At 33.5% G+C, this 123,511-nt stretch overlaps 13 protein-coding genes, 1 long non-coding RNA gene and 2 other non-coding genes across 20 annotated transcripts; 8 read left to right on the top strand and 8 right to left on the bottom strand.

Annotated features, from left to right (window-relative positions):
- The first annotated feature begins 8,008 nt into the window (after positions 1–8,008).
- Positions 8,009–15,540, top strand: LOC11413931 (coatomer subunit gamma). The gene is made up of 18 exons (XM_003606845.4): positions 8,009–8,195; positions 8,813–8,910; positions 9,147–9,197; positions 9,325–9,438; positions 9,536–9,736; positions 9,822–9,923; positions 10,863–10,970; positions 11,049–11,282; positions 11,525–11,775; positions 11,892–12,063; positions 12,149–12,304; positions 12,409–12,459; positions 12,570–12,701; positions 12,776–12,976; positions 13,105–13,236; positions 13,319–13,492; positions 13,673–13,912; positions 14,931–15,540. The coding sequence occupies exons 1-18, from the start codon at positions 8,150–8,152 to the stop codon at positions 15,123–15,125; spliced, it is 2,658 nt and encodes an 885-aa protein (XP_003606893.1). The 5' UTR covers positions 8,009–8,149; the 3' UTR covers positions 15,126–15,540.
- Positions 15,541–16,919: 1,379 nt separating this feature from the next.
- On the bottom strand, positions 16,920–16,991 carry TRNAE-UUC (transfer RNA glutamic acid (anticodon UUC)). The gene has a single exon. It is a non-coding gene; the product is annotated as a tRNA-Glu (tRNA).
- A 1,640-nt stretch (positions 16,992–18,631) lies between these two features.
- On the bottom strand, positions 18,632–23,391 carry LOC11438652 (glucan endo-1,3-beta-D-glucosidase). Its single transcript, XM_003606847.4, has 5 exons — positions 23,232–23,391; positions 22,254–22,918; positions 19,857–20,183; positions 19,172–19,466; positions 18,632–18,923 (listed from the first exon to the last, which is right to left on the bottom strand). Exons 1-5 carry the CDS (start codon positions 23,299–23,301, stop codon positions 18,886–18,888), a joined length of 1,395 nt encoding a protein of 464 aa, XP_003606895.1. The 5' UTR covers positions 23,302–23,391; the 3' UTR covers positions 18,632–18,885.
- A 4,891-nt stretch (positions 23,392–28,282) lies between these two features.
- LOC11420054 (cyclase-associated protein 1) lies at positions 28,283–32,713 on the bottom strand. Its single transcript, XM_003606849.4, has 10 exons — positions 32,258–32,713; positions 31,311–31,479; positions 31,168–31,232; positions 30,401–30,710; positions 30,176–30,323; positions 29,950–30,059; positions 29,804–29,859; positions 29,647–29,703; positions 29,302–29,445; positions 28,283–28,817 (listed from the first exon to the last, which is right to left on the bottom strand). The coding sequence occupies exons 1-10, from the start codon at positions 32,528–32,530 to the stop codon at positions 28,731–28,733; spliced, it is 1,419 nt and encodes a 472-aa protein (XP_003606897.1). The 5' UTR covers positions 32,531–32,713; the 3' UTR covers positions 28,283–28,730.
- Positions 32,714–34,785: 2,072 nt separating this feature from the next.
- On the bottom strand, positions 34,786–38,592 carry LOC11420055 (probable receptor-like serine/threonine-protein kinase At4g34500). Its single transcript, XM_003606850.4, has 7 exons — positions 37,815–38,592; positions 36,493–36,597; positions 36,262–36,384; positions 35,892–36,062; positions 35,665–35,794; positions 35,365–35,574; positions 34,786–35,140 (listed from the first exon to the last, which is right to left on the bottom strand). Exons 1-7 carry the CDS (start codon positions 38,333–38,335, stop codon positions 35,027–35,029), a joined length of 1,374 nt encoding a protein of 457 aa, XP_003606898.1. The 5' UTR covers positions 38,336–38,592; the 3' UTR covers positions 34,786–35,026.
- A 14,206-nt stretch (positions 38,593–52,798) lies between these two features.
- On the top strand, positions 52,799–56,798 carry LOC11413933 (BTB/POZ domain-containing protein At3g05675). Its single transcript, XM_003606854.4, has 2 exons — positions 52,799–54,158; positions 56,175–56,798. Exons 1-2 carry the CDS (start codon positions 52,980–52,982, stop codon positions 56,457–56,459), a joined length of 1,464 nt encoding a protein of 487 aa, XP_003606902.1. The 5' UTR covers positions 52,799–52,979; the 3' UTR covers positions 56,460–56,798.
- A 1,401-nt stretch (positions 56,799–58,199) lies between these two features.
- On the bottom strand, positions 58,200–61,813 carry LOC11410253 (uncharacterized protein At1g01500). Of its 2 annotated transcripts, none has more exons than XM_024782019.2 (3): positions 61,402–61,813; positions 59,895–60,681; positions 58,200–58,729 (listed from the first exon to the last, which is right to left on the bottom strand). In XM_024782019.2, exons 2-3 carry the CDS (start codon positions 60,600–60,602, stop codon positions 58,502–58,504), a joined length of 936 nt encoding a protein of 311 aa, XP_024637787.1. In that variant the 5' UTR covers positions 60,603–60,681; positions 61,402–61,813; the 3' UTR covers positions 58,200–58,501. The 2 variants fall into 2 exon arrangements, with proteins under 2 accessions (XP_024637787.1, XP_003606904.1); XM_003606856.4 differs by lacking the exon at positions 61,402–61,813 and adding an exon at positions 61,081–61,325.
- Positions 61,814–62,741: 928 nt separating this feature from the next.
- LOC11417479 (protein NONRESPONDING TO OXYLIPINS 2, mitochondrial) lies at positions 62,742–65,468 on the bottom strand. 2 transcript variants are annotated; one of them, XM_013600954.3, is made up of 3 exons: positions 65,293–65,468; positions 65,095–65,213; positions 62,742–62,957 (listed from the first exon to the last, which is right to left on the bottom strand). In XM_013600954.3, the coding sequence occupies exons 1-3, from the start codon at positions 65,418–65,420 to the stop codon at positions 62,938–62,940; spliced, it is 267 nt and encodes an 88-aa protein (XP_013456408.1). In that variant the 5' UTR covers positions 65,421–65,468; the 3' UTR covers positions 62,742–62,937. The 2 variants fall into 2 exon arrangements, with proteins under 2 accessions (XP_013456408.1, XP_003606905.1); XM_003606857.4 differs by lacking the exon at positions 62,742–62,957 and adding an exon at positions 63,055–63,396 and having other exon boundaries at positions 65,293–65,467.
- A 623-nt stretch (positions 65,469–66,091) lies between these two features.
- On the top strand, positions 66,092–73,433 carry LOC11417135 (phenylalanine--tRNA ligase alpha subunit, cytoplasmic). Its single transcript, XM_003606858.4, has 18 exons — positions 66,092–66,385; positions 66,488–66,610; positions 67,417–67,509; positions 67,716–67,772; positions 68,738–68,793; positions 68,908–69,000; positions 69,094–69,184; positions 69,878–69,915; positions 70,018–70,056; positions 70,995–71,071; positions 71,149–71,233; positions 71,350–71,446; positions 71,930–72,026; positions 72,270–72,341; positions 72,481–72,547; positions 72,640–72,765; positions 72,949–73,003; positions 73,140–73,433. The coding sequence occupies exons 1-18, from the start codon at positions 66,239–66,241 to the stop codon at positions 73,191–73,193; spliced, it is 1,467 nt and encodes a 488-aa protein (XP_003606906.2). The 5' UTR covers positions 66,092–66,238; the 3' UTR covers positions 73,194–73,433.
- A 2,711-nt stretch (positions 73,434–76,144) lies between these two features.
- On the bottom strand, positions 76,145–80,600 carry LOC11417137 (transcription termination factor MTERF2, chloroplastic). Of its 2 annotated transcripts, XM_024781941.2 has the most exons (8): positions 79,874–80,600; positions 78,717–79,125; positions 78,377–78,592; positions 78,115–78,222; positions 77,685–77,959; positions 77,322–77,585; positions 76,994–77,211; positions 76,145–76,620 (listed from the first exon to the last, which is right to left on the bottom strand). In XM_024781941.2, exons 1-6 carry the CDS (start codon positions 80,506–80,508, stop codon positions 77,375–77,377), a joined length of 1,854 nt encoding a protein of 617 aa, XP_024637709.2. In that variant the 5' UTR covers positions 80,509–80,600; the 3' UTR covers positions 76,145–76,620; positions 76,994–77,211; positions 77,322–77,374. The 2 variants fall into 2 exon arrangements, with proteins under 2 accessions (XP_024637709.2, XP_003606908.2); XM_003606860.4 differs by having other exon boundaries at positions 76,994–77,585.
- Positions 80,601–80,658: 58 nt separating this feature from the next.
- TRNAQ-CUG (transfer RNA glutamine (anticodon CUG)) lies at positions 80,659–80,730 on the top strand. Its single transcript has one exon. It is a non-coding gene; the product is annotated as a tRNA-Gln (tRNA).
- A 4,076-nt stretch (positions 80,731–84,806) lies between these two features.
- Positions 84,807–85,882, top strand: LOC11413934 (glycine-rich RNA-binding protein GRP1A). The gene is made up of 2 exons (XM_003606862.4): positions 84,807–85,003; positions 85,319–85,882. The coding sequence occupies exons 1-2, from the start codon at positions 84,896–84,898 to the stop codon at positions 85,694–85,696; spliced, it is 486 nt and encodes a 161-aa protein (XP_003606910.1). The 5' UTR covers positions 84,807–84,895; the 3' UTR covers positions 85,697–85,882.
- A 128-nt stretch (positions 85,883–86,010) lies between these two features.
- Positions 86,011–90,691, top strand: LOC11410254 (replication protein A 70 kDa DNA-binding subunit C). Of its 2 annotated transcripts, none has more exons than XM_024781942.2 (11): positions 86,011–88,358; positions 88,439–88,712; positions 88,796–88,892; positions 89,001–89,134; positions 89,216–89,303; positions 89,387–89,492; positions 89,582–89,742; positions 89,831–89,951; positions 90,075–90,221; positions 90,313–90,410; positions 90,498–90,691. In XM_024781942.2, the coding sequence occupies exons 1-11, from the start codon at positions 88,140–88,142 to the stop codon at positions 90,559–90,561; spliced, it is 1,509 nt and encodes a 502-aa protein (XP_024637710.1). In that variant the 5' UTR covers positions 86,011–88,139; the 3' UTR covers positions 90,562–90,691. The 2 variants fall into 2 exon arrangements, with proteins under 2 accessions (XP_024637710.1, XP_024637711.1); XM_024781943.2 differs by having other exon boundaries at positions 90,078–90,221.
- Positions 90,692–96,729: 6,038 nt separating this feature from the next.
- On the top strand, positions 96,730–100,726 carry LOC120579966 (uncharacterized). Its single transcript, XM_039832757.1, has 4 exons — positions 96,730–97,234; positions 97,382–97,958; positions 98,046–99,088; positions 99,420–100,726. The coding sequence occupies exons 1-4, from the start codon at positions 96,730–96,732 to the stop codon at positions 100,724–100,726; spliced, it is 3,432 nt and encodes a 1,143-aa protein (XP_039688691.1).
- A 74-nt stretch (positions 100,727–100,800) lies between these two features.
- Positions 100,801–102,356, bottom strand: LOC112421404 (uncharacterized). Its single transcript, XR_003011727.2, has 3 exons — positions 101,775–102,356; positions 101,513–101,571; positions 100,801–101,129 (listed from the first exon to the last, which is right to left on the bottom strand). It is a non-coding gene; the product is annotated as an uncharacterized lncRNA (long non-coding RNA).
- Positions 102,357–111,890: 9,534 nt separating this feature from the next.
- Positions 111,891–113,029, top strand: LOC11420057 (glycine-rich RNA-binding protein GRP1A). The gene is made up of 2 exons (XM_003606868.4): positions 111,891–112,068; positions 112,368–113,029. The coding sequence occupies exons 1-2, from the start codon at positions 111,955–111,957 to the stop codon at positions 112,824–112,826; spliced, it is 573 nt and encodes a 190-aa protein (XP_003606916.1). The 5' UTR covers positions 111,891–111,954; the 3' UTR covers positions 112,827–113,029.
- Positions 113,030–123,511: the final 10,482 nt, after the last annotated feature.

Here is a 123,511-nt window from a genome sequence, read left to right on the forward strand (position 1 = left end):
GCAATTTTCCATTGCCACTTGCCGCCAAAGTCCAAAAGTTGATGAATTTAAATTAATAGAAGTTGAATGAAAAAAATTCAGATGAAAAACAATGACATTTAAAAACTAAATTTTAAGATAAAAAATACAAACAAACGACATCAAAAAATTAAAAGACAATTTATTTGTGACTTTCGGGAGATTCTGCATCGAGTTTGATAATCACATTAAACAAAGAGAACAATACACATGAGTTTGACAACACATCTTCAACCCAAACCTTATGAAATTAGGTATATGGATCATAACACTTATATGTTACTCAACATCTACTCTTACATACAATGTGACTTTAACTCGCACTTGACACATTAATATTTCTCCCTAAAGTAGGAGACTCTCTGCATATGAGATCTACCACCATAAACCAATTCTGCTTCTCCACAGAGTCAATCTAAGCTATGATACCATTGTTGGGCCTTACGAGGGAGCCAACACTGGCATGGATTGATCCATTGCACAGAGAACAACCAGACAAATGAGAATGATATCAAATCTTTACTTAATATTTTAAATATCACGAAATTCTAGCCCGTGCTTGGCACGGGTTTGCATACTAGTTAGACCCAAAATGGTGTTCTAAAATTGTGACGTAATAACCTTAGATTAATGACATCAGTTTTAAGTTGAAATTTACTTTTATTTTAGTATGTGATATTTGATTACCCCTCAAATAAATATGAATGTGCTTAATATTAATCTCAACTTAGGTCCATTTTTTAAATTATTATTATCCTAAACCATAATTATTTTCTCAGTCAAATATTAAAATAAAAATTAATGGGGTTTTAAGTTGGTCTTTTTTTGGTTGTCAAAACAAAAAGTTGGTCTTTTTTTTCTTCCGAATTAACCAATTGAACCTACCCGATTATCCTCCTTAACCGACTAAACCAAGACTTAATTTGGGTGGAATTGATTCTAGGTATTGAAATCAAGGGGTAGTGAGATTTTAGGATTTCCGACCGATGTTCCTTCCTATTTCATGGTAGGATTTGAAAAAGTGAAGAAAAAGTTTTAGTTAGAAAAAGTTTATTTGAATATAATGTAACACATCAGAAGAGTCGTGAACTTGACTTGTTAAAAACTCAAAATTTGAATTGTTAATTTAGAGTAAACTTGAATAATATAAATGAATGTTCGTTTGGTCATTGACACATTAGTCATCGACACATGTTATAAGCACATTGTATTCCTCCATAAATATGACCCTTATTATAACATTTGCACCAATTGAATTTCATTTGCACCATACGTATCCATCATAGTTTCTATTCGAGTGGTGTTGAAAAAGTTAAAAGAAACTTATGCACTAAGTGGTAATTTTATTTTGAGCAATGCCATTTATTGTCACCGATTTTCAAGACGTGATGATGATTTTCAGTTTAGCCAATCAAATTTTTTCACTAGGTGAAATGGTCACGAAAATTTATCACGTGATAGGTAACAGTTTCCTTTAATTGAACCTATCGCTCAATCACAATTTTTATTTTTATGAAACTAAACTTCAATTTAATTTGAACTCCATCACACACATAATCTAGGTTTTACATTTCCTCTTTATTTCCTCGACTTTACCATGTCTCTCCACCAAAATTTCTACTTTGATTTATATATCTAATAATTATTTCTGATAGTGAAACTAGGTTTTTTGATTACTGGATTTTGTTCTTAATTTTTTCATTTATTGTTTACATACTTGATTAATCTACGTTGAGTTTTCCAATTGCATAGTTTAATTTTGGTTTATAGATTTTGTTTAATTTTTTATAAGTTCCTGAATTATATTACTGCCTTTTTCAAATGTTTAAAAAAAAATAAGAATGATTCTCGATGAGAGATCATGATTTAGGAGATTTTTTGTGCCATGAGAGTAAGCTAGTTTGTCAGAAATATCACTTTGATCGCATACAAAATCTTTATCAATTGAGAAATTCAACGATATCATCTCACAACGATCACTAGCTAGATCAAATGGTGATCTTTTACATTAAAAATAACGCTCTCAAGCTATTCTAGTAAGTAAGTCTTTTATCAAGTTATGATTATTAGATTATACGAAGATTTTTTTACCATATTTACGTATAGGATGACTTAGAACAATTAAATTGTATTTCGCTTTGATGTACAAACACCTTTAAGTTTATGTATGTCCTAGTGTTTGTCATGCATCAGTGTTCGACACTCATACCGAAGATGACAAAAATATCATTTGATTATGAGTTGTATGTTAAATATTGCATTTGTTTATGCAGTTAAAATGTTGATGTTGTAACTTTTACAACGATGGAAGTTATGTGTTGTTAAGGAAGAAATGAAGTATTTTGTGTAGATTAATTTAATTTGGCACTGTCCATGTATATATTATATGGTTTAATTTGAAAAAGACAAGGAAAATAATGTGAAAGACAACATAACATAATCTTACAATAACTCATGTTCATAAAAAACTAATTATACAAAAGAATGTTCAATAAAACATGATCTTATAATGTTATATTAACTCATGTTCGTGACAACAAAAAATCTTTCAAAATGATGTTCAATATAACACTTTGATATAATTTTCTAAAATATCACACACGAGGTTACGCTTTTGATTATAGATAAACGTAAGTTGAAGTAGTTGTTCAATATCAAGTTACCTTCACTAGATCTAATTCCACCATTGTGGTTCAAAACATCAGCATTGAAGAAGACATGTTGCCATGTCGTCGCTTATTAAGCATTTATTGGAACCATTTGAATGGTGGTTCAATGTAGCCGAATATGAATGAATGACGGAGAATGTAGTTTTTGGTGTAAAAAAGATGATGCAAATATGAAATAGTACATAGAAGAATGGTGAACGTGATTGGTTAAAAACTCAAAATTTGGATCGTTAATTTGCAACATATATGAATAATATCAATGAATGTCCATTTAGTCATTGCTCCATCAGTCATTCACGCGTGTAATATTGTATTCATCTATAAATACAACTCTCATTATAACATAAATCTCACACACTATTAAAACATTGAAAAATATAATATAATATTCTCTCATTTTCACCAAGCTGATGAGTCATTTATATGCTATTTTAATATGCTTTTTAGTTTAGTTTTATTTAGATTTTATATTATTTTATATTAGTATTATTTCCTTTTTAGGATAGTTTACTTTAAATTGCAATTTATTATATTTCAGGGAAGAATATTGGATGGATTGAGTCTTGGAGCAAAAGAAAGGGATTTGGAGCAGATTGGACACGAAAATACGAAGATTGGGAAACAAAATATATCTCCCACAAGTCAGAAGCCTGGCACGGCCCGTACTAGCCTTGGCACGGCCATGCCACCCTCCAGAGACCTTTTGCTGCTTTTGCTTGAACTCCAAGCTATTCTATTTTGGCGCACAATCTACTGAGGAATATTCTTGGAATATACTTGCTTAGATTTTAAGTCAATTGTGTACTATAAATAGAGTAGCTAGCCATCACAAATATTCATCTTTACTTGGAATACAATAAGTGACAATTGCTTTTCTAAATAAAGTTCTTTTCCTTTCCTTTATTTTTCCGTCTTTTACTTTCATGCTTTCTCTCTTCTCCCCCATGTCTACGATGAACATGAGTGAGTAGACTTCTTCTTGTCTTGGGATTGTTGGATAAGTCTAAATGACATAATCCTAATCAAACCAAGCCCTAAGCCTTAATCTTATGTAACCCTAATTTCTTATCTGAATTCACCGTCTTAACATGGATTAACCATTATCAAACTGTGGAAACAAAAGTGGAGGGTTTGATAATTGTTCGTCCATTATTCCAAATATCAATTCATAAAACGAAAGTGGAGCTTTGATATTCGAACAAGTGAATTCAGACAAGGATTGCAAAGTCAGCGAAATAGGCTTTGCAATCTTTGAGACATATAGTTTCGATCTTCAAGGGAACTAATAACAATCAAGTCAGCGAAATAGGCTTGGTTGTTAGAGGAACCAAAATCCAATAGTAATCAAGTCAGCGAAATAGGCTTGGTTGCTAGAGGAACTTAAGAGAAACTGTCTTGAGAAATTAGGTCTAACATAACATTATAAGCTTATGGTTTTGGTTTGAGAAGGACTTGTTATTTAGATGAAACCAACGATCCCAAGGCTCTTTTATTATATTGCTTTTTAACCGTTTAAAAACCCCCAACTTACAATTCTCTTCTCTCTTCTAATCATCTCTAAAGGTTAATTAAATTGAACTACTCCCTGTCGGAACGATACTCTTTTATACTACTTCGGTAAGACCGTGCACTTGCGGTTTTATCTCATCACAAGCATATCTACAATGGTGTCCAATTGTGACTGGCAATCTTCTCCTTCTCTAGCCTGCTTTGCTGCCAACACAGTGGCCAACTCTCCCATCAAGTTTCATCTTGTTTTGACTCATTTTTCTCATAATGCGATTGAATTGAGTGGGAGTTGTTCCCCTTGTATAGTCACAGACCACCCCTCTCAATTCCTTATCTTTCCATTATTTTGTGCAGTTCCTCCAGAGATGCATCACACAATATATGTGTGGCACCCCTGGCATAACTTCCTGCACGACTGAAATCAAATCCTGCCAATTTCAACAATTACAATCAAAATGTACCCTGAATTATATAATTATCCATCAAATAAGTCCCTGAATTATGTCACTAACTATCAAATTGATCCTTAACATGTCTCTAAAATTTTAGCATTTCTGGATACATTAGTATGCATGCAGAAAATTGAGAAGAAAGTAAAATAGAATATAGATTCATAACTTTTGCATGTCTGAGATAAAGTTTCATACATTGCACTTTTAATTACCAAGATTTGCATGGAGTAATTCCAAAAACCACTTCCAGTTATCTTTGTTCTCCACATCAACAATGGCATACGCAATGACAAAAATATGATTATTTGCATCTTGTCCCACAACAGATAAAAGTTGCCCTCCATAATACCCATTCATAAAGCATTCATCTAGTCCAATCAGTGATTTACATCCTGCCTTAAATCCTTATTTACATGCATCCAGACAAACATACAATCTTTTAAATTAAGGTGGGGACTCTGACATTGGTATTGTATTCATCTTCACAGTTGATTTAGGGTTACTTCTCATCAATTCATCTGCATAATCCCACAAAAGACCATGCTACCCCCTTTCACTGCCTTCAACCAGATCCCTTGCTTCATTTGTTGCTCTAAATATCAAATTGTCATCTAGTATCACCTTATAATCAATCTTGAACAAGTCAAATATATGTCCATACTTTATTTCAGGATTAATCCTTAAGACTTTCTCAAGCATCTTAAGCCCCCAATTTCCTATAAGTTTGTTTATTCTTGAAATCTGCAGGGCAGTCATGTTTACTTACATATGTTTTGATCATAAAACATTTCCTCTTTTCATTCCTTCCACAAAATATTAACCAATTGCATGTATCATGCTTGCAAATAGCCCTTGCCCTTATTTTATCATTCTTCACCCATGTAATTTGCTTTCCCCCCAGTGAATGGTATAATCCTGGACATCATCCTTAAACTTTTGGAGGGTAGTAAACTCAATTCCAAGTTCCAAACTTACCTGACTAAATTCAGTATTTTCATTAAATCGAGGATACACAATGTTCCCATTTCCTTCATTTTCATCATCAATGCTTATTGGAATCCTTAGCTCTTCAGAAACATAACTGTCATTATCGCTGCATATTTCATTAGGCGTCGACATTTGAATTCTAACATGGCTAGCATCACCAACCTCATAGAAAGAGTCTCTATGCCCAACCATATACTCTGCCTCAAAATCATTGTCGTCACTAGAAGAATCAAACATCATTGAGGGATCACCATTAATTGTGATCCTAGTCCCTATTGTCTGTCTTACTAGTCTTTTCATTTTTGGTGCTACAATTTGCTTTTCTTTCTCTTTTTTAGCTCCTTTTTTAGTCCATTGTTTGATGACATTTGCTTCAGTCTGAGTTTCTTGTTGTGTCACTGTTTCTTGAGGCTGAGTTTCTTGAGTGACATTTGCTTGAGGATAAGTTTCTTGACTTCCTTGAGTAACACCAAAATTATCAACCACATTATCTTCTTCACTTCCTTGAGTAGCATCAACACTGTCCTCTTTAATTTCTTGCATAGCATCAACAATTTCCTCTTCATTACTAACCCTGTTTTGCACACTAGCAACCAAACTTTCTACAACATTTCTTTCCTCAACAGTTAGAATGTCAACTTCCATAACTTTGAATGGTTCAGCTTCAGTAGTTGCTCCATCTGTGCCCATACTTCTCATAGATTCTTCCATTGCTCTCTCAAGCTCCTCCATCTCTTCAATTGATAATGGTACAATTTCAACCCCATCAACATCCACCACATGTTGTGCATATATTTTCACTTCATTCCCATCAGCCCTTGCAACTTGCACCATATCCAAAGGATGCTTATCCGTTATCAATGGATTCAAGCATATTTTAAGATCATTTGCAGCACCTTCATACGACTTCAAGTACCACATCTTAGATACCTTGAAGTAGCCTCTGCAATGTTTCAGCATCTTCTCAATGTCCCACAAACATAGCTCATTAACATCCATTTTCCCAAACACAGAATTCCCACGAACATATTGCAACCTCCGATACTCATCTCGCTCTAAACAACCACCATGATGCATGATCAATGTGATATTGTCTTCCATCCTGGGGATTTTGCCAACATTAGTCATAATCACAAGCAAAACAACATAAAAATGCAAATCACATGACAAAATAAGCCCTTTTTATAAATTGTTTTAATCAACCACTAATTTCGTTCATAACTACTCTAATGTTCATCATTTTTAGTTACCAAACATAAAAACATGAAATCTTTTGCAACGTTCCTCACAGGGGACGATGATGATGAAGGTTTTAGCGGGAAAGATAAAGGTCAGGGACGTGTTTGATGTTCTGACTGAAATGTGAGGATTGAAAGGTATGGGTAATAGAAGGGTAAATTTGGAAAAGAGGAAAAATTGAATTCAAAAAATAAAACTGACATTTTTAGCGTTTTCATCAAATTGGTCCTTGTATACGTGGCTTCCTTGTAGACACGTGTACAAGACAACATGACATGCAAGACGACAGCTCATCAACACTAACAGATCATTTGGATGGAATGACTATTTTGATGGACGTTTGACAAATTCAGGGACAAAGTGTGCATTTCGATAACTTGAGGAACGTTTTTTGCCGATTCGTACAAATTCAAAGACGAATTTGGATATTCACTCTAATACTCTATATAAATTAGATGACCACCCTCCTACTCTTCAAATATCGGCTTTCACAATGTCATCTACATGGTGGTTGCAAAATATTTCTTAAAAAATAACTTAAACAATAACCATAACCAAATAATATAAAAATAACTTAAAATATTTCTTATTTCAAAAATTCCTTACTTTCGAGTTGTTATTGAAATTAAATTTACCATTTAATTATGTATTATACATATTTAATTTATATATACCAATAATATAAAATTATTTTACACATGAATCATATTAAGTAAATTACATGACATCACTTTTTATGGAGTTTGGGTATGCTCCATTTAGGCTAAGCTCCATTTAGGGTTTGGATGCAAGACATGTGGCAAAAAATATCTAACGATTGAGATTTTAAATTAAAAAATAATAAAAGGTTGTTGCAATATGAGAGAAGAAGGAAACATAATTTGTTTGTTATTATTATGTATTTTTATTAAACGAATATTTATTTTTTAATTTAAAATCTCAACTGTTAGATATTTTTTTGTCACATATCTTGCATCCAAACTCTAAATTAACGGAATGAAATTGAGCATACCGAACTCCTTTTTATGTTGTTCTTAAAATATGATTATAAACACCTTTACTTGTCACAATTTAATTGGATGTATATGCTGTGCATATAAATTAATTTCATATTATATATACTCTAAAAAATAAACTGTAAAAATAAGCTGGTTTCGGCATATATTTCAACTCATTATTCTTCTTCATCCTTTCTTCAATTCTAAACTTCAGTGGTGCACTCGCAGAAGCACTGCATAATTTCCAGATCTCAGAGATTCACCACCTTCTCCGGCGATGGCTCAGCCGCTTATCAAGAAGGACGATGACCGTGACGACGAAGGTAATTCATCCTTCCCACTTTTTCCGTTTTTCTCTTTCGCGCAATTCGATCTACTCTCTTCCGTGCTCATTTTCTAGATCCAATGCTTAATTTTTGTTTCTAATGGGAAATGCGGTACGGTTCGCGTAGATCACGATGCTTGGATTGAATTGGATTTGATTACTGCGTTTTTTAATTGTTGTCGGTTTATAGAAATTTGAGTTGATCTAATCAATAATCATGTAATTTGAAATGCAGTTTATTATTAATAACGTGGAATTGCTTGTGTGAATTTGGACAAGTTGATTAATAGCTAATTTTGATATTTTATAGCTTCTTTTCACATTTTTGTCACGATTAGTGCGTTTTTTGAATCATTTGATATGATTCTGGTTTGTAGTGATTTGTAGAAGATTGTTTTGATCTAGCTATGTAATCTGAAATGCAGTTCATTAGCTTGTTTGAATTTGAACAAGTTTATGGTGACTAGATAGTTGGTTAATAGAATATTTAGATATTTTATAGTTTCTTTTGAAACTTCGGGGACTCAAGCTGGTTTATTGTGATTAGTCCTAAATACATATATTATAATGTCCATATTTGTGGATTAATTCTGGTTTTTAATTTTTGTTTAACAGATAATTACTCCCCTTTTTTGGGGATTGAAAAGGGGGCTGTTCTTCAAGAGGCCCGGGTTTTTAATGATCCACAACTAGATGCTAGGAGATGTTCACAGGTTCTTATATTTATTTATTTGTTTATTTATCTATGGTTTCACCGTCTTAGCCAATGAAGCACTGACACAGCATGACACGGTCACTGGTACTAATTTGAAAAGAAAAAAAAAAACAAATTAATCGAACGTAATCACGTGTCGGAGTTTGGCACTGAAATGCCATCAATCAGAGGTGTCGGTTTTACAAAGGTCAGTGGTTGATTTTTGACAGTGTGTGTATGTTTATCTTTTTTCAGGTTATCACAAAACTGTTATACCTACTGAATCAGGGAGAGACATTTACAAAGGTTGTGATATTTTCCTTTTATTTCTTAATTGAACATTGTATCTTACTTATAGGATGTACTTTGCAGGATTATATTAGAGTCAAAATGATTCCTCTTTGAGTAATTTTTTCTTGCCGCATTTTCACAGGTTGAAGCCACAGAAGTTTTCTTTTCTGTTACCAAGCTTTTCCAGTCTCGAGATCTTGGGTTAAGGAGAATGGTGTACCTGATTATAAAGGAACTCTCCCCCTCAGCGGACGAGGTTATAAATTCTCATGCAATTTATCTTGTTAGATTCACTTAAACGGCCCGTGTTTTACTAAATTCTGACTGTTCCATCTCTTTTATTTTTTTAAAAGGTTATTATCGTCACGAGTTCTCTCATGAAGGACATGAATAGTAAGACTGATATGTATAGGGCAAATGCCATTCGTGTGCTTTGTCGGATCACGGATGGGACCCTCCTTACCCAAATTGAGCGGTATTTGAAACAAGCAATTGTAGACAAAAATCCAGTTGTTGCAAGTGCGGCCCTAGTTAGTGGTATTCATCTACTCCAGGTATTATTAATATATATTTGTAATCCTTCTATGATATGTATATTTCATCTACATCAGTTGCTTATTGTATATCCCCAACTTTCAGACAAATCCTGAGATTGTAAAAAGGTGGAGCAATGAGGTTCAGGAAGCTGTACAATCAAGAGCAGCTCTTGTACAATTTCACGCACTGGCCTTGCTACATCAGGTATGCTGTGTGAATGTTTGACAACGAAAGCCTTCTTTGTGTATTAAAATATATTCTCTTAAATAACCTAAAATTTTTCGTCAGTCATGCAATGTAATTCATCAGTTGCTGGGATATGTAACAAGATCAATTTCTTGTACGGTCAATTTTTCGGTTCATCACAGTTGAAGTTCATTGAATATTCAGCATGAGCTAGTGTTTTATTATTTCCTTTCAAAACCTGTTAGATATTCAGCATTACATGATATCGAAGCTTTATGATCAAGTGGTTTAGACTTTAGTGTTAAATTCTTTTGACCTCCATCTTTCCAAATAAAAATTCAAATTCGGTACAAGGGGATGTTAAATATGAAAACCATAATATGCCCTCAGTGGACAACTTGAGCTTTTTTAATAATTGGTCCGTGTCAAAAAATCAAATAACTTTTGTCTCATTTTTCTATAAGCTTCTCAAGGAAATGAATTTACTGCAATAAAAGAAAGCAAAACTCCTTGTAATACAACCAAAAGAGTTATATTTGATTATTTGGTTTCTAGTCCATCTTATGACATTATGCCATCTATTAATTTAGCATATTCCTACTCATACTCTTATTTTAGCTTCAGTTACAGCTGAAACCGATAACTGGCTGCATAATATAGCACTGTGAATAGTTTCAAAGACTGATTATCTTGAACATTGCTGTGTTCCCAACTTTGGCAAAGTTTGTATATGTATAAACCTGTCTGCATTTTTTGCATGTCTGTCTTCTGAAGTTACTTTGAACATGGCCATGATGGAAATTCTATTCTATCTAATCAATTCATATCACTCTTAAAGTCCTATCAATGACACATTGATAAGTTGATTATACATACCAAGAATCCTTCTTTTATTGGCATACCAAACAAATAAGTTCAAACATATTTGTTGACACATGGTAACTTGCAACATTGCAGATACGGCAGAATGATCGACTAGCAGTTAGCAAGCTGGTTACCAGCTTGACAAGGGGAAGTGTTCGCTCACCTTTGGCCCAATGTCTCTTGATCCGTTATACAAGTCAGGTGTGTTTTCCTTTTCTTATAGAGTTGTCCCTGGGAGATATTCATTTGAATAATCTTTATGTAGTATAATATCTGCAGGTTATTCGTGAGTCGGGAAATATTACACAATCAGGGGAACGACCCTTCTATGATTTTCTTGAAAGTTGCCTTCGTCACAAGTCAGAAATGGTGATTTTTGAAGCTGCTAAGGCAATTACAGACCTTAATGGTGTAACTAGCCGGGAATTAACTCCAGCAATTACTGTTCTTCAGCTCTTCCTAAGTTCTTCCAAGCCAGTATTGAGATTTGCTGCTGTCCGCACCTTGAACAAGGTTGACCTTCTTTAATCACATAAATTTCAGTAGAAGTACTGTTCATGCTTTAGTAGAATTTGAGAAAGGAAATATGTTTGATTCTTTCCCTTTTGGAGGCACATTTTGCTTTTCTGTCTCATGATTTTTGAAAAATTGATGAAAAAAAATTATTGTATTGTAGCTAATATTAAAAGATTTTTTATGGTCTAACTTTCATTGTTTTTATTAATAATTTATGAGTGTGGCTTTGAACTTTGCAGGTGGCAATGACACATCCAATGGCAGTCACCAACTGCAACATTGATATGGAAAGTTTAATCTCTGACCAGAACAGAAGCATTGCCACACTTGCTATTACTACTCTTTTGAAGACAGGAAATGAATCAAGTGTGGATCGCCTTATGAAGCAGATTACAAATTTCATGTCTGATATTGCTGATGAGTTCAAAATTGTTGTTGTTGAAGCAATAAGATCATTGTGCTTGAAGTTTCCTTTAAAATATAGATCTCTGTGAGTATATGTGTCATTCTATATGTTTCTTTCAGCCAGATGATACATCTTTCATTTGAATATTTTCCCTGATAAATGGTCTAAATTACCGGTTTCTTTTATGTTAATATTTTCAGGATGAATTTCCTGAGTAACATTCTTAGGGAAGAAGGTGGTTTCGATTACAAGAAAGCAATTGTCGACTCAATAGTGATTCTTATTAGAGATATCCCTGATGCTAAGGAAAGTGGGTTACTTCATCTTTGTGAGTTCATCGAAGATTGTGAATTCACTTACCTGTCGACACAGGTGATAATTTTGGTTGTGCTTTGTAGTTTACTTTGCGTGATGTTGGAATTTTACCTCTTGTTAATTTTTTCCCCTTGTACCTTAGATACTCCACTTCCTTGGAATTGAAGGACCAAAAACATTGGACCCCAGCAAATATATTCGGTATATTTATAACAGAGTACATCTCGAGAATGCAACTGTAAGGGCCAGTGCTGTGAGCACACTAGCCAAATTTGGTGCTTCTGTTGATGGATTAAAGGTGCTTATGCCTTTATTTATTAATTATTTTCTCTAGAATTTTTATTTATTTAGGGTGATATTTGTTATTAACTTAATTAAAAATCTCTAAATTACTCTTTTCAGCCCCGCATATTTGTTCTGCTAAGGCGATGTCTTTTTGACAGTGATGACGAGGTTAACTTCTGTCATTTCTTACATTGCATTTCTATAATTTATGTGGAAGTTTATCAAATTATTATTTGCTTTGATATATTTTGATGGTTATGATTTTGATTTCTTTGCAGGTTCGTGATAGAGCCACACTTTATCTTAACACACTTGGAGGTGATACTGAGATTGATAATGATGCGAAGGACTTCCTCTTCGGCTCACTTGATATCCCGCTCGTCAATCTGGAGACTAGTTTGAAAAAATACGTAAGTTCTGTATATTGTTATTTCATTTCATTAGTTACTTTAGGACATATCTAATGTTTCCTATTTGACTGCAGGAGCCTTCGGAAGAGGCTTTTGACATTAATTTGGTGCCCAAGGAGGTCAAGTCTCAGCCTCTTGCAGAGAAGAAAGCCCCTGGTAAAAAGCCAACTGGTGGTTTGGGTGCTCCTCCTAGTGGGCCCCCATCCACCGTAGATTCATATGAAAAGCAACTTCTGTCAATTCCTGAGTTTGCAAACTTTGGGAAGCCTTTTAAGGTTCTTTCTCTAAATCTTACAAAAATTCTATATATTTGCATTATTCTTTCTATATCCGATTGCATTATTCTTTCTATATCCGATCTGATCATATGTATTCTGATATTATATATTATATTTCTTACCAGTCCTCAGCACCTGTGGAGCTTACTGAAGCAGAGACAGAATATGCAGTTAATGTTGTTAAACACATTTTTGATACACATGTTGTGTTTCAGTACAACTGCACAAACACAATACCCGAACAACTATTGGAAGATGTAATGTCTAATATAGATGATGTACAATTTCATACTATTATGCAACTTCAGGCCATCTGTGTAATATTTTTCCCTATTCCAGGTTATTGTAGTTGTGGATGCTTCAGAAGCAGAAGAATTTTCTCAGGTGATCTCCAAGCCCCTCAGATCTCTTCCTTATGATTCACCTGGGCAGATTTTTGTGGCGTTTGAGAAGCCTGAGGGATTGCCAACATCTGGAAAGTTTTCTAACATTCTGAGATTTATTGTTAAAGAGGTACTTGTTCCCTTTGTTTGTGGTTTTTTCTGTCCAAGATCTCCATTATATTATGTTGTGTTTAAATATCAATCATGAAGCTTATTGTGTTTTTTTTCATCTTGAAATTTGTGCAAAACTAGACCTATAATAGTTTTTGTGGAAAGTTGTTTGTTACTTCATAATTTGCATATTGACCAGGTTGACCCAACCTCTGGTGAGGCTGAAGATGATGGCGTTGAAGATGAATACCAGCTGGAGGATCTAGAGGTTGTTGCGGCAGATTACATATTGAAAGTGGGGGTGTCTAATTTCAGGAACGCATGGGAAAGCATGGACCCTGATTCTGAACGAGTGGATGAATACGGTCTTGGCCCAAGGGAAGGCTTGTCTGAAGCTGTAAATACTGTCATCACTCTTCTTGGCATGCAACCTTGTGAGGTAAGCCAATGATGTCAGTTGTGGCTTCGTAAATGCTTGTTGTTATGAGACCCATTTTATTAAACTGATCATGAGTGTTTTGCACTATTATTACTGCAACACGAGGTGATGTCTTCCCAATTAGATTCTTGCCAGAAGACTTAAAAAATGTTAACTGTCTATCAGGAATCATTTTCCATACACTGATTTCATATTCATTTTCCATGCCTTATTGGAGAGCATAACCCAAACGTTGGCGTTCACTTTCTCATACATCAATTTTAGGTTGAACATTATTCTAAGGTGTATATAAATACTTCAATGCTTGTAGCCAGTCCGCTTAGTTCCTTTTAAAATTTTGAAGTTGATCTTCGACACATTGCTAAACTCAAGCCACAAGAACACCCATGAGTAGCATTTAAACTTTAAAGTGCTGTTGTTTGGACAGAATGCTATTCTGTGAACATGTGCATGCACACAGGTTCACTGACAGATAACGTGAATTAGAAGAGATTCTCTGGTGCTTCAGGAGTAAGACATTTCTTTTCCCATGGCACAAAGATCAATCCCAATTGCTGAGAGTTTTGATATACCTACATAAAGAGATGCAAATACATTTAGGCTATAGAAAATGTTTGCTTTAAGTCAGTAGTTCCTTTTAATGATTTGGCAGTAGAGCTTTGTGACATTTTGTCAAATCCCTACCACAACGAGGTTATAGATGCAAGTAAAAGCCTGTGTAAGCATAGACCACAGAGAACCCGATTTAAGAGTTTCTTAGGTGCTCGTGAGAGTAATAGATTTCTCTTTCACTTCATGGCCACTCGAGATAAAGTATTGGCTGATGTCATAGCTGACATCATCTGGAACCTGGATTATTAGACATTTTGTTCTCTAACTCCATGCTAGTACCACCAAACAACTTTTGAAAGAAAGGAGTAGAGCATCTTGTATCAATCAATGCCTGTTCATTAGTTATACAACCGTATCTTCTAGGAAGGCAACATCTTTCTCATTATTTATTGTTCACTACTTGCAGGGCACAGAGGTCGTCCCACCTAATTCAAGGTCACACACATGCTTATTGTCGGGTGTATTCATAGGGGGTGTGAAGGTACTTGTGCGGCTGTCTTTTGGACTTGATGGTGCAAAGGATGTTGCAATGAAACTGGCTGTCAGATCTGATGATGTAACTGTCAGTGATGCCATCCATGAGATTGTGGCAAGCGGTTAGTTCCATTCAAGTCAAGTTATGTTTACTCAATGCGGCCAAAATTTGTATTATGGTGATTGGAGTTAAACAGCCACATAGCTAGGTGTGTGTAAAGAATTTCAACTTTGGCTTGGTATGTGCAATTTATTTGTCCCTCACTGCATGCTTCTTGTCAGACCAGCAACAATACCCAGAAGTATCATGTCGGGTTTATTAGAGAAAACTTCCATAGTCATAATTATACTTAATTTCTTTGTAGCAAATGTATTATGAATTTTGACAATTTTCCAGAATATTTGTTTTCTCAATGAATTGGATGGATATTTGTTAAGTAGCAAATGTGTTTAGTTGAGTCCAAAATTACATCTCGTATTTGGGCTCAAAGTCTACGCACTTAATTGCGTATTTGGGAAATTTACACTAGCTTGTTAAGTGATGTTGATTGCTGCACGTGAAAGCTTCATTCACTAAACTGATCTTGAAAGCAATTTTTTTTTTTTTTACCGCAACACATAACAATTTGGAAAGTTTCATTCACTAAATTGTGTATTTGGGAAGTTTGTTGGTGGGAAAAGATAGATTGTGTTAGTTCACACGTATATTCAGCACATTACAATTTTATATAAAGTACGGCTTAATAAAATTAAAAAATATACTACACTTAACATATGTTATATGTTCATTTTTCAACCGTTATATCCATATAAGGACACCCCCTAAAGTTACACTACACTCACATTTCCTAAAGCATATTAAAATGACACCGACACCTCCTCTAATTTTAAAACTTACATTAATCTCCCATAAATTTTTATCAAATGGACAAACACCTCTCTTTCTTATTAACGATGTTAATCTTCCATTATTTTTGTTCTTTGAATCCACCATTATTGAATACACCATTGATAGTCACTCCACAAATGTCATCAACCAAATATGAATACGAGATCCGATAAAGGTGTACTTCTTTCTCCACCAAAATTGAAATATAAGTTAATTCCTTTCAAACTCGTTAACCGGTCTTTCAATTACTGTGTCGTCACCTTCCTAACTCATCTTAACCCTCAATCTTCCTGAAAGGTACAAGGTTGATGAATCGAAAAACAAAACAAAAACCAGTGACAAGGCTAATTCGTCAATACCATCCACTCTCTGCAATCAGAGCAACATGCAACAAAGGCAATGGGTACCTAAAACAAAAGACAAACACAGGGAACTTTAAAAACGCACCAAAATGCCTAATAAAACCAGCCAAATTAATCCCTCATCACAACAACAAAATGATCCCATCCCCACACCAGCAAAAGCAAGCCTCACCAACCGATGGCAACCAAAATTAGCAAATTCACCACAAACCAAAGGCTCCGCAACAATCCAAAACTGCAAGAATGGTGGACTAAAAGAAAAGTTAATGGAAAACTAACGGTGTTAGTAGGGAAGTTAATGGACAAAATTAGGCACTCGTGGTCGTGTCAGTAATTCAACTTCCATCAAGACATGTATGTATTGAGAATTACTGAAGATGAGTGATTTTTTAAGCAAAAGGGTATGTTGATCGTTTTAGTGGGACATTTCAAATACGTAGTTACATTACTGGGAATAACTCAAAAACCTTCTCACTAAACCTCTTTGGAAGCTTTTCTCCTTATTTGTTTTGCACTCTTCACAAGCTAAATAAATAGTGTAAGAATTCACAATCAACGTTCGAAACCTCTAACTAATAAATCTTACTTTCATACAAATAAGAAAAGAAATTAAGTTCCTTCAAAAAAAAAGAAAAGAAATTAAGTTAAAAGTTGAAAAACAGCAAAAAAGTTCCATTGCCGGGAATCGAACCCGGGTCTCCTGGGTGAAAGCCAGATATCCTAACCGCTGGACGACAATGGAAGTTGATGGTAACTTTGTCCAACAATTTTAAGTCTAATAGTAGAAGCAGCAAAGACCAATGTTTCTCTCTTTTCTTTTTGACAAATTCTTACTCTTTGTTATCATTAATTTTTTAAGTTAAATGATGATGTGTACGAACTGTTTTTTGTTATAATCTCATGAATTAGTTAGCATCTTGTTCATGGTGCTACTGTTGAAACAATAAGGATGAGTTGCTTATGAACAAAAAATAATAAGTTGTATTAAAAACTGAAGGATGATTTGCTTATGAATGTAATATTTAAAATTAAAGTAAAATTAAGTGCAAGTAGGATTTTTTTTTATAAAAACGTAAGTTGATTAAGGGTTGTTGAAATCAGTCCGTTGAAAATTTAAAATTAAATATCATTATTACGTTGATCTGAGTGGAACTGAACTCAGATATCTTAAATAAGATCTCGAATTTGAGCCTTATAAATAGACAAAAATATAGTTGAAGAAAAAGACCTCACTAAAAATGATCACTCAAGTTTCCCATCATCGACAAAGACGCTAAATACTTCAAAATAATAATATGATTTACAAAAATTAAAGCATGGTGATTTACTTAAATATTAAGTGGCAAAATGAACACATTTAATGAAAGATAAAAAATCTAAGGTGGTCCTCCATTAGTTTGCTATACGATCTCAATTTTTTTTCCCAGCATCCATGTTTTTTTTTTTTTTTTGGAAAACACAATATCCATGTCGATACTCTCATGGTGTGTTTCTTTTGTTAAGATAGACACTAAACACACAATTAAATCTCTCTCAGTTTTTGATCACAAATCAATTTAGTCTTCTATCAAAAGTAATATTCAATCAGCTCTAGTTTGATAGGAGGCAACTAGCTCTAGCTGCTTCATCTATTCCTGCTGCGGTTCAAAGAGATATGGATTTCCTTAGACAATTCTGGAATAATATGGCTGAAGTTGATCCCGATCAACAATTTTAAATGGTTGTCTTAAAGAAAAAGAAGAAGAATCAAAAGCAGCAGGCAGAAGCTAGCAAAGGGCCTTACTCCACAAGGCTCAGGGTTAGTATTTCTAAAGGTTTTCAACTGAAACTCTAATTTATCTTTCTATCGTTTTTTGGTCTTCTTGAGGGTTTTGGTTTATGTCTCCCCTCTTTTTTGTACTTTCGTTTCTTTTTATTTATATATCTTTTGGGTGTGGCAGTAGGTGACCCCTCTGCCTCATCTTTTGCTTAAAAATAATAATAATAATAATAATAATATTCAATCAGTTTTTGACAATTTCATACTGGATAAATTTCACAAAAAATTTATACCAAAAAAAAAATCAACCCTTTAGTTACATTATAAATCAAAATATGTTGGTATTTTCCTTTCATCAATTTTTTTTTTTGTTTTAAAGGGAGTTTATTCGTGTTATAATCACATAAAAAAAACTATTTTTAATTATTTAAATGAAATAAATTAAAATAGGAAAATTAATTGAATAATTAAATTCAAATTAAAACAATTTTATAGAAAATAAAATTCAAACAGTATAATTTCACAAATTGGTTTTATTAATCAGTTAAAGGTTATTTTTTACTTTTAAAAAATAATATTTTCTCTTTTATATCCAACCATATAAAAAGAAACAGAGAAACATATATATCTTTAATCTTTCACTTCTATATCTTTCATATTTCTCTTGTACCAAGCTTCTTCTCACAACTTACCAAACATAGTATAAGAGATAGGAGATACCTACACAAACAACCGTGAGCATTGGATCCCTTTTTACAATTAAAGTTGTATAAAATAAAAGGACACTAAATAAAAGAGAATAAAGGTAGAGCCTTATTCATTAACTTCTCTAATATAAATAAATTTCTAAAAGTCACAAGCTTAAGCCTCTGCATTTTCAGGTACTTCCACTTGGATAAGTGCAACCATTGTAACCTACAAAGAGAGTAGTAAAAATCAAGTTAGACACTTGGTTAATTACATTTTTTTTTATTAATTTAGTTAAGTATACAGTTAATTTAGATCACGTTGAAAATTGTAGCTAATCATGTATAATTGCATTAACTTTGATTTTGATAGTAAATTAAATTAACTATCTACTTAACTGAACTAACCACATTTTTTTAACATAATTAACCATATGTCAATTTAAAAAAAATAAAAAGAGTGTAAAAGAAATTTACTTGGATTTTGGGATGTAAGACTAGCTGTTTGAGAGAAATCACAATTCCAAGGATTTCTACCAAACTTTTGGTAATAAAGATTCATGGCAAAGGCAGAATGAGATGCTACTGTATTAGGATCATAACAAGCACCTCCTGGTTGAATTGGCCCACAATCCATGCCTTCTCTACTGCAGGCATAGTCAAGATTTGCCTGCAGTTGATCATCACTTACTCCCCCTTTTGGAATGCACCATTGTGATGTGGTTTTAGGTGCTGGAGTAACAGGAGCATTTGGACTAGTTGATGGAGGACCCTGTGTATAGAGACAAAGGAAAGACAAGACACATGTTATTTTATTTTTTTAACGGCAAAATTTATCAATAACAAAGTTCCTGTACAAGACGAACAGGGGCCAGTAAGACATAAACTAGAAAGCAAAGGGCGCCGTATACGGACAAAATTTATTAATAACAAAGTCCCTGCACAATTTAGCCTAGGAATTTGTAAGGCATTGTCATATTCATACTTGAAACTAATAAAATTTTAAAATACTATACAAATGTTAAATTTCTCGATCACATTAGTTCTAAACAGGCAATTTTCAAGATTATAAAACAGACAATCGTCAGGTTATAAGTCGATTTTATACGGGTCGAGCCTAATGTGTCGGAAATGGAGCCTAAAGAAGAGTGATTTTGTTCACCTTTTGGGTAGATTTGTCTAATCCAACATCATATGCCACAGTAAGATCAGTTTTGTAAAGACCAAACGCACGTTCAGATCCAGCGCCAGGTTTCAAATCTTCATCATAGAGTGCAAAAATGTATGTGTCAATGGATTTTCCTGGCATCAAAGGTGTACCAACCAATGATCTAAGGTGTGTGATAAGGTTCCCATTATAGGCTTTGGCATTTTCAACACTTGGTCCTACTTCATTGTTGTCTCCACGTGAGGGCCATCCTGTTTCAGCTACCACAATTTCTATGTCTTGGAATCCCATTCCACTTAAAGCAGAATGTACAGCATCAACCTGCTCAAGTCTCAACATTAATTCAAACCCAAAATTGTAACAAATAATCTATCTTTAATTGGAGTTTCTTAATGTTGCCTTTGGTCATAAAATATTATTTTGATGTAAAATTGGATTCCATACTGAGTGTTCCATAACATTTAAACATTATTTTTTCTATATTTGGTAGGGTAAAAATGAGAGAATATAAAATGTGGAATCAATCGTGGGACCCAATAAGAAAAGGAATTGTTTATGTGATGTTTTTCAGCTAGGATCTATTATGTGTGAGCGTGGGATGTTGATAAACTCACAGCCAAACTATAAACTAATATGAAAATTGCTCTTCTTCCAACAAAAAAAAAAATGCTCACTCCCATACAAACTGACCAAAATACTCCGCATGAATTAACTCACATTCAGTAAGCTGAAATATAACCTATACGAGTTAACTCACGTGGGTAGCGAACATGACTTAAGTCACGTTGGGTTTAACACCTGTGTGAATTAACTCATGCGAGAGATATTTTTATCAGTTTGTATGAAAGTGAGTGTTTTTTGTTGGGAGAAAAGCAATTTTCAACTAACATTTGCAATGAGACAAGTTCATATGGGAGCTCTTCTTAAGCTCATTAGCCAGTCCACGTGATAACTTTTGAAATACCCTCTATTGCTTCTTAAGTTATTAATGAATTGACATAAGTTTATTTCTCTCAACAAAAAAAGTTCTATATTTGTACCATTATTAAATGATTATGATAATGCATCATCAAATATATATATGTCATCGAAAAAAAATATATGTGTAATATACTAGCCACAATGTATGAATTAAATCAATGAAAACAAAATTGGACAAATCAGTGACCAAAAGACACTCGTGAAAGGGCTTCAAATTTCATTAATAGTACCATTTGGAGTCATATTTTGTTGTTGATAATAATAGCACCTAAGAAGTATTTCAATTATTAAAAAGTTTTGGCCGTTGTAATGTACTAGATAAATGATTAAGGTAGATAAGAGTAAGCAAATACGCCAAAATCAAAAAGAAAATGCGGCAAGACTAGACCGTTGGGAGGTCCCAACTTTGAACTTTCTCCTTCAGAATCAAACGGGTTGCAATATTTTCTTCTAATTAATTACAACAATTTTTTTTCTTCTTCCAAATTCACTATCGTCCATTTTTACTTTATTCCATATTAATCATAGCCATGTGGTTTATCAACTATCCAGCCTGTCACAACATGTAAGTAATGCAATGATATTCTTATGACTAAAATAAAAAGAAGAGACTGGTAAATTAGGAACACCTAACTATGTATTGTTAAAACTTTCAAAATGTTGAAAAAATAAATAAAATGCAAATAGTAGTATTATATGTAAAAAATTGTGAACCTAAGAATTGTATGTTAAAAAGAGAATTTTAGCTCCTGGTCCTGGAGGAGCACATGGTACCGTTAAATAGCTGAATTATATCCTTTTCTTGCATATAGTCCAATATAACAACTTTCTTCTATTTTCTAAGTCTAAAATTAGCCACTAAAAGAACAGAGAAACAAAAGAAGATGCGTGACCGTGACTTTTAACCTCTCTGCTGTAGCATACTCAAAAGCAAGGACAAGAATAGAAGAAACCCGTTAAAAAAGAAGCACCAGCATTTCTTTTGTTTTACCTTAAAAAAAGTTTCCTAGAAAGATGTCACAGATTATTGAACACAATTACTGTCAATTTTTATACTAGCTAATAAACATTCATTTATATCTACTTTTAAAATTTTTGAACCAAAACACCAATAATATATTACTTTGAAAATTCATTCTTACCGGTTAATTTTCCACATCTCTATAAAAAATATTCATATTTGATCCAAAAAAAATTCACTCATGAGTATTTAACTTTTTATTAATAATTGGGAATATGTCCTGAAAGAGAACAGGCTTTGTGCTTGAGGAAATCAGAAACCACCGGAACATAAGGATCAAACTCGAAGTTAACGTTGTTAGACACGTGGCATGCATTTACTCTTGTCGTTGACTAGAAAGTCAACATTTCAACATAAAAGAAAGAAAAAAAAAGAAATTGCCAACTAACCTGAGCATCGAACATGTTCGTGTAAAGTTTACCGTTACCCGAATCAACCCGACCCGAATTTGGCTGAAACAAACAGAACGCAAGTGTTTCAGATCTCGGGTCACTCTGGTAAGCGAAAAACGGGTACGGGTTAATAGTAAACGGAGCTTTATTATCCTTCAGAAACTCCAGCATCTGCTTCATTGTGTCTTTCAGATTCGGGTCAAACGACCCGGAAGATGGAGGATCCGACTGAGTCAACACAGCCATAGAATGAACGGTGGAAACTTTGATTTTGCCACCGAGTGAAGCTGAGTTAAGGGCATTTTGGACATTTTGTATCGCCGGAAGAAGGTTTGATATGAGAGCATTATCGCCGGAGGTCATAACTTCGTTACCGACGGTGATGAGAGTGATGTTGCTAGAAGGGTAATATGGTAAAACATTTGAGTTAACCCATTGAGTTGCTGAGTTGGGATTTGAGGCCAGAATCGGAATGTCGCCGTTGGCAGCTCCGATGGTGATTCCGATGCCGGAGTTTGAGAGGGATTTGATGATTGACGGATCAGCGTTGTAGAGACGGAGTTTTCCGATGGAGGTTGATTTGAGGAGGTTGGCGGTTGCGGAAGGTGGCGGAAGGTTGTCGGCGACTTGACCATAGTTTACTCCGATGAAGGATTGTGAATCTGAAAAAGAAGAAGATAAGATGACCCATTAAGCTAAATCAATTCTAAAAATGTTAAATAGTTGAAAATTGAATGAAAATCAAAATTTGATTAAAGGGTCATAGCATTTTTGTTTGTTGATTAACAGAATGAGAGAAAGGTACAAACTTTAGCTTTTGTGATAAGTTACAAAGAGAAAGTTATCAGAAAGTAATGTTGTTTTTCATTGAAAGTTGGAAAATGAAAGAAAGTTATTTTTTGTTTTTTTTTTTTTTTTAATTTTAAGGAAAAAAGAATGTAACTAAAAAGGTAAGAGAGTAATGTAAGAACAAACCAGCAAAGTAGATGGTGGTGGTGATGAGGGAAAGACAAAGGAGGAATGAAGGGTTGGAAGTTGCAGCCATGGTTTCAAGAAAAGCTAGTATGAGTTGGGTTAGTTCTAGCTTTGAAGTAGATGTTATGTTGTTTATATAAGGTACTACTACTTGGAAAGTAAAACCAAAACTAAGAATGATGTGTTGGGTGGGTGGAATTTACTTTCTAATTTCCAAGTAAATTCCAAGTAATTTTCAAAAAGTTAATTTCCAAGTAAATGTTTCATATATATTTTATTTTTTTAACACCTAACTTCTCCACTTATATCCAGATTACTACTTATTTTGAATTTTCTTCTCTTTTATTCTTTTATAATGAAAGAAGGAAAATAAGCATTATAAAATTTATTCCATCCTTTAGTTTTGAGTTAATCATAAGTGGGGATGGAAAAATACCGTATGGTCCACAAAAATTCTTAATTGAGAAGAAAAATGAGAAAGGGACAAAAATATTTTCTATTTCTAATTTTGCTCAAAAGTCATGTCTTAATTTTGAAAAGGGTATATACTATGTTATTTTCATGTATACGATTTTCTTTTCTCTTACTTTCTACATATTCAAACAAGAAAAGATAAATTTTAAATTTACTTTCTTTAAAGACTTTCCATGTTTATTTTACAAACTAAGATAAGAAGACTCACATAAAGATAAAGTCTCCTATTGTGATCCCACAACTATATTATTGCATTCTAACATTGAATATAGCTAATAAACAATTTGGACATGCTCCTCAATTTTCCAACATTCACACGCTGATTAGAAATATCACCATAAACATAAACACAGTGAATTTTACAAATTTAGTTACAAAGAATCTATAAATAAGATATTTTAACAAATATTATCAGCCATCTTATTGTGTGTGATACATAGAAAATCCTCTCTACAACATAGTAGACAAAAATCAACAATATTTACAAAGGAAATTTTTTCTCATTGAATTATCATTCTGTAAGACTTTGATTTGTAAGTGTCATACATTCATTACTGTGTAATATTTTTTTGGCTAAAATATGGTTTTGATCCCTGCAAATATGTTCCGTTTTGGTTTTAGTCCCTGTAATTTTTTTTTTTGTTGTTTTTGGTCCCTGAAAATATGTCTCGTTTTGGTTTTGGTCCATGACTCCACTTTTGTGATGATTTGCACATCTGCAATATGATGACTGAACCCATTTATTACAAAAATAGTCCTTGTAAAATCTTTTGATTTTTAAAAAGGTCCTGCAAAATATATTAGGGACTATTTTCAAAACAAAATATTTTGCAGGACACCATAAACAACAACAAAAATTACAGGGACTAAAACCAAAACGAGACATATTTTCAGGGATCAAAACCATATTTTAGCCTTTTTTTTTTTCTTCCATAATAGTGTGGTTTGATTAGAGCTGAAAAACTTGAGCACATAGGCCCCTTCATAAGAGCTATGATAACATGACACAAAATAATAAACACATATACGACACCACTGTATACCTACATTTTTTATTGGCTTAAATGTGAAAATAGTCCCTGCAAATATCTGACATTTTGGTTTTAGTCCCTGTAAAACTATTTTTTTGGTTTTAGTCCCTGCAAATATAAAAAATTGTTTTTGGTCCTTGGTATTTTGTTTTAGTCCTTGTAAAGTTGATTCATATTGGATTTGGTCCTTGTAGTATGTAGAATATTTGATTTTAGTCCCTCAAAATGAGAACTAAAATGAATATTATATGGACCAATTTCAATATGAAATGATTTTACGTGGATTAAAACAAAATACCAAGGATCTAAACCAAATATTCTATATTTGCAGGGACTAAAACCAAAAAAATATTTTTATAGGGATTAAAACCAAAACGCCAGATATTTGCCAGGAACATTTCCATATTTAAGTCTTTTTTATGTATTATTTAATTTTTCCTTTTTCTCTTTCTTCCCATTATTTGTATTGTGTATTCGAGTAACAACACTATAGTTTGAACGACTTGAAGTATTGGTTCAATATTGACCACTTTTTTCTACCATTAGATTAGATCATTCCACCAAATCTTATCATAGTTCATCATACCAAATTCAATCCATAAACACTATTTTTTAGAGTGCGATCATTGTGCTCTCGCACTCTAAAAAAATCAAAAGGTTATAGATGTAAGAGAAGTGCTCCTCTCTTTTCTTCATCCTCGCACCTAAAATTCCTTTCATAGAAGTTAGAACATTTTCGACGCTGAAAAATCAATGCAGCTATGACATTTGTTTCTTAAAGTAAACAAATCAACAGTAAAGTAATTTTTCATATTCAAATATAAAATAGTCTCACTTCATCACTAGGCTTTTGTGAAGTTCCATCCCAGTTCTATGAAGCCTTCATGCTTAGTCATCAACATTATTTTTTTTTTTTGTAATTTTGGCTAAATGTGGGATTAAGATAGGCAAAATGATTATGTATGATGAAACCACACCATGTCATGCAATTAAAATTTAAAATTATCACTGAAATTTTCACAACATGTTTAGATTATTGATTAACTCGCTTTGCACTGGAAAATTGGTTATCATGATTCTAGATGACCTTGATATTATCGAATTGATTAGATCAAAAGTTAGTTTAAATTGAAGTGATTTGAGTTTGATTATAACTTTGAAGTTAATTTGATGTTAAAAAGTTCAACCAAACACAAAAGTGATCTTACATAGTATCTCAACCAAAATATCTCATCACAAATTTACTATATGATGAGTTAATAATTTCTTACCTAAGTTCCTAAGTCATTACACAAGAGGTAGCAAGTAGCAGTTCTCGAGCTTAGTTCAATTTAAAAGGATAATGCATAATATATACAAGGTTCGATGTTCGAACCCTAGACACCACCTAAAAAAGAGGTAAAACAATCGACCTTAGGGATGAGGGAAAACATATACTGAACCCCACACATATAAAATACAATCGTAAAGATCTTAATATAACATGCTAGCATATCCAGAAAATTCTTTTCTTATGTACATTGGAAAAATGTTAGGTGTTCTCCATTCAATGTGATCCCAAACAATATCAGGTTGCGGGTCTAGCCAAACATGATTGTAGTCTAGATTCTAGTCTCAAGATTTTAAATTTTCTCCTGCTTTTATTTCGAATGTATTATTAACATATGATGTTGTAATATAAGGTTTTTCCTAGAGGTTTTTAGTTTTTTTTGTTGGGGCATAGCCCTTTTGTTTCACCAAAAGAAAAGACTGAGTATAATTTCCTTAAAAAAGGTGAGTGTAAAGATACCACCTTATATATTTTTCTCTATCAAAATGATAATTTATAATTGATTAGAACTCTTTAATACCCGCTTGAAGTGTCCCCAAACATGACACACACCACATTTGAAAAATTCAGAGTTAAAATAATGACCAACTTTAATACATAGGCCCTTAGTTAGCACTTAAACCTACATAATTGATCCTTCAGCCACTTTATAATAATTTTTGTGTTGTCTATTCAAAGAACGATAACAATATATTTCATTCGAAACCTTTTTCGTATATCCTTACACTAAGCGATCTCACTTAATATTTCAAATAAGTTAAGTCATCACATAATCTCATTATAACTGAGTTAATAATTTCTTCAGTTCTTAATTAATTACGGAGCAATCAGCAACCATGCAGTCAAAGAATCATAAAAGGAAAATGCTATGTGTCGCGAGAGATTTCTTCATGACAACCTTGCGAGAGAGCTATTATAACTGCATCATTAATTTTTTCATAAACAAAGCCACACATATATTCCACCAATAACAAAATCTAACGGCTCAAAACATTCTAGATAAATTTGCTATGTTTTCTCTCATAAAAATCCTAAGTAATAAATTCCTAACTTGTTCCCACATACCAATATGCAACCTTAGGGATGAGGCAAGGCATATACCGAACCCCAACACAGGTAAAATACAATCCCAGAGAATCTAAACAAGAAATCAAGACTTCACAAGGAATAAAATATAACAAGCTAATATATTCAAACAATTCTTTTCTAATGTACATTAGTAAAATAATAGGTGTCCCTCCTTCACCGGGATCTCAAGCATACACTTAAAACGGATCAAATGTCTGCCTTTCTCATTCTACCCTTTTACGGCTCACCGCCCTCCTCTGCTCTTTACGGCTCACCGCCCCCCTCTGCTCTTTACTTCGCCTATATTCATCATTGCTTTCTTCCCCTCAATAACTCAAATTTCTCATTGACTTCAACGTTAAAATATTTGCAAGTGCACCACCTCCACCAGAGATGTCGAGTCGTCGTCCTCGGCTATGTTCTAATCACCATTTGAGGCCCACCTCAGATAAAAAATTATGGTGAGTTCCCAAGTATTCCGTGAGTACATATTATCATAAGTTTCATGACGTAGCTAAAATATTTATTTGAAAATACAGATTCAATTGAATGTCAACAAGATACCTCATTTCAATACCAACTACAATGAAAATATTGAGCACTGTTCTTCAATACATGTCACCGCGTTAAAGCTTTTTGCCATCAGTTCAAAGTTCACTCTGGTAAAGATATTATCATTTTCTGAAGTCTTGGTTTCCGAATTTCAAGGCGATGCTGTGATATTGCTTATGTTAAGAATCATACTGATTATGTTTCAAAAAGAATCATACTGATTGATGCTATTTACATGATTCCATGTTCTATATTATATACCAATGTTATTTATACACTTTCAAACTTCAAAAATTATATATTTTTACATGTAACATGACACTTATCAATCCACAAGGGTACCTACACTAAGTTAAATATATGGGGGAATTAATTAATAAACTAATAATCAGCATATCTATGAGGGAATACACTCATAAAAGTTAAAAATATAGAGTTCCAACAAACTTGCGCAACTGCAAACTGGTATACAAAAAGAAAAACTTGAGCAACAGCAAAAGCAATTGTTAACGCTAAACTATAATTAAAATTTGAGTTTGGATATATTATATATCCTAGTTATTTATTAAGATGTAGGCAGAAGCCAAGAACGCCCATCATCAACTCGTTATTTTCTCGTTACAAACTGGGGTAATAATTATACTCAAACAGACGGAAAAACAATTTTCAGAAATCATCAAGTAAATCATTGTTCAGTGCTCAAAAATATGCAAAACTTTGAGAATCAAACCAAGATATCAAGATAAATATATGGGTCCTCTAAAACCTAATAGTTCAATTGCATAATGCAACGAACAAAAGAAAAAGCTCGAGCAGAATCAAAACTCTGACACACACCCCAAAAAAAATATGGATGTTTCCGATGGTTCAACAAGCCATCGGAAAAATAACAAGCACATGCAGTCAAGAAAGAGTGGTAAACAAATATATATGTATGATTGTATTAGTAAATGAATCAGAGAAACAAGGAATTGAAGGCACTCCCACAGCAATCCAAAGAAAGATGATATAAAAATGATAAGAAACTCTCAATTGCCAATCAATTTAACCTCCAGAGTGAGAAGCTGGAGTTGTTTCAAAACGGCCTTCCTTGAATAAATGAATGTACTGTTGTGGTAAAGAATGTTCCACCTGAAACAGAAGACGAGGTTGAAATTTGGAATTTATATCACTTAAATTCCCTATTTCACTAATTCAAACTAATTTATGACCAGAATTGCTGGTACGCCACACATAATTTTAAACTGATGTAAATAAGATTGTCAATACTCAATATAGATGGATCCCATCCACTGCTATATGAGGCATAGTATGATAGATAAGCAAATTCATATAGCGCACAGTACAGATTGAGGTGGGAAGCAAGACTCTTAAGTTGAGTTGCATTAAAAAAAGCAATACCAGCAACACAAGCCTTTTACAATATTCAATGGTTAAGGCATCAAATTTGCCTTCAAGAAATTAGGGGGGAAAGAGGCAAGGCACTATTAAAATTGAAAGCACTCATGTTTAGATGATGACAAGCTAAATTTGCGATTGGTAGATTATAGGACGCAGACAACAGAAAAACCAAACCTTGCAGTATTAAATATAGAAATGGAATGTGAAAACATACCCAATCACCATCAGACTCAACATTTGGAACTAATACATTGATCTCACTGGACTTTGCTGTAGATATGGATGTTTCTAATGAGTCTTTGCTCAGATATATTTGGCAGCCAGAAGTATTGTCCACCGAAATTGTAGGAGCAGAACCCTATTATATGTGAAAGCAAGCATAAGTTCATGTAAATCATATCTGATGTATCAAGTATGTATCTATTATTAAATCCTTATCTTTTTCACCTCATCAGTTATAAATCAGCAAGAAAGACAGTACTGCTAGCAAAATATTGGGCAAAATAATATAAAGATTGAATTGGACATGCCTAGAATTTGTTGTGAATCAAGACCGTACCTGGCATTGAACCTCAACCCCATTACTGTTTACGACCTCAAAAGCTGCAACAACATCCTACATTATAAAACCAAAAAAATGAATTTGCATTTTTATCTACAAGAAATGATTTCATTATCTAATATCATCAAATCTCTAATTATCATGTCCCGCGAACCTTAAATACAACTCCCGTCTTTTTGCAATTGTCAATAGTTATATTGTTGACCTTGCCTGCAAATATTGTTTAGCATGATTTGGTCACTGAAGTGATAAGTTGGATAGCAAACGCCGAAAGAAGCACGCAATATAATTATGACTAACCTTGAATCTGCAACACAGAGTTTTTACATCCATAAACATATACAGACTGCTTTGAATCACAATCTTCAATGACCAAGCTTTTCTGGTCAATTTGATTCTCAACAACCCACCTACAGCAGCAGGGAATAATTAGGTAAAGGATACGGAATAATAAAATTGTTGACATTTGAATTTAATATACATATACATCATAGCAAATAAAGCACAAATGCATGTATAAACTTACTTGCGGCCCATTTGAAGTTCTAACTTTGGAGGTCCTACTTTAGAAAATGCACGTGGAGCAGCTTGACTTTCTTTTACAGAATTGCCAACAACTCCAGATCTATCTGCACGATTCTTAGTCTTCATATCATCCGTAACCTTTCTCAGACCTATCAGTTAAAGTTTACACTTAATTAATTTTGAATATTCAATCAAGAAAATAAGAGTAAGAATAAGAATAATCTACCTGCTGTGACATTTCCTGTGCCAATCTCTTGAAAAACAGCGGACATCCCCACTTTTGGTTTAGAAGATGAAGCCTGAGATGATTCAGAACTAAAGAGAGACGCAGGCGGAGGAGGAGGGGCAGAAGGTGCAGCAGGTGCAGCAGAAGCATTAACTTTTGATGGAGCAAATACTTTTCCAGTTTGACTCCATACAGGGCCTAAAGGATGAAAGCTCTTCACATAATCCCTCAAACCAGGTAGATACAACTCTTTCAGAGCTTTGACCCACTCAACATGGTTTGGGTCTTTGTTTCTGTACTCTACAAGTACCTGATCATCACAATAAAAGTAAGGAAATATCAGTATCCTTTACTCCTCAAATAGTACGCAATACGAGATAGGAAAGTGCAAGGAAAAGTTTACGACTCTAGCATGCTAGTGCAAGATAAGTACACAAGATTCTGTATTTAAAAAAGTTAGCATATGCAAATTGCATATCAAGTTTCCAAAATCACAATTATTGTGTCTAAGCATATAAGTATCAAGAATGTTAGTCATCATTCATGTCTTTTCTCAGCTATTAAGCTGATGTAACTCAAGATGGGGATATACATGCATTTTGAAGTAATTTGAAACTATTTTTGATGCAAGATATAACAACACCATTGAATTAATAAAAATGTCAAGGAAGAAAACCCATCATTTGCATGGAACTCCATGTTTTCATCTTATAGGGCATCATGAAAGTTATTCAAGACGAATCAACAAGCATCTAGCATAAGAGTACCTTGTTGCTATAAAACTCAGCCATTTGCCAACTTTCTTCCACATGTGCAATGGGCATACTCATACCTTGAGAAAAAAAACAAAAGAGTCATAAGACGCCAAAAGATAAAGATTCATCCTATAAAAGAATCGCCATGCACTTACCACAATCCTTCCCAGTAAATGCAATCCATGCTAGAGCTGAGAGACTGTCTACAGCAGCCTTCAAGTGATTAAAAAAATCAGATCTCCTTCCTTCAGTCAATGAAGAAGCTTTCATGATCACTTCATTCAATGGTTTCAGAAATTCCGCCAGCCCAGCAGGGTCAGGTTTCTGCAAAATGGATGATGATATGTCAGGATATACACTCCAAAGAACATCAAAACTTTAAGTATGAGGCTATGAGCAATATCAAACACCCGGTTGCCTATGACATAGTTGAAGAGCGAGAAGCAGAGGTGTATCTATGTGCTTTTATCCTAACTATAATCAATCCCTAACATTAATTCCACCAAGTGGTACCTCACTATGGTCTATATTACTTACAATGATCTCACAAACCCAATTTCAAAATCTCATTTTTTAAACATTATATTTTTCCATCATCAGTGTTTTTCCTCCTAAAAACTAACCCAAATGAGAACATAGTACATTCATTCAGAGAAACACAAATTTAACAGTAAAATTACACAATCATGAAAGAAGAACAAAAGATAACTTCCAGAAAGATGGCAACCCCAAATGCTCAACAACATTAGTCCATTTGCATTCTTTCTAACAACTAAAATGACTATTTTTTATTTCTTTCCATCTGTTTGCTTGATTCTCTATTAGACTTCCCCAAATCATTCTACATCCAAAATATCCACAAATTCACCGAAAATAACATGTATAAAATGCAACAAATTCACAAAATCCATCACATTCAGCTCAGTCCATATTAGATTCAATTCCACCACCATTAACAAAGTATCTATATAACTCAACAAAACAAAAAAATAACACGCAAAAGCAATGTCATTATCATTGACAATGTGACATGCGAAATACAAATCCATGAATCAAAAAAGAAAATAAACAAAATAAAAAATCGGCACAGAAAACAACGAACCTGAGTTTGTTTGAGCTTAATCAAAAGCTCTTTCTGAACAGAAAAAGCTTCTTTTACCCTATTGGTGACATCCAGCACCTGTCCACCAATAATATCGGCAGCTTTCGAAAGCCTACTGACGTATTGGTCGATCAGATCGACGAATGCAACAACGGATGGATCGGAAGCCGCATCGGAGGCGTCGGACGCCGAAGAGGAATGGTGGATTCCGGTGGATAATGCTTCTAAGCGTGTTACCGCCGATTCCAATCGCTTTATGAGAGTTTCATCCATGATGATTCAGTGGCAGAGAAATGAAATGACACAGATCTGGTACCACTTCAGATTTTGAATCCGTTAATTCTTTAACGAAGGAAAAGCACTTTATCTATCTTACTTTGTGCGTTGTGTTGTGTGTACTTGTTTGTGTTTTTTTATTTGAGAAGATGCTCAAAAGAATTTTTTGGCGCCACACGTGTCACGTTAAGCGCATATAGTCATGGATAGGGCAATTACCTAACAAGGCTCTTCATAAACACATATTTATGGCACTGTCTAGAATGGATATTTTGTTTTTTGGAGGAATTTAATTGGATAATACAGTATGTTTTTTTTGTTTAAGGTTAATTTATGTCTCCTTTTTTGGGAGACGTCTAACAATTTTATAAAATTTATTCTTACTATAAATCACAAATTTAGTTATCAACTATCTCTCTCTCTTAGTCCATGCATTATATGATATACATCCGTTAGAGACTTTGATTATATTTAGGAATAGAGTTTAGGGACTAAATTAGAGAGAAAATTATAGTATAATGATTAAATTGATGGTTAATTATTGTCTCATACTAGTCATGGGGAATTTTCTAATGATGAGAAGAAGTTTATCATCTTCTAAGTTCAATTGAATAGCTGAACATAAATAAGTTTGAATGCGAAAATATACTTCTATAATGATAACTCATACGCGAAAGACCATTATAAGTATTGAGTATTTTACCATACCTTTCATATGAAAGACATGTTTAAGAAAGTGAGTATTTGTTAGTGTTCATTGATGATATTTTGGCGTACGATAATGATCAGAATGTTTTGGTTATTTTAATTATGGACTAACTTTGCCTAATACTGGGTCAAAATATTGGAATGTATATCTACCTCTGACCATTGCTTGATGAGATTTTGAGGTTTTTTACAAAAATGGCTCCTAAAATAAAGTTGTTTATTCTTATCCAGTGCAGCAAAGAATTGGCATTACAGGTTTTGGTCTCTAAACCAAAATCTGTAGACTTAAGCCAAGTACATGAAGTCATGAAGAGAATCAACATTACTCTACTTACAAGGAGTTATACATTATATCAGACTTAATTAAGAAAGTGTAACTATTCTAGACTGTAGTTCTCTCTATAACACGACATTCTATTATACTTTTATGGATTCCTATCATTCAGTAAGATTTACTACATAGTACTCTTTTAAGGGGCTTGTTTATTTGGGCTAATTATAGAAATGGTAGGAGGTTGGTTGATAATATCTATTTGAGAGTGAAGAAAACGGTTCAAGAATTTTCAAGACAAGCTGTTGGAATCTAGAGATACCCCCTAAACATACTTAGATTGATTTGAGTTTGAGCATTGGTTTTGTTATTGCACTACCAAAATAATAAACGGTTTGATATTATTTTGGTGGTTGTTGATTAACTATCAAAGTATGCTTATTGTTTTCCACTTAAGCATGCATAGTCATAGTTATAACAGTCACATTTCTGTTCACAGGGGATAATTAAAGTTAATGGCTCTCCTAAGTGCATTATTATGATAGGGATTTTCAAATTGCATGGTACCAAGGCCATATAAACACTTACCATGGAAGAGATATCAACTACCTTAAACATCTCCACAAAATTTAACATACTACAAATCTGCAATTGATGTACATTTCAGATGCAACAAAATGCTTCCCAGCCTTCTACTCCATTATGCAGGGTTAATAATTACCAGTACTATAGACCAGAAAGACAATTATTTCTCTTGCAGTGAAGCATGCTTGTAGTAGCAGGGAAGTCATGAATGACAGCTAAAGAAAACCATGATTCATATTTGGGTTCCATGTCAAATGGAGAGGAGCTATCATTGTTGAATGTTGAGTTTGCTATCCTTTTGTGAATTTACAAGGTGATGGCAAAACAAAAAAGCTTTGCAGCGTGCTTGACATAGAAAATTGGCTAGGAAGATTCACCTGCAGTGTTGTCTAATGTTGCCAAGCATGAACTAACCTTTTATTCATTGTAAATTCATGTTAACTTTCATATTTATTGCATATTCAGTCAACTTTTATAAAGTTATTCAATTTGTTAGTTCTGTTGTTCATTCTGTTTTTAGTGACAGTTATTTGATGTAAATATGGCCTTAGCTTAGCAGGGCTCTAGGGGAGTATTCCTTCAATTGTATCTGAATCTGGTCATCATTTTCTGAATCAATAATATGAGTTCAGTTCAGTTCATTCATTTTCTCTTGAGCTCTTAAATTTTCCACTAACTTCTTACTGAATAGATATCAACATGCAGACAAATAAAATTGATATAGAGATACATATTTACAAGCCTCCTCTCACTTCCCAGTTCCCACAAGCAATACATTATACAACAAATAATGTAATTAATGACCTAAAGGATGTAACAATTCTCTATAAGATATGCACAATGACTCACGCCTTGTTCAAAACATAATGAAAATCATAATAAAAACATATAAATTTGATTATCTTAGTTGCATAACCAATTACAACCAATCATCTACACGTTGATTTTTCTGCAGGTTCTGTATGCTTTCGTTGATATGGAACTTTGATCGAAACATCTGCTTGAGAAGGTACATAATCTTTGTCCCTAATTGTACGTAGCTCCTGTTTAACAGGTTAAAATTGGTCATTTGAGGAAATTGAAGTAGCAATTAAACTGTGCTTAACCGAAATGTACTGTTTTTATAAGAGAGATGTGTATGTGCATAATTTAAATGAATTTTGTTCCACAATAACCATTATATATGAACAAAATTCATTTAGACCTACTATACAACAATTGTCTCCTATGAGAGAAAGAGTGATTGAACTTGAAGCATAGAGCTTACAGAACGAAAGGGGAAATCGTCGGACTCAAGCATATGAACAATTTGACCCATCTTCGGTCGCTTGATGACATCCAAGTCTATACAGCGTAGGCAAATCAGTAAAACTCGCTTCAGAGCTCTTGGAGAAGGTGGAGTCTCAATCAAAGGATCGACTAGCTCGTCGCTGCGACGACTTGATACCATTGCCTTAAACCAATCAACCAAATTCATCTGAAGCGCATCAAACAAATACAAAGGTTAGACTCCAATATGTTCATGAAGTGCACAAATTAAACATCTCAACAAAATTCCTGAAATAACCTCTCCAGGTGGTCTTGAATAATCAATAGGGCTTCTTCCTGTGATTATTTCCATGAGTAGAACTCCAAAACTATAAACATCGCTACGCTCATTAAGCATACCTGTGCTTGCGTACTCAGGCGAAACATATCTGCATAAATTTATTGTTAAGAATAATTATATCATCCACTTCAATATAAGAATATAAGCTGCAAATAAACTCAAGTTCTTGAGAATGAACTAATTACCCAAATGTTCCCATTACACGCGTGGTTACATGTGTTTTCTCAGATCCTAAGAGCTTGGCAAGGCCAAAATCTGAAACTTTGGCATTCCAATTTTTGTCCAAAAGGATGTTACTTGATTTTATATCTCGGTGCACAACTTTGGGTTCTAAGCCTTCATGCAAATAGGTTAGCCTGTTTCATATTGCAGAAACATTTGAATTTTTATAAACAACATTAAGATGAAATAAATTGAACAATCATGGACCATGGTAACTTTTATTAGAGAAAATATAGCACATAAATATTTCACTTGACAAACATGATATAATCCATTTAAAGGAAATCAAGTGAACCTTGACATGAAAAATTCAATAAACATTAAATTACACACCCTTTTGCAGTCCCAATGGCAATCTTCATTCGAATATCCCATGTCAAGGGGCTAGTTGGCCCTACATTACCATGCAGCCATTGCTCCAAATTTCCGTTCTCAACATATTCATAAACAAGCATCCTGAATTATCAGTAAAAAGGCCAATAAAAAAGTTTAGTGGAATTCCTAACTTTCAACGCTGAAACACCTCAAGTGTAAAGAATAATGGCAATGTAAACAGAACAGTACCTTCGAGCACCTTCTGCACAATATCCTACTAATCGAACTAAATTCTTATGCCTTACTTTGCCAATGGCTTCAACCTCCACCTTAAACTCTTTCTCAGCTTGACCCCTAGAGTCACGGTACAGGAATGCACACGAATTTCAATAGGATAAGCATGTGACAGAAAGGCTTAGCAGTAAAACAACTTAGTAAAGATGTGTTGCATTATGTCAGGAACATTAACATAAACTTGTATAGGTACGACCATGTAACAGACTTTTTGCATTGTTCTAACAATACTTCTTAATTTATTATGGACCCTTAAGATTTGGCTAAAGACAATTTAAATGTTAAAGTAACAAAGGTAAGATACTGTTGTTTAAAGAATGTAATATGAAGTTATTAAATTAGTAATAGAAGTGGTAGTCATGTTCCCTAAACAGCAAGGCAAAAGTACTTATACGAGTTAAAACATACAAAACGATCTAGTTTACTATGTAACTTCCATCAAGACAAAAGTACTTTTTTGCTATTTTTTAAATTAAAGTTTTCACATGATTAAGATGCTATCTTTTGTGGAGACAAAGTTAAAACAACAATTATGAATAATATAGATAAAAGAAAAAGCAATCTTACATAAGTCAATAAAATCATCGTAAATTGTTCATCGAAAATGCGGGCCTGGGTTAAAATAGTTTCTAAATTTTTCAAATTTGGCAAATACACTCTTGAACTTGTATTGCATCAATCAAGATTATCTCTTATCTCTATTATAACTGATATAGTTGAGTTGAGAATGTATTCTCTCAATTTTTTTCTCATGTTTTTCAATCTCAACCCTTAAAAACCTCTTTTTCCAAGATTCTCTTTATCGATGGATGGTGGGGATTTCAATGGATCCTCGTGTAACACGAGAAGATCAATTCCCAATATAGTTAGAGGCTACGACTTGATAATGCTAAATAAATGTGTGGTCTTGTCTTCTAAGTACCACATGAGAGGATCTCACATCAATGTCACATTACCAACGATTAAATTGCATATGAAATTTATGAAGTAAAAGTTATATAAACATATATGTTTGCATCTCAAGGTGATAAAATGCATAATATACATGAATTTAACATGTCACATAAATTTATGGTAATATGACATTGAAATGAAATTCACATGAAATACCACATGTTCATTCCTAATAAAGAAATTTCACATTTATATTTGGAAACAACAGCTCTTTTCACATGCATAGACAAACAAGTACAGAAAAAGAACAGGTACAGCAAGAAGTGTAGGTAAACGTGAATATTAGACAAGTGAAATTAATTCAAGAAAGTAACACAACATACTTGTTATTGTGAAGATTCTTGACTGCCACAACACAACCATCTTGCAAAACACCTCTATACACAACCCCATACCCACCTTCTCCAATAACATTCCCTTCCTCAAATCCACGTGTCGCCATTTCCACTTCCTTCAGACTATACCACCTACCCCACCCTATATTTGGATCCTCCATCATATGGCCCCCACCGTCACCTTTCCTCACCCCTCCAATTTCAACCATAATCTCCGCCTCCTTCTTCGGACCAACCTCGTCATGATCTTCAATAATCTCAATCCTCGTCTGCTTTTCAGACGAGCGCGTGAGATCAATTTCCTTAACCATTGATATCTCCTTTGAAACTAGAGGAGTGCTGCCGGAGCTATGCAGCTTCGGCAACATCTTCCTCTTCTTTCTGCTCCCGCGAAAGCAGAGGTATATTAAAAGCACAATGATTATCACAATGATAAGGAAAATACCTGCTAAAATAAGTACCTTGAAACTCATAAGAGAAGTTGATGATGTGGTTGTAGACTCTGACATTATTTTCAGTAAGGTTGTTTTGAACTTACTAACGTTTTGTGAAATATATGTGTATGAGTTAATTAATTCTAGGTGTGTGACATTGTTTAATGTGTTTTGGAAAATTAGTTTTAAGCATTGAAAAAGGTAAGGGGAAAGAGTGGAAGTGGTGTTTCAACGGATACTAAAAAAACAAGTGAGAAAGAAAAACAAACGAAAGTTATAAGGATGGTGGCTTGGTCGTTGTTGTTTACTGGGTTTGGACTTTGAAGTGGGACCATAGTAATATTACGAGATTTGCCACTCTCACTCGCTCACTAGGTGAGTGTTGTGTCATAACATTGATGTATGGTGTTGATGGGTAGGGATTGATTATAAGGTGTACTAAAATGATGAAAATGTATTAATGGAGGAGACTTTGTGATGGTGTGCGTTGTGGGGTAATTAGGACGGTTGTATTATTGCATGGTTTTATTATGGTCCATTTGAAATTAATTAATGTACGTCATCATTACTTATAAAATATTTCTGTTAAAAACAACACATACACACGTTTTTGTAATTTACTTTTTTAGGAATTGTTTTGTAATTTTTTTTCTCCAATTCAACTCCTTATATAAATATCTCTTATTATAAAATCTTGTATTAAACAATCTCTAAAATTTAAAATAGGGGCAAGCTAATAGTGACTAAATTAACGAATTTTTCATATATTTATGAGACTAATCCGACAAATTTCATATTCTTTAAAGATTATAATGTCGTTCCTATGAAATAGGAGGTTCGACTCTCTTTTTAAAATAGGCTCCCTAAAATAAAAACATAATTTTTTGTGTAGCTAAACTTCATTAAAAAAATCAGAATTAGAAGAATTTCTAAACATGAAAAGAAATAAAAAAAGAATTAAGTAAAAGAGAGGTGAAATTTACCTAAAAGTGTCGTTTGAATTTATCATTCCTCCGTTGTGGGAAAGGGGAAACAAATGGTTTATCCAAAAAATAAATGATCGTTGTGATTCTTTTTATTGAAGCAGCTTTCTAAATTGACTGATTGAATGATTATATAAATTGGAGGTGGTTTGGTAGCATCAGATTTATGTCCAAAGGAGAATTACAGTCTAGAAAAAATTCAAACGTGTACCAAAGAAAGAAAAAGAAGTAACATATATTTTTATTTATTTAAGTGGGGTGTGGCATTAGACTTAATTTATTTTATTGGGGCCCATAGGTTTTGGAGGCCCGGCTTGGTTGAGCTGCTTGCGCACCCCTAAGGTCGGGCCTGATACTTACGACAAGAAAATTGTAACATTATGCTTTTTTTTACGCAATTGTAACATAAGGAATGATATGGTCACTCTCTTTTAAATACTTTCTTTAACACTTACTTTCTTATTGGATAAAATTAATGTATGTTTTACCATTTTAAGTGGAATCCATTTCAAAAGTGTAAGACTCATATTGATTTAAACCAATAAAAAAAAATGAGTGTTAAGGAGGGTGTTGAAAAGAGAGCGTTGCTAGCACTACTCTTGTAACATTATGTTTCACTTTGTACTATAAGTATTTTAGCGAAATGATAACTTGTATTTTTATGACATAAGTTCAAAAACTAAATGTATTGAAGTATTTTTTTTGGAAATTGTGTGATTAATATCTTAGAATTTTTAATATAAAATTTGTCTTTTAATTATTTTCTTAACTCCTTAACTTGTACCTTATATTTTATTGTATATAATTGGCCAAATACCATTTTTGGTCCTTTTAATTTGACAGAATTCTCAAGTTTCGAAAGTTTCAATTAGGTCCTTTTAGTTTGACAGAATTTCCAAGTTAGCCCTTTAAGTTTCAAAAGTTTCAAACTAAAAGGACTTATTTGAAACTTTTGAAATGGTGACAGTGAAATAGTTTATCAACTAAAATGACCTATTTGAAACTTTTGAAACTTAAATGACTAACTTGGGAATTATGTCAAACTAAAAGGACCTATTTGAAACTTTTGAAACTTAAAGGACTAACTTGGGAATTCTGTAAAACTAAAAGGATCTAATTGAAACTTTCAAAACTTAAAGGACTAACTTGAGAATTCTGTCAAACTAAAAGGACTAAAAGTGGTATTTGGCCTTTGAATAGCAATTGAAAGGAACAATTTTCATAGATTCAGTTGATATGACATCTCTTGACGGCTTTCACATAACAAAATTGTGAAATAAATATTTTGGGAGAAAATGGTTTGGAGGGGTGAAACCAAATCATCTATAGAAAAAGTGTAGGGATGCAAATGGATATTTAATGGAGAGGTGAAGTCAAATCATCTATAAATAAAGTTCATCACATTTAACAAAAATAAAGTTATTTGATTCAACAAAAACATAATTAAAATTATTTGCTTGAGAGGAGAATTAAAGTGTCACGTAATAATATTGTATAATATTATGGTTTTTTTACATTTTGAACAACAAGTTGACTCTTCAAGTTCTCCGGCCCGTGAGTTGAGTCTCAAGATTCCTCTTCTGGAGAACAAACTCAGGTTTAGATTGTTGAGGCAAAATCCCTAATTAATTTTAAAGATAATAAACCAATATGATTAGAGAATTAATGGACTTTGATTAATTCCTTGGTATTTAACTTGTGATCTTGCGTGTTTTACTAAGACATGAACAAGGTTTAAATCATACCAAGAATCAAGAAATCAAAGAAAATTTGAATTCATGATCTAACACGGAGGTCAGAAAGTTAGATCAGAATGTTGCTCGAAGATCACAATGTTCAAGCAGAGATCAGAAGGATGTTCTTATACAAGCCAAGAATCTCAAGAACTTTGATCAAGGTCATGCAAGGCACATGTGACATGGATATATGTACAGGAAAGTACATCTGCATGGATCAATTAAGCAATAAAGACATATACAAGGATTATGTCAAAAAGGATATTCAATGTTCATTTAAGACCATGAACATTGATGTACTAGGAATATTCTACAAGGGAATATCATCCTAGATGTTAATATCACTGCTCTTCATTGTTGTTTCACTATTAGGATTTGATTACATCAAATGGTAGTCTTACAAATCATCCTAAGTGAAACAGATGGAACATTCTGATGGTTAGAATGTTCAGCTCAGCACATGCTTACTTTATGAACAGTACAGTAGGTGAAAAGCAAAAAGCAAAAGCAAAGCAAATATGTCTTGTTCAACAAGAGATAGACACATATTAAGTTTTGTGAGTGAATTAGCAATGAATAGCTTCCATTGCCACATCCTCTGGTTCTTTGTGAGACCCTAAACAAGTTTTATATTTCATATTTTTTTGCCTAACAAAAAATCAAACCATTTATCTTTAGATAAGAAACACAGCAGCGTAACCTGAGGTAGCAATAAACGTCGCAAGAAAGGGGTTTGAATTGTGACCCTTTTTAAATTTAATTCTGAAACTTTAACAAGTTTATATACTCACGAAAATTTCTTGGTAAAGGTTAGACAAATGTAAAATTATATAGTTTTGATATAAGGTAACCGTTATATCAAGAAGCTGTATATTCTAGATTAAATAAAGTTTATAAGAATCTTTTAACTAGGACCATAATGTTCTGGATTAAACAAAGTTAAGTGTTTAAACAGTTATAATAAAGACCAGAATGTTCTGGAGAATAATTATATAATTTGAACATAATGATAAAATAGTGTTATAGATTAATTTAGCATGAGATGCCTTGTTTATTAAACAATTGTTTTATCAAGTACTAAAATATTCTGGATGCAGCTATATGATAACCTTATAATAATTTTGACGGTGTGTGTAGTGTAATGCAAATAATAAGAGAAAGGGAAGACATAATTGTATCCTTTAATTATCAATAAAATGACATAGTTTTGTCCTCGTGAGTTTAACTCAATTGGCATGAACAATACATAAAAATATGTAAGGTTCAAGGTTCAAACTCCGACCACCACAAAAATTATATCCCAACATTCCTCGATTAACATGTGGAAAAAGAATCAAATTTTATTAGAACTATGTTATTTACGGCGACAAAAGCTTTGCGAAAAGCATCCCAAAAAAACCTTTGGCCAATTAAAATTTAATGCTAGCGGAATTACATGGTTGTGATGGGTGGATAACAAGCGGGTCAACAATAATCATGCAATAAAAACATTTCACATGTGTCGTGAAACTTTAGCTAACCTTTTTTTTACTAATAATAGCATTTCTCATTTCATTAACATGGAAAATTTATATTTCAATCAATATAATACTTGCATGTATTGAAAGTCATCTTTCAAATCTACAACCAATAAAAAGATATTCAAAATAGTCGTTGTTTTAATTCATAAGCATAACTCTTCACCTATAACCATCCCACTTTAGATTTCTTTGAACTTGTAATTGAGGAAATGAACATAAAAAAGAGACGGAACCAATACTATTAAGATTAGTTTCCTTTGGCCAAACAACTACTAAGCCTTATTTACTTTAATAAAAAATAACTAAATCAAATATAAAAAATAATCAACGGGATATTCAATTGACAAACAAAACATGTTGCAATAAAAAACAAAATGTAAGCAAGTTATAAAATTAGCGTAACTAAAAAATTGAAAACTGTACCAAAGAAATCCACCATCTTTAAAGGTTAAGACACCTCAGGATAATTAGATGCTAATATATATTCTTCTAGTCTTGAGTGAGGAATAAAATCAAAATGTGGTAAACACTTTTTGTGAGAGCCAAAAAGAACATGTTGATGAGCACATATACAAACAGACCTAAACAATTTAACTCTATTTCCACTTCTCAACAAACATGAAGTATAAGAAACAAATAAGGAATGAATTGAACAAATCAGTAAATTGTGGGGAAACAGTTCCAAGAGTAAACCTAGAAAAATGAGAGAAGCTGAATCGATGAGTAATGATCCTCTCCATTTATAAAAATAAATGGAGAATGTCATTTAGAAAGAGATATACACAAGGAAAGATGCAGTTTGTAGGATTTGTGGGCTTGTGGCCACACAAAATTTTTAGAAACAATTTTTTTGTAGTATAATGTATCAATAGTTGACGTTTTGACCATAAGGATCACACTTACCACAAATTATTTCTCTCTTGGCCCACACTTATTATCATATATCTCAAACTATTGTTAAGAATTAGATGTGAAATCAAGTAGGGGATGACTGGTTAAATGATTGTTTAGTTATTTTTATAGACATATTATTCAAAGTTTCCATAATATGAATAATCGTAGAGGACAATTATTAATGCTACAAATTTTTATATATAGTGCCCCGACTATTCAAAAATCTTGGATCTGTCACTGGATACACACAAAAAGGTTGTGGGTCCTACCATTAAGTGGGCCCCATCATCATTTTTTTATTACTTTTTATGGGTCTTTATCTCTTCAAATGAAACAAATGGAAAATGACATATATGGAGAGGATCTTGACTCCGAGGGTCGATGGCGGCAAATGAAAACTAGATTCTCTCCATTTATGTCTTTTTCCATTTGTGGAGCGTCGAGGGTCGATGGCGAAACTAGATCTCCTCTTCTTTTTTATTTCTCACTTTGTTTTACCTTTCTTCTAATTTTGTTTTCCTTCACATTGTTTGATCACATTTTCCTCTTCTGTTTAGTTTGTGTTCCGTTTTTTTTTTTCGGTATACAAGGCTAAAATAAAACAAGAAAAAAAATAATAAAAAGAGTGTTACACTCTCAAATAAAAAATTTCAGCCGCATCACCTTGGAGAAGATTCTTGAGGTTCAACGGAGGAGACTCATGCCGAAGAAACTCAACATCAGAAGAGTCACTAAACTTGGCAAAAAATCCTCACATTAATTCCCTTCTATAAAGGTGTGATTAACCATAACATTTCCCTACTCCAATAACTCTTTTATGTCTTGAATTAAAACAACATAAGCATGTAACCTCATTGGGGGGCCATTAAGGATGTTGATATAATGTAAAGAATCAGAGTAGAAAACAAAATTAGTAATACCCATTTCTTTGGCCAACAAGATACCCTTATAGATGGCATAAAGCCCAACATACAAGATATCAGATGAATTTTGAATGTACACAGAAAAGTCTGACAAGAAAAAACCTGCATCATTTCTTAAAATTCCTCCATAACCAGCTCTTATAAGAGATCCAAGGCAACTTCAATCAACATTACGGATGACACAACAAAGATTGTTGTTGTTCCAGTTGATGAATTGGCTTTCATCGGTAGTATTAGAGATGGAAGGATAGCAAGCTTTGAGGGTATCAACCATAGGATAATTTAGCGTTCAACCAGTTCTCATTGCCTAAGCACATCATGTTTTGATTCCTCCATGTCCACCAAATGGTTGCTGCAAAAAGGAAAGAGTGAGGGCCCATCACCCTATTCTTGATCCAATTTATAGCGTCTTCATTGGAGAAAAGGTCATATTGATTAAATATGGCCTACTACCACAAGTGTTTAGAATGGGTGCAATCACACACATAATGAAGAAAAGCTTCACCATGATATTTCTACGATTTAGCATAGAGAGGGTGGGTACCGAGTTGTGGCAAGCTAACTAAAAAATGGACTTAATCTTCTCCGACGATTGTAATTTCCAAATCCAAGACCAAGAAGGAGGAGAGTTAGAAATGATTACATGACTCATGCGAGCCAACATCCAAAGAATATCCACAATTAACGATATATATGTCATTTTTGTTATGAGTCGATATGAATACATCCTCTAGAGAAGCATTGAACCTGTGTTGCATATTATTTATGAGGTCTATGACAAATGAAGGTAGCTGAATGTAAAGAATTTGTGCATGGAGGCCGTTAAAAGAGAAAACATCTTTAAATGACAATGTAAATCATTAATATCAATGTAAGGTGCAAGGGATCCTATGAAACCAAAACAACTACGAGTGCAAGACCAGTTTTCATTCCCATTGCAATTCACTTTCATATTTCATATTTATTTTTTGAGAAATGATAATTGGACACAAAAAATATGACGCATAAATGACACCATACATGTATTCTACTGTATTGTACTTTTGTTGAATACATCTTCTTTTTTCTTTTCTTTTTTTGTCCATTTCTTCTCTCTCTCAGTGGCTGTAACCACCATCCCCTTCCTCTTCAATTGTCTTCCTAAAAAACTTCACTATAAAAACACCACCACCTCTCCTTCCTCTCACTCCGGTCCTCTCCCGTCGTCTCAGATTCGGCGGTTGTTTCTCCCATTGACTCAGATCCGGCCATCAACCATCTCACCAACTAGTCGCTTGAAGGTTTGTCGAGAAGATGAACGGAAGGCAGTGTTGCAGAGAAGGTCGACATCGGTGTGGTGGTGGTGATCTGAGCGGTTTGCCGGTGATGTGAGGGAGAAGAGATCTGAACGAATTGATTGCGGTGAGGACGATGGTGGTTGAAAATGGGGTGCGGTGGTGAGGAGCGGAAGAGGAGAACGGTGGTGGTGGTGATGGTTAGAAGAATGGTGATGTACGACAGAAATGTTAGAAGACAGGGTGTAGGAATTTTACAAAATTGCCCTTATTTTATGGTTGAAATGACAAAACTGTCCATGGTGTTGTTTTTGTGTTAAATATTTTGTGTTCACTTATCATTCCTCTTATTTTTTTAAGGATATATTTCATTTTCTTTGACGAGGTGGAATATATATATATGGATTTGCTAGAACACACCAACTAGTTTTTATGTGGGAGTGTTTTAGCAAGCTACACCTTAAGGTGTATTTAACTACTTTTTAGTTATAACTTGCTAAAACACACCTTCTAAAAAATAAGTGGGTGTATCCTAACAAATGCCTATAGGAGTTGCTAACATACACCCACTTATTTTTTAGAAGGTGTGTTTTAGCAACATTCACTTTAAGGTGTATTTAACAATTTTTTAGTTATATCTTTGCTAAAATACACCTTAATAAAAACTAGTGGGTGTATCCTAGCAAACCTCATATATATCAAATGAGAGGAAGTGTTATAATGAGAGGGTGAGAGGACCAAATAATAGCCATTAGATTTAAGTCATCGGTTGAGATAGTGTATTCAATTGAGATTTCAAAGGATTTTAAAAGACTTTTTTGTTTTAAAAATGTCTTTAGGTATTCAATCAAGACTTTTAAGGAATCTAAAACATTCTTGTGGTATTCAATTAGGATTTTTTAATGAGTCCAATAAAATCCAGAGGTATTCAATTGAGATTTTACACAACTTAAAAATTGTTTATTGGTATTCAAAATTCTAAGGATTTTAATGGATTATTGTGAGTAATGGATTTTGTGAGACTTTTTAGTGTAAAATGTATCTACCAACAATCTCACACCTAGCCTTGAGACTTTTTTGTCTCCCACACATAGCCTTGAGATTTTTTTGCTTCTCGTTATTTTCTTTTTTACAGAAGTTGTTTCTTCGGTCACAACGTTGTTGTTCATGCTCCAGTAAAAAAAAATATTGTTTCTGTGCACGTTCCATATTATTACATTTCAAGTATTACAGGAAATACGTAACAAACAGAATTTTAAGTGTTACAGGAAATACATAATAAACGGAATTCATTTCAAGTGATTTTGCTATAGTTTCATAGAGACTATTTCAAGTATTAAAATAATTCGGTGATTTTACTGAAGTTTTGTTCAAGTCATTTTTTTCTACTAATTTATTCTCATTATTATTTATTTTTTTAGCAGATTGTTTTGTTGTTGTTATATGCCTATTACTTTTTTTTTTTGTACAATTATATGTCTATTACTGTTAAGTGGCCATTATTTTTTTAAGGCATTTTTATTATTAATTTTTTTTTGTCAAGTAATAGTGGCTAGATTCACACACATTATATGTGTGGAGAACTGGGGAATTCGGGGTTTGAACTCCAACCTCTGCAGAAGTTATCCCTGGTAGTTACCAACAGAGCTACACTTATGGGATAAGACATTTTTTTTATTATTATTAGTCAATTTGATATTATAGATTTATAATATTCTTTAATCCACGGGTCATTTTGAATTTTTCTTAAAAATTGATACAATAATTTCAAATCTGAAAATCTTATGATGTAAAAGAGTTTGTATTGTCTAACGGTTTCGTAAAAAAATAAAAAATAAAAATAAAAGAGTTTGTATTGAGAATATTGTAAAAGAGTGTGTTATAATCATTTCTTTCTAGGGATGGCAATTGGACCCAGACCCTATGGGCACCCGCAAAAAATACCCGCTATGGGTAGGGTAAAACCCTGCTTTCATGGGTCCGGGCTTGGGTATGGGTAATTACCCGCAAATTTATATGGGTATGGGCACGGGTATGGGTGTAACGCTCCTATTTCTATTAAAGCAATTAGACATGCGAATAATACATTTATTCAAGAAATAGAGATTACGTCTTATTCAAATTTCAAAAACCGATAGACATGTATGTAAACCTCAACAGTTACAGCGGAATACAAATCAGAGTGATCAAATATATACATGCCATAAGCAAATAAATCATATCCCAAAGATAAATCTCAAAACCCAAACATACGGGTAGTCATCAACAAAATAATAATTCAAAGGAAAAATATAACAACCTAATCTAGACCGACACGACAAGCCTAGATCAGAGCCGACACGACACCGATATCGGAGGAAGCTCTCGATATCCCACGCAAAGACTCACCGAGACTACTCCTGCACAACGTCTACTCACCCATACAGACAAGTAGGCGGTTAAAACCACTAGGGGTAAGCATTACATTATCATAATCCAGAGAATAATCAAATCAAATAATATCATGTACTTGAATAATATTAGTCACGCATAAATACTTATACCACAACTTGATAGTTCGTATCCACATATATCAATCAGATGAATAATTATCCAATCATAAATATTCATTCACAACATCAATCATAAACAATCATTATCAACATTCATTCATCTCAATTCATCACCAATCACATAATTCACATAGAACTCATGCTATGATATGCACTTATGGACACATAAATGTATGCGGTACCAAATCTCAACAAGGTCGTCACCTTTCGATGCCACTTGCACACCGAATGTAAGGGCTCACACCTGCCTTACAATAATCTCGAAGTAAAAGAGTCATCCCTTTTACAGCAACAACGACTATGATGCATGGACATGTATAAGGACTCGATAATGCGACAACAATTCACAATCTCAACTCAATATATAGGACAACACCCAATTATATTGATTATCTCCACAACATTGCATTATCAAGAAAACATGCCCACACAAATAAATCATAGTATTCATCATCACACATCAACATATTTATCAATAATCAACAATGTCATTCAACATCAATCACATGATTTTCATTAATCAACAAACATCACTTATCACAAAGCATACTTCAAACATATACATGCATATTCAATTATTCACTCTAAGTACCTCATTAACCCATTACTAAGTTTGGAAAAGTCTCACGGTTTATAAAGAAAATATTTATGATAAGTTTTCACAAAGAATCCACATAACTCATGTGTATTAATTTGATCCTAACCCAAGTTCTAAAAATCATTTGAATATCAAACCAAAGCCATTAGAACAATAACATATTTATCTAAAACTTTCATGTTTACACTAGAGTTCAATTCAAAACAAAAATATGCAAGAAGGGAGCAAGAGTGCGAAACAGGGAAGCTGACACTGGGCTACTCGCCTCGCGAGTAAGGGTTACTCGTCGTGGCGAGCAATTCCAGTAGCTACTCGCCACCGGCTCGCCTCCCACTCGCCTCGCGAGTCATGACAGGTTTCAGAAAATTCTGTTTTCGTGAAAAATCCATTTTCACCCCAAAATCCCAATTTTTGACTTCCCAATATCCAAATTGATCCCAAAGGTTTACCCAAATGTTTTTAGACATGAAAAGGTACTCAAATCCATATACAAACTTGATTCAAACATCATTTTAAACAAAATCATCATTGACCCATTTTCTCAAAACAACAACAACATTTCATTTTTCATCATTAATCCATAATTAAGTATACCCAAGTTATAATTCACTCACAACAACATGTTTTGTCAACAACAACATCCATTGAAACTTGTTTCTCTCCTCAATTCAACACAACTTATCACAAATCATTAATTAAGCAAAATTTCACAACTTGACATTTATACATAGATTGAACCATGTAATTTCATCCACAAACATACCATAATCATCAATTCAAGTATAAGAAACAGCAACATAACAAGAGCACGAATTTGACATGAATTGTTCATCAACCCATTTTCATACAACATGAAAAGATGTAAAATTTGAAATTGATTATGATAATAACTAACCCCCTTACCTTAGAAGAAGATTAACCCAAACTCTTGCTTCAATTTAGCTCCTAAGCTTACCCAATTGGATTCTTCAAGTTCTTCTCTCCAAAATCCTTTTGCTATTCTCTTTACCTCTTTCTCTCTCTACCTCTCTCTAGAAATGTTTGTGAAATGAATGAATTGGTTCTTCTAACACAACCCTAGTGTTATCTCCACTAATGGGCTTAACTTAGTTTCTAGTGGGCTTAACCCATTTATATTCAAACCAAAAATATTACTACACTCCAAACGATATTTTAATTAATAACGGTAAAATGTAACCAACGGTCACTAACGGTGAAAACTAATCACTACACTAGTAATTTAGTACAATAAGGGTTCTCACTAATTATTAAAATAATTCTCACCAAAATTACCATTTTACCCTCACCCGTCAAATGACTAAAATACCCTTCTAATACGGTAATCCACGTAAATGCACCCGACGACAATTAAATACACACAAGCACAATTAATCACACACAAACACAATTAAAAGTAATTAAAATAAATCTAGTTAAAAATCGGGCTGTTACAATGAGCACTGTACTACCCAGCCCCGCAACCCACATATATGTATTTATATAATATTATAAATAATTTATTTATTTTTGGTGTACAATTAATTAATCAATTTAACTATTTAAGCCTAACCTTAAACCTAAAACAGATTAATAAAAACTTTAGTAACAATTTATTATGATTTTAACATACAACTGTAACTTTTTAACGTATAATTGATGCAAGGTATCTATTTTTTTTCTTTCCACGAATAATTTGGATGTTTTTTTTATTTGGTTAAATATTACGATTCACATTATTTCGTAAGTTGATTTAAAAAAATTTGGATCATAGTTTTATTTCAAGTCTGGTAATTTTTATTATCTTTCCATGGCTAAAGTGCGGGTAATGGGTGCGGGTATGGGTACTTAAGTGCCCATAGGATATGGGGAAGGGCACTAAAGTTGTTGCCCACGAGGGTACGGGCACGGGTACATACGGGCACGGGTACAGACATTTTTTACAAACGCGGGTATGGGGATGGATACTATAGTACCCTACCCATTGGGTACCCATTGCCATCTCTATTTCTTTCCAATGAATCCTTAAAATCTTTTGAAATCTTATAAAATCCATAAAATCTTTTCAAATCCTTTAAAATCTTATGATGTAAATCCGTTGAAATCTATTAAAATCATGAAAGTCATTAAAATCATGCAAAGTCTTTTAAAATCCTTAAGACTTTTTAAATAAAAATTGTCCTTTAAAATCCTAATCCAATACACCTCCCTTAGTTTCACGGTTTCCCCACGCGCCTTTCATTTCTTCGTCTCTTTCAACTTGCTCTCTAATCTCTATAACTCTGTCCATGTTCTGGATGTTAAAGCATGATTTTTATTTATTTTTAAATCTGTAGAATCAAACGTAGAGATATACAAAGGCATCTCACATCTGGTTCATATAAAATAAAATCTTCACTGTACTCTTGAAATTGAAATTGAAATTTCAAGGCTTCAGATCTATGTCCTATGATATGCCCTTTGAAGCTATGGATAATTGTTTTTGTTTAGGAAGCTTCACGTTTATAGTTCAAAAGAAGCTTCTTCATGTTTATGGTGGAAGACCAAATTGATAAGGAGATTTATCCAATTTCATTTACACAAATTATGATTAATTAAAGAAACATATTTTTTTTAGTTACAGAGTTAATTTGAGAGATAAATATGAATTTTCAATTTTGATAGAATGAAATTATCAAAACCATCAAAAAGGGAACTTTCATCTAGCGTGTTGGTTATTAGTCTAGATTGTTGGGAGGAAAGCACACAAGAAAATCAAAGAACAGGAACATAAGCTAACGCAAGTTTCTGAGAGTGAGAGAGAGAAGAAGAAGGAGGAAGAAGAAATGGCAGGCAGCAAGCACGTAGACCAACCAAAAAAGTCACGTGCATTGTTTAAGTGAACCTTTTAATCTGGACTGTTCATTTTCATCCAAGGGTCATAATCTATTCCTCTCACCCTCTCATTATAACACTTCCTCTCATTTGATACATCCCCTATATATATATATATATATAGAGAGAACATATCTAGTGAGAATGAGTTTCTTATGTGAGAATATGAGAATGTTTTATCAGCCATTAGATTAAAAATAGATGGTTGAGATTAAATAATAACATTCAAATGCTCATGTGTCTCTCCATAGTCTATTATATTTCCAAAATCCATTTCTCTTTCTTCTTCATCGTGACTGGTAATTTCTTTTCACCTTCTCACTCTTTGGAATCCAATCTTTGATTATGTTCTCTTTCCTTCATCTTCACCATGTATTCTTCTTTAATTAATTTAGGTCATATTGATTTTTTATTTTTTTAAATTTCCAGCAAACCAGCAAAAGAAGAGGAAACATCAACCAATTGCATCAATAACACAGGAAGTATTCATCTCTAAACAAATGAAATCTGAAAACAGACGAAAATCCCAATTTTTATGATTTCAATCCAACGCTAAACCAGTAAGGGATCATAAAAGGGGTTGTCTCCAACATGATTTCCAATTTCCATTTTTTTTCCAAAGAAATTGTGTTTATATAGATCCAAACAAACAAACATAATTGACCGTGAATGGGTGTAGGAAGGTGGCGGCGGCACCTCAAATCAGTGGTAGGAAGGTGGAGACGGCGGACTTTGCGCCGGTGAAGGTTGGGGTCGCCGGAGAAGAGGGTTGCCGACAGTATGGGTGTAGGAAAGTGATGGTGGCACCTCGAATCACTGGTGGAAGGTGGATACGGCGGACTTTGCGCCGGTGAAGGTTGGGGTCGCCGGAGAAGAACATAGTTGTTGAGGGGGGAAGAAGAAACAGTATCTCCCTCCAGAAGGAAGAAGAAAAATCTCAGGAAGAAGAAAAGCTAACTAATAGAATGAAAAACGTAAAAAGAATTGAGTGAGATTTGGTTAACATGCTCACTTTTAATCTCAACCTTTACTTTTTAATCTAATGACTGATAAAACATTCTCACATTCTTACATAACAAACTCATTCTCACTAGATATGTTCTATATATATATATATATATATATATATATATATATATATTTGATAGTTGGACCTTATCCACATATAGCTCAAAAAAGGATTTGAAAGTTAATTTAATTACATAAACGAAAGAAACAGTTACATCATCTCCCATTGATTCCTTCAAAAAAAAAATCATCTCCCATTGATCTAATTTCATCTCTCCCAAAACGCACAAAAATCTTCTCCATTTCCTTCCCTTCCAATTCCATTCAATTCCCTCAAATTTCCTTCTCATTTCCCCAGAAATGATTCCCACCGCCGGCATTCTTAGAAAGAGACAACGCACCACCACCACCACCACTCGCATTTCCTCCACCGCCGCAATCGCCAACTCATCATTCTTCGACATAAACCAAAACCACCACTGTCTCTCTCCGACCACCTCCGCCTTCTTATTCAACGATTCCTCCACCGCAGACGTCATCCTCCGTCTCTTCACCGACACCATCACCCCGCCGGAATCTCCCTCCTCCATCTCCGTCGACTCCGCGCCAATCTCTGATCTCCATGTCTACCTCCACTCCGACATCCTCCGCCGCGCGAAGTACTTCTCCGCTCTGTTATCCGACCGATGGATCAACAACGTACATCCTCAACCTTCACCGGAGCAAATCACCGATCACGAACTCTTTCGTCTCAATCTCGGTGTTCCACCTTCTCCAGGCTCAATCCAGAATCATCTTACCGTCCTTGAGCTTCTCTACACAAACGATTTCACAAATGCGGTGGAAAACGTTTCCACCGCGCTTGATTTGCTTCCGGTGGCGCTTGAATTGCTTTTCGAAGACTGCGTTCGGTGGTGTGTGCGTTACCTCGAAGCGGTGCCGTGGACGGAGGAAGAAGAAAACCGAGTCGTTAACCTAATTCCATTTCTAAGCGAAGAAGAATCAAAGGAACTCATTGCTAGGGTTTCACCTGTAGGAGAAAATGCTTGTGAAGAAATGCTGGAAGGTTTAATTTCATCGGCGATGAACAATTACGGTAACACCGCATTCGTGAAAGCGTTTGTAGGGAAGATATTAAGGGATGTATCTTCGAGGGAAACGGTGAAGAGGGTTTTGGAGAAAGCGTTTAGGGGGAGTTTGAAAACGGTGAAGCAATCATTGGAGGATTATTCGAGTCCGGTTTTTAGAGGGGATCATAATGAAAATGAAACGGAAGCAATGCAGAGGGTGAATTTGCATAAGGCTTCTACTATTGGGAAGCATTTGTTATGGCTTGTGGAGAGGATGGTTGAGCTTAGGGTTGCAGATGCAGCCGTGCGGGAATGGAGTGAGCAAGAAGCTTTTACGGGTGATTTGAAGAAGGCGTTTGGGGAAGATGCATGGAGGAATATCGTTCCCGGTCTTCCTGCTGTTATTCTTAGGTGTACTTCTAAGCTTGCTCATGCTGTTTGTGCTGGCACCGTTGTAGCTTCTACTCAGGTAACATCTACCTGTTAACCTTTCCTTTTTTCGATAGTATGCTATTGTAGTATATATGAAGCACGGACATTTAGACATTTTATGAAAATGGTAGTGATTGAATGTAATTACATGGGTGGATGTCGAGTTGTTCTGTCAAATACCAGACACGTGTTCAATTTGAAGTGTCGGTGTTACTAAATTACTATCTAGTGTGTGTCTTTGCATGGAGAATGTAGATTTGGAATGCTATTTTAAGAAAGAATTTGATAAGTTTCTCATTTAAGTTAGTTATATTTAAGTAGCAATAAACTTATAAGGGATTTTGTGTAGGCCAAGAACTTGATAGATATTTCAGTTGACAAGCTCTTGTATGTTGTATGTTAAACTAATGCAACTAGGTCTTAAAAGCTGCAATAGGGGTTTAGTTCAGCACCTCTAACTTCCTAATTGCAATGTGGTCTAAGTTTATTAGTTTGAATTGTTGAGAATTAGTTAATTTTTCCCTTTTTGGTCTTTTTTGTTTGAAACTTCAAAAGTTACATACTTACATTGATCTGATTAATGCAATTGAATAATCGGTGGCGGCGCTTGACATCATTTTTTGAGGGGGCCAAAAATATACATATAATTTATTTATTTATACATATATTGAAGTAATTAATGTTGGCGCAATGTGTTGGTCTCTTTATTTTAATGAGAGGTACTGGGTTCGAGTCCGATATATTCCATTTTGAGCCTTTATTTTGTTATCTTGATCAAGAAAGATTAACGGAGATACAAAAAATACATACCCAAGTTTCGAAACCGCGCGCTTAATAGTGAAGCAACTACTCTTATCCACTGCACCAAGGTGCACAATGTGATATGCTTATCGCATAGCAGTATATATATCAAAAGTTTGGAGATGTCCCCTTAAAATAATTTTTTTTGGAGATGACATGGCCCCCTTTAGTCCTTGAGAAGCTCGCTGCTGATTGGATGCGTGTTTAGAAAAATGATTATGATTGATTTTTGCAAAAATTGTTTCGAGCCTTTGGACCAAGATTATGTGATTTGTGTGTAAATGTTTTTCTTAATAACGATGGTTGTACAAAACTTAATACAAAACTAACAACTTGCTCAAGATTTATTCTACCAATGCAATTTTGGTTTATAGTAAGTTTGTTTTTTTGTAATCAAGTTTACTGCCACCAAACTCACATTTGAAGTCTTTCATCATTTGTTCCCAATATGCTAGTCAAGCTGAGAAAACTATTGATGTTTCACAATATTCAAATATGATTATGTGAAACCTTGTTTTACAAATTGTCTTCGACTTAAACAATTTAATCTTTTTTTTTTTAATGGGGAATGCTTGTTATGACGTAAGGCATCGCAAAAGTATATGAAAGTTTTGTGGTTGGTTATTTTTTCACCCATAATCCCATGTTTCCATCGATACGGATTGGCTATTTGACCAACCTTTAATAAAAAGACAAGACAGCGTCAGTGTTTTCCGTTTTATATTTGCTTCTTAATAATTAGCATCACTATTTTTCTTATGATCTTTTGCTGACTATATTAATTAAACGAATACCAAATTAATGCAAAATAGAATGAATATTGACTGTTTTCCTAGGTGCCTTCCAAAAATACCAAAGCGCCTATAGCCTGGTTGTTTTAACTTTTGAGAGATCTCGGACGAGATCTATTTAAGCAGTATTACTTCATTTGATACGAAGTGTATCAGGAGTTTTTTTCGTTTACCTTTGCTGTAACCCAAAGCTGTCGAATTTGTACCTTGCCTAATTTTGACGTTTCCTTTCATTAGATATTTGATATTGATTTTTTATCATGTTAATTGCATGGCATTCGACAGTGTCTAGTTAAATTTTCTAAGATGACTTTCTAATTTGACACAATTTTATCCAGCCATATATTTTATTTTATTTGTTTCATTTTAACGAGAGCATATTCATCAGCACCATAGTACGAAGTATTTATGCTTTAGACAATGTTTAAGTGCTTAGACAAACCTTTCTCTACTCAATTCAGGTGAGAAGGAAACTCGTGGAAGACTGGCTTCCTGTTTTGGTTGTTTGCAAAGATTTTTCACCCGTTAGCAACAAATCGTTATATCTAGAGCTGGAAGAAACATTTCTGCGAATTATCTCCACTCTGCCCATGTCAGATGCTCAAGAATTGCTGCAAAAGTGCCTCAGTTTTTCGACCCGAAATGTTGAAGATTGTCCTCATTTGGTGACAGCGTTCAACACCTGGTTCCGGCGTGCAGCTCATCCCTTCAAACTAGATTCTGTCTGTGATCAATCAGATGTCTGATCTCCTGACCTTTGTTGGCTGGCTTGTCAAATACTGTGCAGATTGTATATACTATGTTCAGAAAGTTGAAGCTTAACATTGTACAGATGACTGTAACCAAGATAGTTAGACCTTATCCTGTGGTCAGTGGTTGTCGCCTTGTTGGTGTGGCTACCAAGTTCCTTGGAATGCAATATTTTAGTTGCATGTATTTCTCAGATGTTGAAATGGTGCTTAGCAAGTTTTAGGTCAAAATGAAAATACAAGCTTTGGTTCTCTTAAGGATAAATCCATTTCTCGACTTAAACTTTTGACATTTTATGAATAGTTCATTCCACCGAAAGGTTTCAAATTTATCAAGTTCACAATGTGAAATGAAGAGCCTTTTGTTTTTATGAATGAAGTTTATAGATTTTAATAATTTGTTGATGAATTAAACCTAGTAGTTAAGTTTAAAACCTTGTCAACCATTAGCACTTTCTGTTGTTTCTAACATACACCTCCACTTTCGGAAGTTAGCTTCTAATCATTTTGCCTTACAATAGTTAACTTTTAGACAATTTTATATCGTCTTAAAATACATTCTTTAAAAGATGAGATTGTTGCAAAAAACTATAAAGTTAACTATAAAGTTTGTTACAAAAAACGGGTGTAAGGTGGGACGTTCGTATCTGCATATAGCCAATCAACATGCTTATTTTATGAAGATTGGTCACTCTACTTAAATCCAGCTCAAGCGTGGAAAAAATATCTTACCATTATCGAATAACGAAAATGAAAGGCAAATGTTACCTGAAATAGTTAGTTTTTTTTTTTTTTTTTTTAATAATAAAGGATCATATATTTAATAATAAATTTATTAATTTTTTTTTGGTCAAATAGACTAGTGGCTAGAACTCACAATTAAAAAGTAGGGTGTCCGGGGTTCGAACCCCGGCCCTTGCATATAACATGCAATATCCCTATTAACTGAGTTAAACTCACGGGGATTTTATTAATTTTAAAAAAATTAAATAATAGTCGGAGAGATCGGTAGTAGCGGTGTTTGGATGATTGTGTCAAATTTAATCTTGTTAGCTAAACTGAAATTCAAATCTAACTTATTTATATTTAAATATACTACTATAAAAATTATCACAAATTGTAGTTTGTGACCAAATTGAAGTTTAAGAGAAAAAAAACAAATTTTAAAACTTCTGATCATGCATCCATCTTAACTTTTACTCCAAAAAAAAAAAAAAAATCATCTAAACTTGTCAAGAAGAAAATGCAAAAACCAATTTATTTTCTTTCCATCTTTTTTAAGATTGTAGTTGTGGATACATGCCACCCCCCACCACAAATGTGAAAAAGAACCCTGCTTTTTTGGACAACCCTTTCTTCTTTTAACCATATATCCCAAACACACACATGGATGATAATATCTCCTTTTCCTTTTTCTTCTTAAGGTGTAAAGGTATGAGTGCAAGTTTAAGAAATTAAAAGATGATGTAATAAATGATACATTTGTCCGAGAAAAGCCATAGCAACTGAGAAAATTATTATGGAACTCCTTACTTTATAAATGTGGATAATTTATGATCACAAGGAAGATCAAAATTAAACAAATTTTCTAGTTTCTACCATACAAGGGATGTGTGTGTGTGTGTGTGTGTGTGTGTGTAGGTACTAAAGTAAAAATATGATGTAAATGAAACATCTTTTTGTTTGAGAAAAGCCAAAGAAACTGAGAAAATCATGGAGACTAATGGTAACTTCCGATTACTGCAAAAATCAAGACTAAACCACATTGAATCATGTTATTACCACCTCAATAAGTAGGGGAATATAATCAAAAACTTCTTCATGCTTCACTCAACATCATAACTAGTAGATAGTGTCACAAAAAATAAACTATATTACATACAGTAAACAAGCCAAAACTATATAATATATATCCTTTGCACTCGATGAACAAGACATTAACATGTTGTCTTTAGGCCAAGATAAAGATGGCCAAACTAAGGTTAGCTGTTTTTGGATCAAGAGGGAGATAATAGACAAAAGAAGAGAGCTTGAGTAACTTAGAATAGCCGTCTTCTGAATTGGCCGGTGGCACCTTGGTATGATTTAACGAGTATGCCGACTCCAATGCCGATTCCAAGACAAACGCTAAGTCCAATACCAACACCAACCCTAACACCGGCATTAAACCATGAAAGTTCTCCATCTTCGCCGTCAGCGTATGCTGTTCTTGTGTATAGGCCGTGATAATCCTCATCATCATGTTTGTCATACATGTAATCTGGAGCCTGCAGAATTTGCATATAAATATTAAGAAGGGATTATCTTTAACAGAAATGATAACGTGACACAAAATATGTGACACAATACGACACCATACATGCATTATACGGTTGCTTAATACTTTCTTTCTTTTTTTATTTTTTTTTCCTTCTCTCTCCCTTGCCTGTAACCCCCATCTCCATCAACTACAAATACAGAACCCTGTTTTTTTTGTCTTTCTTTCTTTCGTGTTAGAGAAGATGAGGAGGATGGTGGTTATGATGGAGGGTGCGGTGAGGACGACGGTGGTTGTGACTGACAAGGACGGCGGCGGTGGCGGTTAGAACGAAGGGTGTGGTGGTGAAAATACACGGCGACAGCACTTGCAGGGACAGAAGGAGAGGTTGTCGAGGAAGAGAAGGAGAAAGGCAGAGAAAAGGGAAAGAAGGGGGTAGAATTATCAAATTACCCTTCTAGTTCACACCAAAATTACTGTTTTACCCATGGTGTTGTATTTGTGTCTAAAATTGTGTGTCTACTTGTCATTTCTGTTATCTATAATTTGTTGCGAAAAGGGATTCTTCTTAAAAATTCCAACTGGTTTGGTTAAAAATATAATTTTTTCAAATATTGTCAAGGAAACTAATTTCATCACTCATTGGGGGAGTGTGACGTTAAATTTGCAGCATGTGTGTGCTTGAGAGGGGGGCAGCTATTTCTCAAACACAATACAGAATTGAGCAAAAAAATTCTAGTTTGCAGAAAAAGAGCAAAGGTAGTTTGCAGTTATATTATAGTTTTATTACGTTCCATCTCCTACTAGGTTGTGACATCGGTTAGATACCAATGCTTATATTTGTTAAACCATCTCATGTTTCAAATGACTCAATAAAATTGCAGAGCCAATTAAAACAAAGCTAGACCTGTGTTGTCAATCGCACATCGCAGAAAATAATAGTTTGATCAAATTCCACTAAACTACAATGCCGCAGCGTCACTGTTTAAGAACACTTTGTATTGAATAGTGTTCAAATCCCCCAACGGCATAGTGCTATAGTGCCTCAATTTGACAGCACCGAGTCAGACATGGAAATTCAAGCATAAAGTTAACTAGGATGGTACACTGCCATAGTTAAAGAGGATAATTTAAATAAGCACATGAAAAAACATTATTCGACGAACACAAATTACCTGCAAAGCAAGCACAGAAGAAGGACCTTTCCCATTTTCATTTGCATCATTCTCTGGAATTGCATTCAATGCCGGCTTCCTTGTATGTCTTTTTTGAGAACTAAGATGCAAAGTCTTTGTTAAGATAATCGGAGTACCAGAGAACGACCCGGCAATGTAGACCTCAATTGTTGGAAGAGTAGAGTCCGGCAACAACAATTGCTTCTCCTTAAAGAACTTTGTGCCTGGAATTATATTCGACTCACACTTCATGCTCCAACTTTGTCCATTAGAATTTGATTCTCTAACAACACCATTGCTGTTACATAATTCTAAAGTACCAAAAAGAAGAAGCTTGTCTTTATCAAACACCTCAAACTTCACACTACCACTCATCCTTATACTATCGGTGCTTACAAATGTAACTTCTTCCGATTTTCTATCCACCCTATCCCTTTTGAGAAGGGTTGAAATCCCATCAGAGTATAAACCACTACGAACGCCGTTAACTTCAAGAAGGGTATCGGGATTTAAAGGAACATGGTTAAGTGTGAGAATCTCAGGAGTGGAATTATCAAGCTCACACTTGCAAACCCTTACATAAAACACCCTTATGTCTAACCACGGTAACGAACCCTTTATCGAGGGTTGATAAGAGTGTGTGTGCTTAGCAATAGAGTATCCATTTTCACTTGGTCCATTTCCATTAACCTTATACGAATTCTCCATCGCGAGACAGTTCTACTTTCTTTCTCATTCAAATTCATTCATTTCAATTGTACCATTGACTTGTACCAACACTAATCCACTGCAACAACAAAGTTAACTAATTCAGCTCAATTTACAGAAGAAAATCAAAAAGGTTGAAGGAGATTAAATTAAATCTAACAAAAGAAAATAATTTCACCAACATAAGAGCACAAATAGATCTATGAATGAAAAAAAGTAAAAGAATAACAGATAAATAAGTAAAAATTAAGAAACTAAGTAAAGCTCACAGATACAATAAAACAAGATAAGTTCTACTTTCTGAGGAGAAAGAAACTAACCTTACTCAATCAAATTAAAAAAAAAAAAAAAAAATACAAACAAGAAATAGGATTGAATCTTCAATAATCCAAAATGAAATTCAAGATGAATTTGCAAATGTAAGAATTAAAGAAAAAAAATGGATAATAAAGTTATGAGTAGAAAATGAAACAATTACCAGAGCTGAAAAAGAGACAAAAAGAGGATAAGATGAATCTAGAAACTCTTCCAACATAACATCAACTATTCGGTGGCTAAATCTGATAAATACAATTAATTTTCATTGAAGAGAAATTCACATCAAAGAAAAAAATTGAAATTCACAAAGAAAATGAATCTGCTTTCTAATCTATAGATTTAGACAAAAAAACTAGCCGGCGAAACGCGACACATGCAAACAACGTGATTAACAACACGACAAAAACCGTCACTAACATTAACAAATGCAAAATTCAACTCAACAACATGAAATGAAAATACATTATTTATAAGCACTCACCACAAAATATCTTGTGCCAAAATTGAATTTTGTTAATTGTTATGTGGAAATAACAATGAAAGTAAACAAAATAAAGCTTTTTGAGTCAGAACCAGAATCTATTAAAGCTTAGAGAACAAATCTTGAAATCTTGGGATGAATCAAAACAAAGGTTGTTATCGGTTATGTTGAGGTGGTAAGAGAAGATGTGGATATTGTTTAATTTTAATGGAAGATGTGGGTCCCTTTGAATCTGATATTATTCTTAAGATCTTATCCACGAGAAAGAAAAAGAGAGGAAAGTTTTGTGTGTGAATTAATTACAGGAAGAAAAGGAGGAGAGTGTGAAATTGTTGGTTGAATTGAAAACTGAAATGTTTTCTGTTTGCTGTATAAGGGGATCGATTACTTGCAAGGATGGAATTCATAAGCCCCAAAAGATGTGCATCATATATGTGTGACTTTTTTTAAAATTTTATTTTATTAAGTAACTAATTGATTATTAATGATGACACACTCTGTCCTATCTGTTCCATGAAATAAAATTGTACGAATGTCGTAAGTTTCTAATTTATAATAGTTTTAATCAAAATATCTTAAATCTCTAAAAACATTAAAATATTTTTAAAAGATGTTTAAATATATTTGTCAAAGTCAAAATATAGATAGATTTAGTTTCTCATGAGCATAACTAACTTGGTAAAAACATCATATCATATGTCCAAAATTTCACATTTAGTAGGTTATATATAAATTTCGCATTTAGTGTCTCGTTTATGTTACTTACAATTTTAATCATAATAAAATATGAGAATTTGGAGACTAACACCAGGCATAGCAGATGAAAAAACCAACACAAGGGTACTTGTCATGTAGTACAATTGATGCAGCTATCTATGGACCTCAAGGAAAATATGGAGCAAGCTTATGCATTAGAGTTGAAGAAGAAGGGTCATTGGCTGCAAAGACTTGTTGTGCAGCAGGTATTCCTTTAGCAAAGGAAGCTAGAGTAATACTTAGAGGACAATATGGGACTGGAGTTTGAATCCATGATTTTAAAATGTAGAGACTATATTAATGTAAAACCCAGCTGGAGGGTTAATTTTATAAAGAGAGACGCGAGTGAATTAGTGTGGATCATTTCCATTTCAATCAAAAAGATAATTCTAGCACAGCTCATAACCAAATATGCCAAATAGATATCTTTATTTTTCCCAAAGGTTCCTCGTAGTAACTTATGACATCCGGGGTTAAACAAGGTTAGGCATTGTTTTCAAGCATATAAATATCTAGAATTCATAAGACTAAGATGAAAAGTGAATCATAAATTTGAGAATAATGATTTTTCTTATTTCACAATGTTGAGAAAATTGATGGGAGGTTTACATTACTAAGAGCAACAATAGTTTTTAGACGAGTTTGTGATACCGAATGATAGCAATCCAAATAATGTAATGTGGCAGCCATAACGGAAATAGGCCAATTTAAACATGTTAACCAACATTAACTCTAATGCAACCCAGCAAGGATTGAAATTATTGAATTCTTTAGTCTTTGTCACCGGGGAACTGCAAAGTCTAGTACACACCAACGAAAAATATGGATTACAATCAGCAAGAGGAAGTAAAATCGGGAGGAATTAAGTATAAGAACTCAAATTAATCTTTCCATCAATTATAAACACCAAAAAGGAACTTAAGATTTATTAGAACTTAAGTAAATCTATATGACAACAGAATTGACTTGTTAGAACTTAGACTTCAGCACTGAAAATTTGAGGGTGATTATCAAGCAAGTTGGTCATATACTTTCAAGAAAATAAGGAAATGAATCATACAAGTTTACAGTTGGCGCACAATACAGTGACCAAAATTTCAACTGTGAAGTTATTTTTCCTCCTAAGGTGAGACAGAAAAAAAAAAAAAAAAACAGTTTTTTCATTTTTTTTTTTCTCTTTTTCATTCCTCATTCATCTTGAATGGATCCAGCAAGCCTGTCACAATGTTTTTTCAAGTCCTATACAACAAAGTAAAAGAAGATATCAGGATGAGCATAAAGAAGAAAAAGGTAATTACTAATTACCATATCAGTTGCCCACCTGAAAGTGATATTACTACAATAGAGAAATTCGGTACCTTAGTATTTTTAGTCTTGACACCAGTAAATAAAATAACCTAGACTATTGAATCCCTACAATTATAATGATTAACGCCGACAAATAATTGGAATGTAGAATATTCAGAACGACAAGACTCCGTATTCCAGTGTGTACCATATTATGAGTTAAGGTTGATATACAATTTGATTCTCTGAGTGACAACTTCTGTTGCATTTGGTGTTTGAAAAAGTGCGTTTATACATGTTGGTCCTTAAGGTGACAAATAATGCATTCATCAAGTTGTTCTTAGTGCAAGATAACCGAAATGATATTGTTAAAGTGACGAATAATCTCCATTCATCAAGCTGTTCTTAGTGCAAGATAACCAAAATGCTAATGTGGAATATTAACTACACGTGTAACACTATTTGTCTACTAGATTGCTTACATCCAATCCCAAAACAACATTGCTGAAAAAGATTGAAATTTTCTCATTTTGTCTCCCATATAAACTTCTAGGATTTGGGTAAACTCCCAAATCTCTCCAAACAAAGGATAATACCATTGAGGGATTCATGAAGGCAATCTAGTTGGCTCTGGGTACATAGCAATCCACATCCATTTTTATTGAGTTGTCACTTTTGGACACCAATTAGTACAGACGCACACTTTGAAGCACCAAAGCAATAGAAACTATCACGTTCAAGAATCAAATTTGAATTACTAAAATTTTCATAACAAATATGGCAATCTCAAAGTTTTATAGGAACTAAACACCCTGTAAGAATGCCAATGAAGCAACATTCCCCGCGACCAGAAATTAGTTCCTAGATGGAATAAATTTTGTGGTAGAAAGACTAACCTAAATTATCAGCACTAACCTAAATAATGGATTTTGAAAATTCAAGAAAAAATGGAACAGACAATGTTCACATATGCTAAAGAAGAGAGCGTTTCACCAACTGAGGTGAGTTATCTTAATTCTAAAGAAATAAGGTGTGTGCTCTTGATTAATTTAATGACTCTTAATAATTGTTCATGGTGGTCCACCTGTGAGGGACTTAATTGAACCCTCACCCTAGAACCCACCTAGATATACATAAAAAAATTAAAACATACACATAAAAGTGGAGACGGAAAAATGGACAAACAGAGTGTTTCACCAAATGCTAAAGTTTCACCTCGCTATCTTAATTCTACACCATCCCTTAACTCATCATATCTATCTAATGAAGCTCATACTCGTCTGATGCATATTTCCCCGAATCAAAAGACTACCCCTCTCATCTCTAATATGTAATCAATAACATCTAAAACAGCTTATGAAGTTATGACCGATCAATCACAAAATAAAGTGCACCATATAGAAAAAGTTTTCAAGGGACTTCGACTTAATCATCGTCAATAATAATTGTAAAACCTAGACAACCAATTACTGAAACAGACATGACAATACATAATCTTTAAATTATGTAAACTAATAATTCAAGCCCATAAACCTCATGCATAATACACATGTTTACTTTTAATAATCAAACAGAATAATAACTATAATCATCACGTAAATGCAAGAAAAATTAACAATGAATAAAAAAGAACCTAATAAGAATCAGTACCTTGTGAAAGCATGCTCCAGCAAGTTGAATTGGAAGCAATATTAGAAGTGAGTCTAGCATCAGCAATGGCGGTATGAAGAGGCATCAATGATTCAACACTTCCAACAACCGATAAAATCCTTTAAAAACTAACACGTTGTTAACACTACAAAAATTCATTTCCAAAATCACAGCTGAAAAATGCGTTGTTCTACCTACCTTGAAACACGAGGAGCTTGAGAAGAAAACAGAAGCGGAATGGAAGGTTTTTGAGCGAAGGTTCTAGAACGATTCGCGAAGGAAGTGGAAGCCACTCTCGCCGCTGATTTACAGAACGAAGAAGCCATTGCTGAAGAAGGTTACTGATTCCGCTAGTGCCTGGCTTGAACCCTAAACTCAACTGTTATTGGGCTTGCTCAATTTATCACACACTTTTTTTAAGATTGCTTTTTAGGCCTCCCAATATCTGTTTAGGCCCCCTAATAATACAAAATTAACTTTTATACTTTCCACATTTTACAGCTCCGGAAATGTATCTACCGGATGCACAATTTCGAATTTGCACTTTTAACACGTACGGTAGTTAGAGTCCGGATGCACATTTCACATTTTCTTTTTTAACATTATTACATACTTGTTTTTTTTTTTTTGCTGACATTGCTAGATTACTACATAATTGTGTTAGTAAAGTATCATCACCAACAATCGTTCTATCTATCAGCATTCCAACTCAAAGTTCTCCAGAATAACTATCAAAAAAGAAATATGGGTATTATTGAGTACAAATACTTTTTTATATGTATTCGTAGCTATCAAATACTACTAGATAGCTGAAGTGTCTTTTTATCACATATTAATATTCCCCATTATTTTTCAAAGTTATAACCATAGTTAAATTATTACTCTACTATTTAACTCTAGAATTAAATTGCGAGGTACGTGACCAACTATGGGGTATGTAAAAAGCAATCACAATACTATGGGCTGGCCAAAACCAAATATAAGCATTTTATTCACCACCGTGTCACTGTTTGTTGTGGGTATTGTGGTTTTAGTTAGAGTATCCGGTTGCGAAGAAAAACGTTCAGACGCAGTACTTTCCACTTATCTTCACCTTTCAGTTCGCCGTCGCCGTTCTATTGTGCGGCGGTTCTTAGGTTTGAGAATGGCAGAAGAAGCAGTTCTTGGTTACCTGCAAAACAACGATGAGATTAATGATTCAGGTGAATTTGCAGCTGAACGTGGCATTGACCACAACGAAATCGTCAATGTCGTCAAGAGTCTTCACGGTTTCAGATACGTCGATGCTGTGGTAAGTAACTTTTTTCATATATCCAAAATTAAATTGGTTATATGCATGTAATAAAATGTAAATCGTTTGTGACAAATTTGGTTTGTTATGATGTGGATATAGGATATTAAGAGGGAGACATGGGTGTTAACTGATGAAGGAAACACTTATGCTACTTTGGGATCCCCCGAATTTCAACTAATTTTGGCTATTCCGCCCGAAGGTATCTCCAGAGATGAACTTCAGGTAGCTTTTCTGTTTTTTTTATATCATTTTCTAATTTACGCCCCTTTTCTGCAACTGAAGCTTCAGATTAAATGTATGTGTTTGGATGAATAGCGGCTAAAGCGGCACTATAACTCTATTGCATAACATAAATTGAACAAAATGCTATTAGCAATACTCTATTTAGTAGTACAAAATATTGTGAACTAGCGGTGATAGTGGAAAGAAACGAATATCTTTTGTGATTCGCAATTGACAGCACTTACAATTAGTCACTTTAATTTTCTCCAAGTTAATAATGGTGTATATGTGTTAGAGTCAGTACACCTATAGTAGAAAAGATGGTAGAAAATAGACTTAGGTGGTTTGGGCACTTAGAGAGAAGACATGTGGGTATTGTAGTAAGGAGAGTAGATCGGATGGAGGGGAGTCAAATCACTAGAGGTAGGGGAAGACCTAGAAAAACTATAAGAGAAACTGTTATGAAGGATCTAGAGATTAATGAGTTGGTGGAACCCACTTGGGTTTGCCTGGTGGCATTGTCTTGGGGACCTTGGAGCTCCTCCACACCACAAGATCTCATGTTCGATTCTCCCCAGTGCCAATTTAGGTGGGCTAGTTTAGCTTCTTCAAAACAAAACAAAAATTGGTGAAAGACATGGTTTTTGAAAGAACACTATGTTGTCGTTTGATTCATGTAATCAGCCCCACTTAGTGGGATAAGGCTTGGTTGTTGTTGTGTTGTGTTAGAGTTAGTATTGTATCTGGTGTACGTGCTTGTGTGCTTCATAGGTGAAATTGAATCTAATTGTTTTTTATTGTTGCAGAAAAAGCTGGGTCCTTCAGTCTTCAAGATAGCTTGTGCACAGGCTGCTAAGAATAAATGGGTGGAGATGGGAAAACAACTCATATCTAGGAAGGTATGTTAATGATTCTAAATCGACTGCTTTTGGGATTTTATTTGATGCACATTTGCATGTAATGCAACAATATAATTGTCCTGTATCTTTGTATTGTCAAAATAAAAATTAAAGTTGTGTCTTGATGTTCAGTTTAGTTTGTTCTTTGAGATGAGAATTACTTCATGGTTATGAGATACTTGTCGTAAACCAATTTCTGGTTGCAGGTCCAAGATGTGGAAGATAGAGTCAAAAATCTGCTTCTTCAAATACAACAGGGGCAGGTTTGTACTGCTAGCTTGAATACTTTTGTTAGTGAATTTCATAATTGTGTTGAAACTTGAGAGGGTAACGGGAGAAAGAGCTGGAAGTTCTTTTTTCTTTCCTTGGGAAGGGGGTTGTCAATGCTAATGTTCTATTAAAATTGAGGGGGTTACATGCTGAGATATAGTCAACTTTGTCAATTTCTAAATCAGATAATAATAGATAGTGGCAATGTGAAATATTATGTATTTGAAGAGGAGGCTTGATGGTTTCTATTCGTGCTTGTTTGGAATCTGATATTAATCTGTCATTTCATCCCTATATACAGTAGGAAATTGCTAGGTCACTTCCATTCTTATACTTCATAATTGTTTGATACACACACCCGTTTGGTAACATGTACTTGTTGATTGTGGCTGACGGCAGTGCAGTCTCGTTTTTTTTTATCAAATTATCAACCTTCTTTGAAATCCATGTTTTAGAGATAAGCATATAGGCCAGGTCTGTACTCTTTGGTTTATTATAATACGTTGGAGAAAGTGGCAAGTTTTGTGCGGAGCATCAGATTCAACTAAATATGTGAAATATGTATAGGAAGTTAGAAGGATGTATTTGAGACCATTCATTCTCTTTAGTTATGACTTATGAGGTGTGCCTGGACTGCACTCTATTTCATTGGTGAGTGGTAATGGAGACAAATAATATGTGAGACAAGTATAGGAAGTTGGAAGGATGTATTTGAGACCTTTCATTCTCTTTAGTTATGACTTATGAGGTGTGCCTGGACTGCACTCTATTTCATGGGTGAGTGGTGATGGAAACAAATTTATGTTTGCCTCTATTTGCTTGGGGAAATTTTCGTATTGACATTTTTGTTTCCTCCTTATGTTAATTATATACGGATTATCGTCACATTTTTTTTATCAGTTTTTCCTGTGAGTTCTGCATATCTCATTAGAAATTTTACCACATATTGCAAATGCAGGGCATTGGTTCAGATGATATCAAAGCACTCAAAGCTAGAAAGCTTATTGTTCCACAGTAATAATCATTTCATTTGATTGTTCTTCAGAGTTTTGTTGATATTATGAATATCTGTAGTGACTTGACTGCTCTTTCATTATTGAAATTCTTAATTAATATCTTATAATCTAGGACATGGAAGGGTTACTCTGTGAAAAAGGGTCCTAACTATGCTCCAAAAAGAAAGAAGGTTGTCACTGATTTAACTCGAGATAACTTTCAGAGGTAATTTTTTTTCTTAAACTGAATGTAGATTTGGGGTGGCGGATTTGCATCATATCTTATGAACTCTGACTATACTGTATTACTTTGTTGCAGTGGGGAGTGGAAGGAAATAGAGTTCAAAGAGTACAACTACACTGCTAAAGGTCAGCCTCTTGAAGGTGGCAGTCTTCATCCACTATTAAAGGCAAGAAGATATTTCCCTTGTTCATCCTTCCTCCTTTCCCCAATCTCCTTTTGATTAACGGAATATCAAAACTACACACACACAAACACACACATTACAGGAACTTTATGGACAAAAGGAAAATTCATATTCTGGAAAACATACGCAAAAGCATCGTCTGTTTTTACATATTTAAGCTTGTAGCTTGATACGGAATGCATTTATCATACTTTTGATTTACATCAATAAAAATTATACGATATGTAGTCTATCCTATATGTATACTATTCGATATGTTTAGGAAATTATGTGTTTTTTGGTAGTTTCTATATGTGGTCTGTGCTATATGTATAAATATATTATGATTTTAATTATGGTGATGCCTGTATCCAAAAAAAAAAATGCATCAACATATGTCATGCTTTGTTTCCAAAAAAATACATCAACATTCGCGAACAAAACAACCTACATAAAACTTTTTCAAACCTGTATGATGTGAACTTATGATTTAACTGTGTTGTTTCAAAAATTTGTGTTCTGACAGTGAGATTATGTAATTTGATCAATTCAGTTGACCTTACCAAAAAAGTGAACATCAAATAAAACATATTTAATAAATTATGGTGATAAATGACAGTGAGATTATGCTTTTATCCCGAACATATTTGATCATTGTGTGTGTATTTAATAGATCTGGACATTTTACATTTTTAGGTACGGGCTCAAATAAAACAGATTTTCCACTGTATGGGGTGAGTCTTATATTTTTCATGTGGAAGCCTGATGTCTATTGCGGTAATCAATTATTTCGACCTTTGAGATTGACATTTTGTAATGGTTATCTAATGCTGCAGGTTTGAGGAGATGCCCACAAATAATTATGTTGAAAGCAGGTAATGGTTGTTTTGTTTCCGTATTTATACCTTTCTAGTGTTAGTGTGTGTGTCAGTGTGTGTGTGTGTGTGTGTGTGTGTTTCTTTTTTTGGTCTACTATAGTGGTAATGAGGTTTGAACCTTTGATTTCATATAAACCATCCAAACCCCTCACCACTAGTCCAATCCTAGTGGCTTTCCTAATCTATGATGTGCACACAAAATGTATAAAGAACAATAAATTTAATATAATGTATTAGATGTAAAGAATAATAATGGAAGAAAAAAAAGACTTTCAAAGTTCCAACATAAAACTTTGTAACCCTCCTCCTGACCACGGTAAATATATCAAACTCGGCACTTTTTAAGGAGGCCTTCAAGCAAGCAGTTGAAAAATAAAATGTTTGGAAGTTATTACAGCCTGACCTTTAATATATCCTTAGTATAACTGATAGTCAAATAAATCCCAAACTTTTGGATAGGCTTGGTAGTTGCAGGCTTGCAGCCCTTAATTATAAAAGCCGAATCCAAAATCTTGGTGCACTGAATTGGTATACTACAATCTGTGTTTCAGCGGGTATAGGATGAGGTTATGGAATAATTATGGAATTTCCAAAATCTTTGATTTGAATGATGGCAAAGTGACAATGAAGCAATTTTTATATTTTTGATTGAGAACGCCCGTGTTCTTCGAAAGGTTCCTTCAGTAGTGACTGTTATATATGCATCAGAAGAACACCGTGTTTTATAGTAACTCTTATATGAATTACATGAATCATACTGTTAATCTCCATGATTCATTGCTTCTTGCTTGTTTATGTTAATTTGGGGCTGGATTTTATCTTAAAAAATATTGAAATTTAACAGATTACATACTTTGTGTGTAGTATGGTATAGTGTGTAGCAGCACATGTCTGTTCTGATTGTAAACTTTACATCTTAATGTTTTAAATGGCAGTTTCTGGAACTTTGATTCCTTGTTCCAGCCCCAACAACATCCTGCTCGTGATTCACATGACACATTCTTTTTGGAAGGTTAGTAAATCATTGATTCTTCAATGCTACTTGAATCCTCTTTGCTCCCATCCTGAGTACATGTCACACATATGCAGCTCCTTCAACAACAAAGAAATTGCCTGAAGATTATGTTCAGCGGGTGAAGCAAATTCATGAATCTGGTGGATATGAGTCTAGGGGGTATGAGCTTGAGCACCCTCAATACATTTTCTAACGAGGCTATTTATTGATAATTCATAGACAGATAAGTTTCAAATTGCTTTCTGAGAGTAACCTTACAATTTATTCCTTGGTAGATATGCATATGACTGGAAAAGAGAGGAAGCAAATAAAAACCTTCTGCGGACCCACACAACTGCTGTTTCTTCCCGGATGCTTTACCAGCTGGCACAGGTTTGTATGTTCTGAATTTGTTGTATCATGTTTTTGTGAATGTGTTTGATTGTGTTGTGTTTGGGGCCGTTGAGCATCCTATTATCTTCATTTTTCTTTCAGATTTTAGACTGAAATTTTTAAGTTATATGTTTATAATTTTAAGAGTAATGCTAGCAACACTCTCTTTTGAACACCCTCTCTAATACTCACTCACTTATTGGTTTAAATCATTATGGGTCTACACTTTGAATATTGAACCCACACAAAATGGTGGGTCATACATTGACTTCATCCAATAAAAGAGTGTTAGAGTGTTGAAAAGTGAGTGTTGCTAGCATTCCTCTAATTTTAAAGGTAGATCATAGCTATTTTACAAAGTACTTCTGTATTCTGGCTTTGCCTTTTCCCTGCATCCACAGGGATAATAGATTATACTTTCTTAGTTATTGCTCCTCATTAATGCTTGCATCATTTTTTCTGTGTGCCATTATAATTTTGCAGAAACCATTTTCTCCAAAAAAATATTTCTCTATAGATCGTGTATTCCGAAATGAAGCAGTGGACCGTACACATCTTGCTGAGTTCCATCAGATAGAAGGTACGTGAGCTATTAAGTTACTGGGCTCAGTGTTTTATTTCTTAAATCGTTCATCTTTTTACAAACGAAAACAATCCACCTTTGATGGTCCAGTTATGATTTTTTTTTTCCACGTCATATTATAGAGGAGGTGGGGGATTACTCAAATATATTTTTGCCGCGTCACTTTTTTGGTTCGATGTACTGGGGGATTAATCTTATAACTAATTTTTTTGATGCCCGTGATTTTCCATTTCAATTCAGGCCTTGTATGTGATCGAGGACTCACTCTCTGTGACTTAATAGGAGTTCTACATGATTTCTTCTCACGCTTAGGTAATGATGCTCTCTTGCAACAAAAAACTTTGTATGAGTTAAATGTTGAATGTAGGTTAAATGATTATTAAAGACAAGTTTTAGTAGTACATTTATTTTGTTACTAATCTTTTGATGAAAATTTCTATATTGAGTTCAGGCATGACCAAGCTGAAATTCAAACCTGCTTACAATCCATACACAGAACCTAGCATGGAGATTTTCAGGTGAGACTCCCTGTAATGATTATTTGGCTTGTCGTTATCTTGATAATTGATATCCCAAGAGATTACATGTTAATCACGTGCTCGTATAACAGTTATCATGAAGGCTTCAAAAAATGGGTAGAAGTAGGAAACTCTGGCATGTTCAGACCTGAAATGTTGCGGCCGATGGGACTTCCTGAAGATGTCCAAGTTATTGCATGGGGACTTTCTCTTGAAAGGTGAGAGCAAAACACCGAGAACGCCATATAATCATTGCCAACAGTAAAATGAATTAATTTATAAAATTTAAATTCTTAAATAATTTTCTAAACAAATCTAGTGAATGTATTGGGGAACTACGATACAACATGTCGATGTATGTCACTGAGTTTATGTTAACTTGTTATTTTTCCTAAAAACAGGCCAACAATGATAATGTATGGGATAGATAACATCAGAGATCTCTTCGGCCACAAGGTATTGCTATGGGATTTTTAGCTGAATAGATCACTGTTTATTTGTTTTTTTGTCTTTTTAAGGGTGTAAAATTGATTGATGGATTCTCATAGTAATATAGTATCCTAAACCATGTATTTTCCATGTTTTTTTGCAGGTGGATCTTGGACTTATCAAGAAAAATTCAATATGTCGACTTGGAATTGAATGAAGTGGTCCATTATGTCTGATATATTTGTTGTCGTTCATACTTATTTGTCTCTAATATCAAGCAATACATGCGGATTAGTTCGATTTCTGTTCGATAAATTTTGATTGTGGTAATAGCATTTTTCATTTGGTAGGGAAATATTGACATGGGAAAGTTTCCCCTTTGCAATTTCTGTTGGTTTGAACAAATTATGATAGTGAAAAGTAACACATTATCAGCTGTGTTTTAACCTTTTACCTATTGAACAATCCCTTTATAACAGTGGTGATAGAATTTTTTCTCCACGAACTGGTGCTTGGACTTGGTTCCATAGTCGTTATCTATTCCCATAAAATAAGTAGACAAGCCTAACACGATCCACATAACGAGAATATATCATCTTTTTGTATGAAACAAACGTGCATCTTCTATTTTCTATACGCTGATTGATATAAGAAGTTTTCTGTCGCAGCTCATGGCAACAAAACCAGGCTGCAACTTTCTCCAACCTATTGTGGATGATTTAGTTTGTTTCCCGCTACTTGAGTCCCCATTTGTCAACTCTAATATATGAACTATGCTAGCCGCTTTTGCCAAAATAGTGTTATTTGATTTCCTGTTGAGAGTTAATAAAAGGATTTCGGGCAAACCATAATTTATCGAACATTGTGCCAAAAAGAAGGTTCCAATATGACCCATCATTGCACCTGTTATCACCGTCCAAACCGTTCAAATTCAACATGTTGAGATGTGACTAAAAAATGGATTTTGAGAAAGTGAAGAATCGTGACACGATTTGGCAACCATGTCACGATTTTTTAGGCAGTGAACATTGTTTTTAGGGTGTCCAATCGTGACACGATTTTGGGAAAACGTGACACGATTTTCGGCTTGCTGAGCAAGTTTTCAGGATAAGGTTGGTCATACCTTGGGTCGTACGCACCAAACGTGTCACAATTTGGGAAATCGTGACACGATTTTGTCCGGATCTGAACACTATGTAAGCACTCCATGACCCATTTGTTGGGTAAGCTTGGTGAATCTCATGGAAACCAAGGGAGGGAACTTTTAGGGTTTTAGATACTAAAGGTTGAGGGCCTTTGGGTGAGGTTCAAAGCTTCAAGATGTGAATCTTGGAGAACCAAAAGAGGGGGCTCTTGTGAAAAGGGTTGGGGCCTTTTGGAGAAGATTCATGGGGTTGGGAAACACATGAGTGGAGAGTCATTTGTGAGCAACTTGGGTGAGTCTTGTGAAACCAAAAGAGAAGATCCTTAGTGAAATCAAATGCTAAGGGTTGGTTCTCTTTTGGTGGTTAGATTTTAGAGTTGGGAAACAATTAGTGTCTTGTTCATTGGTGAGATTGGGAAAATGGGTAGAAATTAGGGTTGTTCTTTGTGAACTTGTTGAAGCTAATTTCTTGTAACTCATTTGTATCTCTTTGTAAGAACTCATTAATAGTGGATTGGAGAGATCAATCTCTCCCCCAGATTAGGTCAAGTTTGACTGAACTGGGTCAACAATTTCTTGGTGTTGTTATCTTTTCTTTACTCTCTTTATCTTGTTTATTCCTTGCTTGGATTGTGGTTTTGCTATACACTTAATTATAGACTAGGTCTATATATTGTTGTTGTTGCTTGTAGTTAACATTTTTTATTGTTGATTGTCATTGATACTTGCTCCACGAATCTAAATTTCATTGATGTAAAGTTTGGAATTGACCGAGTTCACAACATAATAAAAGCCACTTAAACCAATTCGTCTCCTTGAAGAAAGAGCTTGAATTGGATGTTTTAATTCTAGGGCATATGCTATGTGGTAGCTTGCAATCTAGCAGTGATTCTTCCCATTACTTCCTAGTAAGAAATATAAACTGATGAGGTATAATCATCTATCAAATACTTAGTGTGTTCAAACTCAAATATGTTTTTTGATAGCCATGTTATTGATACAAAGTTTCTATCAGCTTTGTTGATGATTAATCTTAGTGATCACCTTTAATAGGGTTTGCCCTATAACAAACATATTTTTTATCTTTAAGACTCAAACCAGAGACATTATTTAAGAGATCCGAGTCAAGTTCCACTTAGACCAATGTAATATTGGTATAAAGTATAAACTAGTCGAACCTTCTAAAGTTATAAATAATGTGGCTTTCAAAATAGAATATTGAGCAAATTATACTTACCTTCCATGAGTTCGATTAAAATGTCACTTATGCCCCCTCTAGTTTGCCGTAGACACTGACCTCGCCCCTAATTAACATGTGAATATGTCATTAGGAAAAAAACCTAAACAATCTCTACAGCCTTTTCTTTTCTCCATCTCTAATTTCTCCTCCTTTTTGTTTTATTGAAGAGTAATTTCTCCATCATTAATCAAATTTAGCTCTAATTCTCATCTTTTATACTATACTTTTCATCCAAACTTTTGGTAATGCAGTAACCCTTTTGAACCCTCTATCAGGATTTGTGCAATTGGGATTCCCCTTCATAGATCCTAGCCATAAAAGTCTTTTTTTTTTTTTTGTACCAATGGATAGTTTCAGAGCCGAAGATCATCACCATGTAAAACGGATTTGCCTTTAATTTCATTTTTAGCCATGAAAGTCTCAATTTCATCTTTTATTTTTGTCAATTGGGACTCCCCTTCGTCTAGCCATAAAAATACTCTGAATTGCTGCTTATGCAAATTTGTTTTTAACCAATTTACTATCTGAGAAACATTTTCCAAATTTTATATTGATATTAGTTTGTCAAGAGTTTCTTTCCTGGTCATGTTTTCATGTTTTGAGATTTTTATCTGTTGGTAGCATGAAATCGTGAATTACGACCTCTTCTTTGTATCTTTCATTTTACATGCTGCGTTTCAATGTGCCGTGTTTCAAGGTAAGGTTAGAGAACAGTGCATTTTGTTAATTGATGGCCGTGTTACAAACTAGAGGGGGTGTTTGTGTGTTTGAAGTAAAACTTTGGTGAGGTGAGTGTAATTTGCCCCAAAATATATTAAATACATTGGAATAATTCGTAACTGATTAAAAAAACTTAATAAGAGATAGCCATGTTATTTATGGATTAAAAATGATTAAGAATTAAACTATCTATATATCTTGCAAATTATCTTAGGTCAGCGTAGATTTGTGATGCCTTGAGAGTTGAGAATGATATCTTGCACTTGTAGGAGCAGTCTTCCTCAAATAATTTCATTACCACAGAACATTGTTCCCCCAAAAGAAAGCAACATGATGAACTTTGCGTGCTTGAAGAGCTTGTAACATATTGCTGTTCACAGAAATGCTGATCAAGATATATAAATTTGAGTGTTGATCTTTCAGGAGATAGTTTGAATTTTATGCTCAGCCGGTATAGATGGCTCAAACAAGAATGTTAACCGCGATGATATGCCGGACAGAGATTACTGAATAGCCCAAGAGTCAAGTCTTCCACAATTCCTATCAGGGGAAAAAGTTGTAAAGATCATGAGAAAACACAAGCAAAAAGTGAATTAAGTTCTGCTTAGATACACCACTTAATTGAACACTTATTGCATAATTGCTTATCATATAAGTGCTTTAACAAATGATAAAATAAATTCAAATTATTCTCGTATAAACTGTATGTTGTTTTCATTAACAATACTAAAGAGCATATGGACATGACATAAGTTGTTTCCACTTTCCATAAGCTCTCACAAGTGATTATGCAAATAAGCCAATCCAACAAGCCCTTAATAAAAGAGGTACTTTGACAAAAATAAACACGATAGCAAGTAGTACAACACTACAACTACAACATGTACATTTAAAGTGTGTTATGAGCAGATACCTTAAACCATCTTAGACAGTGCAAGAAGTACACGGGTCAGGTCTCCGCAATTCTATTCATTGGCACACTCCACAGTGGCATGTTTCCAAGCACACTCTTTAGCAATTGTATCTTCACAAGTGACCCAGCGGATGATAAATTGCAAGTTTCATTTTTGTTTAATAGGACAGAGGATCTCCTTTTCCTCTACCGGAGTTGTTTCTGCTGCACTAAATCAGCTGTTACAAAGTCATTTAACACCCGCCTTAGAGAAGAACAGTTATGATTTCATGACAATTACTTGTCTGACCAATGAAGTTAATACAGTAAGATTAATATGCTGTTTTACTTCTTGAAAAGTCAATCACGTTCTGTTTTCCACAGAGCCATCGGTTTTTCTTTTTACGTCTGGGCTGTAGATTGGGGATGCTTAGTATCCTCTTTCATGACAGTAGATTGAAGTTTATGGCGTTTTCTAATCATATTCTTGACCATGTTGTTAAATTCTTCATCTGTGCAAGCTAACATGCATTTTAGCTTGACATTAATCTGATTCTCCACCAGAACCTTGTGTCTTGGAATAATTCGACCCTCGAGGGAATAGCTGAAAAACCTGATAACAGCAAGAGAATTGCATATTTAAAGTTGAATATGCATTGGAATAAAAAAACATTAAAAATTATGTTATCTATGGTCAAAATATCATTGATACCTCGGAAACTCAATGGCATCTTTCAAAGTTCGAACCATGGTTTTGCGCAAATAAGTATACTTAGGACGAAGAACGTCTATATTGTATCTGAGCAGCATTGGGAAATCAGCAATCATTTCACCCAGTTGCTGAAGACGTATGCCGAGAGACAAATAATACTTTACATTTCCTTCAAGCTTATGTACTATGCTGCATCCCAAGAGCTCAGGTCCAAGAGCTATAACCTTTGGAATATTTTCTTCAGTGACTCCAGCCTTGGTCATCAAGAATATGACCTATATACAACAAGCAAACTCGGCAGATTAGTTAATTGAGGCCTCTTGATCAGACAGTTTATAAAATGTGATCAGAGTGATAAACTTTGTGGTGATGTTTCCGAAAAATAACTTAATGGTAACAAATTTTGTAGCGGCAAAGAAAAAAGACATACCACAGGCCTAATCTTCTTGTAAAGGCTGTAAGTGAGTAGAGTGGGAAATTTTACAAGCATCTTGGCAATCCCGTCATTTCGAACCCCTAGGTCCTGAAAAAACTTTACCTTCATGATAAAATATGTAACAAAATTGTCAGTATTTTATCATCAGGAAACATGACAGAAACCATTGAAAATTTTATTTATGAATCTACTAGACATCAACATTAAACAATGCAAGCGTCAACTTAGGAGAGAAACAAATGAAAAATTTACATACCTTTGGCACAATAGTCATCTCCAAGTCAACACAAAAGACCATTGGTTTAATTGTAAGCATTCTCCTCATCCCATCTCGGGTAATCCCATAATAGTACAGATATTTAACAAGGGGTTTCCATTGTTCTTCAATGCTGCACGCCATCAATTGTGGCCGAAATGCAAGCAGCTTACCAACATCTTTACTTTCAAGCCCGAATTCTTTCAAGTAATCAACCTGAAATTTACAATTGTTGCATCATACTTTGTTTGTATATCAGAAACTATCAAAGTATGAGAGAAGACAACAAGGATATATTACAATATGACGTTAACCCTATAAATTGTAAAAATTAATGTACCTTTCGGTTCATTTCTTCCAAAGTATAGTGACCGAGAGCTTTAGGAAAATCAAAAACCATGGTGCCAAAATCCTTCGCATCTAAACCCATATCCAGATAGAACTGCACACGAGTTTTCACCTCTTCCAAGCTATAAGATAACAACTTCGGACACCGACTCACAACATAACCCATCCATTCCCTCCTGACTCCATTAAACTCTAAATAATCAACAATCTCATCCAACTCCCCGTCACTCCGCAGCAAAACATTATCTCCACTCTTTAACATTGCATCCCCAATAAACTCTCCCTTAACGAGCACCGACTTCAACCACTCAACACGGTTCCTTATAGACTCAAGCTTCCCTCTTGACATCAAAATGAGCTTAGCTATCTGAGGATACGATAGAGAATTATGCTTCAACCATCTAGAGAATTGAAGAAATCCACAATCAAAATACAAAAACTTCAAAAAACTATCAACAATACGCAAACATGGGTTGCCTGCTATCAATAATTTAACGTTGTCAGCACATATGTGATCGTTGGATCGAAATCGAACGATTCATATTTCAAGCTTGTACTGTTCAATTAAAAACTAAATTAAAGAAAGGTGCTATGAAGTGTGAACACTTTCTCTAGCACTCACTCTCTTATTCGGTGAAACTCGTGTGGGTCTCACGCTTTAGAAATGAAACCCACATAAAGTGATGAGACCCACATGACTTTCACTCAATAAAAGAGTAAATGATAGAGTGAGAGAGTGTTCCTAGCATTTCTCTAAATCAAAATAGGCATTGAAATTTGGACCGTCAGATTTCATTCCAACGACCATATATGTACCGAATGAGTGATTGCGTCGATTATTGACTATGGCAATCCATTTTCAACAATACTCACAAAACAACAATGGTTTTGTTTTACATGAACAATAAATCAAACAGCTTACCAACAACTTCAAAACAATAAAAACCTTTGTAGCACCGACAACTCTAATCAAAGATGTGTTCGGTGTCCGACACAATACACACATATGGTTACATTCAAATAATTCATTTTCTCAAATTACTACCGATGTCAATGTGTCAATGGCGTGTCAAGTGTCCGTGTCAATGCTTCATAGATAAAAACTAACAACTCACAACCAACACTAATCTCAATTCATAACCATAATACCTGATAAGTGGCACAACTTGAGAATCTTCAATAACAGTTTTAGCCCTTAAATTAAAAGTCGAATTTGAATATTCCGGCAATCTTTTCAAATTAGCAGCTTCAATCATAACATAATCAATAAAATCACCCAACCTATCAACCAAATTACCAGTATAAGTAATTCCAAATTTACCCTTCCGCATTGCTTCTTTAAAAACCTCTTCAGTAACCTTCCTACGAATTTCAATAGCTTGCATAATCATTTCCTCTTCTTCTTCATCACGCCGAAAAAGGGTACTCAGAGGAGGAAGAGAAGAACCCACATCAGGGTCACTTGGAGATTGAGCGTAAATTGAACCTGGAAATTGTGGGGTTCTTTTTCTTACTAAGGAAAGTTCTAAAAGTTTGATTTTTTCTTCGTGGGGTGTTGGGTCTTGTAGTGAGGTTGGTGAAGGATTAGTGTTGGTGTTTTTTTGTGTAAGGTGGTGAATGAGAAATGATGTTGATTTTGCATTGTGTCTTCTGGGAATTGGTTGGTTTTGGTGTTGTTCGTTTGGGTTTTGGCAGTTGACGATAGTGGTGAGTTTTGGGTTTTTGGGGGTGTGGATAGAAGAATGAGGGAGGTAAAGAGTGTGTTTTTGATATGAAAGAAGCATTTTTTGTGTTGTTGATGGTGGGAATTAACAATGGATAAGAGTTTATGGTTGCACTATTCGTTTTGTTCTGGTTATGTTTGAAGAAGATGAGGAATTGAATGTGGGGTAAGTGTTTAAGTAATATAATACTGAATTTATATTAACAAGTGAGGTCCCATGGTCTAGCGGTTAGGACATCAGACTCTGAATCTGGTAACCCGAGTTCAATTCTCGGTGGGACCTAAAATATTTTTTTCTTCATTTTTTTGACAATTCTTGTTGTATCTCCAAAGTAAGCTGCATTTTAGTTTTTGATTTTTTTTTTTATGGAATAACTTTCATTTTGGTGTATATGCAAAAGTCTATCTTCCACCTATTTCTTTATTTCTTCAAAAAAAAAAAAAAATGTAAGGATTAATTCATAAATTGAGCTTTCTACCAACGAAGTTAGTTCAAGCGGAATAGGTTACACTTCTCCAACATTACGAACTGATTTTTGAATTTTAACGCAAAAAATATTTATATTTAATATCTAACACCTCGAATAGAATTATTTTTACTCGAGATAACATATATAAAAAAATTGAGCTTTTAAAGACTTGACTCTTAGTTAAAAATAGACTTATGTGTGTTGTGTTTTATATATATTTTTTAAATAGTTGACCTTGTTGGGAACATATCAAGTGAGAATGATGCTTATATTTGAGAATTATATGATTGTTTTTTTGCCATTGGATTTAAATTTATGTTTGAGATTAATAGGTCTTAAAGTTAGTCGCATACACTTTATGTATTCTCTTTCCGGTTACATCTTTTCCTCTTACATTATCAAAACAACATGGTTGCCGAAACCGCCGCTATATATTCTCACCGCCATATCTATCTCCATTTCTATCTATCGCTCTCTCTCGTCGTTACATATGCCCTTACATTAATTAGTTTTTGTGCAACAGTAAGTTTAGCCATTAGAAAATTTAGTTTAAATGAAACTTGGGTAAAGAAAATGCACATAATCTATTATTGAAGACATGGATACACAAAGTTCATACCTTTAATTATAATTGTCCATGGACGCATAAAGAATTCTACTGTATTAAGGGAATTTAAGTTCATGTCATAACTCTCAAATGATGGAGAAATAGATAATCAATTGCAGAGTCATCCATGAGAAAGAATGGATAAAATGAAATAAATAAAAAAAGAGAAAGAAGGGAAAATGGAAAGGAAGAGACAAAATTTGGGATATGGATCAGTTTGAATTGGCGGTTGAGGAAGGGGGTGACAACGACCCCTTGGTTGTGGAAGGTTAATAGGGTCGTCAGAACTGATGGTGGAATGTGAGAGGAAGAAGAATTGCATCGTTTAAACATGCTTCTCGCATGACCCGCTTATTCATCTTTTAATCTCGATTGATCTTTTTAATTTGATGGCTACCTTTCATTCTCACATGATATGGCCCCTGACCTTGTGTTTGTTTAAAGCACATTCGAGCTGGTCTGGTCTCGTAACCTTAAAATCAATGGTTCTTTAATTGCAGGTTAACCTCTTCCTGACCTAATGTTGGTTTGGTCAGCCCATTAGACGTATAATTCGTAAGGAATGGGATTTCTTGAAGAAGGATGAATTGTTGAGCTACACGATGAAGGTAATATTCATCAATGAAGGTTTTGTTGTTGCGCCATTTAGACTTCAACTCATAAAGCATGTCATGGAAAACTAGGATGTTTATCCAATTTCCATGAACGACATATGATGTCAAAGAAGAAAGTAAAGGACGACGATGTCTAAAGAATCCAAGATGGTGATGCCAATCTAAAATTTTCACATATGCTATAAAGCATATGAATAAACGCCACATAAGACGCGATTAAAAAGGATGGCTTTATGGTTAAACTTTTTATAGGATAAGGTATGGGAAATACAACCAAACATATAGTTGTAGAAACCATATGCGGCCCACTCGCTTATTGAAAGGATTTATTCCTTTGATCTAGTTGTTCCAACATAGAGAAGAAACATCGGCAGAGCAAGGAAATGAACAAAGAATTCCAAGAGACATTATTTTCAGTATTAAGGAGAGAAGCAATATATAATTGAAGTTCTTTAACGATACAAATTGAGCATGTGCAAACAAATAAGGAAGGGATGCAAGCGACAATTGTTGCTTAGTTACTTTTTTTTTAGTAAGGTTATGATATTAGAGCATTCTCACTTTAAATCAACATATTTTTCGTTACTCATTTTATATGTGCTTTGTGGTTTTAAAGATAATCGTGATGGCGCCTCACGTTGAACTATTTTTTGTGTTATTGAAATTTTAGGAGTTCCAAATTGGTGTTGGTGAAGCAGCGGTGACAAAGACCCGGTTATTTTTGTTTTTCTAAAATCAATTTATTAATTTTTTTTTACGATCACACGTGTTTAAAAAACATTGTAAGTAGATTTTTGTCAAAATCTGATTGGGGATGTTGTGATTGAGCTTCAAAATCAGCTCAACTTGCGTGCATGAGTTTTCAATTGCTATTATCATTTCACAAGAAGATAATAGTGAGGTTTCAAAATCAAACAATCGTGAAACTTAAGAGTCAAGAGTGCATTTAAGCCCTCATATACAAAATTGTGGATAAATGAGTGTTTGTGTGTGTGTGTGAATGAGATACATGAGATTTAACAATGTTGTCATGATCTTATTCTTAAGATCGAATAATAGATCCTTTATCATATAATTTTTGTTTGACGGATACCGCATAGTTCTTAGCTTTAAATAGTAAAATATACCTTGAGAGCTTGTTGATGTAAGATTTTTACATTTCATAAAACTATTTACACGTAAGTATGATAGGATCGTTTCCGCAAGGAGTTGCGTATTTCATAAGCATTTTCACAATATTTGTCACATTAAGTGTTTGGGTATAAATTGTTTGTTTGTGTAAAACTATTTTCCTATTCGACATAAAAGTAAAACGAGAAGAGATAGGGCTATTTCGCTTGCGGTCAGAGACATCAACCAAGCGTAACAACTGCAATCTCTTGATCGATTAACGAATTCTAGCTTTTTAAACGATACTATCACAATCACTCGACAATATCATTCGTGTCCAAATTATATTGTTATTTCTAAGGGATTGTTTAAACATTGATTTCCCAAACGTTTAAACGATCACAAAGTCGATTGGATCGTTTAATCGACGATTTCTCAACCGATTAAATGACCCAAAAGCATTAAGTTATAGATTAAAAGTGATTATCAAATATTAACATTCATGTCTAGAGTGATAACTTAAGGTAGATTGTTATTCTATTTATAGATTCAAAAGTATGTGTCCATATCATTTCAAATCTCAATAAAACATAAAAGCAAGAATAACAACAATATTGAATAAATAGCTAGAACCATATATTAAATGATCAAAAGATTACATAATAGCTTGTTTGAATACCTCAAAACCACATGAGGTGATATAGCTATATATGTCTATGATAGCTTTGCAAAGGATAAAGAAGAAATGAAGATTCAATGATAAGATCCATGATATCTCAACAAATATTGGCTTGAATCTACTCCTAACTACCTTGCTTTGTGTTTCTCTCTCTAGAAAAGTCATAGTCTCTCTAAAAATGTAAATAAAACAATAAATGAAATTGGTTGGAAAGAGAAGAGAAAACTATTTATATGGGCCACTTCTGCGAAATTTCGCTAATAGCCAAATATTTCACGATTACCGAAATGTATGAAATCTGCCTCTGCACCAATGGTGTTGTTCCACATGTCCCTTATCCTCTTGATTTTCCTAAAGTTCGCTGATGGCGAAATTCTTCTGATGCAATTTCGCTAATGGCGAAATATTCGCTAATTACAAAATTCGGACTTCTGCTTCTGAACTTCACTGATGGTGAAACCTCTCTGAAACTTTGCCAATATTTCGCTAATGGCAAAATATTCATTTTTTTTCTACAAAAAGACTCAAAAAATTCGAATCGAATATTCAATAAAAGAAAATAATATAGCATCGAATATAAAAATTTAAATCAAATAAATAAAATAAAAATAAAAACATTCATATAAAACAGAGGATAAAATAGACTTTTTATTAAATTTGTCGGTAGTAGTCAAGTTGAACCAAAGTGAGAGTATAGATAAATATCTCTAGAAAATATCTGAAGAGAGAGAACAAATATCTTCTCTGGCCCAATAACCCATAATGAAGTAGGGTAAAGCTAACTCTACACAACGGGCCTAAACCGTCATAAGTTTAACCCTAGGTAGTAACCCTAGTTAACACGCTCCTCTCACTCTTCACCTATATAAACACCCCTTGAGTCCACTCTCAGAAATATCTCAAGCAAATCCTTTGCCTCTATAACCTCCCTCCCAAACCCTAATTCAGTTTTCCCTTTGCTCTTTTCAATGGCTGATGTTGAATACCGGTGCTTCGTCGGAGGTCTTGCATGGGCCACCGACAACGAAGCTCTCGAGAAAGCCTTCTCTCAATACGGCGAGATCGTTGATTCCAAGGTCCGTTTGTTGCTTGCAGGCTTCGGATCGGATCTGACACGATTTTGATTCGGATTTCTATGGAAACCTTTCTGATCTGTGATCTCCGATCTGTTCTGTGTTACTTGTTACTCTGTTACTTGATCTATTTGTTACTGTTACTGTTACTGTATGATTTGATTCTTTTATTACTCACTCACACCAATAGGTACGTTCATCTTCTTCTTTGAACAAAAGTTGAAGATCGATCGGTTACTATTCGGTTCTAGATCTATGGATCTGTTTTTTTATTTGAGATTTAGGGTTTAGATCTGATTTTGTTTGTGTTTTGTGCAGATCATTAACGATCGTGAAACTGGACGATCAAGAGGTTTTGGATTTGTGACATTCGCTAACGAGAAATCCATGAACGATGCCATTGAAGCAATGAACGGTCAGGATTTGGACGGACGTAACATCACTGTGAACCAAGCTCAGAGCCGTGGTAGCGGTGGAGGTGGAGGAGGAGGCCGTGGTGGCGGTGGTTATGGAGGTGGTGGCGGTGGATATGGTGGAGAACGTCGTGGTTACGGTGGAGGTGGTGGATACGGAGGAGGAGGTGGTGGTGGATATGGAGAACGCCGTGGTGGAGGCGGTGGCTACAGCAGAGGAGGTGGTGGTGGAGGATATGGTGGTGGTGGATACAGCAGAGGTGGAGGTGATGGTGGTTATTAGGTTTTAGATTTGTCGTTTATGATTATTATACTAGATGTTGGGATCTAGCTCTGAAATTCTGTTTTTGTCACTGTTCTGTTATGGCTTCGTTTTGATGTGTCTTTTATTGGTGTATCTCTGAATTTGATTGTGTATAACGATCAATTTAAAGAAGAAAAAAAAAACTGAGATATTAGTTGCACCATATTTTCTGTGTTTTATTATTCGTTTTTTTTTTTTTCTTCTCATTTTTGCCTGCCGAATATTTAAAAATAATTTTATCTATAATCAAATCCAATCTATTATGAAAAACACTTTCCCAAGATAATCGATAAATATGAACAATGAGTTGTGACCTATAATTATAATGATCTTTTAATTTTTTTAATTTGGGTAATGAAGTCATCTGTTCATTTTAAAAAGTTTAGAAAAAGATGTGGTTTCATGATTTCCAATTTTTTAGTTTTTTCCTCACCTGATTACTTAGATTTTGCGTTACACGATTTGATTTTTTGTTTAGACTAAACGGCCATTCATTGCAATTGTACATATACAGCTTGTACTTATACGATTGATATTAGAACTTCCAAATTCTGATTTCTGCCACCATATATTTAAAATGGTTTAATTGCACTTTTGAACTGTTGTGATTTCAGACCTTATCATCCATTATCTGTCCGTCTTGTAGGCTTTTTATTTAATATATCTTGTCAAAGTATTAAAATTTTGTTATGGGTACAATGAATTTTAAGAAATTTTCAATCTGAAACTGATTTTAATATGAAGTTTTGTGACCATGGATACAATAATTATGTTGGTAAGACAATCAAAATCCCTGCTATGCTAACCTTTGTTATGGTTGTTTCCAACATTTTCAATATGAGAGGAATAGGGTGAAAGAGGCATAATAGATCCGTTTAAGAGGGAAAAAAAATGCTTAATATATGCTTTGGTCCCTTAAATTATTTTTGGTTTTCATTTTGATCCCCTAACTATAAAACGTCTCAATTTGGTCCCATAAGTCTTCATCCGTTTCTTAATGTGGTCCTCTGCAATTTTTTGATGTGATTTTAACCATTTGATTGCATGTACATTGTATCTAATAGTTAACCGTGAGCACCTAATTTTTTTTCATTTCTTTTCAAAAACCTAAATCCTTTCTCTGTAATTGAAACTAAAATTCACAAAAAATCACAACCTTAGATTTACAACATCACAAAAAATCACTAATCAAAATAACTCAAAAATGAAATCTGATTTCCAACAACAGTCACCACAAGAGAAGAAAAAAGAATTCATCCTAATTTCTTTATTCTCTTTAAACCCCCCATTTTTGGTTCTGAATCAATCAAGCAATAACCATTTCTTCTTCTTCTAACGAATTTGATTCAAAATCCAGAAATTCGATGATCTAGAACCCATAAATTCCATGATTCAAAAACAAGAATCTATCTATCTATATATACATGTATTCTAACCTACATTTTACCTATGTGTAACCTCACAAACATCCCCCTTTCTAACTATTTCCTTACATGCATTCTCTCATTATAAGCAAGACTTTGCTTATGTGTCACCTCACCAATAATTCTTATTTCTTATATGAATTTTAGTATATTATATGAATGAATGCATTCTCCTATGAAAGGGTTATAATATTTAGTGTGACATAAATATTTTTAAACATGTAACTGCCACAATCCTTCAAAACTATGCAATTTCTCAACAAAAAAAAACATATATGCAACTGCTAAATGCAGCCACGAGTTATTGGCCAAATGAATTGTAAATGAATTGTGATTCACTGATTTGTGACTCCCATGAATTTATTGTGGCAATCTATGTGCAAATCCCATTTACCAAAAATCATTTGCTAATTTTTTAATTAATAATTACCAAAACTTGAATGATTATGGTGTAGTAATGGTCAGTTACACATCTTACTTATTACCTTTATTATAAGCGGCTGACAATTATATGGGTAACTCCTTTTTACCAAAATTATGTACCTTTATTTCTTATTGTAACTCCTTATAGGTTACGGTTTTAATATATCATGCCACACAAAAGCAATGGTCACAGTAAACAAGGTTCACAATTTTTTTATTTGTATCACCAAGAATGCAATATAAATATAAATAAATAAATAAACAAATTAGAATTTAATAGAAGTAATGAATAATTTCGGCCAAAATATGTTCATCCTTGGTTACAATTTCAATTTGTGCCTCTTCGCATTCCTTCACATAAAGCCTAAAAATTTGTTACACTTTAAACCATTTCAATGACAGTATTTCCCACACACCTATATAACCAGCATTGGTGTCATTCCTTTTCCACTCATTCTGTCACATCTATCTGTGTAATTTCATTTCTTCCCACATACTCTCTTTGCTTCCCTACCATGTCTGCCATTGATGTCATTGGAACCAAGTAAACCACTTTCTTGCACTTTTCCTCTACCATGTTAAATAAAACCTTTAATCTAATCTTTTTTCATGTTCTTTACTTTTACAGGGTCGGAGAAGTCAACAACAATGGTGTGCATACCTTTCTCAACAAACTCTCCAATGCTGCCCCTGATACCAAGATCAAAGTTAGGGTAGCACGCATGTGGGACACGCTGAATATAACAAAAAAAAAGGAAATAATTAGTACAGATATGGTGCTAATTGATGAGAAGGTGTTTATCAATGAAATTGCTATATTGTTGTTCCTTCGCAAATAATCTTTCTTTACTTACTATTTACAAATGCTTTCTAGGCAAATTGCATTCATGCTACAATACCAAGGAGGTTCTCACCTTCATTGAAGAAAGTCTTGCAAGAAGGCAAGATATATGTAATTTCACACTTTGAGGTCTCAAAAAACAAGGAGAAATATGCTGTGGTTGAAAACAATCCCTCCATGCTTAGTTTCTATGGTGACGCAATTGTGACTGAGGAGGGCTCGGATGACAACACAATCCCTCGCTATATCTTTGAATTTGTTAATTTCAATGATCTTATCAAACGTTGCGGGAAAGAGGTGTTGGCAGGTTGGTTTAGCAAAATATTAAATTATATGTAATACAAATCTATTACATTGTGTAAAGAATGTAACACTTTTGTTTCTCGACAGATGTAATTGGATTTATAATTGATGTGGATCCAATTGAGGAGAAAACAACCGTCAATGGGAAAGTCGACATGTTGTCACTTCATTTGGGGGATGGCAGGTGCAACATAATTTGTTCCCCATGATTTAATTCTCATTTAGTAGCGTATAACACATTTACCACAAAAATCAATTAACAAACTTTTTAATCCTACGCAACTTTTGGCAGTGGGAATGTCTTGAAGGTAACGCTATGGGATGACTATGCTCCGATGTTTAATCAAAAACTGATAGATCAAATGCATGCTACTCCTAAGCCAAATGTGGCAATTTTTACCTCCACTTTGGTAAAACAATACCAAGGTAACTGCTCATACCATGACATTTAATATTCAACTTAATTACCCTCTCCTCAACCACTCCATATGTGATATATTTTTGTAGGTGAGCTTTATGTTTCGTCTTCAAGATCCACAACAATTTATATCAACATAGACACCCCTGAAGTTGCTGATCTAATTTTGTCGTCCAAGTGCGTCATTTAACTCATGTTTAAATACTTATGTTTATATTATGTTGCCTATTTTCTAATTGTGTGTTGTTGCATCGTTGTAGGGGGAAAAACAGTGTTCTGAAAACAACTGAAACTTTGTCTTTAACTAATGTTGATGTGAAGACCATATCTGAGCTTTTATCCATGGCAGTTTCGGGAGTTTATCAGGTCAACACTTGGTTAATTATTCTCTAGACCTATTTTTTATTTCATTATCACAGTGTGTCATACACTCATACTTTCAACTTTACTTGCAGGGTGATGTTGTCTACAATTGTGTTGCAACAGTTGATGACATCCTGCTAAAAAATGGGTTGTATTATGTTTCTTGCCCTCATTGTAGGAAAACTGTGAGTTCCACTGAGACAGACTTCAATTGTGAGCATTGTACTAAAAAGGTCGACTATCCAAAGATTAGGTGAGTTCATTTGAAGTATTTTTTTTCCTTATCACATGGCCTTAAATATATATATGTTGCTTGAAATAATTACAATGAATCTCTATAGGTACCGTTTGGAACTTCAAGTCAACGACTCTACGGAATCAACAATATTTGTGTTGTTTGCCGAAGTTGCTGAACAATTGGCACAACTAAAGCTAGATGACCTCACCCCGGATTTAGAAAATGTGTGTTACATTATATCCTAAATCTAATATGGTGTTTATCGGTGTTTTTTTTTATTATTGAAAAAATAGAATAAAAGTTGATTGTTTTCTAAACTTACATTCCATTCCTTTTTGTTTGGATAGCAGACTGGACGTGACTCTGATCTGCCTAAACAGCTCCAGCATATCATTGGTTCAAAGCATATTTTTCAAGTTAAGCTGAGCTCTTACTTTGAACGTCGTGGAGTACAAAGCTTCACTGCACATAAGATTCTGAAGCCAGTTGTTAAGGTGTTTAGTTATATCATGTTTCCATTCTTTTATTCTTCACTGCTGGAAACCATTATATACTAAATTTTTGATGTAATTTAACAAATATCAGATTGAGAAAGAAGACAACATTGCCACTGCGTGTTCTTCCTCAAGTGGATCTCTTACCATTGAAATACCAGATTTGCCGAAGAAGAGGAGAAAATTAATGTAAGATGTATCATTGTCTAATGCATTTAACCATGTATATATGTAAGCTATAAATGTGAGCTAAAAAAAACTTGCGGATTTTTTCAGATTGCACTCCAACAAATCAGGTGATAAGGACCAGAATGAAGATGTGGAAGATTTAGAAGATTGAGAAGTTGGCTGCTAAGGATTTAAGAGGATTTGCTTTTGAAGTTGTTTTTCATGGTTTAGTTTATGTTTCTCTAATCAATAGAGATGTGGATTTCAGTTTATGTTTTTTTGAGGTTGTGTTTTTTTTTTTTTTGAGGACTTTGTCTTTTTTGTTTTTAACCTAGACTACATTGTTGGTTTATGTTTTTTGGATGTTGTGTTTTTTTAAGAATATTTTCTTTGGATCAATGTTACTTTGACCTAAATTATATTGTTGGTTTATAATGTTATATTGAGGGATTTTGTTGTTTTTAATGCTGACCTATATTTTGAAGACAAAGATTATGCATCTATATGTTAAGGTGAATGGTAATCATGTTTTCATTCATTTATTGTTCACTTAAAATAATGAAATACATAATTCTTATGTGATTTTACAAATTTCAGATTGAGAAAGAATACAACATTGACACTATATGTTCTTCCTCAAGTGGATCTCTTGGCATTAAAACGCCAGATTTGCAGAAATTAATGTAAGATGTATCATTGTCTAATCATTTAAGCGTGTAAATATGTATGCTGAAACAACACTTGGAGAATGATAAAAATTGCACTCTGGCAGCGAATCAGGTGATGATGACAAGATGGAATATTTAGAAGATTGATAGCTTGGCTGCTAGGGACAGAGGCAGATGGAATATTTAGAAGATTGATAGCTTAGCTGCTAGGGAAGGAAGAATGTTTGCTTTTGAAGTGCTTTGCATTGTTTGGTTAAGGTTCCTCTAATAAAGTTGTGGATTCCAACTATGTTGTATTTTGAAAACTCATGTTCCCATGTCGAGGATGTTAAAAATATTATTTCCTTTTGAAGTGCTTAGCATTGTTTAGAAAACTAATTGTATTTAGTATTTTAAGCTTTGCATTGTTTGAAGTGCTTTTCAAACTAATTGCATTTTTAATATTAATTTATAACAAGAGGAACATGAGAACTGTTTTTTATGATATAGTCTTTTCAATTATTTTTCTTTGGCCTAAATTACATTATTGGTTAATGTTTATTTACAAGTTTGTTGGTTTATCTGTTTTTCATCATAAATTTACTGAATCTAATGCCATAATAATTACACAAGTTGTATTGAGACATATCAAATTAACAATGACACAAATATAGATAGATAGGTTCTTCCTCAAAAAAAAAAAAAAAAAAAAAAGGATAAATAAGTTTTTTACATGGGCCAACCAAAATAAAATAAAATACTAACTTAAATATTAACAAAAAGTGCTAATCTTTATTAAGATCCTATTATATTCTTTATACGTAACTATAAATTACTACCACGTTAATACCCAAAAAAAAAAATATTATTACCTTTTGCCAAATAACTAATAAAATACAAATACTCCATCAATGTTATTTGAGCTCAATTCCAGTTGTGAGTTCTTACATTAACATGTGATAGACAAAGGGTGTGTTAGTTATTATCCTTATATTATTATATACTATACTATTTTTTTAGACCATTTAATTATGGTTGATGTACCACATATTGAAAGATTTATAATTAAAATTTACATTTCAAAAAATCAAAGAATATAAAACATAGTGAAATGTAATTATACTTTCCTCAACTTAGGCATAATATTGATATATAAATAAGTAACTAATATTTACAAGTTTTTTTCCAATGACGTTATATTTATATCTAAAAGCATGAAATAATATAAACATGTTCAATTTTATAATAATAATGATAATAAAATATTATTGTTCTTTTTGTTGAAATCAAATTAGTTCTACATTAGCACACAAAAAAGGAACATAGACATACTAATGAAAGATAAAAAAGAAAAATTGTCCTTTGAGTAGAAGTAGCACACCTATTTCAGCACAAAAAAATAAAAATATACAGCTACCTAGACATACTAATGATCATCGTATTAATTACTTATTATTATTATTATTATTGTTATTATTATTATTGTTGTTGTTGATGTATCCATTAATTTTTGTAACATATCATATTATTAGATATCAATTTTTCATCTGCATAACATAAAAAATCATAAATGTTGCATAAATAATAAATGCGTACATGTATTCTAAGCTACATTTTCCTTACATGTCACCTCACCAAAGCTCTCCCTTTGTAACCAATCTCTCATACTTATGCCATGTGGCTCTCTATTTCATTTTTTAGCTTTTTTCTTTCATTATTATTATTTTTTGGTAGAATCATTCATCTATTTACTACACATTTATTTGTATATAATATTGATGTTGATACATATTCAGATAGTTCTTCTATTATGTAACTTCTATTATGTAACTGTCAATTGTTCCACCGTCCATCTTCTTTTATTTTATTCAGGTTTTTAATTTATTAGCTAAAACAATAGGATCAGATGAACACATAGTCGTATTTCAACATTCAGAGGTGCTATTTCTAAAAAAGTTATTTCATTGAGCAGAGGTGCTAGGATTAGATCATCGTTTTATTTTTATTGTTTTTTTTTTTTTCCCCGTCCATCTTTTTTTTCTTCTATTTTCTACATGATCTATATATTTATTGACTTCTTTATCATATAAATTGATGTGGCTTTGTAACATCAAATTCTCATACAATATCAGCAACTAAAACATTCATGTCACAGTTCCTTCTTTCGCTGCTTATATTGTTGGTTCCTACTCATGCAAACAATCATGTCAAGATTATATAATATTGTAGTTTAGCTTCATGATTACTTACATGTTCAGCCATGGTTGCCGCCTCTTACATTCTCACATCCAATCAGAATACTTTGCTTCTCTGTTCTCACATCTAAACTGAACCGCTGACACCTGTGTTCTCTTTCTTCAACCTTCATTCCTTTCTCGCGTCTCACCACCCCTGCGTTCAATACGACAACCTCCGTTATTTCTATTTTCGTTGTAAATATATGTTTTGTTTTTATTCTTTAATCAGTAAAGAAACATGAATCAAAGTTCAGGTATAGTATTTCAGACTTCTTTTGGATTCTCATATATCAAATGATCAACATTTTTTACACACATTAACATCTAAACCATCTCATGTATCTATGCTATGGTCTACATATGAAGTAATTAAACTTACAATTTTACAAATATTAATTTCATAATAGTCATGTCATACATAATGCTTCTATTCTTATTTTTTTATTGTTTAATGTATACCATAAACCAGTAAATGCTACAGAACATGTTGAGGTAGCGACATCGGAGAAACACAACAAAAGAAAGACAAATACAATGAATATCAACGACACATCAGAGAGGCATAACAAAAGAAAAAGATATGCGATAAATATCAGTGACCCACTAGAACTCCAACAAAAAAATGGTTAGTCGAAGCTATTTGGTGGACTCATTTTATATTTGTTACATTATCTATGTTATTAAATTGTTAATTTTTATATTTTTGCTTTTAATCTGTTCCATTTTATAATTCCCAATAATAAAAACAGAATATCAACACAAACAAAAACTTGCTGGGTTTCGACAAGCCAGGTTGAATAGGAAGCAAATGCTCAGTTTGAGGCGGAATAAAGGAAACATTGCTGCATTTTTCGGTGAAATATAAAATTTAGGACATACACATGGATTATTATAGCTCATGCTTTATAAAAACTCACTAACGTTATGGCCTAACGGCCAACTTATTTTCATTACTTATGTTGTATGCACTTACTCTTTGTCAGGAGACACTTACCAACAGTGTAACGTAGGCACATCAACAACCCAAGACATTAATAGCAATACTGAAAACGTTTGTGCCACGTTTGAGCTCCGACACACAAGTGGTTGGTTTTATGCATTTCATTTATCAATTTAACATTTAAACAACTTAAAATATTTTACTTTCAATCTTCTTATTTTTAATTGGTTCCATTTTATTGTTCTTAATGTTGTAAACAGAAGAACAAAATATACAACGGCTTGCAGGGTTTAAACAAGCCAGATTAAAAAGGAGACAAATCCTTGATTCAAGGCGCCGTTGCCCCACTTTTGCAGCATCCATAGGTGAGAACAAAATAAGAACTAAATAATTCATGAGTCATACATACTAACTTTGTAACTGTTCTAACATTTTCCAATTCTCGGTACATTCGAGGTGTCACATCAACACCACAAAATATACAACGCCTTGCGGGGTTTAAATAAGCCAGATTAAAAAGGAGGCAAATCCTTGATTTAAGGCGACATAGACCCACCTTTGCAACATCCATAGGTAAAACCAAAAATAAAACTAAATAATTCAGAGTCATACATATTAACTTTGTAACTGTTTTAACATTTTCAAAATGTTGGTACATTGGAGGTGTCACATCAACAGCACAAGACAGTAATAGGAAAAATGAAAACGTTTGTAGCACTTTTGAACTACGACACACAAGTGGTGGGTCTTATGCATTTCATTTATCAATTTAACATTTAAACAACTTCAAATATTTCATTTTAAACTTCTTATTTTTAATTGGTTTCATTCTATTATTCTTAATCTTATAAGCAGAAGAACAAAATATACAACGATGTGCGAGATTTAAACTAGCCAGATTCAAAAGGAGGCAAATCCTTGATTCAAGGCGACCTAGCCCCACATTGGCAGCAACCATAGGTGAAGAAAAATAAATAAAACTACATAGTTTTTAATTGTTCTAACATTTTTCAATTCTCGATACATTCAATGTGTATTTGGTGGAATATTTATGATAAATTATATTTTTAAATTAATTTTCATATATAGTTCATGATAGTTTAAATTATATTTAAATTAAATCTTAGAAAATTAATTTAAAATTTATCAAAGACTTTAATTTAAATAAATAAAAATCTAACATTTACTACTTCTATTACATCTGCTTACTCTTCGACAGGAAATAAGACATCCAAACCCATAACAACACATAAAAGGACAAATACCAAAAGTATTCACAGTACACATCGAATCCAACACAAAAGTGGTTAGTGTTATCTCTTTGCATGACCAATTTAATAGTAGCTTATAATATTTAAATACAATATTTAAATGCACAATGAAACCATCATAGCTGCATTTATTACCTTTTCTGACTCCCGGTGCTTAAGACTCTAAAAAACGACTAACGTGAACTGATAATATTCGATATATATACTCTCAACAGGAAACAACAACCAACAAACTGGGTCAGTCGCATCTAGAACACACGACAGAAGGATGAATCCAACAAATGGTTAGTGTGGCTTATTTCTTTAAACAACTTAGCATTGCAAAAACCAATAATCTTTCACTTTAAAATCTCATTTGCAGACCATGTCCAAACTTATATGGATCTCGGCCATCCAAATTTTGAATGCGAAAAATGTGGAAGCACAATGTGGTATAATGAGAGAGCTGATAAACCACGTCGACCAAGGAACCCAACATTCTCTCTTTGTTGCCTGAAAGGGGATGTCTCCCTAGAGTTTTTAGAGCAACCACCAGACTACTTGAAGGAACTTTTAGCTTACAAAGGTGGCAGACACTCCGTTAAATTTAGAGAAAAAATACGGGCATATAATTCTATTTTTGCATTCACATCCATGGGTGCTAAAATAGACAACACAGTGAACTTACGTCCAGGCCCATATGTGTACAAAATTAGTGGTCAAAACTATCATAGAATTGGTGGACTCATACCTGGCCAAGGAAAACAACCTAAATTCTCCCAGCTTTATGTCCATGATACGGAGAATGAGATCCAAAATCGATTGAGTTCGCTGAATGGTGGGAAGACTGCACGAGACCTTGATGCAGATATTGTCCGGCGCCTAAAGGATATGCTCGACATGAATAATTCTGTAGCCAAATTATTTAGAATGGCAAGGGATAGATTATCTGCACCGGACAACAAAGAAGTTCGCATAAGGTTGATTGGCACAAGATCAAATGATTCAAGACAATATACAACACCTACCGCAACAGAAATTGCTGGTCTCATTGTTGGAGATTTTGGTGAATCAAATGGACGAAGAGATATAGTTATTGAGCATAAAACAGATGGCCTGCAGAGAATAAAAGAATATCATCCAAAATTCATGGCAATGCAATATCCTCTGTTATTTCCATATGCTGAGGATGGATTTCACCTAGACATTTATTATTCTCAAAATCATGCAAAAAGAAAGAAAAAGAAAAAAAGAAAAAAAGTTACCATGAGAGAATATTATGCTTACCGGATACAACAGAGGCCCTGTGAAGCAAATACTCTTATTATTGGTGGTCGACTGTTCCAACAATACGTTGTTGATGCATTCACGGCAATAGAAGAAGAGCGACTGCGCTGGGTTAGACAGAATCAAACAGTGTTGCGTACGGATCTGTACAGAAATGTATGTGATGCAGTTGTGCGTGGAGATACAATAGCTGCTGCTACTGGGAAGAGAATCGTTTTGCCATCTTCTTTTACAGGTGGCCCTCGATATATGGTTCAAAACTATCAAGATGCCATGGCCATATGCAGGACATTTGGAAATCCTGATATCTTCATGACATTTACTGCTAATCCAAAGTGGCCAGAGATTCAATACATGCTTCAGAAAATACCAGGTCAATCTGTCGATGATAGACCGGACATCAAGACAAGAGTTTTTAAAATGAAACTTGACCAGCTAATGAAACACATAGTGGAGGGGCAATATTTTGGTAAAATTATATCAGGTAAAAGTACATGGAATAAATGTTCTCACATTCTAAAAAAAAAAAAATTAAAGATCAATTTGATTCAAATTGTTTATTCAATCTATATGATACATACATGTTATACTAATAAAGATTTGTTTTTTTTCTCTCTTTTCAAATTGACAGCCATTTATACCATAGAGTTTCAAAAAAGAGGTCTGCCACATGCACACATACTATTATGGTTGCACCCAAGCAATAAGTATCCCACCCCGGAGGATATAGATAAGATTATTACTGCAGAAATGCCATCTAAGGAAGATGATCCAGAATGTTTTAATGCGGTAAAACAGTTCATGCTGCATGGACCGTGTGGAGATGCAAATATAAATGCACCTTGCATGATTGATGGTATTTGTAGTCGAAAATTTCCCAAAAGTTTTTTCGATGAAACAACAATAGATAGAGATGGGTTCCCGACGTATAGAAGGAGGGACGATGGAAGACATGTGAAAAAAGGAGATATCAATTTAGACAATCGGTATGTGGTTCCATACAATCGAGGTTTGTTGCTGGCATTTCAAGCACATCTAAATGTTGAATGGTGCAACAAGTCAAGGGCCATAAAGTACCTATTTAAATATCTTCACAAGGGCCCAGATAGAGCAATAATGGTAATAGAAGATAATGTTTTGGGCAACAGAAGCACAAATGCAACTCATATAACAATGGTTGATGAGGTCAAAACATTCTTGGATTGTAGGTACGTCAAGGTAGTTATAGGGAATACTCTAATAATGATCACAATGAATTTATAACCATTTCATCTTTTATGCATTATTCATTGTAGGTATGTATCGGCATGTGAAGCATGTTGGAGGATATTCAATTTTGACATACACTACAGAAATCCGGCTGTTATGAGATTGAGCTTTCATTTGCCAGAAGAACACTCAATCACTCTAAGAGATTCAGAGCAATTGTCAGACGTAATTTCAAAGGAAGGAGTTGAACATACTATGTTTACAGAATGGATGCTAATGAATTCAATGAGCTCGGAAGCACGTACATTAACGTATTCTGAGTTTCCCAAAAAATTTGTTTGGGACGAGACAAAAAAAAAGTGGAAAAAACGGAAAGCTGGAAGAACAATCGGAAGAATTTATTATGCACATCCAACTAGCGGGGAGAAATATTACCTCAGAATTTTACTGAATATTGTTCATGGTCCAACAAGCTATGAAGAAATAAAGACAGTGGGAGGGGTGACTTATCAGACATTCAAAGAAACATGTAATGCTCTTGGGCTATTGAATGATAACAGAGAGTGGAATGATGCATTGAATGAAGCATCACAGTGGGCCACAGGCACTCAATTAAGAGAGTTATTTGTTACCATTTTGCTTTATGGAGAAGTGGCAGATATAGGGAAACTATGGGAAACTAATTGGAAAACGTTGTCTGACGATATTGTCTACAAAAAGAGAATATTGTTTCAACACTCCAGATTGGAGCTTAATGATGAACAGATTCAATCATACTGCTTGATTGAAATTGACAAGATTTTGGTTCGTGCTGGAAGTTACCTTTCTGATTTTGATGGAATGCCGTTGCCAAATAGTGAATCCTTTGAAGCCACGGAAAACCGACTTATTGTGGAAGAGCTTAGTTATAATGTTGATGACCTGAAAAAAGAACACGAAAGATGTCATCCATTGTTGAACGAACAGCAGATTGATATATATAATAATGTTATAAATGCTGTCAACACTAATATTGGTGGACTCTACTTCGTGTATGGCCATGGAGGGACTGGCAAGACTTTTCTATACAGAACAATTATTGCAAAACTCAGGTCAGAAAAAAAGATAGTACTTGCTGTTGCTTCTTCAGGTAACCCATCACTTTTTCAATCCCTTATATAAATTTACATGTTGTCTATTTGTACTTATAAATATGTCAGTCCATACACCCTTATTTCTGCGCTTCATTGCAATATTTATTGTACAAATTACTATATGTACCAAATTAGCAACTATTATATGCTATAATCTATCTAATATTATATGCTTTTCTTCTACACAAAATATAAAAAAAAACATACAATTTTTATTCAAATATATAAATATATATATATATATATAGATAGATAGACATAGACACACACATATGCTTGCATGCATAAATATATTTTCAATTTTTTTTTTAATTTCATTCTTGACAGGTATTGCATCCCTCTTGCTTCCTGGAGGAAGGACCGCTCATAGTAGATTTAAAATTCCTCTTGAGATCTATGAAGACAGCACATGCTCAATAAACCAAAATACTCATCTAGCTGATCTAATGGTTCAAACAGATCTCATAATCTGGGATGAAGCACCAATGACTCAAAGATATGCTTTTGAAGCTCTTGATAGGACACTTAAAGACATAATTGGTTTCAAATTTCCGGATAGGGCAGAGCAACCATTTGGAGGAATGACAGTTCTTCTTGGAGGAGATTTTAGGCAAATACTTCCTGTAATACCAAAAGGTCGAATACATGATATAATTCAATCATGCATCAACAAGTCTTTTTTGTGGGACTACTGTACAATATTTTCATTGTCCAAAAGCATGAGGGTCAGAAATACTACCTCTACAGGCAAAGAACATGATGTGATACGTGAATTCAATAAATGGCTACTTCAACTTGGTGATGGAAACATTCAAGCACAAAGCCGACGTGGTGAAGATTTTGCATCGTGGACGACGATACCAGATCAATATCTTATCCCACCAATGGGTGATCCACTCAAACAAATTGTGGATAACACTTACCCAGAATTAAAGAGCCATCTGTGGGATGAAGAATATTTCAGGGAAAGAGCAATACTCACTCCTCTAAATGAAACAGTTGATGAAATCAATAATTATATTGTTCAGTTTACTGATGGAGAAACAAAACAATACAGAAGCTCAGACGAGATTGACAAGACAACTGACAACATATCAGATCAAGAGCTCATGTATCCTGTGGAATTTCTAAACTCCTTAAATATTAATGGATTTCCAAGACATTGTTTGGAGCTTAAAGAAGGAATGCCTATTATGTTATTGAGGAATATCAATCCGGCATTAGGAATGTGTAATGGAACAAGACTTATTATTACGCATCTAGGAGAGCGAGTAATAGAGGCTAAAATAATTACAGGATCTAACGTTGGTTCAAAGGTGCTAATCCCCAGAATTGTTCTTACTTCTAACGACTCTAAATGGCCTTTTCTGTTGCGCAGGAGGCAGTTTCCAATTAAGGTGTGCTATGCAATGACAATAAACAAAAGTCAAGGCCAGTCATTAAATTATGTGGGATTATATTTGCCAAGACCTGTATTTAGTCATGGACAACTATATGTTGCCTTTTCAAGAGTCACTTCCCCAGAGGGACTGAAAATTCTAATTGTTGAGCGTGATGAGAATTATGTACAATACACGAAAAATGTAGTGTACCATGAGGTATTTAGTGGTCTTCCTCAATGTAAATATATTTGATGCACTGTTTTCAAATCTATCTATCATTCACAATAACTTTAGCAACTACGTTATTCATTGTTAACTAACACACTTCGATTTGTACCATTGATTTTTTACAATAATAACCGCGAATCCCAAGTAATCGGACTTTTTATAACAGAATTTAAACTTCAGAACCTTAATAAAGTAAAATCCTACAAACACAACAATAACCATTTGAATCGTTTCAATGGTGAAAAAACTTATTAATGGTTACAACCGTAAGTTTCTATCTACACATCAACTAATAGCATAAATGGTTCCAAATGAGCAGCCAATGTTAAACCAATAACTAAAATTATCATATCAATTGATCAATGTACCTTATACGAAGCAGCCCACTACTAATTGGCAAACACTATCGATCCTTTAACTCACATACCTAAAAAAAAAACATTTTATCAACAATTACAAAACTGAACTGAGTTCAACAAATTGAAACTAAATCCAAAACAAAATTTAATATAAGTAACATGTGTACAACAATAGTAGGAGGATGATTGTCGCCGAACTCGGTAACGAATTCAACAGACAGCTCAACGGAAACTAACCCAGAGATGAAGAACAAAATATTCAAATGTTTACATTTTAATAGTTTCTACATTTTAATATAACCATTTTAATAGTTTCATTGGTGGAAAAACTTATTAATGGTCAAAACCACAAAAAAAAAAAAAAAATATCAAATTTACGCATAAATGGTTCCAAATGAACAACCAGTGTTGAATCAATGACTAAAATTATCATATCAATTTATCAATGTACCGTCTATGATGTGTTCCACTGCTAATTGCCAAACAACTTCCATAGTTGAACTCACATACCTAAAACAAATAACACAATTCATCAACACTGACAAAAATGAACAGAGTTCAACAAATTAAGAATACATCGAGAACAAAATTGAAAATAACTAAAAAAATGTGTAAAACAATATCCCGATCTCACTACCGGATTCAAGTTGGGCCTCAACCGAAAAAACCCACAAACAAGAACAAAAGATAAAGAAGAAGACAACTGACATCACCTTCTTCTCGGTGCTCAACGGTTCTGCGATTGAACCGTCGTTCGTTCACTCGACATCAACGAAGAACCATCTCGGATAATAACACTGCTGGCATCAGAAATAGGCACAAAGTGTTATCTGAGGATTATCTGCAGAAAGTTGCTTCTATTGGTGTCAGAAAGAAGCGTTCGTCTCATCAACATCATTCTTTTGGAACGAGTAGTGATAAAAAGGAACGATCCAACGATGTCTTGAAAGTGGTCAAAATAATACGTAGAGATAAGAACCATAACCTGTCAAAGGAAAATTTGCTGCATCAACAGAAAACGAATAATAGGTTGCGAATTGTTGTCCATGGAGGAGATGGATTGTTTGAAACATATAGGCTTTCGAAATCTCAATTTGATGGGGAGGATGTAACTTTCAACTCAAGAATTTCTGTAACGATTATCAAGAATATAGGCTTAAGAAGAATTGCTTTTTTTGAAACATATAGGCTTTCGAAGAATTGCTTTGCCTTTCCAAATTATCGAGGATTGCCGTGTTCATCTTGGTTGAAAGGAGTTTAAAAAATTCACGTTTTTAGGGATTCAGTTGTGTTCTCTTTTCTTTCAAAATCACTTTTATGTTTAAATATAAAAAAATTCCTTTTTATTTTATATTGTTCGTAACTTTTCCTTCTTTTTTTTAAACAAAAAAATTAAAAATCTTACTCTTTAATTTTGATTAGATATGTTATTAATAACTTTTTATTTTTTATTCAATCAACTACTACTTCAGTATGAAATTATAACACTTTTTGATAAAAACAAAAAAAAAAAAAAAAAACCCTTTTCATATTTTCGACTAACAAAAATGCATCCAAGTTTTTACCCTTTTTTTTTTGTGATAGTCCAAGTTTTTACCTTAAAAATATGGACCTACAAACCATTAATTTTATTTTTTTGATCAGTAAACATCTGATTTTTTGGAACTGAAGAACTTTAATTGCGGTCAAATATAATCTTTAATGATGGAATCAATTTTTTTATTAAAGAACTCAATTTTTAATATACTTGATATCATTGTATCATTTACTTTAAATATTTGCTAAAATAATGTTATTTTAAAAATATAAAATGTCCAACATTTTTTTTATATAACTAAATAATGATCTGATGCATCAACTAAAACAATTTAATCAAACCCGTGCAACGCACGGGTTGTATCCCTAGTTAATTAAATGAATTCAAAACCCAGAAAAGGAAAGAAAAAGGGAAAGAAGAAGAAAAGGAAAGAAAAAGAAATGAAAACTGTTAAGTTAATGAAGAAAATTAACGAAAAGGAAAGAAGAAGAAAAATGGGAAAGAACGAGAATGAGGGGAAGAGGAAAAAAAGAAAGAAAAAGAAAAGGAAGAAATGAGGAGAAAGAAGAAATTTTTTTGGGTTGGTATGAAAAATGGAGGAAAAATTATGTTGAAGATGATTAAGAGGAGGATGAAGAATGGAGGAAAAATTAGTTAATAAATGGTACACTATAAGATAGAATAGACATGCACAATCCAACGATCCTCTTTTTAACTAAAATATCAAATGGTTAAAATTAAAAAACTTAGTAAGGTCTATGGTGGACCACCTATAATGTTGGTTCACCTTAGACATTTAGTGTTAAAAACAGACGGAAGTGTCCAAAATGGTAAACGACAGAAGAGTTATGGGACCAAATTGAGACACTTTATAGTTAAAGGATCAAAATAAAAATAAAAAATAAGTTAAGGGACCAAATCATGTATTAAACCAAAAAAAAAATGTAGGCTGTGTCGAGTGAATGGAAAAAGAGCAGCTGCAAAGAGAGTGATTGGTTGTAAAGGGGGAGAGAAAAAGCATAATCCAGTGGTTTGTCACTAAAGATATCATGTACCCTTTTTTTATCTAACGGTCAATTTAAACGGTACACCGGTGAGGGACTTAATAGAGCCCTCACCCTAGAATCAATTATAAATAATAACTTAGTTTTGATTCTTTTTACTTTCTTTTCTATTAATTCATTCATCCACTAAAACACAGAGACATTGTCTCAGATTTGCAAGAATCTTGAATGGATTGTGTGTACGTTGGCAGGGATAGTAGCATTTATCACATGAAATTGTCTTTACAGTTTGTTTGGATTTACGAGTGAAGAAGTTTTCTCTTTAATTCCAACCGGAAGTGGTGACCGGAAACTCATCCAAGGTGGCGTGCGGTGGCTCGCCGGTGTAGGAAGAAAGGCATACAGGCTAAAGTTTTAACTCAAATTGAAGGTTGAAAAACATACTTCTGGAAGAAAAAACATACTCCGTCCCAAACATGTTTAAGTTTTAATTGTTCTGAAGAAAAAAAAAACGATATTGGGATGGCAGGTTTGATGTTGGTGGTGGTGGGTTAGTGAGGCATGAAGAAGAAATAATAGTGTTGAAGATGGTGTAGAAGAATAATATGGTGCTGAGAGACTATGATAAATGTGTATACTTTATTTGATCAAATAACTTTTCCATGGTGGAAAAGTTTTACCCTTTCCCATGTTAAATGCCACACGAGGACAAGTGTACAATGGCAATCTATTTTACTACACTCTTTTTTTCTGCACAAGGACAAATTGTGACGTTTGATGTTCAGCTTCATATAAATATGAAAGGAGTTTGTCGAACATTTATCATGCCTAAATATCCAAATATGCACCTACGATTGACATAAACCAAACCCAAGACTACCAACCAAGATTAACCTAAACAAAACGACGTGGTTTCTTAACTCTACCAGTAGTGGGTGCAGACTTACGTGCAGCCTAAAGGAACCGAAAAAACCAAAAAAATTAACCAAATATATTCAATCACCATAATGCAAATAACATTCAATGATTATGAATATGATGGATTCAAAAACTCACCTTGGTTGCAAGTTGCTTCCTAGGTGCCTTTCCACCAGTAGCTAAGCGAACATGAGCGAGAGTTAGTGCTCCACAAATTGTTTAAATTATGCTTTTGGATTTGTTTAAAATTATCCTCTAGTTGGATTTTTTTTTTTGGCTATGTAATATTTAAGAACATGGAATGCCAAAGGAATTTGATTATAGTTCAATTGGTGACGATCAAAAGTTGTGAAAGTTCATATTCTTCGGTCATTGATAAACAATTTGTTGGACAATATTCAATACAGTTACCACAAAAAATACAAATTTCGAAATCAATACTGTAATTTAGCAACTGTTTCTTTCGAATATCAATTTAGCAATTGTTTCTTTTGAACACATACTTCACAAGCAATGCATTTATCAAATTCAAAATGGATTCAACCGCGGAAACGTTCCGATGTGATTAATTTTTCATAAGGATATTGAAAAGTTACAGGTAAACGATTTGCGTGAGATAAGATAATCATGAAACTTTGATCAATGTACCTTGCAGCTCAGACTGTTTGTTGACCATAATTCATGATTTATGACTTGTTAATTGTAACACCCCGTTACCCAAAGCAATAAAATAGCATATAAACATCAGAGTAATTCCACAAACGGGCATGCTACATTGCAAATTCAAAATTCTTAAATAGAAAATAAAACTATTTAGTTCAACATCATTCATAACTTCAATAATTATGCAGCGGAAAGTTTTGCATTTCAATAACAACCACAACAATTTAAATCTCCAACAATATCCTGACATTAAGCCTAAACAACAAAAGTCAAACAACAAAGGGCCCCATCGTTAAGTTCCAAAAATTGATACATAGGAGGAAAACAACAATAAAATAATATAAATGCTCCCATCCCACGTATCAGAGCCCTAGACACGACAATGAGCCACCACCAACTACTCAGGATCACCTGCAAGTTACCCATAGGAAGGGCAACGTTTTCAAGCAGAAGGGGTGAGATTCACAACAATAAATATAGATATTAAAAATCATCAAATGAATCTAACACCCTAATCAACAACACATTATCTTGTAAACATATATATGTATAAGTCACAAGCAACAACAACATCAACAATACACCATAATTACAGTGAATATAAATATATATAACACATATTCAACACCAACATCATCTATCAGATAACAACTGAAACCAACAACCAAGACTCATGCAAATGACATGACCACTGCTAAGACACCATCTTAGACTTCTTAATGAAATGCAATTATGCATGTGGTACCAATCAGGACCGGAGCCCTCACCGCTTTTGAATGGTTAAAGCATTCATCAGGACCGAAGCCCTCACCGCTGTTGAGCAACTAGTACTCCAGGACCGAAGCCCTCACCGCTGTTTTATGCATATGCAATGGACCTACTTGTGTATATCTACATACAACTGACCATGCAATGCAACTCCATGTGACTCCAATTAATACAACATGTATGATTAATAATTAAAACATACAATGCATTCCTCATCATCAATCAACATCCAACAGAGATTCAACCATTCAGAATGATGTATAATTAAATAAAATTATGCTTAAACAACAACACTTAAACCTTATCAATCAAGCAAGCAAAACTGCACTCAAAACTGCACTAGCTCGCCTCGCGAGCACATCTGCTCGCCATGGCGAGTTCACAAAACACTAGCTCGCCATGGCGAGTTCAAGGCGAACTCGAGGCGAGTGAAAATCAGGTACTCTCGGGAAAAAGTGACATTTCCTCACTCAAACTCCAATTCTAAGCTCCCTATTCATCTTTCTAACCTAAAACTTCCACCATTCATCATTAAAATCATCTAGGTACCTTAAACCATCCCCAAAACATCTTATAACAACTTTTCAAAAATCAGGTTTTAATCTGGGCTACTCGCCATGGCGAGTTGGATTGCTCGCGAGGCGAGCTATGAAGTTGCTCACTCGCCATGGCGAGCACAGCTACTCGCGAGGCGAGCGATGAACTTCTGTACGGGCAGAAAACTGGTTTTACCCAAAAATCCCATTTTTCTTCCAATCACTCCCCAAATCAGTTTACAGATGCAAATTAACTTTCTGTATGCACTTAGAACCTATTTCTAACATCAAATTCATGCTTACAACTTCAAAACTACAATTTCATCATAAAACCCAAAATCCCCAATTTCTACCAAAACCTGTTAAACTCAAAATCAGACTTTAAATTCTACACCATTGAAGTAAACCCCACCCTTACCTTAATTCAGAATGAAAAATGCACCGCAAAAAGGGTTCCTCTGGTTCTTCTCTCTTGCTCCTGGTTTTCTCTTCCTTGGCTTGGTTTCACGTAAAACTGTTTCTGACTCCCACTTTCTATTTTCTTAACTTCCCACTTAAGAGTAACTCCCTCCTAATTACACTTAACTCCCCCAAATTCCTAATAACTCCAATTAATTCCCCAAACACCAAAATAATTAATATTTCATACTTATTTTAATTATTATTAAATAAACCATATAATAAAATAATATACCATATAAATCACCCAAAATCATACATATAAATATAAGCATATGCATATACTCCACATAAATCACCAAACCATCATATATAAATATATATATACTCCACATAGTTTAAAATTAATTAAATAAATAATTAGGGCGTTACATTAATGCCCCATAGTTGAGTTGCTTTTTTGCATATATAAATACTTCTGCACTTGTAGTTTAATGACTTATTATGCGTTATTTGATGGTATTTTTAAGAATCAATCCGCGTCTCTTTACTTTTTTACTTTGTTCTGCACATAACAAATTCAAGGACTTATTTGATGATATTTTTATATAATGTAGGGATCGAATTGAAATAGACAAATAATTTAATGACAAACTTGATGAAAATATTTTGACAGAAATGTTGCTTTGATTCATCTTCAACCTCTTTTCATAACAACATTACACACGCCTAGTATAATACAGTAACATGTTAAACTTAAGCTCATACTTAATACTTAATCAACCTAAGCTCAAATTCTGGGACACCAACAATCAAGTACTCTCGCATCACCATTAAACATAGAGCTTGAGGATGAATACCGACTTTGATAACTATTTTTGCTCATATGCTTACCACCCATCATTTCAGATTCAACCTGAACACCAAAGTGAGATTTTTTTTTGAGGATTTTTGAATTTCGAATTCAATAAAAAAAAAATAAAGTTTTGGAGTTTTTGGAATTGGGGAAGAACATTGTCATCAATTAACAGAAGAAATTTTGGGGATTTTGAACTCTAGATGACAAATTATAAATTAGGGTTCTAATTTTATAGATTTGAGGAAGAAAGAGCTATAGTATAACAGTCATTCTTCTGCAAATTATGGAATCCAATTTTCTGCAAATCAATCAATTTGGTCATTGGAAATTTTGTCACTTTCGGCCAAATTAATCCTTGCTTGTGTGACATCTGACATGACAAGCCTTGTGAGAGGTTAACAGAACACGTCATCACCGTTAATATCCCAACTTAACGGAGAGACTAATTTGATTGACATTTGACAACTTCAGAAACTAATGTGATATTTCGACAAATTGAAAGACGAATTTGGATATTTACTTGAAACAAAACACAAGGATTTGTCAAATTTTACCAACCTTTTGACCTTTATACTTTCAACCATTTGAACCGTACTGTCCATTCCAAAACTACCAACCAAGAGAACCATACAATCATTATCAAGACTCAACCATTTAAACAATATTCCGCTTGTGTAACTTTGAGTTTTGTGATTTTGTGACCTCTTAATCTCTTATCTATCTTCTTACTAATAATTCTCTGTCACCAAAATAATTTATTAATCACTAAAAAAAATCATACCATTGTTCTTTGTGTGTGTTAACCTTCCCATTCTTAGAGGAAAGGTTAATCCAAAGTAAAGTCAAACAAAAATTGTTTCATTCAAAAATAGAACAGTACCATCTTTTTCAAGATTACCATGAATGTGTTGGAAAAAAAAACACACACACAAGTGGTTTGTATTGCGTTGATTGCGCATTTATTTGAACCACAATTACTCGCACAACTCATTAGAGAAGAAATGAAGAATACACGGTTACAGGAAAAAGTTGTAATCAATGCACTCATGTAAAAATTCGACGAAGTTTTTATCAACCACATTCCTCTTACTCTTAGGCTACCCATTACGAAGCAAGAACCTTAGATTCAAAAGTCCTCAGGCCAGGATACTATTGACAGACTATACAAGCAGATATCAAAACAATTTTATGATTTTATAATATATATCAAAGGTTCCTTCAAAAAAATATATATATATCAAAGGCGTAACATCATCCTTAAGTCATGAGACAAGTTATAAGACTTACACTATATCTCAACCGTTAAACATAATATATCTAAGGGATCATAACATTCCACCAGTCAAATTAAAAAAAATCCTTAGGTAAGGCACCACATGTGATTTCGTCTTCTTTCTCTTCAAGATCCCACGGTGCCCCTGGAGAGTTTGTTTCATGTTCTTTTTTATTGAGTTGCAATGCAATCAATAGTCCAACCAAATAATGGGTTGATTGTTGAGCTGAGTGGAAAAGTTCCTACAAAATGAGTTGCAACAAGGATCAACAAGGTGCTCACAAAATTACACCACGATTGTTTAACTATGTTTTTGAAAATTGAAGGTTTGACAAATTTATAGAAATTACAGAAACCTAAATCATGAAAAGAAAGGGAAAACAAAAAATAAAGATCTCATGTAAGAAAGTCTTGTGATCTTCTCAATTTATTAATCTTGTTTTCTGAAGTCTCTAATACCACATTACCATACTTTTTGACCACACCACAAGTTAACGTTGGCAAAGATGGAAGAAAATTGGGACATTGCGATGGTGGTTGGTGCTGTAGGTTTACATGCATCAATAACAAAAGTCCTATAGCACACCACGTTAACATACTTATTGATTAAATCTAACAAAACAACATCCAAATAATTACAATCCACCGAGTCGAAACCCTTTTCAAAATCAACTTTGAATATAATTAATTCCTTTTTCAACTTGCGGGTTTCATCCACTAACTCATTACCCATTAAAATACCATTGGTAATTTGGCAACCATGAACAAAGGTTGATTGCTCCTCAGAAATTACAATTTCTATTACCGTTCGTAATTGATTAACGAAGACTTTAGCCAACACTTTATACAAACATTCATAAGGGATACAAGGGTGATAGTCTTTGAGGGCTATCCACCATAGGAACAAAGGAGATAAAAATGTTGGTGATACCTTTCACCAACTTATCATTTCAATGAAACTCTTAAATGAAGCGCATAAAATTGATTTCAAAATCTTCCCTAAACTCTTTGATAAAACAAAAATTAACACCATCGGAGCTGAATTTTTGTAATTATCGCAATGCCAAATGACTTGTTTCGCCTCCTCAAGATTGAAAGGTTTTAAAAGATAAACTCCTTGCACCAAACTCAAAGATTTGAAAGTAAAATTTTCTACCACTTTATGACCATTACCATTTATAGAGTGAATAGCATTAGACCGACGTCTAGAAGATGAAACTCCATGAAATAATTTGTTATTAGCATCCCCCTCTCCAAATCAGCATATTCTTGATTTCTCTCAATGCATGCTAGAATTTATTCTTGCCAAAGAGTGTAAATTTTGTAGATAAATAATGAAGCTCCTCTTATGCGCTAAATTCATCTTTTAAATCCAGAGATGAAATGCGTTCTTTTTTTTTGACGGAGATGAAATGCGTTCTTAAACATAAAGAATTATGGTTTTCAAATTTCGAGTATGATGTTAATGTCAGGATTTTAGTCTGCCTTTAATCAACTTAAATTTTTCTTTTAACACAAAACCTCCGCACGTATCATAACTTATAATACTTACTTAAATATTTTTTTTTGAAATCTTTTTAAAAATATTTACTCATAGTCGAACTCGTTGATCCGACTTATATTCAATCATAGTCGAGTCGGGTTGCTTTGGATTTGACATAAAAAAAAAAATTATCATTTCATTTTTAGACATCATTTGTTTTTTAAAAAAAAATGATATTCGTCTATTCAAATTGATGAAATCATATTCATTACAACTCCCAATGTAACTTTTGAACTATCAATTTTATTCACTTTAGCCATGGATTTTTATTTATTGTGTTAATCCTCTAGTTCTAAGGAAAAAAGATCCTTGATAATTAGAATAAAATTTGATCAAGAATTGTTTCACCAGGAATCAAACTCAGGCTCTCCTTAACAATTTATCTTTTGATTGAGCTTATTAACCACTTGAATCAAATTGCTTGAGTTTTATTATAGATGCCTTCTTCCACGTTTTATTACTTTAAAAAAAATCATATTCTAAATTTTGCTTGATTTTACTCAGATTTAGTTCTACATGCTAACATAATTTTAGTATACTAATATTTTTGTTGTATATTTGAATTTTTGCCTCGCCAAATTAAATATAACATGCATAATTTTAGGTGTATATTTTTGTTGTGTATTTTTTTTAAGTGTGAACTAAAAAGTGTATATTTTTAAAAATATATAAAAGTTTTAATTGATCTGGTCGGCCCGAAAAAACTCGTATCCCTCAAAGGGCTGAGATTAATTAAACATTTTTTAGCCCGTTTATCATCCGAACCTTTTTGGTCGAACTTGAAAAGTCTGAACTTGACATGGATTTTGGTCCGAATAGTCGGTTAACATATTTTGACGGCGCTAGAATTCATAGATCACATCTCGCCAATGAGGTGTCTGCACTTAAGTTAAGGCGGTTGTATTTTTTACTGAATTTTTTGTTTATTCATACCAATTGTATCAAAATTCTTATTATATTTTTTTACCTAATTTCGTTTATTCATACCAATTGTATTGAAAAAATTATCATTAATGAAATGAATTAAGTTTGTTGCTTAAAAAAACATTTTCTATCAAAAAAATAGGTATAAATTGGCTGAGTGAGAATGGATAATTAAAAAATAAGTTTATTGAGAAAAAAATAATATATACTTGCCAAAAATAAAAAATTAGTGAGAAAAAATATCTAAAGGAATATTCCAAGCATGGGCCAACGGCGCACAAAAAACAATGTCGGTGGACTCCACACATCAGACTCAATCAGTATATGATTCCACGTAGCCCTAGTTTTAACCCAATCCATAACCCTAGTTAACAATTCCTCTCCTATATAAACACCCCTCTGCGTTCACTGTGAAAATATCTTCCTTCATCTTTTCCCCTAATTCCTTCTCTGTCCCCAATTCGATTCGATGGGTTCTTCTGATGTTGAGTACCGTTGCTTCGTCGGAGGTCTTGCATGGGCCACCGATAGCCAAGCTCTCGAGCAAGCTTTCTCTAAGTTTGGTGAAATCACTGATTCCAAGGTCCGTGCGGATTCTGATTCGGATTCGGATTTCGATTCTGATCTGTGATCTGTTCTGTTACTCTGTTACTTGATCTGTTTGTTACTACTGATTCTGTTACTGTGATTGTGATTCTGTTACTATATCATTTGATTCGATTCTTTTGTTACTCATACCAATAGGTACGTTCATCTTCATCTTTTAACAAAAGGAGAAGATCGATCGGTTACTATTCGGTTTTTTTGATTTATGAATCTGTTTTGATTGTTGAATGTTGATTTGTCATGGATCTGAATTTTTGTTGTTTTTGTTTTGTTTAGGTGATTAACGATCGTGAAACTGGACGATCAAGAGGTTTTGGTTTTGTGACATTCGCTGAGGAGAAATCGATGAGAGATGCAATTGAGGAGATGAACGGTCAGGATATTGACGGCAGGAATATTACTGTGAATGAAGCTCAGTCCCGTGGTAGTGGTGGAGGAGGTAGAGGTGGTGGCGGCGGTGGTTATGGTGGCGGCGGTGGTTATGGAGGAGGCGGTGGTGGATATGGAGGAGGCGGTGGTCGTCGTGATGGTGGATACAGCAGAAGCGGTGGTGGTGGAGGCTATGGGGGAGGAGGCGATCGTGGATATGGTGGTGGAGGTGGTGGTGGTTATGGTGGAGGTAGGGACCGTGGATATGGAGGTGGAGGTGGTGACCGTGGTTATGGTGGTGGAGGTGGCGGTGATCGCTACTCTCGTGGTGGTGGTGCTGATAGCGGTGGAAACTGGAGGGATTAGAAAATTAGGTCTTCAGTTTGGTGGTTTATGATTATGAATGTTGTCATGTTGAATTAGTTTGATTTAGTTGGTTGAATTTAGTGTTTTGGCTATGATATTTGTTCTGTTATGGTTTAGTTTTGCTTTGTCGTGTTTTTGGTCCTGAATCTGGTTTTGTATAAACGATTGATTGAAAAGGATAATGAAAAATTGGATTCAACAAATTCTTGGTTCTCTGTTTATGGTTTTACTCTTAATTTTGCGTGGAATTTTAATTCCATGTGATACGCAAGGGTATTATTTTTCGTCGGCAACAAAAACAGAATTAATACAAAAATGTTTTATAATAAGTCTAATGTTATAACCACCAAAGGCCGGCTTTCTTTTAAAAAAGTGTGTTTGATATGGTGGTGGGAAGAATTGATTTTGATAGTTACTTTTGATTAGAAGTGATTTAGATATGAATTGATTTATGTTTGAATCCATTTCTTTAAAAGTAATTCTTATGAATTAATTTTGTTTGTATATTTTGAATCATAATTGTTTTTAAATTATCAAAATAGGTCCCAATTTAAATTACATTACTTTTATATTTAACTTTGTTTATTTTCCTTCATAATTTATCAAGAAATACGTAAAAAAAATTATATGTTTATAAATTGTTTTATTTACATTAGTTTCATTAAATTATTTTAACTTTTTTTAACAATAAAAGAAAAAATCCTATGATAAATTTAATGGGCCAGTGAGTTAAACCTAACAAAAAGCTCATGTATCATCTTCTTCAACCTATTGTCACAACAACAATAAAGCAGGCTGCAGATCTTAAAATATGAAAACAAATTACAAAGAAAGCAAGGGTAAAATAGGATGATAAACATGTCACACATCATCTTTAAAGGCTGAAACCACGTTTTTCCTCTGTAGAAGTTACGAATCTGAGCTTCAGCAAAACCATGTTTGAGACAAAAACCACGTTTCATTCATCCGAACAACATGTTTAAGGATAAAACGACGTTTGAAAAATAGTAAAACACATTTGGAGCCTCAAAATGTGTTGCCAAACACATACAAAAGAGGCCAGATTTTTTAGCAGTATATGGTTAGATTTCTTAATTTTTTTTTGTGGTAATAATGTTTTAATATATACGATCATATGAGCTTCTTTTTTTTTGTTTTTTTTTAGAAAGTACGATGATGAGATGCCAAAGGATAATGATAAATATTTTTTTTGATGTGATAATGATAAATCTTGAGAAAAAAGAATGATAATGATGAAAATGACAACGTTTTTGTAAAGAAAATGACAACATTTTATATTCAAATTAATTGGTTGGTAGAATACAAAAAATTTAAAATTTATAAAAAAATAACGTAAGCTATTAAACAAACATCACACGAAATAGATTAATGCTAAAAAAAATAGTTGTAATAGTCTATTGTAGCATATATTTTTTTTTAAAAATTCTTGATTTTTTCAAAATAAACTATAACAAATTGACTCTAAATTAAATAAATAAAATGTTTGAAACGTTAATTGACAAAATTCAATTCTTAAAATTTAAAAACGGTAATTGACAAAATTCAATTCTCTCTAAAGTTAGTATCAGTGAGTTAATTTGTTTTGCATTGGTTATGTAAAAAAGAGAATAAACTTTGGCATCAATAAAAAGTTAGATGATGTTATTAGCACGGTGACATCAAAAATGCACAACTATTGGTCTATAATTACACCGTTGATACAAATATTCAACGATACCATTGGCCAAGATTTTGGATGGACAACTTGTTGCTCAACTGCTGAAGTGTGATGACCGTCGAACATGGAATTATATTGGAGTAAACGAGTAATAGTCATTTTAATCTTTGAATGTGTAATTAGAAGTCGTAATAGTCATTCGATGTATTGAAATTTTATAGTATCTGATAATGTACGATGTTAGTCAAAATAATCATTTATGTTAAAATGTTTCGTTAACATTGTCATATTAGCATGTCGATATACTTAGTTATTATCCAAATTAATCCTTAGTTATTGTCATTGCAATTTTGTACGAATAGAGTTAATGTAAGTGTTGAGGGGCTATTTCAGTGTGAAAGATTATTTTGACTAACGAAATGTACAACTAAAAATTATTTTAAAATTTTGATACAATGTGAGACTATTGTAGCTACTTATTACATTTTCATAGATCAAAGTGACTATTATCTCAATTATATTTTAATTTACATCAAACTTGAGCAAAATTAAGGTCATGGTTAACCTTATTTTTTTTGTCTTAGAAATAAAAATCAAGCATTCAAGTAAAATCTTTCCAGAACTATTTCACCGGGGAATAACATTTGGGTTCCCAATTAATGTCATTTTTGGAGATATTTGTATAATTGTTTATAGCAGGTTAGTGGCTAATAAATACTTTAATAAACACATTCGTTTTTTTTGGGTAAACTAATAAACACATACATGATGGAACGTGTAGCGACTCAAATTCAAATTCATAATCAAATCATTGAGTTGTAACAACAAGGACGAGGATATATCTCTCTTATTATATGATGTAAACCCAAGATGAAGGTTCAAGAATAAAAATCTTTTCCATGATTCAATTCAACTTTTCCAACTTTTTTATTTCAAGAACTAACCTAAAAACACAAATCAAGAAATAAAGGAGAAATTGAAACTTAGTGAATCATCCTGGAAGATGAAATAGAGATGAATGATCGCTACTTTCATGAGGAAGATAAGATAAAAAAAACAAAATCGTCACAAGTTATATGAAAAGCCCCTTAAAAAAATTCACATGATTCACTTAAGATTTTAGGTTTGATTTTCTTTGATATCAATTTCGATGAACTAATTTGAATATTTTTTTTAAAAAAAAACACATGATTCGACCAAGAATCTTAGGAAGGATATTCTCTACATCACATGCAAGTATCAAACCTGTAAATTTATCTCCTTTAATATAAGAAAAGAACATGTTGTGGAAAACCTCAATATGCCCTTTTCCCTTTTAATGTAAAAATCCCAAATTTAGGGGTAAATATGGTCTATTATTTTACATTTCTAATTGGATGACATCACTTAAGGATAACCGATGACATCTAACTGAAACATAACAGTTGGTTTACTTTATCTGCAGATGTATCTAACTTGCCATACCATTGGAACTAAACTAAACTGAACTCATTACTTTTTAAAGGGAAATTTGAAAAGTACATTTTTTGGTTCAAATATCCATTTAAGAGCTAGCAATCAATCAACATACTCTATGAGCTCACTTTCAACTATTATCTTACTTTAACACTACTACCAAACATTGTCATTCACGCCCCTCTCTCATCTTGAATCTGGTAAACTACTCTTCTATTTTTTTAGTTGATTGGTTCTTCCTAAAACAATGATACATGTTCCTATCTAAAGTTTTTCTATGACTCATTTACTTTATGATCTATTTTTTGTTAGGTTTTCTGTTTATACTCTTTTATATGTATGTTTGCCTTCCATACTCACATCTGCTTTTTTTACTCTATTATCTGTTTTCAATTTTTTTTTCTCTTTCAAACATATGTTGTGTTTGTTTAAGTTTGCCAAACATACTGACAATCTTCTGTTTATCAAGTAGATCTGAAAAATGGAAAGACCATGCCAGTTTATTGGTGATGTCACAGATAAGTCAGATTTTTGGAAGTTAACTGTTAGAGTCAAAGACAAGTGGACTGTTGTTAAGGATGGCAAGGAACATCTGGAGATGATTATTGTTGATGCTAAGGTCTTATTGTTATCACGATTTTGGGGTATCAAGTCATTAATTAGGCTTGAACCTTTCAATCTTTGATATTCTCTATTTTTTCTTGGGAAGGGCAAAATTGAGAAAACCCTTAGAAATTCTAAGTTCGGGGGTCGTTTTCGTTACGGGAAGGTGTTAGGCACCCGCAATGACTATAGTACTCTATAGGAGCCGTTTTCTTAGTTTTATGTCTACGCTTTATTTTTAATGCTATTTATTAAAAAGAAGTCGATTATGTTAAGAATGGAGGGAGGAAAATGTTTGAAGTTTTATTTTATTGGACTTGGAGAGGTTTTAACCTCATGCCTACATACCCTTTTAAGGGATCAAACTCCATGTAGTTCTCTTTCAAAAATGTTTTTTTGCGTGTTTCAATTGATTTTAAATTTTGAAAAAATGGTTTTGAAGAAGAGAAAGAGGCCTTAAAGGCATGAGAGAAGAAAATGGTTAGTGGTTGGTTCAATTGTTATTAAAAAGTCTAAGTTGGAATTAGAGTTCGTTTGAGTTTGATTAAGAAAATAAAAGGTAAAATTCAATGGAGTTTTGACTCCAAGGTTTATTTGGAAAAAATTTCAAGTGATGGAATTTGCTTATTTTGGAAAATTGATATTTTTTCCTAAGTATCGCGTTTCCTAAGCATACATCTAAAGCGGTAAACATGCAACGTGTGTGCGTGTCAGTGCTTGTGTCGGTGTACATCATTAAAGTCCATTGTCCGTTACATTGACCCTAGTTTACATTCTATGGTCTTGCAAGAAATTAAAAGGAAATTTAAACTACCTAAAATATTACATGACATTTTAACATAGAAATTAAAAGGTAAAAAGAAAGCCTAAACTATGAGAAATTGAGATGAAAAAGGTAAGATGCTCATGAGATGGATGAAACATGAAATGAAATGGTTAGTAATATGAGGCATAAAATGGTAAGAAAAAGTAAACAATATTGAATAGGATAGCAAAAAGAAAAGAGCAATGAAGTGAAATAAAATGGCAAAATATACCTAAAATTTGTTATAACACTTAGACATGCACATGACCCATAATTCTCTCACCATAGCAATTTTTAAAGAGGTTTGATTTTAAGCTATACTGTGATAATAACAAGGACACATTCAAGCCAAGCATTATAACACATTCATAGAGATATTTTACACTTTATTTCTTGACAAAAACATACATTACTTGCAAAACAAGAAAAAAATGAAAATTCACATCCACAAACAGTAAAACACGCATATGATCAGAGACATATTCATCATGAAATTGCATATTAATCACTCATATCATGCACCAAGACCATGAACACAATGTGACGAAAAATTCACAAGAAATTCCATTAAAAAGTAAAAAAAAAACATCAAGAACTATCACATACATTTTTTTATTAGTTTTTCAATGTGTAAAAGCATCACAAGAAATACCAAAAATGAATTAAAAACAATAGGAATTCTTCTAGAATTTTTGAGAGAAAATTTGAGCAAGCAGGGGTTCAAATAGCAATACAGCAAGGTGCAAGTAGCAAAAAATAAAAAAACGCAGAAACAAACAAACTGCAAGCCCAAGCCCAAAACCCATAAATCCGGATGCACAGGGAGCGTTGGATTGATCCAGAGAGGGAAACCCTAGATCCAACGGCCAGGAATGAAGGGGATTGGACTGGTCTTGGACCGGTCCGGTTCACTGGCCTATAAAAACGAGCTCACGCCAGTTTTTTCATTCTTCTATGTTCTCTCTCTCTCTAACTCTCACCTAGTGAGAGAAGCTCTCGCCTCTCTCCTCTCTCCCTCCGCCGGTTTCTGAAAGAAACGGCCGGAGAAGATGAAGACTGGCCGGAACCTTCATAGGTCCGCCGGAAACTTCATCTTCTCCGGCGAGATCTCCAGGTTCCGGTAACCTAAAATCTCACCAGAAATTCAATTTTTTTGCATCGTTCTTCTCGTCTCTAAACCCTAAACACGAATCTAACATTGATTTTCACAATCAAGGCTTGAAACAACGTAGATCTGAATTTTGTGTTACGGTTTTGAAAATTACTTTTTAGGTTTTGTAGTTTTTTGAATGTAACCGTTCAAACTCTTATGGATCTACACTGTTTCATCCTTGTTGATACTTTTTAAGGCAGAAAGATTCGGTTTCAGTGTTACCTGAGATTTTGATTGGAGACCTTGAACTGGAATCTTTGGAAAACTTGAATCTTGGTGCTGTTTGTTGATTTTTGTGTGAAAACCGAAAATAAATCGGTGTTCTTGCTGGTTTGATTCTTCTTTCTTCTTCACCGGTTCAGATTCTTGTTTCTTTCCTTCTTCTTCTTCTCCCTCAAACTCTGTGATCGGTGCTTGAGTTTCTCACCTCCGGTGAGGAATTCGCACCTTGAATTGCAGTGGAATCAATTCGATGATGAAGATTCACCAATGAATCTCTGAGAATTGAAAAGGAACGATGAATCTGTTGATGATTTTGATTCTGGAAAAAAAATTAGGGTTTTTTGACTTGTTCTTGGTGATTTTCCGTTTTGATCCTAACTGAAAGGAGAGAGAAAGATCTTCTATGTTTGTGATGTGGCGTGTGATCTCTGGGTTTGTGTGGCACTGTGCTCTATTTATAAGCTGCCATGTGTGTTTCTGAACCAATGAGAGAAGACCACCTGTTTTTGGACTTAGGGACCTTTCTGCAAAAAGAAAAAAAAGAAGGACTGGACAGCAAATAAGAAAAAGGGCTAAAAAGCAAATTTAAAAAGTTTTGGACTAAAATGCAATTCTGGAAATTATTTGAGGGACTAAAATGCAATTAAAAATAAAATGAATTAAAATTGGTAATTTGACCAAATGTAAAGTGAAACCTAAAATAAAATCAACAAAAGGACTAAAATGAACCATCTACAAAAATGAGGTATTTTAAAATACCTCTCTGCCGAAATTTTGATGGGAAAAGACCAAAATGCCCCTAGGGACTAAACTGACTCAAACTGACTCAGATGCAATTTTGAAATGATTTTTTTAACCAAGACTCAACAATGATTTATAAAACAAGTTGAAAAGACTCAGAGACAATCACAAGGACTAAAATGGGTTCCATTGCAGGAAATGATCAAAAATACCCTTTTTGTATGATTTTCTGAAATAAAATGCAAGAAAAGTAATGTGATGTTTCAGAGAGTTTTCAAATGACTTGTAATGCAAGAAAAGACACTTTGAATAGTTTTATGCAAGAAAATCGAGCTTGAACGTACTTTGAGACAGAGACAGTAAAATATGCAGATGAAAAGAGAGTAAAGATTCAGAGTAAAACAACAGCGAATTGACAAATATCAGTGTTAGAAAAGAAATTTGAACGAGTATTTTTAGGTCCAAAATCAGGGTATAACACTTATTATATATTTCCATTCATGCTACTATTTCCTTGCTTCACTAATTTATTCACTCTTAATTTATTAACATATAATGGTGTGTTTGTTTCCTTCTTAGGGTAGGGACATACAAGTTGTTATTCCTACGACATACAAAGCCACCTATGACAAAATCTTAGAAGAAAACGCTACTTACACTTTATGCAACTTTCAAGTGGTTAGCAATGATTTAGTGTTCAAAGCCTCAGAACATAAGTTTCTTTTGAAATGGACCGGTGGGACTACTGCTGAAGACATCAATGTTCATGATGTTCCTCAATCTGACACCAAATTCAAGCCGTTTGCTGAAATTATATCTGGAAAATGGAAACCTGATATTTTAGTTAGTGAGTTCATTGTTGTTTATAATAAATTGTTATTATTCATTTTATTTTATTTGTTTGTTTCTAAGAATCTTGCCCTGTTTTTTTTCTTTCAAGATGCCATTGAAGTTGTTCAGAAAATGGGCTTTTGTCAACTGAACCAAGGTACTGGGAAAAAACTCCAGGTCAACTTTACTATGAAAGACCTTAGGTGAGGAATTTTGGTTGTCAACTGACATTTTCCCTTGAAAACTATAAATATCACAGCTATTTTATAAACTTTACTATGTACATTATAATGGTAGTAACATAACTACTCTCATCATGCAGTGACATTTCGATTAACTGCACTTTATGGGAAGAATATGCTGCACAGTTCATTAAATATAACAGTGAAAGGAAAGAAGGTGGATCCGTGGTTGTGATGCTGAAGTATGCCAAGATCAAGGAAGAAGGTTTTACCCCTACATCTGTTAGCTATCACCATATGTGTTTCCTACATGTAGTTCTGATATTATAATACTAACTTATATTGTTCAAACTTATAACAGGACGCTTCCCACTAAGTGTTTCAAATACTTATACTTTCACAAAGTTGTACATCAATGAGGACATTCATGAGATTAATCTTTCAAGGGAAGGTTTGTTATTGCTATCATGACAATTCTATAACTATTTTACATGAATGAACAATATATAACTAATTTTATTATGTTTGTATTAGTTTGCCTCGAGAGGAACAAAATCAGTCCCAAAGCCAACTTCTGTGTACCCAATCATATGGATCTTCACAACTTTCTTCGGAGGCAGACCTCCTCTCCAAAAACTTGATTCTCCCTCTATCTAACATGAAGTTTTTGGTTTATATGGCATGGCACAAGTAAATATACTTTGATTTAGCTCATCCATTGTACTCTATCATCGTATTATATAATATAGTGCATCAAACTATTCTATATTATTATATAATATAGTTAAAAGTTTCATTCACCATATATATCATAAATACTTAACATATTATATACTACAACATTATTATCTCCAACAAATATTTATCATCATGGATGTTGTTCAACTAATGATCCAAAAAGGACCACTGGAACATTTCTCAGCAATAAAATTATCATTCCAGATTCCAACTTTTACTTATATATAACTTAAGTTTTATTATAATTGCTAATCATCTTTTGTCACAAGTTCCTTCTATATCTTATATACATTCTTCAATTTTTTAAATGGAAGTCGACCCAATGTTTGTTGAAAAATTTTCAGCTGATTTCATAGATAAATGGAACATTATACTTGAAGATGGATCGACATTGGTGCTACAGCTGAACAAAAACTACTATAATCCTACTTTAATAAGTGGTTGGAGTGACATAAAAAATTTATATAGTTTTCCGAATAACGTTGAAGTTACATTTGCTTATTATGGGATGAATATTTTCAAAGTCACAATGTTCAATGAAGTAACATGTACATCTCAAATCCCTATATTCCATAGTCGAAGTACAAAAGCAAATGAAACAAAGTGTTTTGATATAAGATTATTTGGAAATGACTTGAAGAGAAACAATTTGGTTGGTATCATATAATTCTTCTATATCTACTACCATTATTTTATTCAATTAATTAAGTTTTTCATTTTATTTAATTATGCAGCAATTACCAAACGATTTCGCATCATTCCTACATCAAAACGTATGTGACAGCCTAATTCTATGTGGAGACAATGGAGATAATCAATCTTTCAATATCTTTTTCAACCATGATGATAATATAACTACAAGATTAGGGCCTTTGTGGAACAAATTCTGTCAAACAAATTTATTTCAATCAGGATGCAGAATTAGATTTAAATTTTCAATCATCAATAGTTATTATTGTCATGTTTTTCGTATTTAATAGTTTTTAATGTAATTTATTTTTCCTTCAATTATATCTACTGTTGTATTATCTATCATGCTTATTTATATTTTACAACTTAGTACTATATTCTTATAATATCTATATAAAATTTAGTAAATAATCTGGTAATTAACATTTAGTAAATCACATATGCATCTAATTTTAATTGATAATACTATAAATACACCCGTGCGTTAGCACGTGTATTTTTACTAGTTATCATAAAAAACTAACTGCAAGACTGTCTAAAAAATATAGGCTAAAATATGGTTTTGATCCCTGCAAATATGTCTCGTTTTGGTTTTAGTCCCTGCAATTTTTTTTTTGTTGTTTTTGGTCCCTGCAAAATATTTTGTTTTTGGAAATAGTCCCTGCAGGGACTATTTCCAAAAACAAAATATTTTAGGGACTATTTCCAAAAACAAAATATTTTGCAGGGACCTTTTTCAAAATCAAAAGATTTTGCATGGACTATTTCTCTAATAAATGGTTAAGTCATCATGTGACACGTGTGCAAATTATCACAAAAGTGGAGTCAGGGACCAAAACCAAAATGAGACATATTTGCAGGGACCAAAAACAACAAATTTTTTTTGCAGGGACTAAAACCAAAACGAGCCATATTTGCAGGGACCAAAACCATATTTTAGCCAAAAATATATTTATGTGTGCAAGCCGACTATTGGTTTTTGTTTTCCCTCGTTTAGCTTTCCGTCAACTTTGGGAAATTCTTCACTTCCACTCTTTTTATTTTTTTTAGACTTAAATATGTAATCCGTTACTGTAATTTAGACGCATTTTGATTTTCGTTCTTGTAAAAATAAATAAATTAAAACATCCCTATAATTTTTTTTTTTGTTTTTAAAAAGGTCCCTGACCCCACTATTCAGTTGAAGTGGCATGCCGCATAATTAATTTTTGTTTATTTTTTTTAAAATTCTAAAAATTCATTTTTTAAATTAAAAAATTGGAAAATAAATATAAAAATCATAAAATAAAATAAAAAAATTGGAAAATAAAAACTGAAAATTAAATTTTTTGATTTTTAATTAATTTTTTTTTTCTTCAAAATTCTGAAAATTCATTTTCTTTAAATTTAAAAAAATAAAAAAAAACTGAAAATTAAATTTTCGAAAATTCATTTTTTTTTAATTCTGAAAATTAAATTATATTTTCAAAAGTTATAAATTTTGAGATTATATAATTTTTAATTTTATTTTTCAAAAATTTATTTCTAGATTTTAAAAACACTATTTTCCAATTTTTTTATTCATATTTCAAAAAAAAAATTGAATTT

The sequence above is a fragment of the Medicago truncatula genome, chromosome 4 (genome assembly GCF_003473485.1).
Source record: "Medicago truncatula cultivar Jemalong A17 chromosome 4, MtrunA17r5.0-ANR, whole genome shotgun sequence".
NCBI lineage: Eukaryota > Viridiplantae > Streptophyta > Magnoliopsida > Fabales > Fabaceae > Medicago > Medicago truncatula.

Bases quoted from the DNA above. Each gene is read 5' to 3' on its own strand.
- LOC11413931 (XM_003606845.4), top strand. From the start codon at position 8,150: ATGGCTCAGCCGCTTATCAAGAAGGACGATGACCGTGACGACGAAG. The intron at 11,283-11,524 runs GTTGACCTTCTT...TGAACTTTGCAG, and splicing joins CTGTCCGCACCTTGAACAAG to GTGGCAATGACACATCCAAT. The intron at 11,776-11,891 runs GTGAGTATATGT...TAATATTTTCAG, and splicing joins CCTTTAAAATATAGATCTCT to GATGAATTTCCTGAGTAACA.
- LOC11438652 (XM_003606847.4), bottom strand. From the start codon at position 23,301: ATGGCTGCAACTTCCAACCCTTCATTCCTCCTTTGTCTTTCCCTCATC. The intron at 22,919-23,231 runs GTTTGTTCTTAC...CTTCTTTTTCAG, and splicing joins CACCACCATCTACTTTGCTG to ATTCACAATCCTTCATCGGA. The intron at 19,467-19,856 runs GTGAACAAAATC...CTCTATACACAG, and splicing joins TAGACAAATCTACCCAAAAG to GGTCCTCCATCAACTAGTCC.
- LOC11420054 (XM_003606849.4), bottom strand. From the start codon at position 32,530: ATGGATGAAACTCTCATAAAGCGATTGGAATCGGCGGTAACACGCTTA. The intron at 30,324-30,400 runs GTAGATTATTCT...TTTAACTGATAG, and splicing joins CACAGGAAATGTCACAGCAG to GTCTGAGAAAGGTTACGGAT. The intron at 29,860-29,949 runs GTTAGTCATAAT...CAATATTTGCAG, and splicing joins CTCTGTGTTGCAGATTCAAG to GCAAGGTCAACAATATAACT.
- LOC11420055 (XM_003606850.4), bottom strand. From the start codon at position 38,335: ATGTCAGAGTCTACAACCACATCATCAACTTCTCTTATGAGTTTCAAG. The intron at 36,598-37,814 runs GTATGTTGTGTT...CCGTGACTCTAG, and splicing joins AAGAATCTTCACAATAACAA to GGGTCAAGCTGAGAAAGAGT. The intron at 35,141-35,364 runs GTAAGCTCTATG...CCTGTTAAACAG, and splicing joins ACGATTTCCCCTTTCGTTCT to GAGCTACGTACAATTAGGGA.
- LOC11413933 (XM_003606854.4), top strand. From the start codon at position 52,980: ATGATTCCCACCGCCGGCATTCTTAGAAAGAGACAACGCACCACCACC. The intron at 54,159-56,174 runs GTAACATCTACC...TACTCAATTCAG, and splicing joins CCGTTGTAGCTTCTACTCAG to GTGAGAAGGAAACTCGTGGA.
- LOC11410253 (XM_024782019.2), bottom strand. From the start codon at position 60,602: ATGGAGAATTCGTATAAGGTTAATGGAAATGGACCAAGTGAAAATGGA. The intron at 58,730-59,894 runs GTAATTTGTGTT...CAAATTCTGCAG, and splicing joins CTTCTGTGCTTGCTTTGCAG to GCTCCAGATTACATGTATGA.
- LOC11417479 (XM_013600954.3), bottom strand. From the start codon at position 65,420: ATGGCTTCTTCGTTCTGTAAATCAGCGGCGAGAGTGGCTTCCACTTCC. The intron at 65,214-65,292 runs GTAGGTAGAACA...TAGTTTTTAAAG, and splicing joins CAAGCTCCTCGTGTTTCAAG to GATTTTATCGGTTGTTGGAA. The intron at 62,958-65,094 runs GTACTGATTCTT...GGTGTGTACTAG, and splicing joins CTGGAGCATGCTTTCACAAG to ACTTTGCAGTTCCCCGGTGA.
- LOC11417135 (XM_003606858.4), top strand. From the start codon at position 66,239: ATGGCAGAAGAAGCAGTTCTTGGTTACCTGCAAAACAACGATGAGATT. The intron at 67,773-68,737 runs GTTTGTACTGCT...TTGCAAATGCAG, and splicing joins TTCAAATACAACAGGGGCAG to GGCATTGGTTCAGATGATAT. The intron at 69,916-70,017 runs GTGAGTCTTATA...CTAATGCTGCAG, and splicing joins CAGATTTTCCACTGTATGGG to GTTTGAGGAGATGCCCACAA.
- LOC11417137 (XM_024781941.2), bottom strand. From the start codon at position 80,508: ATGCTTCTTTCATATCAAAAACACACTCTTTACCTCCCTCATTCTTCT. The intron at 79,126-79,873 runs GTATTATGGTTA...TCAATTCTCTAG, and splicing joins CAAGTTGTGCCACTTATCAG to ATGGTTGAAGCATAATTCTC. The intron at 78,223-78,376 runs GTATGTAAATTT...TTTATCATGAAG, and splicing joins AGATGACTATTGTGCCAAAG to GTAAAGTTTTTTCAGGACCT.
- LOC11413934 (XM_003606862.4), top strand. From the start codon at position 84,896: ATGGCTGATGTTGAATACCGGTGCTTCGTCGGAGGTCTTGCATGGGCC. The intron at 85,004-85,318 runs GTCCGTTTGTTG...TGTTTTGTGCAG, and splicing joins GCGAGATCGTTGATTCCAAG to ATCATTAACGATCGTGAAAC.
- LOC11410254 (XM_024781942.2), top strand. From the start codon at position 88,140: ATGTTAAATAAAACCTTTAATCTAATCTTTTTTCATGTTCTTTACTTT. The intron at 88,359-88,438 runs GTGTTTATCAAT...AATGCTTTCTAG, and splicing joins TGGTGCTAATTGATGAGAAG to GCAAATTGCATTCATGCTAC. The intron at 89,743-89,830 runs GTGAGTTCATTT...GAATCTCTATAG, and splicing joins GTCGACTATCCAAAGATTAG to GTACCGTTTGGAACTTCAAG.
- LOC120579966 (XM_039832757.1), top strand. From the start codon at position 96,730: ATGAGAGAATATTATGCTTACCGGATACAACAGAGGCCCTGTGAAGCA. The intron at 97,235-97,381 runs GTAAAAGTACAT...TCAAATTGACAG, and splicing joins TTTTGGTAAAATTATATCAG to CCATTTATACCATAGAGTTT. The intron at 97,959-98,045 runs GTACGTCAAGGT...TATTCATTGTAG, and splicing joins AAAACATTCTTGGATTGTAG to GTATGTATCGGCATGTGAAG.
- LOC11420057 (XM_003606868.4), top strand. From the start codon at position 111,955: ATGGGTTCTTCTGATGTTGAGTACCGTTGCTTCGTCGGAGGTCTTGCA. The intron at 112,069-112,367 runs GTCCGTGCGGAT...TGTTTTGTTTAG, and splicing joins GTGAAATCACTGATTCCAAG to GTGATTAACGATCGTGAAAC.